At 36.5% G+C, this 144,179-nt stretch overlaps 4 protein-coding genes across 6 annotated transcripts; 2 read left to right on the forward strand and 2 right to left on the reverse strand.

Annotated features, from left to right (window-relative positions):
* The first annotated feature begins 918 nt into the window (after positions 1-918).
* NSMAF (neutral sphingomyelinase activation associated factor) lies at positions 919-34,911 on the forward strand. 2 transcript variants are annotated; one of them, XM_070940530.1, is made up of 31 exons: positions 919-1,110; positions 4,096-4,185; positions 4,274-4,352; positions 4,443-4,507; positions 4,610-4,646; positions 6,347-6,397; positions 6,813-6,884; positions 8,939-8,986; positions 9,088-9,140; positions 11,208-11,337; positions 12,848-12,919; positions 13,449-13,557; positions 16,560-16,736; positions 18,127-18,206; positions 19,238-19,328; positions 19,413-19,476; positions 19,580-19,631; positions 21,275-21,395; positions 21,658-21,789; positions 23,222-23,264; positions 25,003-25,166; positions 25,492-25,600; positions 25,868-25,932; positions 26,699-26,766; positions 27,410-27,477; positions 28,169-28,292; positions 29,320-29,400; positions 29,892-30,042; positions 30,847-30,949; positions 31,392-31,501; positions 34,556-34,911. In XM_070940530.1, the coding sequence occupies exons 1-31, from the start codon at positions 1,058-1,060 to the stop codon at positions 34,648-34,650; spliced, it is 2,757 nt and encodes a 918-aa protein (XP_070796631.1). In that variant the 5' UTR covers positions 919-1,057; the 3' UTR covers positions 34,651-34,911. The 2 variants fall into 2 exon arrangements, with proteins under 2 accessions (XP_070796631.1, XP_070796632.1); XM_070940531.1 differs by lacking the exons at positions 919-1,110; positions 4,096-4,185; positions 4,274-4,352; ... (14 more) ...; positions 21,275-21,395; positions 23,222-23,264 and having other exon boundaries at positions 21,699-21,789.
* A 1,603-nt stretch (positions 34,912-36,514) lies between these two features.
* Positions 36,515-49,401, reverse strand: SDCBP (syndecan binding protein). The gene is made up of 9 exons (XM_070942265.1): positions 49,206-49,401; positions 45,425-45,480; positions 42,647-42,725; positions 41,880-41,986; positions 40,894-41,052; positions 40,261-40,436; positions 39,901-40,072; positions 38,813-38,904; positions 36,515-37,152 (listed from the first exon to the last, which is right to left on the reverse strand). The coding sequence occupies exons 2-9, from the start codon at positions 45,473-45,475 to the stop codon at positions 37,098-37,100; spliced, it is 891 nt and encodes a 296-aa protein (XP_070798366.1). The 5' UTR covers positions 45,476-45,480; positions 49,206-49,401; the 3' UTR covers positions 36,515-37,097.
* A 21,941-nt stretch (positions 49,402-71,342) lies between these two features.
* On the forward strand, positions 71,343-80,026 carry CYP7A1 (cytochrome P450 family 7 subfamily A member 1). Of its 2 annotated transcripts, none has more exons than XM_070942266.1 (6): positions 71,343-71,466; positions 72,218-72,482; positions 73,690-74,303; positions 76,168-76,298; positions 76,569-76,744; positions 79,088-80,026. In XM_070942266.1, the coding sequence occupies exons 1-6, from the start codon at positions 71,387-71,389 to the stop codon at positions 79,382-79,384; spliced, it is 1,563 nt and encodes a 520-aa protein (XP_070798367.1). In that variant the 5' UTR covers positions 71,343-71,386; the 3' UTR covers positions 79,385-80,026. The 2 variants fall into 2 exon arrangements, with proteins under 2 accessions (XP_070798367.1, XP_070798368.1); XM_070942267.1 differs by having other exon boundaries at positions 72,218-72,458.
* A 17,268-nt stretch (positions 80,027-97,294) lies between these two features.
* On the reverse strand, positions 97,295-112,088 carry UBXN2B (UBX domain protein 2B). Its single transcript, XM_070942268.1, has 9 exons — positions 111,814-112,088; positions 110,689-110,792; positions 110,116-110,166; positions 108,749-108,905; positions 106,777-106,863; positions 105,173-105,282; positions 100,151-100,288; positions 97,643-97,804; positions 97,295-97,495 (listed from the first exon to the last, which is right to left on the reverse strand). The coding sequence occupies exons 1-9, from the start codon at positions 111,949-111,951 to the stop codon at positions 97,333-97,335; spliced, it is 1,110 nt and encodes a 369-aa protein (XP_070798369.1). The 5' UTR covers positions 111,952-112,088; the 3' UTR covers positions 97,295-97,332.
* Between the last annotated feature and the right edge of the window lie 32,091 nt (positions 112,089-144,179).

Raw genomic sequence — 144,179 nt, forward strand, 5'->3', positions numbered from 1 at the left:
ATAAATATGCAAATGTTAAGATGACAATATTTGGCTGCATCAAGTTCTTGAAACAAACACTTTTCAGAGGTCAGATAACAAAACTGACACTGCTCCTTGCTCATTCTTCTAGAGCAACCTGCACAGATCAAACAATGAATTAAAAATCTTCTTGGGCTGCAAATACCTGATATAGAGCCAACAGGAAGAACTATTATTCACCCCTCCCCCCCTAGATTTATATCCTGTTTTTCGTTCACCTCCACCATAAACTCACCTCTTATGGCTAATGGACTCGACCTCACTCCTAGATTTAATTTTTAACCACTATACCTCATTTGCCTATATCCTTTTAAATGTGTGCTAAGATGCCCATGGCTCAATTCCAGCTGCTCTGGCACCAGTTCAAGACCAAAGGAGGTGGGAGGGGGGAGGGGGAAGGCAGGGAAAAGCACAGCCACTTTTTTTCTTTTTGTCCTTTCCTGGGTTTTGCCTTTTTTTTTTTTCAAGACGATTTTCCTCCAGATGTATCGGATGACAACTTCCAGGAATACTGAGAGTTGTAATTCAAGCCTTTCGAAAGCTGCCTGTTTGGGGGATGAGGGGGGGATTCCATCAACTACAACATAACTTATTGTTATACTACACTCCGGGTGCGTAGGCACCCTGAACCGAGGTGGCTCTTAATTTTGCACCTTCTTTACACCCTCAGAAAATCTACTGTGAGTGCCCGAGTTCACAGGGAAAGAGAGGGCAAGAAAAAGCCGTCCAAAGCAAGTGGCCATAATAAGGCAGGGAGTTCCCGATTTTCCAGCCTTCGAAAGGCACATGCCTGTCACAAGGCAAATCTGGCGAAAGGAAAGCCGGCCCGGAAACGTGAGCGGGGAAAAAGTACATCTGGGCACCGCAAAGCGATCCCAACCAGCCGAGGGACCAGAGCCGACGCTCCTGCGGCCGTATAAATGGCCGGCGAGGGCTGCCTGCTGCTGGGCCCCTAGCGGCGAATCAAGTTTCTGCCTCTCGGCAAGTTCCTGGTGCAAAACAAGAGGCGCTGCGGAAGCAGGGTCGGGTCAGCTCCATGGCCTTCATTCGGAAGCGACGGCGAGAGCCGGACCTCTACTCCAAAGAGAGGTGGGTGAAACGCCCGGGGTTAGAGCCGAGCGCCCAGTTCCTCCGAAGGGAAGGCTGCGGCAATGCCAGGGAACCGGAGCAAACGCTCAGGAGTTGGGCCGCTCTGAACGCCGCCCCTCCGCCCGCGGTAGCGTCTCTCTGCTGGGGAAGCCGGAGAAAACCGAAAGTACTCCAGCTGCTCTCAAAGCGGCCGTGGAGCAGGGAGGGGAACCCTTCCCCAGCAGCCACCGAAATCGCTTTCTTGTTCATGGGGTGCAAAGAAGGGAGAGAACCGGGAATGATTGGGAGGGGGTGGGGAAGGGGCGTGAAAGAAGGGATTCCTAATCGGGGAATGTGTGTATGTGGTGTTGTTGTTGCTGCTGCTGCTTTTGCTTAAAACTAGCATATCATCAGCCTTCCTTGCGCTCTCCCGGTGCGCCCTATTGCGAGTCGTAATCTTGCAATGCGGAAGTGGCGTGGGGACTATTGTTTTGGGACACTGCGGCGTATGCGGCGAATTGTCCGTCCTCTTAAAGCTACAAAGGCTCCAATTCCAAAACACGCCAATTGGGACGTCGGGACGATTTACGATGAATTGCACGCGATGTTGAACATTCGTTCGATTAATATCCCTCCCTTAGCAATCCTGTTTCCCTCCGGATAAAATAGTAAAAACATGCATCACGCTTTTTTACTCTTTTGGTGTAGCCAACAAGATTTACTGTTGCATACCAACCACAGGCTCCTTTAATTAAACAAATTACGGTTTTATCAAAGCAATTTGTTGGATTGTTCTGAAGGCGATGGGATTAAACTAAACTCTGGGTATCTTGATTCCTGTTTGTGGTAGTGCAGTTGAACCAATGAATAGAAAAGAGTATAACTCTGGCAACTTTAGTTTCTATATGTCGATCTCCTTCAGTTTTGTCTTAGAGTTGATTTTGGAATAATGAAGAATGTTATGGAGTGTTTTATTATGTAGTATGTTTTTCTTATTATTAACTGGAGTCCATTTCTATACACTCGGTATAAACTCTTCCAAACAGGAATTTTGGGCCTGAGGCAAGGAAAAAAACAAAAGAATAACCAACCAGAATTGTAAATTCTGAACAAGTTAGAAAACTTTTAAAAATAAATGCTTTTAAAAAATGTAATAATTTAGCTATCCACAGTTCATATTGATCTAAATTCCTGAAATTGGTAAAATTTCACAAACAAAAATATGAATCCATGAAGATTTAGATGGAATTAAAATAAGTTTACAAGAGGCATAAATGTGAGCTTTAATTTTAAGAGGATCCAGATTACATCATATTCCTCTTGGGAACATTTGTCATTTTCCTTCTGTCACTACTTCTGTTTTGTTCTTACTGTTCTGCATTAAGGCGGAAAAGGCAAAATTCTTTAACTTTTAATTACCTTTTTAGAAAATGGAAGTAGAGACAAAAATATAGCAGACCCAAATAGAAATTAGTAAGATTTATGCAGAAAACAAAATGAATCAAACTCCTTTAGATCTACTTTCTCTAACACCTGTAAAAGGTAATGTGAAAATTTGCCTTATTTTCACCCTAAAATTACACAAAATAGACTTTATTCATCACCATTCTCCCAGATTAAAAATAAGGAAACTAAAGTTAAATCCGGTGCAAAGTTGTTATGTCAACATCCTTAAGCAGTGAACATTACCTACAGATAGTTCTCAATTTACGATCGCAATTGAGCCCAACATTACAGTCATAAGTCGAGGCACCCAGTGACCGGAAGTAATTTTCTGATTACTATGTAGCATTGAAAATATTTATATTCACTATGTGAAATCATCTATGAAAGCCTTTCTTAGCTATTCATACAAACTGCATCCTTCAAAAAGAATGCAGACTTGTTTCCGTTATTAATTACATAAGAAAAGCAGGACAGTGGAACAGTGGAATACTCCTTGAAGAATAAACTACTAGAAAAAATAAAATTTCTCAATTATCTTTTAGGCTGAATCAGTAATTAACTGGAAATTTTTTAAAGACTGCTACATTATTGCTTATTGGTGTTACAAAAATATTTTTGTTTTTTTTCTTAAATGGATACTTTTAAAATTTATGCATCCATTTAGAAGTTAAAATCAATGTTGCAGTTTTTTCCTAATGTTGCTGGTTTTTCCCAGTGGGGTAAGAAAAAAGCACTTCATTTGGGGAAAAAGATGCAAGTAAAATTTGTTACGATTATCCAAATATTAAACATTTCCAACATTAAACATATTTTTTGGTTATTACTGTTGGATGTATATTTTTCTGTTTTGTATTTTATTCCTATTGATAAAACACAATAAAAAAAAGATCATCTAAAATTTCTTCCCCTTGGATTGTTTACAAAATATTATGCTGTGTGTGCCAAGTATCCTTAGTAATCAGATTTGCTTTCTGATCTGAAACTAAAGCACTTCCAACATGTGGTTTCTTAAAGTGGATGACTTTCACTTCCATGTCTAATTATTTCCACTGCCAAACTACTTTTAACTTTTAGCCAGAAGCTGCCTTCTTAGAACGCATCTAGTCTGCTTTTCGTGGCTGTAAGTCATGACAGTTGTAAAACTATCACCTTTTTTTGTGTGTGATGGTTGTAAATCAAATGCCACAGTTGTAAAGTGGCTGCTGCAGTAATTAAGCAAATGCCATAGATGTTAAGTGATGTTATGGGTGCAGTTTTTCCACAAACCTTTCAGCAAACTCTTATAAAATATGCTCACGTGATTGTGGGATACTGCTGTAAAAGTGGCCCAGTTACCAAGTGAAGTTTAGTCATGTGACTCCCAGAGGGTGAATTGCTGAATCCAGGTCCTAAGCCTGGATTCAGGTTTAGGGCCTGGATCACTGAGGTACATCCTTTGTATCTTTGAATGGTTGCTAAGTGACTGTTCATAAATGGAGGGCCATCTGTAATGCATATTAATAGCAAAGCACAGAGTTCCATTAACACATTATTTTGTTTTTTTTTATTATTTACTTCTAGATTTTCCTTATTACTCCTTAATCTGGAAGAATACTACTTTGAACAACATACAGCTAATTACATTTTAAAGAAAGATGGCAAGGGAATAAGGTATTACACTCTTTCATAAAAGGGAAAACACTAATATTGTGCTGTATCAAAATTCTGCAATAACTTTCTAATGTCTTCTAATGCTTAGGAAAATTAAAGGATCATTTAAAATTTGCTCAAAATCAGTGATATTTGAGCCTGATGAAATAAGCCACCCCATTATTAAGGTAAGTAGATGACTAAGTAATACCAAGAATTTTGGTTGGTTTTAACATCAAACTCAAATGAAATTTTCTTTTTTCTGTGAATTCACATAGATTCCTTTGAGAGATTGTATTAAAATTGAAGCGCCAGAAGATAGTGGGAATTATTCCTTTACAAGGTAAATGCTTTTAAAGATATGTTAAAGACATATTTGTTTAATATTAACACAACTGAATAGTGTGATAATTTTATTTTCTTTTTCCCCAAATCTGTGTTTTAGTGATAATTCTGGGCAGATTGCTATTTTATCTACTCAAGTAAGTAATGAATAATCTAAAAGTCCTTGTTTAAATGTAATTTTTAAATTAAAATGCAAATTCTTGTGACTTCGAAAGATTTTTCAGAGTTTTGCCATGATCTCTGAAAAGGCTTCTAATTCAGATCAAGCTCCATTTGTTATCAAATTTGTATTTTGCCAAGACAGTTTTGAAACTTCCATTCATAATTCATACTGTAAGTGACAGTGGAAAAATTACTCCAGGAGCAATGCTTAATGATGATATATTGGTTAACACTGCAGAGATAAATCAGATTTCTGTTTCTGCTGTATAAACGTAAGGGATATAAGAGATTTGTCAAATAATAAGCATAAAAATGCATAAGGACGGTCAATGAGGGTATGTAGTATGACAATAGGTGACTTCAACTCTGCCATTAGTACAACAGTGCTACAGTGGAACATAAATCATGATGCTCATAAGATAAGCGCCCCTGGTTGAACACAGATTGAACAAACTTGATTTATGTCAAAAGTGTGGATTCACACGACACTGTCTGAAAAAACTCTCAACTTTGAACAGCAAAGATTTTTCTGTGCCCCAGACTCATTAGCTTAGGGAGGCAAAACATTTTTATCATAAATCTTTGCACAAGCAAATATTTGTTTTAAGTTCTTCAAAGCAGAATCAGAGAAAAGTAACAAATGGTATTAAGAAAAAAAGATGAGCTCTGATAGCTGATGTAAAATGGATATAAAATGGATAAAGGATGACATCAGTCTGCATGATTAAGAAGTTCATAGGCAATGGGGAAGAAAATATTTTTATTTTCTTCACTCAGGAAAAGATAAACAGCATGCTTGGCATGTAAGAAGTAAAATAATGCTGAAGAGGAAATAACGGGAAGCTCAGATAAGATCATGAAGCCAAAGAGTATTTCTAGGACAATAAAGATCAGAATGTACCAGAATATCAAATATTCTCTTCAGTCAAGATCAGAATATTTAAAGCAATGCACTTCCTAACCCTGGTGGTACTATATGGCTGAGAAAGTTGATGGATGGCTTTTAATTGCATATTTGATTATTAAGAGTATCATGGGCTAAAAGAGTCAGTCAATTAGTCCTGGAAGAAAAAAAAGTAGTGAGACAATGATTAATAAGCAAAAACTCTGCAGATGATGGACTAGAAAAAATAACTGCTTTGCATGATTGGGGAAAATGAAAAAAGAGGAAGACAATGGAGAAGAAAAAAGGATCAGGAATATAATTTGAATGCCCCTAAAAGAACAATAACTATGATTTGCTCGTATGCATAGAAAATGGCTGGCTGGGTAATTCTGGGAGTTGAAATCCACTCATCTTAGAGTTGCTGAGGTTGAGAACACTGCAATAGAGAAACAACAAAATGGAGGATGTTTGTCCATAAAATCACTGGGATTTGTGTCTAACAATGTCACTAACTTTTAAATAAAGGCAAAGTTAAATTAGGGTCACAGTGAAATATCACCTTACAATTTTGATTTGGTTTTTGTAAAAAAAAACCTATTTTAAAATTAAAATGTAATTTTCATTTAAAATGAAGAGAAAAGATTTAGGAACATGATGTGAGGTTGAACTTTCTGAACAGTTGCTATCCTTTATTCATACTTTATAAGCTTACCTGCATTTCTGATAATATCCAATAGCTACAGTATATTACAAAAAATAAGTACTAAACATCCTTATTCTTTTCTAAAGGCTTTTCTCACTAAAGAACAAAATATCATCGCACCCTTTAAAACGGAAAGAGTAAGTATATACTCTTCCATTCAAAGAAAAAAAAATGGAATGTTATGTAACTATATGCTTTGTCTCTGAAAAAAATATCTTTGTAAAAAAATAACTTTGTTAGTGTTTAAACATAATCTTATTTTTAATTTAAAAGTATTACAGTGCCTTTTAACAGTTTAGGATATGAACTGTTAAGTAAAATTGTATGTGAAATATACAAAAAATGTTTGATGTCATCAAAAAAAAGAGTAATAAGAAACTGGAGATAGAATACAGCAGGTGGATTAGAGTATCGGAAATAACAGGGATTAAATCTTGAATTTGTTTGCATGGAATATAGATGTTAAACTAGACCCTTTCGTAGTTTGAAGGGGTTGTGTGTGGTTTGACTACACTGAGTTGTAATATAATTTTAATTCTCTCTTTTTGCCAGGGTCAAACTAAATATGTATTTGAACTGGATGTTGCTGGAAAAGTCGAAGATGTCATACAAACACTTCATCAAGTATGAATAGTTGTTGGTTTTATTACTGCCTGTAGCATGGGATTTGTTTCAAATATTTGAAACAATTAACAAATGGCTAATTCTTTTTTCTTTTTTATTTTACATGGTAGTCCTGGATTAAATGTGGCTAATCAGTTATTACGCAATCCTGCTGACTGCCTCTGCAATCCCATAGAGCAGGGGTTCTCAAACTTTTTAAACAGGGGGCCCATTCATGGTCCTTCAGACTGTTGGGCGGCCGGATCGGCTGGGTGCGTGTGGCTAGGTGGTCATGTGACTAGGTGGGTGTGGCCAATTTAACAGTCCATTGAACAATGCACACAAATTAAACTTTAATTTGTTTTGTTCCTGGGAGTGTTTTACTTGCTTTTGTTTGCACGTTGTTCTTTTGGTTGCCTTTTCTTTTTACTAGATTGTTTTTTCAGTTGTTTAGGAGTCTAGTAGTCCACTTCAAGAAACTGTTTTGCAGCAATTCTTCTCAGTCCCAAGAAGCGTGAGAAATCTCTCTCTTTCTCTCTCCCTGTCTCTCTCTCTCTCTCTCCCTCTTTCTTTCTCTCTCCCTTTCTGCCTCCCTCTCTTTCTTTCTTTCTTTCTTTCTTTCTTTCTTTCTTTCTTTCTTTCTTTCTTTCTTTCTTTCTTTCTTTCTCCCTCTCTTTCTCCCTCTCTTTCTGTCTCTCCTTCCTTCTCTTTTTCTTTCCCTTTCTCTCCCTCTATCTCTATCTTCTGGAGGTGGGGGAGATGAAAAATGGGCCGTTTTCGCCCATTTTTTTCACCACCTTCCCCCCCCACCTCCAGAGGTATTCTACAGGCCAAAACCAGGCAAAAATGACTCATTTTTTGGCAAAAAACGGGCCGTTTTCACCCTTTTTTTGCCTCCTTTAACCCCCACCCCCATCCAAGTCGCAGGCCCTCCCTTGCCCACCCGCACCCTTCGGCCTTAGCTTTGCGACAGCAACGTGTAGTGAGGATTGAACCATTGAAATGAACAGAAGTGGAAAGTGTGGCTGGACAGTGGAAGATAAGGCGACGGCTGGAAGAGGCCTCCCCAGGGCCCCCATCAGCCAGGAAAAGCCAGCTATGCAGGAAGTGGCTGGGAGGAGAGGGACGAGGGGTGGAGTTTAGCCCACCACTCCGCAGGCCGGATAAATTGGGTTGGCGGGCCGCATCCGGCGCCTGGCCATTGTTTGAGGATGCCTTCCATAGAGCAATCTCTGGTGCAGATGCTGTTGAAAATTAGTAGACATGTACAAAACCACATTTCTAGGCAATCAAACAAAAGAGAAGTTTATATTGGTTTCTTTTTTTTTCCATTTGTAGCAGTCATGAGTATATCTCTGCTTAGAAAATCTGTGCTTACTAATCATGAACTAGTAGCAGCACCTAGCCAACTTTGAGTGATTTTGAAAGGCTTAGCAAGAATGTGGCCTGATTTGTATTTATGGGCTTTACTGGAAAACTGAATAACATTACAGAAGAAGGCAATGTCAAAATCATTTCATATCTCTGGATATGAAGGAATCTACATGTATATAGGCACCAGAGTCAAACTTGAATCAAGGGAAGCATTGCTGCTGAGAATAATACTGATTGAGACAAAATTATTATGAATGCACGCGTATGGATAGATGTATAAAAATCTTGGTAAAGTTAAATTTGTTAAGAATCTATATCAAGAATTGACCTTTCATTAAGTGTAGGAGATTTTTTATTTACTGTGGTATTCTTTTGGGAGCTTCTGCTACAGTTCTGAAATTTTTATCATTTCAAAATGGTGATTAAGTAGGCTTATAGGTTTCAGTGTTATTGGGGGCTTTTAATATAAAAAGGGGATCCTGGGGGAATACATGTGGCTCTAAAGCCATGAATTGTGACTCTTGATCTATAATTTTATATATGGATATATATGTCTGTTGTGATGCAAATCCATAGATAAAAATGGATATAATGTAAAATTGGTAATTCTGACAGAAGTCTTGCCTGTATCTGTGGCCTTCAAATCCCTTATATCTGGGAAAACTTCTAAATTTCATTTGATTTCTTCTGTTTTTTAACAGTTATACAGAGCATCACACTTGGACAAGCTAGGGGACCAGGCTGCTATGGTAAATATGTACTAAAGATGCAGTATTAATGGAGGGATTAATGTGACAATCCTATTTGCATTAAAAATTTAAAGCTGTTTATTGTTATTATTTTAAATCAGATAACTGCTATTCTACAGTCACGTTTGGCCAGAACATCATTTGATAAGAACAGGTATGTTGGTTCAGGAAACATCTCATCTTTTCACTCTTAGTTTCTAAAAAAAATTAACTTTTTTTTTTTTATTGCAAAAGTTTTACAATTACATTTTCACCCCTTTTTTTTCACCCCCCCACCTCCCTCCCCAAACTTCCCATCCTCCCTAACCCTCCCTAACCCTCCCCCCCCCCAGACTTCCCTATTATGTACTCATAACTAATAACACTGATATATAAACTTGAACCCATCCCTCCCCTTATATAATTTTTCCTCTTTTTCTCTTTACATTAAGCTATTTCTAATACATTATTTTCAAATAAAAGCTATTTGATACTTTCTAGTTTGATATTTGTTCTGAACATATTCTATCCACCTTTTCCATTCCCATTCATAAGTCTCTTGTGAACAATCCTTTAAATATGCTGAAATCTTCGCCATCTCTGCAAAACTAGCCATCTTCAAAGTCCATTCCTCGATAGTAGGCAAAGCTTCATTCTTCCAGTATTTACCTATCAACAATCTTGCTGCTGTTATCATATACAGTATTAGTTTTATTTCACCCCGTGTAAAACCCTTAACTATACCCAATAAAAACAATTGTGGAGAAAATTGAATTTTTTTCTTCAAAACATTCTGCATAACCCACCATATTTTTATCCAAAAAACCTTAACTTTCCTACAGGTCCACCAAACATGATAATACGTAGCATCCAAACATTCGCATCTCCAACATTTTGGCTGAACATTAGGGTACATACATGACAACTTTTTAGGATCTAAATGCCATCTATAAAACATTTTATAAAAATTTTCCCTCAGGTTCTGCGACTGTGTAAATTTAACATTCTGAACCCAAATTTTTTCCCATGTTTCCAGCATCACTGATTCTTCAAAATTTTGTGCCCACTTAATCATACAATCAAAAAAAATTAACTTGATTAGGAAAATATGAAAAGCAAAGAGTAGATCAGCAATGGGAATCTATGTGTTGCCTAATACTGATTTGCAATGTTTTATCTATTTATATATGTTTATCTTACTCTGCTGAATTCTGAATTTTTGAATCACTTATTTCTGTGACAAAATAAAGATAACCAAAGAAGTCTAAAATATGCTTGGAGACCCCCGTTGTTTGTTCACATTTTATTCTTCTGCATTCAGATAGAAAGGGAAACAAATCTTGCTCTCACCACATTGTCCTTGGCAAAGACTTTGTTATTTTGGTCTTAGCTCTCTTGAAATGTTTTTGCAAATGTGTTCAGTTTTTAGGTGGCTATACTGTTCTGCCCCAGCTACGGAACCCAAGAAATGTAGCACACACAAAACTCCGAACAACTCCGTTTACTACAAACACAGTCTTTTTCAAATGCAGGCTATTACTAAAAATGTCCTTAACAGCCTGCCAGAAATTCCAAAGATTAGATAAAGGCTTACAATAGTTGGCAATTAGCCCAGAAACCAGGTTTGCAAGGAAAATTCACTCTCAAATGCTCAACGAACGACCAGACGAACACACATTGTTTCCTGCAAGGTTTGCCAGCTGCATGCAAACTTAAATAGGCTAAGGGAGTGGCCAATTAGCCCCAAGCCTTACTCTCGAGGAGACCTCCTCCTGAGTAACCATTTCTGCCTTTTAGCAGCTCTGCGTGCTCGTGCATTGAGAAGAGGCTTCTCCACTTCACTCTCTTCACTTGAAGGAGTCTCTGGAGGATCTGAAGGCCCTGGCTGAATCTCTGCCTCTGGCACCACATTTCTTCAGCCTCCTCGCTGTCCGACTTGAGCGCCAGCTGCACAGGCTGCTGGCATAACACCACACCAGCCTCGTTGTCGTCAGGATCAGCCACAATCTGCGCAGGCCACTGGCGGGCCACAACATATACTCTCTGATATGCTAAGCAGCAAAAATTTCACGCTTTTACAATATAGTCAGTACTGTAGAATAGATTTCATACTGGTTGTTATAAAATATATAAAGTAGTAAATATTATATTCTAAAAGTATGTGTAAAGGTGTGATAGAAAACTGATGTTTTGGTAAAGAAATAGAAATTTACACTGAGCATTCTCTTCGTTATTCAAATAGATTTCAGAATGTTTCTGAAACGCTGCATATGGAATGTAAAGCGGAAATGGTCACTCCATTAGTAACTAATCCAGGGCATGTATGCATCACTGATGCAAACTTGTATTTCCAGCCTCTCAATGGCTATCCTGTGAGTAACTTGCATTTTCTAATCTAATCTAATTTAAAACCTTGATAAGTGTACTAACAAAATGTTCTCCAAATGTATACAATGTATTCTTCAGTTTGGCCCTCGAATCAAATCATACAGTTCAGTGTCCAATGAGTTCTGCTTTTAATGCAAATCAAACAATCCTGTCGTTTTCTAATAGGTGCTATATTTCTCCAGGCTGAGGAAATCTAATTTCAGCTTAAGGCTGCTTTTTAAAAATATCCATGCTCTAAATAAGGATAACAATATTTAAGCACACATACAAGTACTGCCCAGTTAGTACACTACCCTAGTCTTGGGTCATTTCCTAATTGGTGACTTATGGCATTGTCATCCAACTATTGTTGTGTCTAAGTAGCAACAAAGATGTCAGACGTCTATGACTTCATTATAGCTCAAATGATGCCACGAAGATGGTATGAATTAATAAATGGAAAATGGCCTTAATGGCTATTCTGTTACACACTGATGATTCTGGGAAACACAAGAATTGGAGTGCTTTGGCTTACATATGTGGATTTCCATTGGTATTTGAGATCTATCTGGTTTTTCTGCTGTAGTTTTTTTTTTTTTTTAATTTGATTTATATGCCGCCCTTCTCCGAAGACTCAGGGCGGCTTACAATGTGCTCAGCAATAGCCTTCATCCTTTTGTATATTTATACAAAGTCAGCTTATTGCCCCCACAAACTGGGTCCTCATTTCACCTACCTTAGAAAGGATGGAAGGCTGAGTCAACCTTGAGCCTTGGCGAGATTCGAACCCTGCAGTAATTGCAGGCAGCTGGTCTTAATAAGCTTAATAACAGGGTGCCTTAAACCCCTGTACTACCAAGGCTCTTGGTAGTTAAGCTAAATACTTCTATATGTTGTCAAAGTTCCATACTATGTCAGTTAATTAAGAAAGTCAAAATGTTCTTCAAACTAGAAAGTAGATTGATATATTTCCTTGTGGGAAGCCATGGTATTTTCTGCTCACTTGTGTATGTTTAATTATATTACACAAAGTTTCTATAATGTGAATCTGTCCTTAACATCAAGAAGTTGGCTTAATTTTTAATTAGCTTCCACAGATAACAAATAGCTGGCTATTTTCAGAACACATACAGATTACTGAACAATCTCAGAAGTTGCCTCTCCAAATTAAGATAATTGACCTATCCTTTTTTTAAAAAAATCCCAACAATCTTTCAAAATGGTCTTTTTTGGATGTAATTTAATTTAATTTAATCTTAATTTTATTGGATTTATATGCCGCCCTTTCTCCACAAGGACTCAGGGCGGCTCACAGCAATAAGCAACAACAAGTCCAAATTAAAATTCAAACAATAAAAGAATCTAAAATTCCCATTAAAACCCCTTCAGTCCAGGATGAATGTAACGTTGAGACTCACTGTCGATAAAGTGCTAAAGGAGAAAATGCATCTTCTATCTGGAACATGTGACTAAAACTGGAAGAAATGTGTCATCTTTTGACTTCTTTCCTTATAGAAACCTGTGGTACAAGTGACGCTGCGTAGTGTCAGACGCATCTATAAAAGAAGGCATAGCCTGTCACCTTTGGTAAGATAATGCTTTCTTTTGATCCTTGGTATCATAGATGTGCTTCATGGGTTTAAATTTAGCCATTTCAATTCCTGAGGGAACAAGTGTTACACAGTATGAAATCTCTCTGGACTTGGTGGAGCCTATTTCACACAACTGATACAAAGTTACCTTTGGATTGAATTTCCTAGCAGTTAGTTTATAGAAAACAGTTGAACAGTTGAATACATTATATAATCATAGGGGTTTTTTTTTTTCTTTTAAAGTGTATTTCTTTGTGGAAAGCTAGATTATTGCTTTGATCTTGGAAGTATTTTTGTAGTGATAAAGGCAATAATTTAAATAGTACAAAGTGACTAGTAAAAATAAATTAATTGCAATGATTTTTGTGCTATAAAAATAATGTAGACATCACTTTTTCTATTGTGAAAATAATAAGAATTGGATATCTATGCTTAACATCTGCTATATGGATCCTGGTTAATTCAGTAAATTTGTTAAATTTATTACATGTCATTTTTATCTTTTTTTTTTTTTAATTTTCAAGGGTCTGGAAGTATTTTGCACCGAGAATGATTTATGCTCAGACATCTATTTGAAATTCTACAACACTGAGGACCGAGATAATGTCTTTTTCTACGTATCAACATATTTAGGTTTCAACAACAATTCTAATAAATTATGTGTGTGTGTGTGTGTGTGTGTGTGTGTGAATCTGACTAACTTCAGCTTTTTGAATAGATTTAGCTTTTATAGAAGATTGGAAGTATTGCATAGAAAAAGAGCTCTATTGTTTTGTGGAGAAACTTAGTACCATCTTTAAGTTTAAAGAGCCTTGGTAGTACAGTGGTTTAAGGCACCCTGTTATTAAGCTGGTTATTAAGACCAGCTGCCTGCAATTACTGCAGGGTTCGAATCTCACCAAGGCTCAAGGTTGACTCAGCCTTCCATCCTTTCTAAGGTAGGTAAATTGAGGACCCAGTTGTGGGGGCAATAAGCTGACTTTGTATAAATATACAAAAGGATGAAGGCTATTGCTGAGCACATTGTAAGCCGCCCTGAGTCTTCGGAGAAGGGCGGCATATAAATCAAATTAAAAAAAAAAAGTTTGTATGAATAGCAGAAGAAAGCCATTGAAAGGTGAGAATCGTGCAAAGAGAGTTCTATATCTTCTGTATGTTACCATTTGATAATATCATTCTCTATATAATCAGAAGAGCATATAAGGTAGGAAAATATGCAATTTGGGGCAAATAACAAAGATTAGGTATATATTTTGGTTAAGGTTCCATTACCTATGGCTTTTTCTCCAATATTTTTAAAAAAAAAAATACTCTTAGCCAATAATATTTAGATTGGCTGGCAGATAAAATTATGGAATGTATTAACTACCCAATTTACTTGAAACTTCAAATAACAGAGTTTACGTGTTTTTGTCATAGTAGTCATCACAGGCATAAACCCAGTACTTAGCACTTAAATTATATACTGCTTCACAGTGCTTTACAGCCCTCTCTAAGCGGTTTACAGAGTCAGCATATTTCCCCCAACAGTCTGGTTCCTCATTTTACTGACCTTGGAAGGATGGATGGCTAAGTCAACCTTGAGCCGGTCAGGATTGGAGAAATTGAACTCCTGGCAGTGAGCAGAGTTAGCCTGCAATACTGCATTCTAACCTGTATGCCACCACGACTCTTACTATGTAACTATAATAGTAACTACTATATATATATTTTCTCTGCTGGACTTTTATGCCTAGTTTTTAATTTTGTTTTTCTTAGAAAAAATACTGCTGAAGACTTTGTAAACTAGTAAAAACTGAATTTAAATGAATTTGGAAGCCCAACATTAACAAAAGAGCATGGATAGAATACAAACAGTAGACCTGTACAACATTTCAGAAGTAACATAGAAAAGGTGGTTCAGAATGTGCAACTCTCTAAAACAGTCAGTTTTTTTCCCTGCAGTTACACAGCTGCCTTATGTAGCTGCCATGTGATACATGTAGTCCTCAACTTAAGACCACAATTGTGACCAAAACGTACATTGTGCTAAGTGAAGCGGTAATTAAGTGAATTATACCTGACTTTACAAGTCTCTTTGCTGTGAATCAATATGGCTGTTAAATAAATCACATGTTTGTTAATGAATACAGCTCCCCCCCCCCATTGCCCTTGCTTGTTGGAAAATTGCAACTGGCGATCACATGACCCCAGGATGCTGCAGCCTTAATAAATGCATGCTAATTCCTAAACTCCCAAACTTTGATCAAATGACTGCAGGGATGATATGACAATAGTAAGTGCAAGGACTGGTCATAAATCACTTTATTCATCGCAACTTTGAATGGTTGCTAAACAAATGGTCATACTCTGAGGACTATCTGCATTGGGAAAATATGGTGATTTAAAAAGAAACAAGTGACAGATTTTTACCGGTTTCTTGGAACCGAATGCAAAGCATCGCATATCTCTTATAAGCTAATGACAAAATTCAGCAAGCCAAGCCAAATCATAAATGTAGTAGTATTAGAATAACTCAGCAATACCAGCAACACTTGTGCCTGCAGCAATGTTTTCTCTTATATAATAATCTTTGTATTTGCCTATCTTTGAATCTCAGACCGTATGCCTAAAAAACAAAGTGGAACATGAAACACACCTATAGTTAATTTGCATGAAATCTACCATAACTTTCCCACAGGAAATTTGTTTTTAAGAGGCAGCAACGTATCTACCAGGAAGGCAGGCATAAAGTTCGGAGAAATCTTCATCTATGCAGAAGAAGAAGTTGAACAGAGCCCATAGCAGCTCTTTAGTGCTTTGTCATGGTTGCAGGAGCTGTGGCTTTGCTCCAACATTTGATCTGATTTCAGTCAATACTGTTGGGAAAATTTTAATAATGCAACCATGCTGGTTCCTGACACAGCACTTGAAACCTTACAATGGATTAATTCTAATACAGATCTTGAGAGACATGCAAAGCCTGAAACTTGAGCTCAGAATATTTAGTACATTATCACAAATGACGTTGAAAGATAGGGCAGTTATGTACGATGTAATCCAAAATCAAATGAGGTATGAGCATGGTCAGTGGAGTACTAAAAGACAAGTCTAGTTTGGATTAAGAGCAGCGCATCAAAATGTGTGTAGGGTCAGGATAAAGAAGGATAAAATCCTTAAAAGATTAAACAAAATATAATAATTATATAACTTATTTTATTCCCATCATATTATATTAATTTTGTATATTTTAATGCAGGCACCTTCTCCATCATCACCCATCCCAAGATTCTCATTGTCAGCTTTTTTGTCATGAAATTTCCATGGAAGGCAACAGTTTAGAAGACAATTATTTAAAAAAAGTAGTGGAGGATTGCTCTTAATAATTGCTCATTTTTATATTAGAACATAGACATATATAGAATAGGGATGGCAAGATAATTATTTCGTGGGGAATAGCTTCACCCATTTCTCATAAATCTGAATACTTGCTGTCATACCTGCCTTATCGAATCAATGATGAATGATTGCTCTATAAGCATTGTGGGATAGAAATTCAGCCTAATTTCTAATTGCAATTAAGGTTCCTTGGAGAGCCTTAATTGCAAATTACATTAATTTCTTATTTGCATTCTGCCACATTTTCTGTATTCTAGAAAATCATATTACGGAGCACACCGCGGAAAGCTACATGTTACAATGGCAACGAGGGCATCTCTCAAACTACCAATACCTTCTTCATCTCAATAATCTGGCTGATCGGAGCTGCAATGATCTTTCCCAGTACCATGTCTTTCCATGGATCATAGCAGATTATTCTAGTTCAGAACTAGGTAAGACTTCTTTGGAAACAAGCAAAGTAAATGCAATAGGACAATCTAGACCAGGTACCCTGGGCAGTTGACTGCTTGTGCTGTCAGTTCATTTTCTCAAACTTCTGTTTCCAAAATGGAATAGTGTTTAGTAGCAACATCATTTTCAGTATTGGTATATAAACTTGATTTTAAAAAGTTGCACAGCCTGCTGCTTACTTTGCTACATTTAGACTTTCAAATGAATCCTCAAGGAAATACAAGTCAGGAAACATTAATAACAACCTGGGGCATGAAGATAAGAGATTCAGTAAGTACTGTTGCAAAAATCCATTCATTTCCATTAAGGTTGCATAGAGTTTCACAGCCTGCATCGTAAGCACTAACTTTGACGTGTTATTCATAGAAAGTAAGGGTCTTGAATAGATTTGGGAAGGGTGGTTTGCATATATGTTTTCTGCTTATCTAAGAGAAGAATTAAATAAGAGCTGTTAGCATATTTTTTTAAAAAACTTATTGATTGTACCTTTTCAGTATGGTTTTAAATAAAGTTGCTTGCTATCTAAAATCCAAAAATCTAATTTCTTTGAATTTTTCAACTTGAAGAAAGCATAAAAATCTATATTTTACCAAAATAGCATGCAAAACTAAAATAGCCTAAAATGCATAATTGTGAATAGAAAATATCAAATGACTGAAACTTCCAGAAAACGTATTTTATTTTTAAATTGGTTATTTTAAATTGGTTATTTCAAAATAAGTTTAAAAAGAATCTAAATAATATATATATGTATATATATCGGTTATAAAATCCCATTATATTAGATTTTGTTTGCAAAATATTTGTCCAATCAATAAAAATTGATCATTCCATTATATTTTTCATACTGGTAATAAGTTGTGAAAAAACGGTAAAATATTAAAACGGAAAGGGAAAATAAAGGGAAAAAAACTGTTCATGAAGTATTTGCCTTTGGGGTTCAAGAAGCTACAGGTAATTACAAAACTGGAAATGAGGTGCATTCTTTAAGTACCATATACGCTTGCTGATTTGATTGTGAAGTGAAAATTGGGCTAATTTTTCCATAAAATGATATATTTGAGGATGGAAAAAAAATACTTTTCTACCAAAGTAACTACAGCACAGGTATCTGAAAAAACAAAAATGTTCAGTGAAGTTTTTTTCCCTACACTGAAATTATTGGATTTCTCTCTGGTAGCTAAATATGTAAACACATTAGTCCAAATTGTTCCCAAGGATTACAATTATGCTTTAAAGATTGATGAAGAAAGTATAGCTCCTAATTAATCCTAATTCTATATCTTAAGTTTTGTCCATATGCATTAGAAAATAAAAGTCATACCATTGTTAGTAATATAATATATGTTTACAAATGTTCTTCTTTTATAGATCTAACAAATCCCGAAACTTTTCGTGACCTTAGTAAACCTATAGGTGCACTAAATAAAGAAAGATTGGAAAGATTACTGGTATGTAGAAAAACACCTTCTTTGTATATTTGTTTGTGTGTAAATTGATATGTTAAAATAATTTTTTTGTTTACTATATCTTAAGTATTGTTTTTTTCTAGTGAAATGTTTCAATTTGTTATAAAAGATAGATGCAAAATTGCTAGGACAACTGGTTTTAAAAGTAATTGTTAAAGAATGTAACTTTACCTGTATATATTTGAGAGAGTCTAATTTCAGGTGGGATAGGAGGGTTTTTACTTGGTAAAGGTATCCAAATGTGAATACAAGCAGATGCATTGATAGAAAATGAAAATAACTGTAGAAGGACTGAAGATTCAGTGGCCTTTCAGGTGTTCCTAAGCTAAAACTCCCATTACCTCCATCATTGCACATGTATTATTAAGCAAAGCTGCTGTTTTTTGTGGTTCAGCAACATTTAGAATGTTTTTCTAAAGCCTGTAGTAGAACATAATTGGCTATTATCTAGGTGTAAAGAGCAACATAGCTCAAAGGTTTATAGATGGTATATTTAGGTTGAACTGTGATTTCTTCGACTGTCAATAAAAGATTAAATATGTGACTATTTCTAACTAATTTATTAATTATGCCTATTTTATCTAAATATTTCAGTATATGCAAGAGAAGGGTGCAAAAGACTAGGCTAGAATATATTTCTATGTTTTTCATATGCAGTGGTTTGATAGGTATTTTTTCAAATATTTTAGGATCAGATTATACTGTGCATATAAACCATATTTTTTTACTGGATACGGGGAAGAATTCATCCAAGTGCCCCTGGAGTCTAGTATGTTCCTACAAAGTAATACATTTTGTAATTGTTTCCAGTAGCAATCCACTGAGATTGAATATATGGTTGTGTCAGTGACTCATTTCAGTCGTTGTGGAACAATGTGCACAAAAAAAGAAATGCTGACTCACTTTTTAATATAAACTCCATGTAATTACTATAGAAGAATGTTATTACTTAATTGATTCTCTCCATTTTTCCCCTTCCTCCCTCCCTTTTTTTGCCTTTCTTGCATTGATAGGTGCGTTATCAAGAAATGCAAGAACCAAAATTTATGTATGGCAGCCACTACTCATCACCAGGTTATGTTCTCTTTTACCTGGTCAGAGTTGGTAAGATATAATCAGAGTTATTTCAGAGAATGTCATTATGGTACTTGACTGGAGATATGTATCTAACCTTTTTTGTTTTTATAGCACCAGAGCATATGCTTTGCTTACAAAATGGAAAGTTTGATCATCCTGACAGAATGTTCAACAGGTTAGTTTTGAATTCAAAACAAGTTCAGGTAACTTTTGTGTTTGTCACACTTACAGTGTTGCTTTAAACAACAACTGGTTTTCTCTGTACTATTCTCAACTAGTATTGCAGAAACCTGGAAGAACTGTTTAGATGGAGCAACAGACTTCAAAGAGGTAAATAATTTTCTTGTACTTCTATCTGTAGCAATTGGCTTTCTTTATGTTGCCAATTTAAATACTTCAGGTATGTCATCTAAAAATGAATTTCCATCTAACAGGTCTAGTAAGTTACCCCAAGTTTTGGGGGGCTGTCACATAGAAAATCCCAACTTGTTAGCGTTCCTAGTTATAAGACTAAGATAATAAATGATATTGGACTTCTTTTAAAACTTGCAGCCAGACATGACTGGAATAGATTCAATGTGGCAAGTTGAAATATATATTCACTGAAAATTTTGCCTAATAGATATTTCATGTTATCATATCACAATAACTAATCGTGAGCCTGATGCTCCAGAATATTATCTAAACACCTGCTAGAAATTTAAATAAAAACAAGCATTTGAATCCACATTTGAAGCACAAAAATAAGTTGTACAGTGAAAGTTGGTAATTAAATATTCCCTGCTATAGGTAGGTAGAACTATATATAACATTAAGTGCTACCATGATTGAAATGGTATAAACACAGTTGAAATAAACAAACCAAGCTTTATAAAACTTGGATGTTCTTTTGTAACATCTAGCAACTTTTATCTATGCTGTTTTTTTTTCCTGCCAAAAAAGCAAGTATAAGCTTTATGATATCAGTAATGGCATCACATCTTGAAGAGAAAACCTTGAAGGATATGTATTCAATATCATACTCATTTTATACATAACTGATCATTTCAGTTGCTGGCTTTTATCCAGCAGAATAGTGCTTAGTGGAGTTTCAATAATACTCATGGGATTGGGAAAGCAATCTTCATGATCTTTTATCCTCTTGCACGCTCTGTAAAGCTGAGCTAGAGGGCATAAAAGCCATTACAGGGAGAAATGAGAATCTTTTCCACTCCTCTTTCCTATACTAAAAAACTTGTGTTGTGTTCTGCTTAGTGTTTATTTTTTTAATGAATATATGGAACCTTTGCATTAATATGTGTAATAGAAATCCACAACTGTAAACACATTCAAGAAAAGGCAATCTTAGTGTAGATTAAGATATAAGGTTGCAGAAAAAAAAGAATGGTGGCCAATAACAATCTTTGTACTGTGGAATCAAGTGTGCTAAATTTACGCACTTCAAGTAATTTATTTCACTTTAAAAGATGGCCAAGTTAACATTCACCTGGCCAATCTGTTGCTGGAAGGTAAGAAAGGATATCCAGTTTTGACTGATATTTTAAGATAAGAAAGTAAAGCCCCACAATACTTGGCCATAGATATTTCATGATACCCACTGTAGCTTAATGGTTTTCTTGGAATAGTCTGAATCTGGTAACTTCATAGTTAATGTTAATGCTGTATCTTTGATGTTCTGACATGTTGGTAACAAATGCCCACACTTAAAAATACCTGGCCAAGAGTGCATTCTACCAATTCCTATTATGCATTCAACTGGAGAATGGGACTACTGGTCTATCTTCTGTTAGGAGTTAGTCAGATTTGGATTTTCTTTTTGATTTTCTTTTTGAAAGAGTGCGGTCTTTGACAGTGCCTTATGCTGGCTTTAGAAGCATGAATAAACACTAGTAAATGTTTTGCTATAATACTGTTATGAATATAAATACAATTTTGTTTCATTGCTAACAGTTCCCTACTTTTCTTTTATTCAGTTAATCCCTGAGTTCTATGAAAATGATTCTGGTTTCTTATTGAATAATCTGAAACTCGACTTGGGGAAGACACAAGGAGGAAAGATGGTTGACAATGTAGAACTTCCTCCCTGGGCATCAGGTAAATAGAAAATTTTAGGTGTAACTATTATCTGTATTCTGCCTCAGAGATTTGCTCTCACGCTTTCCATAAACCTCTGGAATAACATCCATTTTCCTCCTACTCTGTGCTTTTAAGATAATTATGACAAAATTCTGAATTGCTGATTATTAAAAGCTTGTGCTTTTTTAATTACAATATGTTTTTTTAAGAGAAACAGGAAAATGTGAATAGAAGTGTGCTGTCCACAACATGCAAGAAATTTAGATATTATTTATTTCAGATGCCAGTGATTTTCTCCAGAAGAGTCAAGATGCTTTAGAAAGCCAGTATGTGTCAGAACATCTTCATGAATGGATTGATCTTGTGTTTGGCTATAAGCAGAAGGGCAATGAAGCCATTGCAGCTCAGAATGGTAATTTTGATATAGATATTTATATTTCTTAAGGGTTATTTATACATTTCAGCTGTATGAATTTCTCTTATACTAGGACTTCTTTGACACCCCCCATCTGTTATTGAACACATAATGCCATAATGTACCAATTTCTCTTCCGTATCTGTACTAAATTATAAAGCTAAAGAAAACAAATGCAAGCATATTTTAATGACACAGTCCTAGATACGTTTTCTCCTAAATAAATTTCATTATGTTAAGTAGTATTTGCTGTCTGCAAGTATTTTTGAGTTTTGTTGTATACAACTTTCTTGCTTGATTATATCCTGATTAAATTTAAGTTTCTCTTAAATTTAATTTACAGTTACAGTTACAGTGAAGTTACAGTTAAAGGTCATAACTGTAATCTTATATAAATATGCATAGAAGTAAATTATATGAATTCAGTGTGGCTTGCTTCTGAATAGCCACATATATATTTCCATTGTAATTAAGGTAGTAAGATCCTTCTAAAGTAGAATGGGTTGCTTATGTATCCATTTAAGGAACCAGACAGAACTATCCATCATATTTAACTGCTTCTTGAAAGAGCAATGGAAGTTCAGTTCTAAGACTTATGCAATAAAACTTTTATATAATACACAGTACTTTAATTTAGTGGATTTGCATTAAATCTGAAAAAAGTCTGCTGGCTCCACTGGGTTGCAGCTAGGCATTGCTTGGCTTCTAAGCTGCTGCTTGCTTGCTTCCTCTACTCTTTTCATTGTCTTTGGAAGCTTCTCTACTTCTGGGATCAATAAGGCTGGACAATGATCCTATTAAATATTCCTAGTTTCCAGGTGGCGTCGCTGATGTGCTCAGGTTTTGACTTACTAATCTGCTGTATTTGTGGTTTCTGGAGTTGTCTTATCACTGGACTGCTGCCCCTGCTGCCTCTTGGTTCTTGGGTACAGCTGTCCCTCCCTGCCTCCTTCCCTCCCTTAATGGACATTTGGCTTTACTAGACATCCCTTCACTACATTAGTTCACATAATCAAAGCTTGTGCCTCTGAGAAGTAGACAATGTAAGCCTTCAAAACCACGAAGAGGTGCAGTTAGCATTGTCTAATACAGATAATTCACAGGAGAGGAAAAATGGATTAAAATTCTGTTTCAGAGAGCTAGACCAATATTTATATAGCACAAGCTGACTAAGTGTTAGAAATTTACATCGTCAGAGATCATAAAGAGAAACTATTTGAATGTTGAGCAGTTGCATAGAATTAGAGCTTTAAAAAATATATTGCAGACAATAAGTGCTGTGTCTTGATATTGAGTTGAGCTGAAATTTATTGTGTACAAATGATACAACATGTTGTTGTGAGAGATTGCAGAATGCTTCTTGATTTGAGAGTCTTGCCATAACAATTGTATTTTCAAGCCAGCAGCATACCTCTCTGCTTCTTTTTAGTATTTCATCCTTTGACCTATGAAGGAGGAGTAGATCTGAACAGGTAACTTCTATACGCTTATAGTGAGAATTTAGCATTCATTTCCTTCTATTACAAATCCTGGTTTTAATTACAAATTTTATATAGCACCCTTTGAGAAAATGCTATGTATGCTTAACGCCACCCACCCCTCAAAAGAAAAAAATGTATTGCCCCAATGCAGTTCTATAGCATGAATTCCGAGATATCTTATATGCACTCAAAGGACATAATGTGATAGTCTTTAGACTAACTTTAGGTTTGTGAAAGCATATAAGCACCAAACTAACCTTTAGGAAAAATCCTAAAAAGAATGGAGCGAGATAAATGTTCAGAAATAGTATGCTGAATACAAAACATGTTCCATGTCCTGAATGTTCCGATGCCTGTGGAAGAGGAGGCACTCAGAACTGGAAGTGGGGATGAAGAGGTCAAGCAATGTCATAGTCTTAAAGAGGGCATGACTACTTTATTCAATTGAAATCCTAGGTAGGATCATAGCCTACTGCAACATTTTTATAGCCAACTTATGATCCTGTACATTTAATGGTATGCCCAATTTGGAAAGCTGCAAAATCTGCACATTAATAATTAATAAAATCAGTGACATTGGGCCGTTCTCAATGCCAGATTCCTGACTTTGTAAGCCTGCGGAGAATCGTTCAAGATTCTCATATGTTTCTATTGCCCTCCAATTCCAAGTTTGGTATTGAGATCCTGGTTTGTCTAAATCAAAGTTTGCATTCTGCACAGGACAATTTTGGTGTAAACATTGAAGCTCTTTCTATCAAAACAGTTTTTAAAAAGGTGATGTTGGAAAAGGCTGATTAAAAAACAGAATACATTTCAAGGTAAATTTCTCTTCCTAAGGCTTTCTAGACTTTGCAGGCCATTTTGAAGAGTTTGTAGAAACTGCATATGAGTTGCGTTTCCATAAATTAATTGCGCAATTAGCTAGTTAAGATATGTAAAACTTTTTATTCGCCAGTTTAAAAAATATGCATTTTTGGTTAATTCAGTGTTGTAAAGATCCTTAAACTGGAGTTGAAAAAAAACGTTTCAGATTCTCATTCCATATCATTTACTAGAAATGAAGTTGACTCTAAATTCAAGATGATTATCTACAAAAAAGAATTGCAGATATAAAAGAAAAAAATAGGAAAAGTACTACTTTTTCAATTTAGGATTGCCTGGTGCTGAAAAATTTCCTCCTGGCGAAAGCCCTCATTTTCCTATTATGTTAGAAATAGTTTAGTAAACATTATAGTTCCTGCCACAGAGGTAAGGAGAGAAAATTCTGTATCTTGAAAATTATCAGCTTAAACTATGAGAATTATTATTGGTAGAAACATACAACTTTAATCTAGTATAATAAATATGCTCAAAGGTGCTTTTTTCCCAATAGACAACTAGACTTTCTTGGTTTTTTCCTTTGGAAATGTTTCACTTCTCAAGAAGAAGATTTGTCAGTTCTAACCAACTAGTTGGCAATTCAAGAATTTATATTCTTTGCAGTCATTTGGTTGTTAGCATTCTGAAGGAAGGTTAGCTCTCAAGACGAAGCTTCTTGGATTAGAAGTGAAATTTTTTTCAAAGAAAAATCCCAAGAAAGTTCATTTGCCTTTTTGAAAAAGCACCGTTGGAACAACCATCACCTGAATGATTGAGAATTTCCATAAATACCAGTATATAATCATATATTTATATATGATGTTTTTCTTGGTACAATGCAAGATCTTTTTTTTTTCTTCTTTTCCTGAAGCATTATGGACACAAATGAAAGAGTAGCTCTGTTGACGCAAATCTTGGAGTTTGGACAGACTCCAAAACAATTGTTCACAATCCCACATCCAAGAAGGATAATCCCAAAGTTAAAAAGTTGGTCTCGAGCATCCAGCTATAGCCCTTCTGTGACTGAATCTTCAGGTAAATTTAGTAAACTTTTAGATTCTGCTTATTGTTCAGCTCATTGTCATTATTTCAGTCCCTGAATTCACTACCAGGTTTGAGCCTCATAGAATAACTTCTGACCATGAATACCTATAAGGATGAAATTGATAATGTGTGCCTCCTGGTAGACATTATAACTGACACTTTTTTTGGGTGGGGGGAGGGTTATTTAAGTGAGAAAAGGGGACAGAATGTAAAAAAACCTGAATTGTTTCTTACCTGAAATAACATTTGGTAGTAAATATACATTTTTGACTTTCATCTAATTACTTTGATTTTACATTATTATCATGTTTGTCAGTTTCTCCAGGTGAAGAATCTTTTGAGGATCTGACAGAAGAAAGTATCTTACTTTCCTGGAATAATATGGCCAGTTTAAAACTTGATGGACAGTACAAGTTCCACAAAGGGTAAATTGTAGCAGCCAGATGGCCAATTGTATAAAATGAAACAATAACGAACTTTTTATGACTGGCTATAAAAGTTCCAGTTGTGAATGTTTAACTACTGAGGTATTTGTTAAAGGATTTACATCTGAATATCAAACAAATTTAGAATTCCAGCATGGGTTAAATGTAATGAGTAAAAGCCTTAGTTAGAGACTTCAGGAAGTACTGGTATATGTTTTCAATCAGCCTGAAGTAACTAAATAAATAACACAATTTTGTTTTGCGAAGGCCAATAACTGGAATTGCCATGTGTTCTACTTCTAACCAATCTTCCATCTTTACTACATCTCAAGGTGAGTAATGCCTTTATCAGGTTCCTGCTTTCAAGTAATGTGAAATGTTAGAATTTCAAATTGTTTTACTATAGGTTTGGCATATGTTATGGTCTGTAGAATTAAAATTAAATTAAATTAAAAATCCAAAGAATCCCAGACTATCTGAACATTTTAATATGTATATATTATTAAATGTATGTATGCATGAACAAAAAGGAAGGAAGCTGTTCCATAGTTCTGTGCAAGTACAGTAAACATCACATGGTGCAGAAGTTAACTTCCTTAAATAACTAGAAGTGTGGACAAATTCCTGTTAAAATATTAGAAGTTAGGGTAGCAAAGTACTTTCAGTAGGTGAAAAATATAGTAACAGAAGTGGCTTTATATAAGAACAAGGTAGAGATTGGCATGCTTGCCATGAACACCAAGTTTTGCAAAAATAGATTTAATTGCATCTGTAGATTTAATTGCATCTATACTCCTTCCATGTTCAGTGAAAATAAATCTAAAATGAAGTTGAAGTTTATCCTGTGCAAGCTCATTCAAAGACAGTAATGTTTTACCTTTTAATATATATTTATATAGCAATATAAAATATATAATACCTTTTCATTGCTTAACAGATGCACTTATTACTTATGCATCAGTATACAGGACTGCACAAACAGACTTTTTGTCAATTGAAAATCCGTATCCTGACTAGGTTGATTTTTCAAACTGGAAGGTGAAGGATGCCTTTAAATGAGCACAGTTCTTATTATTTTTCTCTCATCATTTACCTTAGATTCAACTTTGAAGATGTTTTCGGCAGATTCAAAAATGCTTCAGAGGAGTGTGTCTTTCTCAAACATGGTCAGTTCTTCCAAGCTATTACTGTAGCCTTTTTAGATTTGGTTGGGATTATAATTCAGAAAACAGCAGAAATTAATGCAGGCAGAATTAGAGGCTGCTGATTTGCTTACAAACTAGAAGTAGGTTTCAAAATATACAAAGCTTCTTGATGCCCAGTGCCAATCTTAAACCTTTGAATCTGGCCAGCGAGGACAATATTCCTTTTAAATTCAAGCCAGGAAACTGATATAATCTAGGGCATGCAATCTCCATTAGGAACACATAGTTACAGTAAAGGCCTGATGTAAAGATGGCAGCCAGACAGATGGCTCCTTTTTGTCTTTTTTATCTTAGCTACCTTTGAAGATTTAGACCAGGGTGTCAAACTTATGACAACACGTTGTCATCATGTAACGTATCACAACTTCCCCCCCTTCGCTAAAATGGGGTTGGGCATGGCCAGGGCGTGACGCATCCAGGCTGCGGGCCGTGAGTTTGACACCTCTGATTTAGACACCAAAATAATGTCATATGTTTAATTACTTCAAAAGAATAGCTTTTGAATCCATCAAATACAAAATATGTTGTTTCAAAATATATTAATATCTTAATATACAATATATAATTTAATAATATGAACCAAAACTTGTTGATTTTGTTACAGGCTTTGTCGTCTTGTTTAATCTTACCAGGGAATAGCACCGTTGTATGTTCTTCATGGGACAATAATATGTATGTGATTTTACACATTCTTAAATGTACAGCACTAATTCATGATTGTTTTAATTGGGGCTAGTCTTTCCATGAGCTAAGTTCAAGTGAATTTGAGGAGGCAAAATATTGTGCATGTATATGAGTAATAGAATAGAATAGAATAGGATTCTTTATTGGATAAGTGTGATTGGATATAATTGGATATAATATGTTGCACAATGGGTTACCCCAGTGACCAGATCTGGCCAGGTTTTCCTGACAGAAATATTTATTTCTACCATGGCTAAATCTTTGAATGAAGCAGCTGTTACCAGCTGATAAATGCCAGCAGCTGATACATGCCAGCAGGTTCTTAAGGAGAGATTTTTATGTTACACAGTCTCCTTACAACACTTAATAATATTAGCCTTTGGGAACAACAGAGATTAACAAAAGATTCAATAACCAATCGGTGCAGTTTTATTCTTTACCTCAGGGAGCAAATGTTAATTGCTGGCATTGCAATATTTGCCTTATTACAGGATCTCCCACTGAAACTAATGAGTAAGACAATCCCAAATATAAATACTTTTAAAAATGGGAAAATGAAAAGAATTACATTTTGGCTTGCCTTTTTATGTGCATGTACTATTCTCAATAAAAATATTTTATACATGTATAAATACATAAGTATTTATACATCCCTTTCTCTTTTTTTTATTTCTAAAAGTTATTTCTACTCAGTAGCCTTTGGAAGGCAGCAGGACACCTTAATAGGGCATCATGATGCCGTCAGCAAGATCTGTTGGCATAATAATCGATTATACTCTGCATCTTGGGATTCAACAGTAAAAGTAGGTATGATTGTGATGGAAGACATTTTGCAGGTCATTATTTCCTACCAAGTTCCCTCTAGATACAATATAAATTGACTACAATTTTCAGGATTTAACTCATGTTGACTAAAAACTTGGATTGTTGCAGTCCAGTGCCTCTGGAGAGCAGCTAATTGTATATATGATGTTTATATACATCATATATTTGTAACAACGACTTTGTAATTGGATAACTGAGACTATTCAAAATCTGTCCCTTCCTTTTACAACATTAGGTTTCTATTATAATGCCAAAATTTTCCAATCATAAATTGGATAATAGCATCTAGTTTGACTCATGGACTGTGTCTCTTTGAGATATCTTAGTAATGATTACTTTATAAAACTGCCCCATGGAACCTATTTAATCATCTCTAGTTGATAGCGCTTCCTGTGGTGTTTATAATAGGCTAGGTAGATTATGGCCTTATGGATGATCCATTATTTCATGTACTGCTGATAGATCTCTTCTCAGAAAAGTAGCCTAAAACCAATCCATCAGATAAATTGATTGACAAAACGTTCTTCATGGTAGAATATTAACAGTGGCAAACAGCTGCAGAGAGATGGCAAAGAGATCTAAGGTGGCTTAGATACATAGACTTTGAATTGTTTAATTTGTGAAGAACATAATATACCAATGTATAATAGAGCAAACCATAAGGAACAAACAATATGACTTTCAGTAAGCTATCTTATATCTTACATGTATAATGTTATTGAAAAATATAAACACAAAAATAAATGTAGAAATTTTCTTTTTTGCAATCAAATATGTCCATTTGACCAGTTCAACGGGTTCTAAATATTTTCACTGACCATTCGTCTGTTGTAGGTATTACCAAATCTTTCTCTCTTTCTGTATGCAATAATCTTAACTGCAGTTATTCTATATTAAAAAATGTTCTACAACTTTTTTTCCCAATTTCTTATGTCTTATATGAATGGCATAATACGTGAAAGCAATGCTTATATATTTCTAATTGCTGTGTATCTTATGTTCCAGGTTTGGCATTGTAATCCAACAGAATTATTAAACACTAAGAAACATTTTGAATTGCTTGCTGAATTAGAACATGATGTTAGCGTAAGTATAAAGATACATAACAATTTTCAGGTTGATTACCTTTGAATCTTGGATGCAGGGATCAAAAATTTGATCAAGGATATCTGCAGCATATGAGGAGAAAAAAGTCAAGATAGTGGCCACAATGATGCAGGCAGGCAAATCTCTGCCTATTTTTATATGTGACAGACATTAAAAAGTAGAGTTTTGATCGTACCAACGTGACCGCCATCTTGATTTTTTTTTACCATTCTGAGGCTATCTCCGCAGAGATTGCAGAAGCCTCTGCAGACAAATCCCATCTTTCTTGTGCTCATTTTGTTTGTGAAAGTAATCCTTCATTGAAACACCCCCAGTTGTGGGGTGGGGAGGAGTATGTATGCATATAATTTTAAATGTTCAAGTGATTCAGGTATAAAGATTCAATATATTAGGGAACGTATGGAAACTTACTTATCATTGTATATATTATTAATAACGTGCAAATAAATAACATTAACATAATTGCTTAGGTAACAACTATCACCTTGAATCCTGCATATACTCTGCTAGCATCCGGAACAAAAGATGGAACTATTAGTATATGGGATGTTCCTACTGCTTCTATAGTGCATCGCCTTCCGTGCCATTCAGGAACTGTTTTGGATGTTGCCTTCAGTCCTGGTATGGGTAATTCAAATTTTCTTCTTAAATATCCACATACCCATTCTGTCAAGGAAAACACTGATCACCCTGATAAATAATTTAATTCTGGATTGGAACTATACAATTCCAATACAATTCTTGTTTGTGTTTCTGAGGAAACAAGGGCCATCACAGGTAATCTTCGACTTACAAGCATTCATTTAATGATCATTTGAAGTTATAATGGCACTGAAAAAAGTGACCTATGTAAGTGATCTATACTTACAACCGTTACAGCATACCCATGGTCACATGATCAAAATTTGGACACCTGGCAGCTGGCATGAATTTATGACGGTTGCAGTATCCTGGGATCATGAGATCACCTTTTGCGACCTTGCCTTGCATATCTATGTTAGTATCTTTGTAGCATATTAGTTGTTTCAGAGAAGAAAGATATCAATTTATAGCACTAAAAGTTTTCTAGCTGTAGGTATTTTTCCTTGCATACATGCATGCATAGAGTCAAAATGGTGAATATAATTTGGAAGGCATCTTTCTTTTATCAACTAGCTAAGTTTCCTGAATATAAACTATGGTATCAGATTTTGAGGCTTATAAGTGTTTTGTTCTCTGCTCAGTTAAATATGTAATATATATATATAGTAGCTAAAAATGATATCATTGTATCTGTGTGAGGAATTATAGCTTGTGAGTTGAAGGCCTCTCTCAGTTTTATTTGATAAACCATGTATGGGTTTAAAGCAAAATATTCTATATTGAAGACATATTAACATCAAATACTTGAGTTGAATATCCAGTGTAACTATTCTTATAATATAGATGGCAGGCACCTTTTAAGCACAGGAGAAGATGCCTATTTTAAAGTAACAGATGTGCAAACTGGAATGATTATCTCTTCTGTAGCTTTGGAGCAAATTCAAAGGTAATTTCTTTTGCCAAATTTAAATTTTATTATTATTATTATTTTGTTAAACTCCATACTGTATATGAAACAGATTAGTTTTTTATTTCAAATTTTGAAAAATGTTCATATATATTGCCTCAACATGGGACCCAAAAGATTTGTCTCATAACATTACCTGGAGGAGAAATAGATGAATTTTGTGATCTCTAAAGTTAGCACTAGGTTTAATGTTTGAGAAATATGAAGATGCAAAACATCTAAATTACCTCCTTAGCTGTTTGCTTATAGTAATTTTCCAAATTATCTCCCAAAATACAAATACATTTCAATTTTCTTAATCTGAAACCACACTTTCTTAGCAACAGCCTATGTTTTATTAAGCCCCGGAAAGTGTGGCGAGAGTAAAATTATATAACATCAAATGATAACCAATCTTGGTTTGACAAACTTATTTTTGCAGATGTTTCAAATGGGATGGACACATAGTTTTATCAGGAAGTCAGTCAGGAGAATTGTTTGTTTGGGATATACTTGGAGGAAAAACATTAGAAAAAATTCCAGGACATGCAGGTATGTTTGAATATATTTTTTAACTGTTTCTCAGTGACATTTCAAAACTCTGAAGCCCTTAAATATTAGATAAAAGTGCATGCTCATCTTATAAGTTGCTCTTGCTTCTTAAACTAATGTATAAAATTATCGATCTTGATAACATGAAGTAAGAATCCTAAGAATTTGTATACTGTAGAAAGAAGTCAGAATATTGTTTTTAAGGATCCTATTAAACCATTCAATGGGAAATTCAGAAGAACGTTGGCTCATAAGGTTAATGACCTTTGTTATATACTAAAGCTTGGAATATTAAGAAATAAGCAAAACATTTTTGAAGTTACTAAACCCGTGATTGTAAACAATTTCAATCAGGGAAAAAAATAGAGACAACAGAATCTGACTGCACAAAAAGTTTAGTGGAATTTTAAGAATGGATATAGGAGGGGCAAAAAAATATCAGTTTGGCTTGAATTGATTGATAGGCTCCCCAAGTCTTATGACTGGGCAGCCTTTAGCCTGAGCATGTTCAGACTATTTTATCCAAACCAGGATCTTCAGTATAGAGGCTACATTAAAAGAGATACACTGTTGCCTGCATCCTACTAACTAGGAAGGAATGTGAAATTTTACATGTGCTTAGATATTACACTCACAATCCCCATAGCAAATAATCTTTTAAAAGCAGTGTCTTTCGTTAGAGATAGATTTGTGTCTGCTATGTTATTAGCTGATGCACTTTGCATAGTTTGGAGATATTTTTATTAAAAAAACTAATAAAAAGTATCAGAAAACCAGAAACAATATTGCCCTCAATTTATTCTGTCTCGGATCTCTGAGCTTGGTTGTCTTCTTGTAGATATTTCATTAACCAAACTAGGTAACATCGGTGCTAGACGGAGTGAGGTTTGCTCTCAGTTATATTCTAGTGCAGGGGGTCCTCAAACTTTTTAAACGGGGCCAATTCATGGTGCCTCAGACTGCTTGGGGGGGGCGGACCGGCTGGGGGGGGGCGTGGCTAGGTAGTCATGTGATGGTGGGTGTGGCTAGGTCATCTGACTAGGTGGGTGTGGCCAATTTAACAGTCCATTAAACAATGCACCCAAATTAAACTTTGTTTTGCTCCTGGGGATGGTTTTTTTGCTTTTGTTTTCATGTTACTCTTTTGGTTGACTTCTCTTTTTACTAGATTGGTTTTTCAGTTGTTTAGGAGTCTATTTGTCCATTTCAGGAAACTCAGTTTTGCAGCAATTCTTCTCAGCCCCAAGGACTTACAATCAACAAGTCTCTCTCTCTGTGTGCCTCTTATCTATGTCTCTCTCTGTCTCACTCTTTCTGTCTCTCTCTCTCTACCTCTCTGTCTTTGTCTGTCTGCCTATCTCTCTCTCCCCCCTCCCTTTTTCTCTACCTCTCTCTCTCTCTTTCTTTCTCTCTATCTTCTGTAGGCGGGGGAAGTGAAAAATGCTCCCCCTTTTCACCTCCGTCACCTCCAGAAGCATTCTGCAGACGAAAAACAGGCTAAAACGGCTCATTTTTTGGCCTGCATGCCCTGTTTTTCACCTCCCCCACCTCCAGAACCTTTCTGCAGGCCAAAAACAGGCTAAAATAGCCCGTTTTTGGCCTGCATGCTCCATTTTTCACCTCCCCCACCTCCAGAACCTTTCTGCAGGCCAAAAACAGGCTAAAATAGCCCGTTTTTGGCCTGCATGCTCCATTTTTCACCTCCCCCACCTCCAGAACCGCTCTGCAGGCCAAAAATATGGCTTTGCCTTCCAGTTCCAGCTCGCAGGACTTACAAAGGTAAGTCCAATGCTCGGCTGAAGTGTGAGGACCAGCGGGTGGGCAGGGTGATGTAGACGGGGCAGCCTCATGGTCCTGCGTGGGTCAGATTAATGGCTTCAGCAGACAGTATGTGGCCTGCGGGCCATAGTTTGAGGACCCTTGTTCTATAGTGTCTTGCCCTGTCAGTATTGGTGGGGATGGCCTTGGAGATTCTTTGGTTGGGCTGTTTACTGTTAGCTTGTTTGGCAGTCCCTTGACTGCGGAATTATTTACTTTTTGATTGTTGGTCTGATGTTAATTTTGGAGTTAATAGATACTCATCTGAGTGCTGATTGCTGGTGGGGAGATGCTTTGTTTTTGTTGTTTTTGGCTCATTGAGTGTCTCTTTTGCATAGTATGTAGATATTGTTTGTGACTATGTGTCCATTGTCTATTTGTTGGAGTGCCAAGCTTCTAGATATTCCCTAGTATTTTTGGACTTGGTTTGGTCTAGGTTTGCCTGTTTCCTAAATGAAACTATGGTTAACTCTGTCCATATGTTCTGAAATTAGTTTCACAGCTTCTTCTGATTGCTAGTTGAAGTTCATGAATGCATTCTGCCAGTCATTTCCTGTTGGTCCTACGTAGTGGCTGCTGCAGTCATTACACTGTATGTTGTAGATGACTTCTGATGAACCGACAGCAAACCCCCGTCCTTACTAGAACTAATGATGTTACCTAGTTTGAGTAATGAAATTTGCAAAAAAACAAACTCAGAAAGCACTAAGGACCCCTCATTTCAACCTGTACTTCAAATATTCTCCTTTATTGGTATCTTGGCTTTGCAACTCTTTTTTCAAACTCGGAGACATTGGAAGGCAATCAGCTCAACAGTTTTAGAACCATTCGCAAGTTATTCTTAGTTCATTACTTCATTACTTACCTGAAATCCATAATTATTATTTACAATTTTGAAAGTACCAATCCCAAATCAGATGTTTGGAAAGAATACTCTGTCTTGCCAATAGGGATGCATGATATTACTTTTTACTATTTCCTGTTCATTAATCAACAGTTTATAGAACAGTTTCATGTCCTACTATTTTTAGCTTAGCTTGGGAGCTTTTGGTATATCATTTCTGTCATAATTAAATGTGACAAATTCCATAACTTGCTTCTCAAAATGTAGATTTCATAGGTGCTGTGAGCTAACATCGTTTGTAGTTGGAATGAAGTTATGAATTGCAGCTAGCAGTTTGAGGAAGGTGGTTGCAAATGGTCAATCTGATTGACTTGCATATGTATCTTCCTTAGGTGCTGTGACTTGTATGTGGATGAATGACCAGTGCAGCAATATAATTACTGGAGGAGAAGATAGGCAAATTGTGTTCTGGAAACAACAATACTAAGTGCTTTTTCTCTGATAATCTCAATCCTTAATATTTTAAACCAGAATTTTAAAAGGACCTTGCCTAAATGTAAAAATGCTTTCTATAGTTCAAACAGAACTTCTGGTACCCTTCCCCCACCTTATTCCTGTTGTGTATTGATGAAGACTCTAAAATGTTACAGATGTCTGTATGCTCTTGCCTATTTACTGAAGTAATACTGTAACAGCTTGAGGTACTTTGTCTTATACTCGTGTTGAAAATAAACTTATTTTTCAGTAACCAATATGTTCTAACTTGAAATCATACTATTCTATATATTGTTCCTTGTGTATGTTTTGTCTTCAAGTCAGGTTGATGCCTGGTGACTGCCTAGACAAATTCCTGCAGTTTTCTTGGCATTATTTTGCCAATATTGCAATCAGGAAATTACTTAGCTGGTTTGCCATTGTCTTCTTCCTTTGCGACAAAATGATTGGCCAAAGTGAACCAGTGGGCTTTGTGCCTCCACGGTCTGTTTTATGTACTTGGCAGAATTATTTCCCCTAAACTTCCATCTCAATATGATGATGTTTTTATTGTTTCACCCTATAGACTGCTATCAACCAGCTGTTTGATTGCTAAATCAATAACTTGACAAATTTGTATTTTAGTTGGGAAAGACTCTTATTTTTCTCCCCTGATTTTATAAAGCTGCTTGGAATATAAATCAGCTGGTAGGGTTACATTTGCGTTTTTTTTTTTTTGGTGGACTAGCACACATTTCTTATCAAACACGTTTACACATTCTTATTAAGGGTTATCTATATATTGCCATGATTTGGCATTCAAATCTCTCTTCCAAGTGCCAGGGACAAGTGGAGTTTAACATTCTCATCCACATGTACTAGGTCTGACCTAGAGTGCTCATTTCTCCCTTATCATTTTTTCCTTTCACTGACTTCTGGTATCTCTGTATTTGGACTGGGGAGTATTTCATTTACTAATAAATATTTAACAATGTTAAATGAAAACAGTCATCACTCTACTCTTTGTTAAGTCAAGTGCTGTAGTTTAATCTCTGAAAAATGTATCAACTGTGATGGTTTACTGGCCAGGCCAAAACATTAATCCTTTTTCACCCTCCTCTGCAAACCAATATAAAACATGTTTGCATACACACTACTGAGTCCCATTCAAATGCTGATTTTCTATATACTGCAGTACTTAAAATTACAATATACTGTTTCAATATATTGTTTCAATGAATATTGTTTCAATATATTGTTTCAAGTTTTTGCTTCTGCTTGGAGGTAGTAGTGGTAAATATTATTTATTTGCAATAACCTTGTTTAATTACCAATGATTCTTCATTAGTATGTGTCAAAAAACCACTCAACTTTTCAGATGTAATTGTATTATTTTAATGCAGATATGATTGCTAAGCAATTAAGAATTACATCTACTTCTCTGTATTATACCTGTGATAGAATGCATATATTACATGCCAGTATTTGTAACTTTTTTCTTCTGTCTAGCTGCCAGGTTGGGCTTATCTTCTGGCATTAAAGCTTGACATCCTGATAGAACATCAGTAAACAGCTGGTTTCTTACTACAATTACTATATCAAATGCTATATGTTAGAGAAGAAATAAATTAAAAACCCTAATGACTAAGTTATTAAAATGTTACCCATGTCCAATATTACATTTTATTTAGTATTAGTAAAATTGGTTGATGTAATAAAAAATACTATAGCCCACTGATTTTACTATTTCAAGAGCCATAAACCACACCATTTAGGTAAAATGTTTAACACTTTCATTGCTTCATTTATGCTGGATTATATTGCTAACAATTAGGATTTAGAGATTCATCAGTGCAAAATACTATCCATTTAGGAAGTGAATATATTTGCAATTTTATTTCAGTTTTAAGAGGATTAAGGCAATACAATATAAGCATATTAGAACAATTTTATAAGACAGCAAAAAGACAAACATTATTTTAAAATAGTTATGGAATGATAAATACAAGCTATGCTCAGTTTAACCAGCATGCTTTCTGTAAACATGATTACTAAAATCAGTTAATTAACACTAAGTTATATTTTCACTGGTAGATGCAGTACAAAAATGAATCTGAAAAAGTACAAAGAGCAGCAGTATATCTGGATCAAAGAAAGCAAATACTAGATGCTTTCACAAACATTAGTTTTCTTCCATTTTAAATGACATAAATTTTCTTGACCTATATAATACAACCCTATGAAAGAAGCATATGTTTTGTCAAAGTAGCATGATGAATATAAAATGCAAAATGTGAGCAAGGTTTTTGTTGAAATGTGACATTCCCAGCCATAATGTAATATAAATGCTCAATGCAGCATTTCATGTAAAGAAAGGCTCATGTGCAGAATGTAAATATTGCGAAGACATAGTAGCCATGTTTAGCAGTGTCTCAATTACAAATGCATCCAAAATAAATTTTAGACTTCAGGAATAGTATGATCCATCAAACTTTTCATAATGCTTGAAGCCATCCTAGAAAAAAAAAGTTCACAATGTATTAGCCCATAATGGAATATGCAAGTCATTCAAAATTTGCAGAATTACAAAAAGAATAGAACAAAATATCTGAGTTACATGAATTAATATTAGCAGGTTTGTGTAGAAGGATTGGCAGAGCTATGTGGAGGAATAAAAAGAGGGATCAGTTTAGAGTTCCACAAACCAAGTCGTTGACACTTATCTAATAATAATCAGATTCTGACCATTAGTTGAAAATATTTCTGGGGATAGACTTTTAGCAATAAATCAGTAAATTTTGGACCTTTGTACATGGACCTCTTTTTGTTCATCTGACCAACATCTGATCACTATGATGTTATTCTATGAGCAAATATATGCAAAGAGTTATAACTTTAATTAATAGATGGAATCCTTGGTACTCTCTGTGCTTGGTTGCTATCAAGCAGAAAAAATACCCTAATCAAGAAACTACAAAAGGGAAAACCACACCCCCTTCAAAACTGGCAGAGCCAGCTACTGTATATAAGCAGGGAGAATATACATTGACTTGTATTGGTTGTATCTAGTAGGGAAATTAAACATCTGCAGGCAAACAACCAAAGTCAGTACTAAGGACTCTCAATTCAATCCTGAACTATATATATTCTCTTATATTAATGTTTACTCTTAAAAAGAAACTTCAAGAATTAAAAGTATTAAGTTTTCAATTATTTCCAATTGCAAAGTTTAGATGCGTTCCAATGTAATTGAGAATAAAGTTGCTGGAATAAAGTACTATTACCAATACATATAATCTTCACTTAGTGACTCTAATTGGGATTCGAAGTGAAGCAATCATTAAGTGAGAAATAATGTGACCACAACTGAGCTTTCTGGCTAGAAATAGACAAGACTAGTCAGTTTCATATCTACAGCTTCTGTTTGTCCGCTAACTATAGTCCCATTCTTTGGAATGCTCAAGTGCCTGCTTACTGTCTTACACATATCAAAAGCAATGTAAATGTTCCGCAGTATAGGATTGGCAGCCACAGCTGTGCTACGCAAACAGCTTACTCTCTCTAAACTGCCTCTTTAATCTGTCCAATCTACAAGGTGGTTGGGTAGGAAGAAAGCAAATAATTTCTGTAAGCAATCTCTCCTTGCCTGACCCATCTCCCCCAAAAGATCGGAGAAGTAGGGATTTCAAGGGAGTAAGCTGTCTGCTCTTCTACACATCAAAAACAATGTGATTGCCTTGGCAGGAGGAAAGGGTCAGGTAAAGAAGAGAATGCCTACAGAAATCACTTATTTTCCAGCCACCCTTGCAAATAAGAGAAATTGGGGAGGAAGGGATTTCAACAGCCAGTGCAATCACATTGCTTTCCATGTGCAGAAAATCAAAAAAGCTTCTTTCTTGTTCAGCACAGTGAGAAAAAATAAAAAAATAAAATGCAGGCACAGGACATGTGCCAATAGTAATGTTGATCACATTTCTGAGGGACTGTTCCAATGATCTTAAGTTGACCACTAAGTTACCTTTTCAGTACTGTCATAATTTTGGTCAATGAAGAAGCGGTTAGTAAGAGAAGACTACCTGCATTTTATATTCATTATAATAAGTTCAATGCATATTATCCATCCTTTCAAAAGATAAAAGAGCCCATACCACACACATTTAAAAAAACACTCATACCTTTTTATTATGTGTTCAAAGATCTGGGAAGGCATCATAGTAATGGTCACTACATTTCCAGCTGTTGATAATATGTCCGCAATCTGGGAATCCTGTTAAACAAAGTGTAAAAGTCATAAACCTTGTAAACCTTGAAACTGTTTTATAGCCACAATGGTTTTAACTTTGTTTCAAGGGTGAATAAAGTAGTTTATTTAGTGGTTTAAATAAAATATACTCACAGGCTAAAGATAGTGTCAGATTATTTGAGAGACAAGTCATGCACACAGTTACAATTCAGCAGATAAATGCGAATAGTTATTCTTTTTTCAACAGCAAGAGGAAACAGCAGCTCTTTACAAGAAAAGAAAAGCTAGAAGCTGACTAAAATAAGGCTCTAATCAATAATAATCATCTCTACTAAAGGCATAAACCTGCATTGCTACACAAACAGAAATATAATGCCTGTTATTGCTTTCTTGTTTTCAAATAGGAAACCATATATAGTGGTACTTCGGTACTTGTGCTTAATTGGTTCCGGCAGGTGCAATAAGTACCAAAAGTAACAAGTACCAATTTTAAGGAATAATGTAAATAAATTTAATGTGTTCCCAAATCAAAGACAATGCACATTTAAGACAATATGTAGAAAGATAGGGTTGTATATAATTATACAACCCTAAGAAATAAAATTTATTAAAATTAATAAACACTTGAATAAAGTAAAAACTTCACTTTACCTGTACTAATGAGGAAAAAAAGTGCAAAAATGCACAAAATGACCACAGAAGCTAAGACAAGACCACAAGGGGATCGGTACAGGGGAAAGATACTGCAAGACTAATGCATGAACCTTTGTTTCAGCTGGAAAAGGTAGGAAATCTCAAGGCAGCTCACACCAATAAGTTATAGCTTGCACGTGGAGCACCAAACAAATGAGTACTAGGACAAAATTTTCTCATCAAAATACATCAAGTACCAAATTCGATGAGCTTCAAAGCAGTTGAGTGCCAAGGTACAATTGTATATTACTGATATGCTTACAAATGGTGTTTTTTGTCAGTTTAATTGATTGAGAGTACCATATATTTACAGAAAACATCATTTACCTTCAGACCAATTACATTCTGTCCATTAATTTCACAAATGCTGTGTTCAGTAAGAAGTCCATTTCTTGCAGCAGAACTATCCTTTACTATTGAAGTTATTTTTCCATTTTTGAAAATAAAGCCAACATGTCCTGTACTGTCCTTGTGCATGGTAATAGTCCGTTCAAAAGGCCTGGAAGAAAAATATATTTCACTATTTATAAAATTTGCTGAATATATTACTGAACCACTGTCTGCAATAAAATTAATCCCAAATTTACTGGCTGTGAAGAAGCTTATTCTTTTAAGTTAACAATATAGAAAGCACAGATCTTACTATTAATATAATTCAGCTGATATACAATAATCCTGCAAGTTTACCTGTCTCGAATAATCATGGAAATTCTCTCTCCAGGAACTTGCTTCAATATTTTATGAGCTTTATCAGAACTCCATCCAGCACAATTTTCACCATTGATTTGTAGAATCTGGTCTCCAAATCGCAGGCCAGCCAGTGCGGCTGGGGAGTTTGCCTGAACCAGCTGAGCAAAGACACCCTAAAACAATAATGTTGGTAAATTTAGGGACGTGCACATATAATTCCTGTATACATTAAAAGCAGAGGAGAAATATACTGAACAAATTTATCATTTTTTAAAATAAGCAAGCCCCAACTGTCTATTAACATTACTATATTACATCCACCACTCCCTAAAATTTTAATTCAAAAATACATATTTAAATTTGATAAAATTTATTAAGGTAATATTAGTTCTCTGATTATGCTATTAATTATATTACTCACGAAACTGTTTAATTTTTTAAAAGTTAGCAATTTCTTTTTGACTCATAAATATAAGCCTTTTTCATTTTTAAAAATATTTTTGCTGTCCAACTCATATATATTGAAAGTCATGTAGCAGATTAAGGGCTGAAAGATAAACTATAAAGAATACATCCTTATGTAACAATTTATCCTATTTTGAATTCTAGCATAACACTTATTATACATACATTGTCCACTGACTTAAGACGAAGACCAATTTTTCCTTCCTGATCTTTACACAAGATCAGTTCACGGATCCCCTGCTTAATTTCTGCTCGACGAATTCCAACATCATTTCCAGTTACTGGAGCTATCATGTAATCTGATGCAGAAGGTCTTGCAACAAGCTATAGAGTACAAAAATATCCCCCCCCCCAAACAAATTAAAAATAAGCACATATCCTATTATCAGATATAGATCTTTGATGTAAATGAGTGTGTTGTGTTATGTTGATATTTTTAGCATCTATAAAATCACAGTTATGACAAAGACTGAAGTAAATTCAAGCTGAGCAGATACATCTACTGTTTTATATAGCACATAAGTTTTTTTGTTATGACTTTTTCAATTATAGGGGAGGGAATACAATAGAACCGTGATGGTGAACCTATGGCACATGTGCTGGAAGTGGCACACAGAGCCATCTCTCCAGGTGCACGAGCCATTGCCCATTGCTCTTCTGGCCAGCTAGTCTTCATGCGCATGGGAGCGCCGGAAACTGGCAGCGGCGGCTCTTCTGTTTCCAGTGCATGCATGCACACCAACCACCTAGTCTTCCGGTTTCTGGCATGCATGCTCGTATGAAGGCCAGATGGCCGGTGTGCACGCCGGAAACTAGATTATTTTCCAGGCGCGTACATGCGCACGGGACAGTTGCTCTTCCAGTTTCCGTGTGCACATGCACACTGACTGGAAGACCACATGGCCGCTGCGCATGCACATACTGGAAACCAGAAGAGCAGCCACCCAGTGCGCGTTATGTGCACCGGGTGGCTGCTCTTCCGGTTTCTGGCATGTGTGCATGTTCTCCCGTTTCGGCACTCGGTGACAAAAAGCTTAGCCAACACTGCAATAGAAGGTTTCCCATCTTTCTTTCCTTTTTTTCATGAATAATTCAATCCCTCAAAATCAGTAAAGCCCAAAGGAATCCCTGTTCTCCGTTAAGACACTTACCCCCTGTGAATTTGCAGGAACCATTGTCAGGTTTCTCTGAATTTCCTCATCATTCAAACTTATACCCATATACTGGGAAAGTTCAGGATAGAGTTTAGGATATAAATCTGAAAAAAGTAAAGAAAAGTAATTATAATCTTGCTACAATGGAATTTCTGTTCCTTCAGTTATACTCTTGGCAAAATCAACAGCATGCCTCATATTTCACTAATCTTATCCTTTGGGATTTTTAAAAACTTAACACACTAGTTGAAGGTACTATATTCACTTACCTGAAATTTATTTTCATACCGCAGCAATATTACATTGTCTTACAATGATTCTACACTATAGAAAATGGTTTTCTGCCTGAAAATAAGACAACAGGTCACAAAATCTATACCGCACTCCTTGTGTTTAAAATTCCAAACTGAATATAAGCATTTCAATAAGTTTGATTTATTTTTATAACAAATGTGTATATATATAAAGTGATACTATCATTCTCAGAAAAACAATAAAAACAATATAATTCAAGTACATATTATAAAATATAAAAACATCATTGAGCTTTTTTCTTCAAATTAAAATGTGCAAACGTTCTTTTGAGATAAGCTCAGAATTCATCAATAGACAGGATTTCAAAGGCTATAAAATAAATATATGCTTGGATTGTAAAAGTAAGATCACATTAAGAGCAAAACAATCAATTAAATCATTAAATCCTTCTACAATCGATGAAATTTATACAAAGTATCAAGCATTTTTCAAATCTTATATCAACTTACTTCCATCTTGTAAGATGGGTGCTGAAGCTTCAGATAGAATTGCTGGATTAGCTGGGTTTGAAGCAAAGGATGTCTGAGCCTATACAGAAATATGATTTAAAAACGTTATAAGGATTAAACTACATAAAAATATAGAATATTTTAGAGTCAGCTTTTGGTTAATGATCTTTCATTAGCAACTGTTCAAAGTTACAATGGCGCTGAGCATAAGGTACTTATGACTGGTCTTCAAAGTTTATCCATCCCAGCACCCCATGATCACATAATCACAATCTGGGCACTTGGCACTTACAATGGTTGCAGGATCCTGTGGTCACATAGTCACCATTTGTGATCTTCCTGCCAGTGTCCCTCAAGCAAAGTCAATGGGGGAAGCCAGCAGTAAAGATTACAAATTGGTCCTGTTAAGTTGGTCCCACAGGTTTTTTTTTTTTTTTTTTTTGAGTACAAGATTCTGGGAATCTTATTCTAGTGTACTTATGAGTCGTAGTTAGAATGCAGTATTGCCAGCTATTATTGCAGTATTTACCCACAGCCAGGAGTTCGATCATGATTGGCTCAGTGTGACTCAGTCTTCCATCCTTCCGAGATCAGTAAAATGAGGACCCAGATTGTTAAGGGCAATATGCTGGTATTTACAAACCACTCAGAGGGTGCTGTAAAGCACTATGGAGTGGTATATAGATCTAAGTGTTATTGCTAGTGCGCGCAGTGCATAATTGTAACACCTCTTGCCTACATCTATGTAAGTCCAGCAATGCCTGCGTGGCAATCACTGGCACACTCCTTCACCTGGAAGCAGCCACTTGCAACTACTGACACAGCGTCTCTCACCTGGCAGCAACCACTCATGGGTGCAGATGTATTCTCCCATCCCCGATAACTGCCAACACAGGCTCTTCATTCTCATATAGCGCTGTTACTGATGCACCCTCCCCAAACTGGTGGAGCCACCCTACATACACCACAGCACAGCAGCCCCTTATCTGACTGCCATCCTGTTCGTGAGCCACCAAGGGCTTGCAACTTCCTGTGGGCTTCCTGATTAACTTTGCTTGTTGGAAGTATGCAAGAAGTTGTGAGGTAGTCTTTGCTTCTTTGCTTTATTACCTGTGATCCTTGCTTAACAATGGCAACAGGAATTGCTAAGATTGTTATTGCTAAGCAATGTGATCATGTGATGTTGCACTTTATGACAGCATTCTTGGTGATGGAAATTCCAGTCCCAGTTGCTGTCATTAAGCAAGGACTACCTGTATGTTTCTAAATAATAATATACCGGTATGTTAATAGTTAATGAACATTTTATAAGGTTTTGTAATTTTTTTTCAATTTCCTCATTATGCAAGACACAATTTTAAGAAGCAATTCTCCAAATGCTCAACTAGATCTAAATCAATAGTAAGAACTTTGCCTTCTAATTTTATTTCAATGCAGTCACAATTGGCTGTTCTTTGATAAAAGTTAAATTCACATAGTTAACTTGGGAAGACAACAAGGAGATTTTGATCAAAGAAACAGTGAGACAAAATGGTTATCCATCACGGCTTTCCTGATTAAAACATTTTTGAAGCTAAAAATATAAAGTTTAAAGCATGCCCCACCCATTTTATGCATAGCTGACTGTAATAACATTGTATCCCGTTTCCCCTTCTATTTGGCTTCACTAAATGTAAAAATATTAGATGTTGGGCTTAACTACCGTAGTATGCAACAAAAGCAGAGTGAACAAAGGTATTTACAATCTCTACTTCTATGTGCTATGACACTACAATGATGATAAAGAGATTAGGAGACATAAAGGAGCACCAATTTATATGTCCACATCAAAAGTGAACTTTAATTTATAAATAAAATTAGAGTTCTTCCACTTTCTTCTAGGAATCGAAGCTGGTATAAATGGTCTTCAAGTATTTCAAGTACTGATTCAAGATTACGCAGTCAGCTTACTGACATTTAGAGTTTAAACCCGTCACTGGACTTCTCATCTAACACTAATCCTGCAACAGCCATGGAGAACTTTTGGCCAAAGTCTCAATGCAGTACAAAGATCTCATGCAACCTACATATTTCTCAGGAAAGTCGTCACCTCTCTCTAAAAGTTTCTTCCTGTTTTCTTGTTCTTATCTTATACTTAACACCAGTTTAGAGATAAGGTTATTTGGCCCTCTGTCAGACTTTAAAATCACTTCTATTATTATTGATACTGATTTTACTGTTTTTCCATTTAGTGGAAGGTCAGTGCTAATGAAAGAGTTTATTCTTCCTCCTGCAATACTAGGTTATTTCAAGAAATCAAATTTTAAAACTGCAATCAGGCCTTAAAATTAGCTTCCACGATTAACTTGTGCCAGGACCACATGTCAGGAATGGGATGACCTGCCAAGAGCATTCAGTCTAAACAATGCTTGATGAATTCATACCTCTGGTAAACCAGAAAACACTAAGATTATTCAAAGAGATGGATAACCCCATTCTGCTCACCAGGCATAAACAGATTAAGAGAATACTCAAATCAACGTTCAGCTGAGCAATTCTAGATATGGAAATGTTATTTTTTTAAACAGAATAGCTAAAAGAACTTCTAGAAAAAATGTAGGTTTCATGTCTCCAGATGATTTTTGGTTATGCATATGATTAATATATGCAATATAATTAATAAAATTTAATATTTATATCACAAATACCGTATCTTGAAACTACTGTGATACTTCAGAAATCTCAAAAACCAAGGTTTATCCACAACAAAAATTTATTATAAAATGTATTTTGTCATACCTGAATTACTTTGTCTACCTTCAGGTCTTCCAGAGAAGGATACAGCGACATTTTCACTGGAGGAAAAAAGATTTTAAATAAGCAAATAAAAAATCCCAATGTCCAAGTACAGTTCAAAAAGTTATTAACAGCCACAATTTGATATTCATCATTTTTTATTTCTAAATTATTAATTTCTATTTCTAAAAAAAAAAAATACTAGAATATTTACTTAATCTTGAGTAACATGGAGCATAGAGGCTCATGTGGTTAGGATGCTGGGTTGGATGTTAGCAAGCCCATGTTCGTGGCCCAAGTGCTGTCTTGGGTGGGTGAGCTCCCTGTCCTTCATTTCAGCTCCTGCCAGACACGAAAGGACACCCCCCCATCCATGCAGCCCTTGGCAACGGTGATGTCACCATCTATTCTTTCAACCCAGAAGCCTCTCAGTGCTTTTGATACGAGTGAGATGCAATCTTGAATAACAATAACTTATAATATCCATTCTTTATATGTTTAAGTTTAAGATGAAAAATTAACAGTTACAACTGATGCTCCTTTTATCCACGTTAATAGAGTATCTGGGGTCCAACACTTTTAAGTAATTGATATGACTTTTCCAGCCCTTTCATTTACTTCTTTCAGTCATATCATTCAGACCTCTGTTTACAGTATATAGTTTATTTTATGAATAAATTACTCCCAATATACACATCTAGGAAACGCTGGGTTGAACTGTAAATCAAACAAGTACAGAATTAATACTTCCAACATTTTAAATTAATTCTTTTCAATATTTTTTTCTAAAACTGAATAAGATTGCATTTCCCCTTCTGACCAGACTGAAGCAATGGAGAAAAGGAAAACATATGTGCATGCATGAACATATGTGTATCAGTCAAAAAATACTCTAATATTTCTTCTGGGTAGGCAGCCGCTATCTGGCCTTGCCCCAACTCTTCCATCAAGTGCATGTTATTTTAAAGAGAAGAAGGAACATGGATTCTTCAAAGTTAGATTTTATTTGACTCAACTTTCAAAATACTTCAAGAAAGCCAACAAGCATAGAATTAACAGTAACTTAGTAGGTATAGTTTAAGTGGACTTGATAAATTCTTCACCAAAGCTCCGGAGAATATATAGTGGACTTGGGATAAGAGGAAAAAGTCTATTACTGGCTAAAAGACAGAAAGGGGGAATTGGAGAGAGACAATTCTCAAAATGAATATAAACAATGGAATCCCCAATAAGTCTAATTTTTTTTTAACTTGTTCCTAATGAACCTAGCGTTAGGAATGAACCGCCTAGTTTTCTTGGGATGGGGGGGAAGGTAACGAAATAATTGAGGAATCAGATCAGTTAGGCAACATACAGCTCAAATCTCAGATTTTGGACATCAATGAAAGTACAGAAAAAAGTTTTGTTGCTTTATTTCATTGCTGATTAGACTTAGTGAAGGATGTTTTTGCCTTGTATGACATAATAAGTTGGCTATACTGGTACAGTATAACCAACTTATTGGTTATACTGTATCTTTATACTTTATCTGAATAAATGGAGAGACACAACATAATAACTCTCTGGATAACAAAGTATTTTGTGGAATTAATACAAAGTAGGTCATTCAATACCTCCTTAATACTTCCAAAAGCATCTTTCCAAACTAATTGAGAGGCATGGCAAAAGTGAAGTGAAAAAAAGTGAACACTGGATCTCTTTTTTTAGCAAGAAGGAAGAAACAGTGAATATATTAGAGATGCATAAACATACTTTATGTATAATGTAGAAAAATGAACAAGTTTTTTAATGACAAGCTTGCTGGGTAACCCTGGGCCTGTCACTTTCAGCCCAGCCTACCTCATATGGCTATGAGGGAAAGCAGGAAGAAAGAACACTCTGTATACCAATCTGAAGTCATGTACAAAAGGCTGTATATGAATTTTAAAAAGTAAATAAATACAGGATTTGCCTAACAAACTGAACAGACAACACACTCAACATAGTTTAAAACTATGGATTTCACTTCCAAAAGAAATACATTGTTGGCAAACCACCTGGATTATTTTACGGGGGGAAATTAGTCAAATTGATGGAAGATATTCATGATGGTTTTGTTACTTTTAACAATAATTATAATAAGAATACATTAGAAGCAATTAGTTTATCTGACTTTCTAAATTGTTAAAAATGTTTTATGGGTTAAAAATATTTCCTGTGCCTTTGGAGAAGTAAAAAAAAACAGTATATGAAAGGGACAATTTTTTTCAATTCAAGATGTGCCATCTACATATACTTCTCAGAAGTGATAACTTGAATCATAACTCTAAAGCAGTTTCCCAACCTTGGCAACTTTAATAAAGGTGGACTTCAACTCCCAGAATTCCCCAACCAGTAGTCCACCTTTCTTAAAATTGCTAAGGTTGGGAAGCACCGCTCTAAAGTCTTCTGCCAGGAACAGAATTTAATTTCAAACTGCATAAACTTATGCTGTTAGAATTAATCTAAAACTATTACTAGTAAAAATCTATGAAAATTGTATTTTTAACAATATATAACTTTAATAATATAAAAAGAGAAGTACTTCAAGACAGGAAATGCTGTTATTCTGTTCGATGACAAAACACTGTATGCTAAATCCTATATTAATCGAAAAATTAAAAATTCATTCTCGGAACATAAGACAGGGGAAGGCAACCTGTTGCTTTCCAATTACTTTATTTCAACCTCATCAAACTTTTCCAACATGATCAATGGCAAAAGACTATATGAGTTCGAGTTCAAGCCATCACAGACTTTAGGTTATTGTTTAATGCATCAAATTCTTCCAGCATGTTCAATGACAAAATACTGTAGGAGTTGAAGTTCAAGTCTTCACAGGCTTCAAGATTGTTTTAACCCATAAACCATGTTTTACACTAAACCGTAATGGCTAGATCCACACAACATACTAAACCAAATCGGATTGAGCTTTAATGTGATGTATGAATCAGGCCAATATCGATTCGGCCCCTATTACTAACGAATGATTTACTAAGGAAATCCAAGGCACACCTCCGCGTAAAGGAAACCAAAGTCTCACAAAAAGCACAACTACTTCCTTCTTTCCCGCTTACGAAAACATGCTACGTAATGAAACTCCAAGTTCTCCTTCAAAGCCTCTTCGCCGACCGCCTCAGAGACTCGGTGAGGCTTTCCGACGGCGCCCATAACGAGACCCTCCAAGCGCCTCTCTTTCTTTCTTTCTTTCCTTTTTTTGTCCCCTCCCCGTTTTCCGACTCCCATAACTGAGCGTTGGTTTCCGCCCCTCGCCGAAGGAGGAAACCGGGCCCCAGTTCTTCCCCACCGCCCCATGCAGGTCCAGCACAAGAGCGGGACCCGAGCCAGGTTGCTACCCTTCCTTCCTTCTCCAGGGAGTTTAGAGGGAAGGGCTCGCGTCCCGTCCGTCCGCACCGCGAAGGGCGCGGTCTTGATCGGTCGGAGCCTTCAACCTCAGAGCAGAAGGCGTGGACAAAGGACCCCCGTTTTTGCCAACCCGGAGGGGCGCAGACCTCCCTATTCTGCCCCCAACCACCCTCTCCTTAACGGAACGGCCCTTTTCCCTTTTCGCCTAACGCTCGCTATAGGCCCGGCGGGGGCTCAGCCTTCCCGGCTCTCCCTTCCTTTGTCGGAAACCTGCCCTTCAGAACCCACGAAGAAACCTTGTCGGCGCGCGCCCCACTTCGGCCCCACCTCCTTGCTGCCCTCCCCGTGCCGTTCACACACAGAGAGAAAGGGGGGGGGGCTTGAAGGACGAAATACTCACCAGCGGGCGACGGTAATAAATCTGGAGACCGTTAAGCGCAGAGGCGGAACCTCTTGCTCTCCTTCCCGGCGTTGCTTCGGCGAAGACTGAAGCGAGCCAAGCGGAGGACGAAGCTGCGGGTGCTCATGCGCCACTCGCAGAGCCCTCGTGACGTCTGACGAAGCCGCGTCGGGGAGAATTTGGAATGAGTCGGATGGTTTTGTGGTTTGGTCGGTGTTTGTTCTGAGAAGTTGAGCAAGGAAAGGAGTTTCCCCTTTCGCCCGGGGTTCCTCAACCAGCGACGGACTGATAACTCTGGGCAAGGATTTCACAGCCCGACCTTTAGACTCCTATGTGATCTGTACCCTACCCGGGAAAGAAAAGAATCAGAATCGCCTAGAATCGGAATATGGTGATTCAGATCTTTCTTCCCACATCTCATTGAAACAACCTCCCGAAAAAGCACCTTTGGGACAATCATGACCTGGACGACTGAGAATCTCTACAGACCTTTAGCTATACCATTTGGGATGAACACCCTTTGAATGGTGTGGGAGTAGGAATGGATTTCCAGAAGGTGGGGGGGGGGAATTTCAGACTACAGGAACCAGGAGCACTACTCAGGTCATCCTGACGACACAGATAAACCCCCAAGTACTTCAACAACCTTCTGAAAGGATGCAAATCAGAGGTCGGTTTCAGCAGGTTCTGACCAGTTCTGGAGAATTGGTAGCGGAAATTTTGAGTAGTTCGAGAACCGGTAGTAAACATTCTGATTGGCCCTGCCCCCATCTATTCTCTGCCTCCTGAGTACCAGCTGATCAGGAGGAAATGGGGATTTTGCAGTAATCTTCCCCTGGATTAGTGAGGGAATGGAGATTTTACAGTATCCTTCCCCTGTCACACCCACCAAGCCACGCCCATCAAGCCACACCCACAGAACCGGTAGTAAAAAAAATTGAAACCCACCACTGATGCAAATGACCAGCTGTCTGCAAGGAAAATAAATCTGTCCATTCCCCACTATCCTGCCAGAGCTGAAGAAGCTTCTTGGATGAGAAACAAAACATCTTCAAAGAAAAAATGAAGTCCAGTTGCTTCATGAAAAAGCACCTTTGGGACAACCATTACCTGGATGACTGAGAATCTCTACGGACTTTTAACTGAGGGAAAGAGTCCTCAGCAGATTGCCAGTGAAAGTTCTCAGAGAATATGAGTTTTAAACTGAAAAGGCACTAAAAATCTTCACTGGATTTATGTGAAACTATACTATTATCAATATGCTGATGGTACTTGATTGAACATCTCTTGCCTGTGCTTGCTTGGATTCTGTGCACAAACTGGGGATCCTCTTGGATTCCCAGTTCTTGCTTGAAGAGCAGGTGACGGCTTTAGCCACAAAGACCTTCACAGAGTTCTGTATTGCGTGCCAGTTGTGCCTATTCCTGGATTGGGGGTCTTCTCACAGTCACTCAGCCTTGATCATATCAGTAATTAAGGCAAAAGGCTAGAAACTAGAAGTCTGTGAGTCTCACCTTAGGCATGAAAGCTGCCTGGGTGACTTTGGACCAGTCATTCTCTCAGCCCAACCCACCTCACAGCATTGTTGTGAGAAAAACAGGTGGAAAAGGAAGCCTTAGGCATGCAATAAAGGCACTATAAAAATCTAATAAATAAATTATTGCAATGCACTTTTCATGGGGCTGACCTTGAAAACTATTTAGAAACTTCATTTGGTCCACAATGCAGCAGCAGAGGTAGTTATGGATGTTTCTTGTTAAGCCTATATAGGCTTTCATATGTAATTCAAGGTACTTGTTGTCACTTATAAATCCCTGCACCAGTGGCGCCTAATCTTTTGGGCATCAGGGACCAGGTCCATGGACAAAGATTTTTCTGTGGACGGTGGGTGGAGTGGGGAGCATGGTTTTGCATGCTGCCTGCATCCTGCGGATTGGGGCCTCACTTGTTTGTGCGGCCCGGTTGTTGGGGTTGGGAACCCCTGCCCTACATGGCATAGGACTGGGTTAACTATGGGATTACCTGCTCCTATGGGAATCTGCCTTTTATTTCCAATAAAAATGTATACATCAATATAAAAATAGAAGGTATTAAAACATTCTGGGCAAACTTTCCTCAGGGATACAATGAGTCTAAATTATATAATCATATCAATTGGTAGTAGAATCAGAAGATATGCAACTATTCTGTTTTTCTTTTTAGAGAAACAGCATAGTATATGTCAGAAAAAAGACATAGTAAAACCTACAAAGGCTCAAATTAAAAGCCCTCATAAAAAGCTGCACTAAAATTAATCCAAGTTCATCCATACAGACCAGTTACTATAGTACAAAGACATTCCACTTCACACCACCTCAATGGAGCTTGCATCTCATAGACAACCTACTGCTTAGGTCCAAATATTCTGACATGTTTCTCTAGGAATACAACCCCCCTCCCAAACATCACATCCATACAATCCATGTCACATAGAAGAATTGGCTTGAAGTGATGTAGTTGATGGGGAGGATGTGCTTGGCAGCAACTGTACGATACCACTTATTTCCATTTGGTCCATGGGCTTGATGCCTACTCTGTAGCACTGCTTGGGTGGCAAGGGAGACTGGAACCATTTCCTTTCCACTTTGTTTTTCTTTTTAAATTAATTATTTGGTTGATTGACCATCACCCTTGAGAGTGAATCTTTGAAGCTCAGCAGCTCATTCCTAGCTTCATTCAACCAAGAGCCTTGATAGTACAGGGGTTAGTGCACCCTGTTATTAACACAGCTGCCTGCAATTTCTGCTGGTTCGAATCTCTGCAAGGCTCAAGGTTGACTCAGCCTTCCATCCTTTCTAAGGTAGGTGAAATGAGGACCCAGTTTGTGGGGGCAATAAGCTGACTTTGTATAAAATATACAAAAGAATGAAGGCTATTGCTTAACGCATTGTAAGCCACCCTGAGTCTCCTGAGAAGGGCAGCATATAAATCAAATTAAAAAAAAAAAAAAAAGTAAGCAGAACATGTCTCTTAATACACATCAAAATACCTTGCTTGAACTCTGACTCCAGAGACACTTAAATAACAGCTACATCTGAGCAACGCAAGCTCATGTGGCCACTTTGCTGCAATTAAGAGAAACACATGCTTTGAAACTACCTCACACTTGTTAGTTGATAGGATGATAGTCATTGGGAGAAGAAAATAATGTGATTGGATAAGCATTTAGACTAGTGATGGCAAACCTTTTTGGCACTGAGTGCCCAAACTGGAACACATGTGCACGCATGTGCCAGAGTACCGGAAACCCGAAGACCAACTGGGCAGGGCACATGTGCGCGCCGGTCACCTGGTCTTCAGGTTTTTAGCGCGCACATACACACCCGCCAGTTGGTCTTTGCGTGCCCCAGAGCTGGCCAGTTGGTCTTCAGGTTTCTGGCTCTCCAGCATGCGCAAAGACCAACTGTCTGGTGCACATGCGCATGCTGGAAACCAAAAGAACAGCTGGCGATGGCTCACGTGCCCACAGAGAGGGCTCTGCGTGCCACCTCTGGCACGCGTGCCATAGGTTCGCCATCACGGATATAGACTGTGTAAGTGCCCCTGAAATATATTGTACACTTTGATGGCTCCCAGTTGCTTGCAGTACAATGCTGAATGAGAAAGCAGTACAAAATGGCCATGTTTCAGAAGCATATTAAAGGCACAATGTAAGGTCAAATAATTTATGCCAACTTAGTTTCTTCCCATTTTCAGGAAAAAAAGGCAGCAAAGCTGCTTATAAGTGAGTCATTGATTTGTGATGACAGGTATTATTATTGTTATTATTACCCCTATTATTTCATTTGTAAAGAGCTGAACTATTACCGCATCATCTTTTTTAGTCCTGACATCTTCCTGAAGATTTCCATCTCTCTCTGTGGAGAGGACCTGCTTAGAATTGCTGGGGTTTCTTTTTCTTGGTGCTATTGCTATCAATGCAGATGCTATTCTGTTCTGTATGCTTAGTTTGGCTATTAATTTATACATTGGAAAAACGTTAGTATTGCTTTACAGAGAAAAAAAAGACTTAACTGTTACTACATGTGTGCATTAACATAACATGTCCTTACTCATTTTTATCCTGGAATGTGTGGACTCATTTTGTTATGGATAGCTTCACAGATTTTCATTTGTTTTTTTCATTGAAGCATACATGGATGGAAGTGGAGATCTGTAAGTAGTATGGATTTCTGAACTACATTAAAAGATTAATCTGCTTATTAGCATTTATATTCAACAAGTTTGCTCAATAGAAAACAACATGACTTTTATTTTCTAAGTGAGTCTCATGACAAACTGTTCCTCATAGTTCATTTGATACAGATCATGCAAATGAAGAAAGAAAATTTCTGCCTTTGATCAGCTGATTTCTTAAAGTCAGAGTCTACAGCTGAACAAAATGCATGGTAGATTTCAGTTTGTTTCCAAATATAGCCTATTTCATAATATTTGTATTATTTTATTATTATGTAATACTCAATAATTTATAGAACAGTGATAGTGATCCCAGTCCCTCAAGTATATCTGAGGTTCAGTTGATACATACTAAAATATCATAAACTGATTCAAATCCATTTTGATCATGCTAAATATTAATGCCCTTACCTGGAAGGAAAACAACCTATCATTTCATCAGAATTTACAATATCTCCAGCCATGTTTCCCATTGTTAGTAAATATTTAATAGCTAGTAAATAATATTTATTCTTTTGCTTTTATGCATAATTTACAATTGCTACTTTCATTTTCCCAAGAATGTAGAATTCAAGTAGAATTCTCTTGGTCTTTAATTCATTAATTTCCAGAGCCTAATTGCATTTTATCTATCTAATATTTCTATAAATCATTTCATTCTCATTCTCTTATAATTATTTTCTTAAGGAATCTGGATTTTGTTTCAGAACATTGCCTTCACAATCAGCTTGCCAGGGAGAACCAAAATGAATGATGTAATATGACATTGCTGCCTTGTTACAATCAGTGAAGTTGGTATTTGTAAACACTTTCGTAATGCCTTTCATAAACCTCTGGAATATTATAATCTGGATTGACCATTATCAAAATCATTAGCAACTTATTTTATTTTTTATTTCTTTTTGGGAAAAATTATGTAGAGAACTAAATATTTATACATTCTTCAATTATATAACTAGCATCTGTTTTAAATGTAAGTGTTGGAATAGGTAGCATACACACACAGAGAGAGAGAGAATGTGTTTAATGTTTGAATGTTTATCTTTCTTTTCTTTCTCCTATTTTAATTTGTCATCTCTTTTTCCTTCCTTTTTTACATTCTAACATTAATTTCTTTCTAGTATTTTTCTTTCCACCCCCATTCTTCAAAAATGCATGTAAATATTTTACATCATGACAGGCTTTCAAGCAAACCGCATAGGAACTATTTTAACTCCCTTTCCAAATGAATTTAACATATACTTAAATGATTCACTAAAATAAACTTTTTTTAAAGTATCCCAGAGTTTGGATTAAGCTTGAATAAATATTTACTCAATAATTTTAGTTATTTACGCAGTATGTTATAAAAATATCTTAGTGTATCATATTTTTTAGATTTATTTTTATCAGCCCAAACTGTTTGAGTATACATTTGTAAAAAATAATAATGTAGAATGAGTTCCTACTCAATTTAAAATTAATGATAATTTTAAAGATTTTATAGGTTGTTGGGTATTCTATCAGAAAAACCCAGAAAAAAATTTGAAACCTTTAAACCTGGCAGAAAGAAAAACAGGAAAAATCAGTATTTATGTCATGAATGGATAATCTTGCATCTATCAATCTTGCATCTCTGCTGCTGGCTTGAATTCAGCTTTTTCTCTGAATGATCTTGAAGATCAGCTGAATAGGCCCCTTCCCATTCTCAGGTCATCTTGTTCTGCTTGTCCAATGTCAGATGTCTGACTTCAAGAAATAACTACTGTTGAAGTCCCTTAACACTAGAAGGCAGTATCTGAGGATAAGCTTCTATCTTTCTGGCTCTACCCTCATAATATCTGAAAATCCAGTGACTTTCAAAAGATAGAAATTCTTATTTAGAAGAATGTCACTTAGATCCTTCCTGTCCAGTGGTGGGATTCAAAATTTTTTACTATCAGTTCTGTGGGTGTGGCTTGGGGGCGTGGCATGGGTTGGGGGGCATGGCAGGGGAAGGATACTGTAAAATCTCCATTCCACCCCACTCCAGGAGAAGGATACTGTAAAATCTCCATTTCCTCCCCACTCCAGGGGAAGGTTACTGCAAAATCCCCATTTCCTCCTGCTCAGCTGGGACTCAGGAGGCAGAGAATAGATGGTGGGGCCAGTCAGAGGTGGTATTTACTGGTTCTCTGAACTACTCAAAATTTCCGCTACCGGTTCTCCAGAACTGGTCAGAACCTGCTGAATACCATCTCTGTTCCTGTTCCATAAAAATGGTTGTTGAAGAACCTTATTTTAGTTATATTTCCTTTGGATATATATAAGCAGGCCAATGTCCAAGGACTGTAAATTTTCTTTTCTACTTTTAAATTTTAAATCATCTTAAAAAGATGATATAAGCTTTCCTTTATTATTATTATTTTTCTGGTGCACTCTCTCGGTCTGTAAAAACCCTCCCAGGCTTTTTAAACAGTTTTTATTTCAAGGTTACAAAGAATAAAGTTTCAAAATTCCAAAGTACAAAAATACAAACGATAAAGAATGAAATGTTTTAGTAGCCTGGCATTTAGGTAATAGGTTGTTGTGGAATAATTAGACCAACACAACTTTTCTAGGTTAGTCAGAGACAGTGTATTGCGCAATAGGTTCAGAGCCAGTTGTACATGAAGCTTTGAACAAAGACAGAACTTAGTTACAATGGTTTTATACACTTCTAAGACAAAGGATTCTGTTAACTCAGCAGTTTTATCATTGCAGACATTCGTTACATTATCTTTGCCAAACAGTCATAATTCTTCTTGTAAATCACCGAAGCACAGATTCAAATTATCTCTTGTTGATATTTCATGTGGTCATCCTTGGTCTCTTTAACCTTCAAACTGTATATCACCAAATGTCTCTATCTCTGACAACCGAGGGGCCCCTCTTATAGAATGTTTCTACTTCAAAGGAATTTGTCTGCCTTTGTACTATTTCAACTAGATACGTTTGCTTAAACAAGCACATTTTCTTTCTTACAATACTATGAATAAAGAGGGCCCTTCAGTGATCATCTAGCTGGACCCGCATTACCTACATTAAGGTGAATAACGCAATCTAAGACTAACTTATTATACCTTTTTTATGCAAAGAGCAATGCTGGGGCTTAGGTTTAATTATGTTTAAATAATATTACATTAAAAGTAAACTATAATAATAAATTCTCTTCTTATATGTTTAATAATTTTCTCCTTTTGCCATAAAAGTTGGGTGGCTGGAAGAGCTGAGGGACAAAGTTTTCATGGATTACTAGTAGAATATTGAGTTTTTCTCCTCTGGCTAAATCTCTAGAGGTCTGTTTCTGAGAGACAAAAACTAGACTATGTAAGGAACTATGAAATACATTTGGTGATATCAATAGCTTATTCTCTGTGAAGGAACTATTCATCATGACAGGCAGAATACCTCTGCATAACTATGGCTAAGATAAATAAATAGGAAAAGGTGCTTTGGCACTGATGCCCTTCCTTACAAAGGAGCCTTTATATATACAGAACACTAAAACAGATGGACATTTGTTTTTATCAGTTCTTATGTAGCAATACAAGTGAGGGTATTTTTTGGGTTTCAGGTCCAGTTAACAAACAAGATTTTCTCAATTTTTGTCTTACCTCAGTGATATAAATATAGTGAAGACTTGGAATGCAAGCTGTCCCAGGAAGCAAAGGCATGGGGAATTTTGCAGCCCACTTCTTGTCCTCATGGGCAAGAAGTGGTTCAACAATCCTGAACATGCAGGGGTGGGGTGAGAGTGTCCACATTTGGGCACTCCAAATGTTCCAGACCAGGGGTCTCCAACCTTGGTAACTTTAAGACTTGTGGACTTCAACTCCCAGAGTTCCTCAGCCAGCAAAGCTTAAAGTTACCAAGGTTGGAGACCCCAGCTCCAAACAATCATTACTTGGCAGCAGGATCAGATTTTTCAATATCTTTTTTGCTGTCATCTAGTGTGTCTACAGGAGTAGTTTCAAGCAGAGGGATAAGATCTTTGGAGAGAAGGGAACAGAAATGCTAGATGCATTTGTTATTGTGTTTTGAACACGACTGGAGACAAGTCTCCCTGGGTAGACTTGTAGTAGAAGAGAAGATAGGAGGAATATTAACGATGGGAACACTGCCGCTCTTAGGCCCTTACCTGTTATGGCAGCAAGGGAGAAGAGAACCTGTTACCATCCTCTTCTGCCAACCTCTGTCAATTGTTGCAGCCTGAGAGGACATAGTGCTTGAGATCACTCCTGTTAGAGGTCCCATTTGACAAGCTTGCCATGGAGCCAAGGAAACTCTACTTCTGACTCCCTCCCTGCAAGAAACAATTATCTCAAAGAAACCAACTACACAAGTGTTTTCTTTTAGTAGAAAGGATACTTTTATCTTGATTTATTTTTAATTGACATTAATTGATTTTAAAATTATAGCGATCATTGAACTTCAATGGATAGGAAGACTATGAAAGGGCAGTGAAGGAATAAAAGGCTTTTTAAAAGAAAGCTAGCACTCCCTCTGGAAATACTTTTTTCCTTTCGATAGTTAATGTAACTATCTTTCAAAGGATGTGGAAATATTTGAACAAGGGCAGATGATTAAACAGGTTGAGACTAATCTAAATACAGCTTTAAATACTGAACAATGCTATCGGGCATTTATATACTGAGGAAGCCAAAATTACAGCCTAACTAAGAGATACTCTACAACCATTCACAGAAGTTAAAATAACTTGAAAGGTTAAATATTCTGAACAGGAGACACATAGGCATAACCCCCCCCCCTTCCACAAAGAGACCATAACTGAATTTTGATTTCAAATATGATTTTATTTTAATTCTGAAGTTTTGCTTTACATCAATTTAAGGCGTCTTTGTGTTCATATGGAAAGCAGTTTATAGTTTAATACAATCCTCTTATATAAAGAAATAAATCATGTTGTGCATATATTTATTTATAATTGTTCATTTTTCTAGAATAAAATTATTTATTAACAATGTAGCCCAAAAACCAAAGGTTTAAACCAAACAAGATAGTAATATTATAATGTGTTATCTATTAAAACAGCTATACTTTTCTTTATTAAACTAGGTTTCCCCTTGTAGTCCAAGTACATAAGAATAGTAAAATGATGACCTTGCCTTCTTTTTAATTTAATTAATTTAATTAAAATTAATTCTTCTTTTTAGAAGAAGCCTTCTTTTTAGTGGTACAGTGGTGGGGGTATAAAATAGATAGGTATTCATTATGAAGAGGATTCATCAGATGGACACTCACACTCTATCATGGAAACCACATGTCTTCAAATACCTGGAAAGGAAATTGATCATTGCTTGTTTTACTAGCATGAGTGGGAAGGCTAAAGAAGCAGAGAATACATAAACTGTGGTCAGAGTGGATCCAAACTTCAGCTATCCCGGTGGAGGAAAGGATGGAAATCTTGACTAAAATCTTCATTTCAGCCACAGGAATCATACAGCCTAAGACTGCAGTCCGGAAAAGCCCTAAATCTTAGCTGATATGATATGACGTCTAATATTATAAGGTTTCCATTCTGTACAAGTTTAAAGTTAGAATGCTGAATTGAAATCAGAAGCAAATTGAAGAGTAACATTGAATAGTTCCAATGTGTACTATCTGTATACAGCTTTCTGTATCAGTTGGCTTGAAAGGTAGCTCTATGCTAAGTTCACTGTAATCATCAAAAGTGCATGTCAGAACCATGGATGAGTATAGGAAAGTCTGAAAGTACGTCTAAGAGTAGCTAAAGGGGGGAAATATTTCTAGAAATCATTCTTACCTCCTTAACATATCTAAATTCTTTTTTTTTTATTGCAAAAGTTTTACAATTACATTTTCACCCCTTTTTTCATCCCCCCACCTCCCTCCCCAAACTTCCCATCCTCCCTAACCCTCCCCCCCCAGACTTCCCTATTACATACTCATAACTAATAACACTAATATATAAACCTGAACCCATCCCTCCCCCTATATAATTTTTCCTCTTTGTCTCTTTACATTAAAATATTTCTAATACATTATTTTCAAATAAAAGCTATTTGATACTTTCTAGTTTGGTATTTGTTCTGAACATATTCTATCCACCTTTTCCATTCCCATTCATAAGTCTCTTGTGAACAATCTTTTAAATACGCCGAAATCTTCGCCATCTCTGCAAAACTAGCCATCTTCAAAGTCCATTCCTCGATAGTAGGCAAAGCTTCATTCTTCCAATATTTACCTATCAGCAATCTTGCTGCTGTTATCATATACAATATTAGTTTTATTTCACCCCGTGTAAAACCCTTAACTATACCCAATAAAAACAATTGTGGAGAAAATTGAATTTTTTTCTTCAAAACATTCTGCATGACCCACCAAATTTTTATCCAAAAAGCCTTAACTTTCCTACAGGTCCACCAAACATGATAATACGTAGCATCCAAACATTCACATCTCCAACATTTTGGCTGAACATTAGGGTACATACATGACAACTTTTTGGGATCTAAATGCCATCTATAAAACATTTTATAAAAATTTTCCCTCAGGTTCTGCGACTGTGTAAATTTAACATTCTGAACCCAAATTTTTTCCCATGTTTCCAACATCACTGGTTCTTCAAAATTTTGTGCCCACTTAATCATACAATCTTTAACTAATTCAGTTTCTGAGTCCCTTTCTAACAAAACATTATAAAGCCTTTTAATATGCATTGGACCTTTCTCTCTTATATGTCTAACCAATTCTTCCTCATGCAACATAATACCAGTTTTTTGGTCCTCTTTCCATCTCAATTGTAGTTGATTATATTGTAACCAAGTTAAGTTAATTCCTTCATCCAACAGTGTCTGTAATGTCTTCAGCTGCCATCTGCCCGCATCTGTAAAAAGAACCTCTTTATATAAAAACCCCCCGAGTGACATTATATTTGTATTCCACATAGTATGACCAAGATCCAGCCATAACGGTATTTTATAATCCCATTTGAGTCGGTGCTTATTCCAAACTCTCATCAAAGATTCTCTAAGTATATGACTTTTAAATACTTTATCTGCTTTGTCGTCATAAAATAAATAAGCATGCCATCCAAATTCAAGATCAAAACTTTCTGCATTCAGTATTCCAGTCTTTTTACTTCCAAACCAATCACTTGTTAAAGTTAAAGCTGCTGCATCATAATATAACTGTAGGTTTGGGAGTTTAAGGCCTCCTCTTTCTGGAACATCTTGCATAATTTTCAGTTTCACTCTCGGCTTCTTCTCGTTCCAGACAAACTTATTCACACCAGACTGCCAAACTTTCAGTTGTTTATCACTTTTTTAAGCACCGGAATCATTTGAAACAAAAACAGAAATCTTGGCAAAATATTCATCTTAACTGCTGCTATTCTTCCAAGTAAAGACAGTTGCAGCTTTTTCCAAGTCTCCATATCTTTCTGGACCTCTCGCCACAACACCTCATAATTATTTTGAAACAATTTCATATTTGATTCTGCAACCTGAACTCCAAGATATTTTACCTTAGGTACAATTTCAAAACCTGCCCTCCTTTCAAGCTCATGTTTACGATCTTGTGTCATATTTTTTACTATCATTTTAGTCTTTTTTGAATTCAGTCTAAAGCCTGAAACTCTACCATAGTCTTGTATAATGTCGTTCATCAAGATTATTGATTCCATTGGTTGTGATAGGGTAACAACCAGATCATCTGCAAATGCCTTTATTCTGTAATCCTCTTGCCTTATCATTATGCCTTTCAAAATTTTAGAGTCCCGTATTGTATTTAGCAAGACTTCCAATGTTAAAATAAATAAAAGTGGGGACAACGGACATCCCTGTCTTGTTCCTTTTTCAATTTTAAACTCTGTCGTCAAAAGGGGAGAAATTGTTGTTTCTCTTATAACAAGCAAGGCAACTTTGTAGCAACTTGGAAACTTTGTAACAAAACAAGATAACTTCACCAATCCACATTCGCTGGCTCATTAACTCTGAGGCTAGGCGCCATGTTTTTTCAAAGCACTTTCACTCACTCGCATTTCTCAAATTGAAAGTCAATAAAGTGCTGATACTTGCGTTTCCAAATTTCAGGATTCAGGTAGTTTCGCTGTTTATTAAATCCGGTTCTTTCACTTTAAGTTTCCTGCAGCCGGCTTGTTCTGCAAAAGCAGAATCGTCCCACGTCGCTCGGAGTTTCAGCAGGCTGGAAGGGAGCCACGCCTGTTCTCTCCCCAGAAACTTCCCTGGGGGGTTACAGGGGCTCAACCTGTGCCCTGCGATCTCTCTTCTTCAATCCTTTAGGATTTAGAAGTTTTCGAGCCGCTTCTTCGTCTCGAAGCGGCTCTACGGGCGGCGGGGCTGGCGGAGCTTCAAAGAGCGCCGCCGTCGCCGAAGACAAGGAAACCGGAAGTCAACATATCTAAATTCTTTGTTGGGCTAAAGATTGTGATCATTCACTCTCAGCATTATTGCCACTTTGTCTGTATTCTGTTTTAATTAGTTTCTGAACATCCATAAATACAGCCTGTTGACATGGTTCTGAAGAGATGCATTCTTCGTGGTAGATTTCAAACAGGTTTGAGAGAACAAGAATGAATCACTGTAATCAAAGCTGTCGTTAAAATCTATGAATGGATCCTTTCAGTGTTATTATTAACCACAAATGATTATATGTACACTCACAATTTTTTTTATAGAGCAATAGCTTCTGTCTCCTAAATGGGAAAGCAATTACAACATGTAGTTACTGTTTGTTTTCCTGTTACATCACTATGAATGGTAAATATGACCCTTTTGGAAAAATGAAAGATAGGAAATATATATTAGAAAATGAATGAAGTAATGTGAGAAATGAGCAACCAAAGGAATTGTGCATTTCCTGTAGTTAAATCTTATTATATATATATATATATATATATATATATATATATATATATATATATATATATATATATATATATATATATATATATATATATATATATAATATATATATATATATAAATTATATATATATATATATATATATATATATATATATATATATATATATATATATATATATATAAAGACATATATATATGTCTTTTTCTTTTTCGTAGGCTTTTATGTGCATATTCTTTCTAGCCAGGTTTTACCTATGTAAAACTAAGTTGTTTTGCAGCTCTGGTTGTGTGAAATCTCATTCACAAGCTTCAGGGCTTTTTTTCTGTTGACAAACTGCAACTCTGTGTTGCTCTCTGGGAGACTCAGATAGCTATTTCTGCCTTATAAGGCTTTGTCGGTGAGCCACACCCACTTCTCAGATATTCCCCCTGTAAAGGTATAATGTGTCTTTTTCTTTTTCGTAGGCTTTTATGTGCATATTCTTTCTAGCCAGGTTTTACCTACGTAAAACTAAGTTGTTTTGCAGCTCTGGTTGTGTGAAATCTCATTCACAAGCTTCAGGGCTTTTTTTTCTGTTGACAAACTGCAACTCTGTGTTGCTCTCTGGGAGACTCAGATAGCTATTTCTGCCTTATAAGGCTTCGTCGGTGAGCCACACCCACTTCTCAGATATTCCCCCTGTAAAGGTATAATGTGTCTTTTTCTTTTTCGTAGGCTTTTATGTGCATATTCTTTCTAGCATATTATACCTTTACAGGGGGAATATCTGAGAAGTGGGTGTGGCTCACCGACGAAGCCTTATAAGGCAGAAATAGCTAGCTGAGTCTCCCAGAGAGCAACACAGAGTTGCAGTTTGTCAACAGAAAAAAAGCCCTGAAGCTTGTGAATGAGATTTCACACAACCAGAGCTGCAAAACAACTTAGTTTTACGTAGGTAAAACCTGGCTAGAAAGAATATACATATATATATATATATATATATATATATATATATATATATATATATATATATATATATATATATATATAGGATTTAACTTATAATTTAAATTTAAATTTAAATCTTAATATATATATATATATATATATATATATATATATATATATATATATATATATATATATATATATATAAACTGAAAACCACTCACGCATTAATCACAAAATCGCCAGAACTGTAAAGCCTATAAACTTAAAATTTGCCATGTATGTTCCTCTTAAGGAGTCCTACTCCCCCTCCCCACCTGAAAAGAAATCTCTTCCAAATGCAAAACACAAGCAGAGGAGTTTCAGTTTTACTTTCACAGCAGGAAGCAGCTGTAATACAGAATGCTTGAACTAAGCCACAACCAGCCTCCTTCCTGTCTCCTTCTTGCTCACACAGCAAATACTGTTTGAGTTTCCAAACACCCCTCAACTCTCTCACACACGGACAGGATGCTAGCTAGATGAATACCGATGGATGCTGGTAGACAGAGGCAGATTTCTCCCCCCCCCTTATTTTCCTCCTCAATTCAGATGAATTTGTTCCTTCTACTGTAACACCAGTTAAAGGGAAAAGAGGCAAAAAAGGCAGAAAAAGATTTACAGATGCAATTAGGAAAACACAAGTAAGGGAAGCTGTACACAAGTATCATCAAACTCCAAGTCAGTAGACTAGCTGTAAAAAATATACATCTAATAACCCCTACTTGAATCAGTCACAAATGAGATCAATGCCTTGGACTAATAAGTATTTGTCTGGTTTTAAATATGAACCTCAGATTGATTACTCCAGGGACAAGGTTGTTGATCTCGGACTCCGGTTACCCTGTGACTGGTGCCATGCTCTAAAGTGGCAGGATGAGAGTTCCGGGATGTGCTGTAGTGGCGGTAAAGTCCACCTCCCTCCCCTTCAGCCCTCCCCTGAACCCTTACACAGCCTTCTCACCCACCAGCTTCCAGTGGCAAAGCACTTTCTAACTTTCTGCTGGAAAAGTTGTCCACTGACAACATATGAAGTATGAATCTATGGACTCAGTAATGGAGATCAGGGATGCTGTACATTACCCTGTGGAGTTCTTGCACACTCTCAACCCACAGAATTACCACCTCATGTCCTCTATCTCAAGGTTGGTGCTCCAATCATGCTGTTACGCAATCTAACTGTGCAATGGCACCAGGCTTCAGGTGAAGACTCTGTACAAACACGTAATCGAAGTCACGATTTTCACAGGTATCAATCAGGGAGAAACCATTTTCATGCCCCGAATTCCTCTGATCCTATCAGACTACCACTTTGAGTTCAAACCAAGGGTGAAATGCTCCGGATCGGATGAGATCACCCGGTCCGGTAGCTATCTTGAGCGGTGGTTCAGCAATGGCAGAGCAAAGTAATGGCAGGTGTCATTACTTTCTGGTTTTAACCAGGAATTAATATGTTTTTTACCTTCTGCGCATGTGCAGAAGGTCTGCTTGCTCACGTGATGCGCACGCTTCCGAACCGGTAAGGAAGTTAAGTAGATTTCACCCCTGGTTCAAACACTTACAATTTCCCATTAAGGCTTGGTATGCCATCACCATCAATAAGGCACAGGGACAGACTTTGAAAGTGGCTGGTGTGCATCTGACGAGTGACTGTTTCTCCCATGGCCAGTTCTATGTGGCATGCTCCAGAGTCAGTTCACCTGACAGCCTGGTCATCTTCTAGCTAGACAGCAAAATCAGGAATGTTGTTTACAGGGTGGCCCTGAGCAATTCATCTGAGTGACAAATTGAAAGTCTATGCTATGCAACTTATTAGCCTGGCTACATGGACAAAACAGCCACGGTTGCTGCTGGGATTAAAGGGTTTAAAACCATCTATTTCATTGTTGTTACATTTATAATAATGTCTTCATCTGTAACAGAAACTTAGTTTACAGTCTCTAACCAAATAATACAGTCACTTTTTAAACTACTCATTAATTTTCAAGCTTTAAGTGTCAATTTATCAAGCCCCATCACATAGTTTCATAGCGAAGCACAGGGTATCCAGCTAGTTACTGTAATAAAATGTTGTAACATTGTCCGTCATTACTATAATTTCAGATTTATTGAAAACTTTACAATGTGTAGAATAGCTTTCAAAGATATACAAGATAGCATTATAAAATGCACATTTAATATTGATAATAAATAAAACCAGAATATGAATCAAAAATTAAATAGAGAATTAATTTAACTTTTCAGAGATTTTATTTGTGAATCAGCACATGGAATCAGGTGCTTCATGCAAGTTACAAAGTGTATCATTTTACTGTATATGTAGAGAAAAAATAATAAAGGGAAATCCATATGAAAAAGGAACTAAAAGTACAATGTTTTCATAAAATTTAGAGAGAATATAATTTTGATGGAATATTTAAGAATAGTTGTGGGAATCAGCTAGATTTAATAAAAGGTGGTTTAAAAATTGATTTTTAGTAAGCTGTCCAATTCATATAAGATCATAAAATAGAAAATGGCTTTGCTAAAACAGTTTGACAGCGAATAGTCATCATTGCTAACTTAATGCAGTTAGCATTACGTCACACAAAATCAAAAGCTTTTCTTTAATTTTCCACCCCTTCAATGTACTTGTATGGTGACAAATCAGAAAAAGATTTTTCTCTTTCAGTTTGTGCAACAAATTCATAACAGAACATGGCTCAAAGATGGGTTGGTTCTTAATTGTTATGTCTGGTTGCCTGCACTAGATGGCGCCAGTTAGTCAGCCTCAAGGCTCTAGGGGAAAAAAATAAGGCCCTCTCAAGTTTGAAATGATGTATACCTCCTCCTTCAAAAGAGTTATTACTATGAAATAGCATTAGTAGCTATTGTATCTGCAGCTTTAGGCAGTGTACGAAGTTAAGAATACATTTAGAACAAATACAATTTGTTCCAATATTTTGCTAGACCAATTCTAGAATATAGCTCATCTGTCTGGAACCTACACTGCATATCGGACATTAATATAATTGAGTGTGTCCAGAAATATTTCACAATTTATTTATTTATTTATTTATTTAATTAAATTTCTATACCGCCCTTCTCCAATAGGACTCAGGGCGGTGCACAGCCTAAGTAAAAACAAAGCATACAAAATTTAAAAACAGTATTAAAATAATTAAATATTTTGGCCGTAATTAAACCAACCCAATTTAAAATCAATTTAAAATTTAGCTCAAGCCAGCCCAGCTAGTTGAAATAAATAAGTTTTCAGGGCCCGACGAAAAATCCGGAGGTCTGTTATTATCCGTAACTCTGGGGGAAGGTTGTTCCAGAGGGTGGGCGCCGTCACAGAGAAGGCTCTCCCCCTGGGGGTCGCCAGCCGACATTGTCTGGCGGACGGCACCCTGAGGAGGCCCACTCTGTGCGAGCGTACTGGCCAGTGGGAGGCTATTGGTGGCAGAAGGCGGTCTCGTAAATACCCCGGCACTAAGTCCTCCACTCCTCTGCTTGCAACAAAATACCTTATGCCACCAGACTTGAAATTCTAGGCTTAGAAAACTTAGAACTACATGGCCTTCAGTATGACCTAAGCGTGGCTCATAAAATTATCTGCTACAATGTCCTACCTGTCAATGACTACTTCAGCTTCAACCACAACAATACACGAGCACAGAATAGATACAAACTTAAAGTGAACCGCTCCAAACTCCGATTGCAGAAAATATGACTTCAGCAACAGAGTGGTCAATGCCTGGAATGTACTACCTGACTCTGTGGTTTCATCCCCAAACCCCCCAAATTTTAACCTAAGCCTGTCTACTGTTGACCTCACCCCATTCCTAAGAAGTCTGTAAGGGGTGTGCATAAGAGCACTAGCGTGTCTACCATCCCTATCCTAATGTTCCCTTTATTTGTATTCATTTTATGTATTAAATTCATATATATTATCTAATATGTTCAATTCAATACATTCAGTTATATATATTATCTAATACGTACCTGACAAATAAATAAATAAAATATTGCCTTTCTTGCTTCCTATTCTGTTGGGCCATTAGGTAGTGAGTGGTTGGTTCTGATTCTAGTTGTATTGGTTCTCTTAAGTAAAGCCATTGGTTAAAGTCTCTGCCTTTTCTGTTCTCCTCCTTTCTGAATGACAAGAAAGCACCTGCCAATTTCAGAACCACAGCTGATCCATGGAGTGGATGACTTGCCCAATAAAGTAAGAGAACCTCTCCCACTTTATCTACTCCCACTCCTAGCTACCAGACAGCTCCTCCCATACTCACACCCATTGGTGAAATCCACTTTTCTTTACTACCGATTCTGTGGACGTGACTTGGTGGGCATGGTGTGGCTTGGTGGGATTGGCAGGAGAAGGATACTGCAAAATCCCCATTCCCACCCCACTCTGGGGCCAGCCAAAGGTGGCACTTGCCGGTTCTCTGAACTACTCAAAATTTCTGCTACCGGTTCTCCAGAACCTGTCAGAACCTGCTGGATTTCACCCCTGCTCACACCCCCGATTGGCAATCTGGGCATGCTTGTTTTGACTGTCAGGTCTCTAACATTAGTTTTCTCCAGCTGTTGATCAATTATTGACTGGGAGTGCAGGGAATTGCCAATATAGTAGCACCCAGCTGCAGTACCTTATGCTCTTTTTTCCAGGAAGAGAAAATGGCAGTAGAGGAGAATGTCTGTATCAGCCACAAGAAACCAAGTGTTGCTGGGCTGCCCTAGTACAAAAGGGCATCAGATATGATCCTTTAAATGCTGCCATGAATGGCTTGTGGGGAAACTGTTTTAAAACATAAAGAATTAAGTTAAACAACTTAAGCCTGTCTCAATCATGATCTGGATGTGAAATGAAAATAACATTATGTCAGACATGTTCATGACATACATTCATGTGGGAAAATGTCCATCTGGGTTCAGTTCCAAGTGGGAAGAAAGACACTGGAAACATGGAGACTGCTTGGAAAGATGGTTTAATGGTGAACAGGACCACATGGTTTTGAAGTCCTGGACAAAAAGAGCATATGGGTGTGTGTGTGTGAGAGAGAAAGAGAGAGGGAGGGAGGGAGAGAGAGAGATTGATTTATACTCTGTATTGGGACCTGCCTTGGAGCTTCCTGTTCCTGTGTAAGAAATGTATTCTGATTGATTGTTGGACTCCCATGGGGCCATGCAGGGGTAACTTTGTAGTGTCTTGATTCCCAAGCTTGGTTGAATCTTTCTGGGTGATGTAATCTCCCAGATGCCATGTGGTGAGTTCTGTTGCTAGATGGGTAGAGGGCTAATCCTATCATGTCCTGAGGGCCATGTCTTTTGTGTTGTAGATAAGCTGGCCCAGCCTTTCTGGGGCTATTAGCAAAGGTGAGGGCTGCTTTCCCAGAGAATGTGTCAGCCTCCGCCTTTACTGCTTTGGCTGCCATAGTAATGGAAGGGGGGACAGCTAGGTAGCATGGGGGGTGGGAAGCTTGCTGGAGGAATCTGGAGAAATTGAAAGCAATAGTTAAACCACCGGACTGTATCTTTGAAGCTGCTGTCAGGTCAACGGTCGTGGCATTCTTGATTGATGACGCTGCCAGACGTGTGCTTCCATCTGAGCCCTGGGAGACCTTTGGATTGAATGATTTACGGTGGACAGTGGGAGGGGATGCTTTCTATATACAATTTTTGCGTCTATTGCCTTAGATTCTGCTTTCCTTTGGTTGCGTTCACTTCATTTTCTAGTAAAAGTACCTTTCTCTATAAACAATGGAGTTTGGGTCATTCTTTCCTGGACTTTGAAGGAAGCACACCTGACATTATGTTTCTCCTTTTCTCAACCAGAGAGGTATAATATTCTGTTTTTTAAATATTTCCTAGAATATTTCATTTTTCTAGGAGAGGGATGGGTGCTAACTTCCTACACTAGAAATAAGCAGTTTGACTTAACATCATTGACTCTCATATATCAAAGTGAATAAATAGGGTTTTAGCTGTAGCAACAGCTATGTACATATGTTTTGTTTCTACAGGGCACTAGATAATTAGTGCTATAGTCATTTCAGGCTGCATCTTTGAGTTTATCCTCCTGAATGTGGTACAAGATACATAAAACAAACTTGACCAAGAATCCAGATACACCATAGAAAAAAGAACTTGCAAGAAACAAACTATAAATGCCTTTGTTGCTGGAGCAGCTGTGCTGCCGGCCATCTGACTTCATTTTCAGTCTGCTACAATGCATAAATATATGAGTTATATGGAAGAGTCAGTCCTCAACCATATCAAATCTATGTGAAGCCCATTAAGTCTTCTGAGGGGAGGGGTGGCAGCAGTGGTGGGATCAAGTAATTTAACAACTGGTTCTCTGCCCTAATGATTTCTTTCAACACCAGTTTGCTAAACTGCTCAGAAAGTTAACAACCGGTTCTCCTGAAATGGTGCGAACTGGCTGAATCCCACCATTGGGTGGCAGGCACCTAATTCAGAATTCTCATCCATGATTGGTTTCTCTATAACTTTCTATAACTTTACAATTCTCTATAACTCAACAATAATGCAAAACCTGTAGTGGTCCTAAACTCCATCCCACCTGGCAGCCCTAAAGGAATGCCATGGCAGATGGTGAAAAATGCTTCTGAAAAGTACAAAGCCTTAAGAGTTCTGTCTCCTTTCTAGATCTCAGTATGATTCTCCTATCAAGATGACCACAATATTAGAAGAGATACATGCATCCACATTAATTCTTAAAAAAAAGCTTCAAAAGGGAAAAAGAAAAAAAAGTGTTCCAAATCCCACATTCATATAAAGATGAACACTAGATTTTCCTTCTGCATACTGTATTTCTTCATTATTTACAGTATTGCATAGAAATTTATGGCTCCCTCTAGTGGAAATTCTGAATGCTTAGGTTTTTATCATTTTATACATTTTTTAATAATTTCACATGTTAAAATACAAAATTTGGTAGGATAAATAAAACGTTTGGGATATTATTTAACATTCGTTCCCTGACCCTTATTTCACTGTATTTCAGCCTACATCAAACAATTACATTCTAGGAATATATAATATATATATATTAATCTTATTATTTTGGAAAGACAGGTATTAGTTAGAGAACATAATGTCCTTTTGATTTAGATAATTCATCTTCAGCTCTTTCTCTCCCTTATAAAAGAGTTATTGAAGCTATAATGAACTCAGACTGCAACTACTTTGTATGAGAGGCAATAGTATACAAAAGATTTCTACCAACATTTATTTCCCTTGCGCTATGACTGGGGATGAAATCTAGAAAGTGAAAACAATTTTCTTTTTGCAAGACGTAGGAGTTGGAATTGGGCAGCACTTCAGATTCAAAGGCAAAAAGGCATGCGAGCATATGCCTGCAACTTCTCAGCCAAATCCATCTTTTCCTGAGATCATGCTGCAGTGGTAGAGAACAGCTGTATAATTCCATGGAAAGGTCCAGCTGCCTTAAGGAGCTGCAGGGGAGTGCTAGACAATGTTCCAAGTGCCTCTTTGCCTTCAAATCAAATCTAAAGTATGGCACAATTCTAGTAACAGCCAACTAAATTCACCTGTTATCATGGGCAAAGATAGATTCTTTTCTTTTTTTCCTCCTTAGATATATTAGACTATAACTTCCAGAATTGTCAGCCAACACAGTATGTAAGCTATAATATAACAAGTTGGAGGGCAACAGCTTAGAAAAGGCTGCCTAAGGCAAAAGTAGGTGGTGATATTCCAGATAACTTAGTGGGTGTGTGGAATATCAAATAAAGCCAAGTTATTCATATAAAGCCAAGACTTGAACTATAAACTATACTTGTTAGACAAAACACATCTGATAGACCTTTAAAATATCAGCCATTAATTTCTTTGATTACTTTGGACCTTTCCTGATAACTGATAATCAACTCAAGGTCAAATCTAAGGTGTGCAATCCAATTTTACACAAAGCTTTTGCTCCAAAGGCAAGCATAGAAATTTTGTGCAGAAATAGTTAATTAATAGCTTGCACAGGTTATTTTAGTTCAGTGAAATAAATAGGTGAGCCTGCTGAATCTAAGAAGTGGCCCTTTGAAATTGCCTGTATCAGTCTCAGACTTGTATCATTTCCATTTTTGGAATTTATTATAGTTATCTGACATGTTGGCTTTGCTTTTGACATGGGGAGCAATGATGGTATTGTGTGGTAGTTTGTGGTATGTTCTGGGTGTAAGAAGAAGGTAAGGAAAATTACTTTCATGAACTCTGATTTTCCTCCCTTTTAATAATATTAATAATATTTAATAATATCTTTTTCTTTTTATTAACTAATTGATACTAATTGATTGATTGTTTGCATGCATATGTATAAGAAAGCAGAAAAGGATTCTATAATCTATTTGCAGCATAAATGTAGAAAAAATATATATGAAAGAAATAGAGATATGTATAAATAGACATTGTAATCATATATAAATAGATTATTCATATTTTATCGTGAATCAGCATTTTATTTAAAGGGTTAGATGAACTGCCCCAAAGTAAACAAAGTATGAATGATATCTTTAGCTTGGCAAATAGGTTATATTGAATTTGATTTACAATCGGTCTGAGGCATTCTAATTATTGGAGCTATATTAAGCTTCCAGACTAGCTTCAAATCACTGAGTTCTCATCAATTCTCTACTACCTCCTCAATAGATTTATTACTCAGGGGAGAGCAAAGTCTTCCTAGTAATGGTGAAAGTACCAAGTTATAAATAGTGTTTGCACAGCAAACATCAAGGCAAAACCATAATTAATGAAGGTTCTTTCTCCCAGCTTGTGGGTTGGTTTCTGAACATTTAGTTACCAGGCTAGGTAACATCTTCAGTGGAGTTTAGGGGATCCCATCCTACACCCGAGCCACAAATATTCACCACTATTGCAAACCTTAATTTATATTGTAAATTTACACTCTATGTAAATATGAATATATATTCCTTTCTTTAGGCGTCAAGGGGAGCCACCTTTGGAGAATGGAATGCTTCCATATCTTGGCTGTGCTTTAGAGTTTGGGGTCAATCCTCTCAAATTCCTCAGGGAGCGACAAAAGAAGCATGGTCCCACTTTCACATGCCAATTGGCTGGAAAATATGTCCATTTCCTCACAGATCCTTTCTCCTATCATGCAGTGATGCAACAAGGAAGAAACCTGGACTGGAAAAAATTCCATTTTGCAGCTTCAGCAAAGGTAGCATTAAAAAAAATAACTATAGTAAGAAAGTACTTTTTCTGTTGAAAGTGGGCAGGGTAAAGGGCTCAGTTTAAAAACTATGCCACCAAATACTGATTGGTGTGGGGTTTGGGGTTGTTAGCACAAAATAAGGATGCTGTCCCAATATTCTTCAGATTCAAACTTTTAAATCCAATGGGGTGAAACCAAATTTCACATTAAATTTACCTATTGCTTTGTCTTACTTAGAGTTCAGTAATTCAAATTGCCTCTACTTCTTTTACAACCTAAAATAAACTTCCTTAATGTATATTGAGATTGATTTTCTTTATGGATTTTGATTAATCAATGCCAGCATACTTAAGATAAATTGCGGGAATACAGATGAATTTATTGTACACTTCCTATGCACTCATTGGGACTAACTTCCAGTTATACCTAGAAATTTCATTTTAAATTATTTATTTTCAAAAGACATAACAATAGCAGAGAAAGCAAGAATATAAATGTAGGATTCTAACTTAGTATCAGTTTAGTGATTGGTCTGACTGATTCAAGGTATAATTTTGTGCTTTCTTGCCTGATAATACTTGCCCTTAGGCTGGTATCAGCATGATTTATATCTTTCAAATAAAGAAACCAGTTCAGTGTCAAATTTTATCTCCCCACCTCTGTAATTTAGACTACTGTTGGAAAACAGAAATGTAAATGCTGCATTTCTCAGAATACATACAGTAACAACAAATTATTTGAAGTATAAATTTTCTGCCATAGAGATAATCATTATTATGATGGATTTTTAATCTGGAAGATAGGTTTTAGATAGGTTTCAGATTTAGTATTTGCTAACATTTTCTCCTTCACCATATAAAGCCAATGATGGATGTAAATCCATTTCCTATTATAGATGAATCTCCGGAATTTAAATGGTTACTAAATGGGAATTCTAAATGGCTGTACTCTATCACTCAGAATCCATCAGTAGGCAATATGTTTAAGTATACCTCATTCTTATGGTTTCTCTTCCCCTTTTATAAACTATAGAAAAAATAAAGTGCTTTCAATTTCAAATGCACATTCTTATTCAGTTAGACCAGGTCATACAATACTCTAAGTAGTGCCATTCAGTTCTACCTTTAAGATGATTTGTGGTGGGTTAAATGCCATCAAAATAGAATAAGAAGAGGGAAAGGAGAATAATTTAGATAATTAATTAGTGGCAATTAATATTCTTAATATTTGGTGGCAGGCCTTTGGACACGCAAGCATTGATCCAAACGATGGATTCACTACTGAGAATATACACCATACCATCATAAGAAAATTGCAGGGTAATGCCTTAACATTTCTCAGTGAAACAATGATGGAGAACCTGCATTATGTCATGGTGGAGTCAAGTGCAGAAAAAATGAATCTCAATGACTGGGTCACTGATAAGCTTTATGAATTCTGCTATCGTGTGATGTTTGAATCTGGGTTTTTAACACTTTTTGGTACAGAATTTAATACACATCATGACAAGCTCCTTGCTTCTAGTCAACAAGCCCAGAGAGCACGTATCCTCAGTGCTCTGGAGAACTTCAAGGAATTTGACCAAATCTTCCCAGCTCTTGTAGCAGGTCTTCCAATCCATCTATTTAAAAATGCCTACAGTGCACGAGAGAAGCTAGCTAAGGCTCTGCTCCATGAGAACCTTGAAAAAAGAGAAAACATTTCTGAACTCATTTCTCTCCGTATGTACTTGAATGATACATTGTCCACCTTTGATGATATGGATAAAGCAAAGACACATCTTGCAATCCTGTGGGCATCACAAGCTAACACAATACCTGCTACATTTTGGAGTTCATTCTATCTTATTAGGTGAGTTCATATAAATAGCGGTCAACAAGAAAACTATTTCTGTTTATTATGGTCAGTTTATTTACTGTTGACTAAATGGTCAGTAGTAGTTGATATGCTGGATGATATTTTTAAATATATTAATGATATTTGTTAAACATTTTCTTCTGCCTGTCTGATTTCAGACACTATTAATAAAGCACGACTTATTAGAGGTCTATAGAGAAGGAATGGCAGAGCCAGGGGACAAGTAAAAAGAGGGATCAGCCTAGAACACGGGTGTCAAATTCACAGTGTCATATTGCTGTCACGTGACATTTCGCAACATTTTCTCCCTTCATGGAGCTGGGCTGGGCATGGCCTGCATGTGACACATCTGTCCCGCGGGCCTCCGGTTGGACACCCCTGGACTAGAATCATTACTTAGCCACAGAGAAAGTCCACAACTCCCCACCTTGATTGCCATTGACCCATTAACCTGACCATAAGTTGAGAAGATTCCTGTACATAGGCTTTTAGCAATAAATCAGTTAAATTGGAATTTCACATGTGGACTTGGTCTTTTGCACCTGTACTGCTGTAGGTTATTACTTTGTAAAACACTATTTATATGTTCCATTTTTGCTACAAAGCTTAGGACAACCTTTTACAAACCAATATTACCTAACAACTTCAAATCAGAACTCTTACAAAGCTTATGCTGGACAGAAATTCAGGATTTGTTATCCTAGGATAATCTGCATTTACCGATTCCATGATGGCCAGGAATCTTTTAGAGAACATCTCTGAAGATAAGGAATCTCATGAAACCAATATTACAAAAGGAAGAGCATTAAAATAAATTCTAAAAAAGGCCATTTAAATTTGCTCAGAGTTAGATTGTGTAAATACCCTGTAACAAACGCTTGCAGCATCCTAATTTGGCAATAACATTTAAGAACATTGATGAGATTATTCTGATGATACATGTCCCATATCGATTCGTTTACCATTAATCTGACCTCCATAAGGGTTAATTGACCTATGTATTCAGGAGAAAAGATGAAACTACATAATATCGCCATAGAAATTTGATGCCAACAAGATTGGTAGTTGTCTATCATCAGCAGAAATACTAGCTCTGTAGGATCAGACATGATTCTGAACCACAAAGTCGGAATCATGGTCCATGTTTGGGCCTTAATGCTTGGAACATTAGCTTTAGGCTTCACAATTGCATTAGGAACACATCTTGGAGAACTGAACTAAATCCTAATAAACTTGATTGAATGGTTTAATATGCCTTAAGGGTTGTAAAAAAGGCTGAACTGAATACCGTAAAATAATTGTGCAACTTGTTTAGGCATAATTGCTGCAGAAATATAAATTTAGTTCTGTTAAAGTTACAACATGCCAATTTCCAGGTTCTGATGCTTGAGTCTCCAGTACTTAGGATGTTATAACTTCTCAATTGTTTCCTTTTTGGAGTATATGAAGTTAAAAACAAGCTTTCAGAATACATTTTGATAGTGGGGTACTAAGACTGAGAAGTAAAATGAAAAGCAGTAAAGCTGATCATAGAGAGGATGTAGACAGAACATTTCCATAGGCAAACTGAGCCATGCAACCACATTTCATACCTGAGTCAAGACAGAAATGCTGTCAATGGCCATGCTTTCTGTCTTGGTTTTTTAAAGATATGATTATCAAGGCAAGGCCTGCCTGAAACTTATCACAATCTGGAGCTGTTTCTGAGGATAGTGTACAATGACTGTAATAATGCATTTTTATTACTGTTCATTGTATGGCTTAGATTAATGTCTAGAATCACCTCAGCAAGATGGACAACACAGATGATTAATAATAAACATTTGTATTGTGATTTCACTATGTCTTTTTCTTTCAGGAATCCCACTGCAATGAAAGCAGCTACAAAAGAGGCAGAACAAGTTCTAAAAGATGCTGGCAAAAAGATCTGTTCAAGCAGGAAACCCATTTGCTTGAATCAAAAACAGCTAGATGACATGCCTATATTAGGTACGCTTGGTTAACTTTTGCTGAAATATATGAACTCCCATCTGCTAGAATTTAAAAACCACTAATTATCAGAACAAATCAGCTGGATAATAATCTTAGTCCTGCTCTAATGATGAAATATAGTATGCTTGGCTGGAACAATAGTTCATGCATTGATTTTGGTTTTTCATTTTTACTGGATCAGATTACTTTTGACTTTATTATCGGTACAGTAACACAGCTGTTTATTTTACATTTAGATGAAAGTTCATTCCTATTCTCTTTACACAGAGAGCATTATAAAAGAAGCACTAAGACTCTCCAGTGCATCCATGACAGTCCGAGTTGCAAAGAAAGATTTCATTTTGCAATTGGGCAGCGATTCCCACAATATCCGCAAAGACGACATCATAGCTGTTTATCCCCAGCTGTTGCATCTTGATCCTGAAATTTATCCTGATCCACTGGTGAGTTTTCCAAAACAGTTTGCCTGACTACGAATAGGAAGAAATTATTCTATATTATAAAACAATTTGGGTTCTGGTCAGTGAATTCTCCCACAGGTAAGAACTTAATACTGAATAATATCAGTATTTGCTCAGGCTCCATCTTTGCCTCACTATTACCAATAATTAGGTGGATTAATAATTTTCCTTCATAATGATATAATTAATCAGTTTAAATATCATCCCAATAATTATTTCAGTTTTAGCTTCCTAAGACGTTATGTTTTACCGATGTTGATAAATTACTGGGAAAGAAATAGACTGAGGTTATTAAGTAAACCGTGATTATAGGTAGAAAGAGTTAATATACAGCACACTACTCTGGATCTAGCAAGAAATAAGCCATAAATGCTAGAATTAGATGCCAAATAATGTGTTTTGCTGATAATTTTATTGAAGTATACAATACAAAGATAAATACAAATACAAACGAACAATATAAACAGTAAAGAAAAAAGTGCGAAGAGATAGAAGAAAAAAAGAAATCTTCATATATTCTTTCACACCATTTGAAGTATCTCATAGGAAATATTCTTTCAAGTCCACCTAGCCCCTTACTTTTCCAAAATTAACATTGTAGTCCCCTTTTTGCTGTTTTCCAAAAGTTTTTTCTTCTTCTTTTTAATCCTTAAATTTAAATAAAACTTTATTAATCCAGGGCACAAGGGAACTCCTGGCATGATAAATCTTGTATTCAGAAGATTATTAATAACCAAACATATCATTAGCAGATAACTTCCTAGAATAGTTAAGAAAGGTAGTAGGCAAATCCAGGGTGCTTTTGAAGGTGCTAAACCATGGCTTAAGTATGATGATTTTCCACAGATTTCCATAATTCTCAAACCTGCTGGAGATTACTATGTTACTATCTCTTCATGGGAAGCTTGTGGATAAAGCAAACCTGTGGGTAATCCTAGCCCTCTCCTTGATCTGGAAAGGAGTTCCAAAGAGCCAATCCATTCACAGGCTTCTTTTTTTGTCATATCTGGCAGTTTCATTCTTATGGATCCACCTTCAATCTGCCACTATTGCCCAGAAGTTCATAATTTTGAGAAAGTTAAAATTAAATGATAACAATGCAAATAGAATAGAATAGAATAGAATAGAATAGAATAGAATAGAATAGAATAGAATAGAATAGAATAGAATAGAATAGAATAGAATAGAATAGAATTCTTTATTGGCCAAGTGTGATTGGACACACAAGGAATTTGTCTTTGGTGCATATGCTCTCAGTGTACATAAAATAAATACATTCATCAAGAATGATAAGATACAACACTTAGGGATAATCATAGGATACTAAATAAGCAATCAAATCATACTAGTAAACTAAATAAAACAATATAAATCGTAAAGATACAAGCAACAAGGTTATAGTCATAAGTGGCAGGAGATAGCTAATAGGAAGGATGAGAAGAATAATAGTAATACAGTCTTATTAAATAGTTTGACAGTGTTGTGGGAATTAGTTGTTTAGCAGAGTGATGGCATTCGGGAAAATGTATATATATATACATATATGGAGAGAGAGGGGAACAGAAAGAGTCAGACAGAGTGTGTTTGGTATGGTGGAAAATGTGCTGGCTTAGAAGCTAGGAGATTGTTAATTCTTTTCCCACCTTAAGCAAAAAAACTAGCTGGGTGATTTTGGACCATTCACACTCCCTCAACCTAACCCACCTCATATAGTTAATTGTTGTTGGGAAAATAGGAGGAAGAAGGAGTGTTAATGTAGATTTGCCACCTTGAGCTATTGATAAAAATTATAAAGGCCGGATAAAAATGTAGTAAATAAACAATAGACAGATTGAAACAGAGTGATTGTTGCTTTGGAATTCATACTCGTTAATGATGAAGAGGAAAACATTTACTCCCTAAAAAATTTCTGAAATAAGTAGAAAGCAAAGAAATAATATCTATAGACAGTGATAACATTAGAAGTGACAAACTAAATGCAAAAGATCAAGGCTATGGCTACTCATTGGGTAAAAAAGGAAGTAGAGTTTATTGCTTATTTTTTCACTCAAAGTTTTTCCACTTCAAAGTGCTGTTTTAAAGTATTAATTTGATCTGAAATTTTTACATATTTCCAACATTTTATCCAATATTTTACTTGAAAGTTGTTTAATATTCCAAAATATATCATCATATTTAATTTATCTGCTAGTAACATATTCAGCAATTGATTTCCGAATCACCAGGAAAAAGAATGTCAGTTTTCATTTGCAACTTTCAAATTATCTTAAGGTTTCTTTAGAAATTGCTGAGTTAACAGATACGCTGCTTTGAATTTTGTTACAGACATTCAAATTTGATCGTTATATTGGAGAAAATGGAGAAGAAAAAACTTTCTGCCATAATGGTCGCAAATTAAAATATTATTATATGCCATTTGGAACAGGATTGGCAAAATGCCCTGGAAGACTGTTTGCTATTAATGAAATCAAGCAATTTCTGACTTTCTTGCTTTTCTATTTTGAAGTGGAGCTAATAGACAAGAATGTAAAATGCCCTTCTTTGGATCAATCGCGAGCTGGACTTGGTGTTTTGCAACCTTCAAATGATATAGATTTCAAGTACAGATTAAAACTTCCATGAATGTGAAGAGCACTATTGTGTCTTAGCATCAGTCCTCCAAAGAGGTGGAATGGTCCATCGAGTAAGGGTGTTATTGCAATATATTAAAAAAAAATGAGACAGTTTGAAGAAACTGCTATCATTGTTTTATATGGTTGTATAGTAAATATTTTTCAGTGTAAATCAGATTTCTGGACTGATTCTTGTGAGTGCTACAGAGAGTTCAGTCCACTAAATGTGTTTGTATTGGTTTTGAGACCAAATCAGAGTAAAAGGAAAAGATGAAAGAAGGGTTGACCGTCCATAACCCCAAAGCCTTCCAGATTAAAGTTAGAGACAAGATTACTTCACCACATTTTGAAAGCAATAGAATAACCTTGCACCATGCTGCCTTTTACGTACTTGCAAATAAAACTTGAGAACATAAGATCATGGATTAGACCTTAGGTCACTGATAAAATGTGTACAAAACTCATCCTAATACTGGAAGAGCATGAAATACTTTTTCAGACAAGGGTGGGCCAGCTTTCCTTATGGCTTTTGTAAACCCTGATCTATAACATCATGCCAGATGAAGATATGGGTATTGTGGGTTTCTGTTTGTTTGTGTATAACTACTGAGTATAGATTTTATTTTTCTTCAATAAAATATTTTATTCATCCTGGAAAGCTTTAAGAATGATTTCTTATTCTTCGGCTCAGACAATTTTCAATGGTACATCCCGTGGTACAGAACCAACCAAAATCTGCTCAATATGTAACATCTAAAAAGATATTCAGAGGAAAATGTCAGGGGAAAAATAAGAATTCTGGGTCATGAGCAAATAGAAGGTCACTGACAGTTTACTTGCGGATAGACCAAAGTAACCTCACACTATTTTATTCTTTCTCTGGCACAGTCAACAACACTACGCAAGCTTCCTAATAATCAAACAGAATGCAAGCTGTGTGCTGCTATTTATTTAACCTGTAATAACCTTCAAAACAAGCAGGCAAAGACTTTTTAGAATGAGTAAAGTATGAAAAGAAATAGTCAATAAGGATTCAGGCCAGCAAATGGATTCATATCACTTTTATTTTAAAAAAATATATTAGTATAGTACATAGATGTTCTCTAGTTGCCCTAGCCAAGTTCCTTTTCTTAGTCTAATAACCAGCGGTGAAACCAGCGGTTTCTTAGTCTAATAACCAGCAGTGAATTTCCCATCGCTACTGGATGGGAAATGTGAGCTTGCGTGCCTCTTCTGCGCATGTGCAGAGGGTCAAAAAAGGGACGTAATGAAGTCACGGAAGGTGGGCTGCTGGCGGCCCTACGAGTTTGCGCAAGCCGGACAGATCCGGCTCGATTTCACCGCTGCTAATAACTGTTAAAATCAATGCAAGGAGAAATCCCATCCATATGTGTCGCCTATCTCAGGAATTTGGATGAATTTCAATCTCCAGCATGCTGATTGGAGAATTCTGGGAGTTGAAATCCATGCATCTTAAAATTATCAAGTTTGAAAAACACCACATTAAATTATTTGTTTCTTTCCTCATGTTTTTTCAACAATTGTTTCTCAACTGATTTTTTTCTTCATCCACAATCAGTTAGAATTTTGTTATTCTACCAAGCATCCTTTTAAATATTTCCACTGATTGTGACTTAATAAATTGTTTCACTCTGTTCTAAGCAGCACATACATTCTCTTTCTAGTCGTGTTGAGAATTAATCTATCTTTAATTGTTTTCAGACAGGAGCTGTTCTTTCTCTTCTAACCATACATCTTTCATTTTCAATCTTTCATTTCTTTCTTTTTCTTCCTTGTCCACTTTTCTTCAAAAGCCCCTCTTGAAGCTGCCAAAATATTATTTGTTCCACATTCAGAACCTGTTACTATTATATGCTTCACTAATTCATAAGGAATTAAATTAACCATGCTTTATTGATTCATCACTATTTTATAAATATACATGGATAGACCGATATGTAAACCACAGATCTGAAGCAAGCAGGCATTTCTCAATGACAGTCACTATTCTCATTTGTTCTTCAGTGTTTAACAGGTCAATCTCTTTCTGCCATCTCTATTATTAGTTACTGCACCATAAATTATAAGTATCAACACATGAATTTCTACTATTATACACACTAGCAACAATCTAGGTCATCATGGATCTATAAATTGTAAGATACATATTGATTATGTATCATTAGGATTAACAATATATATAAGTATATTCTTATATAGGGGGGTCTTGTGTAGCCAAAATAGCACAAAAGGTATATAGCAACAATCTTGGTGAAGTCCTGAGTGTTACAGAAGCAAACATGGTTCCCTAAAGCAACCCCAACGGCTAAGTGATCGTAAACACACGCCCAATTCACTTGCATGAGTTCCCATAAGAATCTTATAGATTTCCAAAATCACACACGCTATTTTGCTAAAAAAAGGGCAGTGTTGTGATGGGCTTAATGAAGAAATGAAGAGATGAAAGGAACAAGATAGTAATTCAACAGAAGGCAAGAAAGAGATGTGTAAACTGACATTAGAAGGATTAAGGGAATAAATAGGGGATGCTTAAGAAGATGCAACTCAGAGCAGGAGATAGGATAAAATATAAGAGGAATACCCACAATAGTCATTTAAAAGCTGCATAAAAATGTGTACACTGCAGAAAGAACAAAAGCCTACATTAGAAAGAATTGCATGGAAACAGTAGTGCATTAAGAAATGTTGCTTATAAACAAACATGTGTAAGGGAAAGTTAGAGGTGATAATTTCAGTTTTTCCATGGTGAATTCTGTGCTTTTAAATAAAAAAGTATAAATATTCACAAAATAGACTGATACTTGAATACGTTCTATTTTGTATGAGATCTTAGGTATCACTTAGCTTTACATCCATAACTGCTTCCTTGAGCCATATTTATCAACAGCATTTTTGTCCACATGGTATATGTTAACAGGGTTACTTCTGACATAAATATTTCAACAGTCTATTTAAAGGAAATCAATACCATCTCTTCCCACAATACTCTTTCTTATAGAAGATTTAACTCACTAATGTCTTGATGGAAATTTGTCGCTTTTATTTAACTGGCTGTTTTTACTCTTATACCATTCTTTGACATATTTTGCCTACTACTATATATTTTTTCTGTGTTTTGTAATACTGTTTACTGCTAAAGAAAATAGCACGATGCATGTTCTTAGTATAAATGTAATATAATGGACCATTCAAGGTAAGGGAGTGACCATTCAATCTGAACATATAACATTCAAATGTATTTACAACATCACATTTATTTACAACATTTGCAAAATTATTTAAATTTATGTAGATATTGCAAATGATGTCATTTTGTAATTATATGCTAATGCACAGATGGTGCAAATTGATAGAAATAACATATGTTTAAGAAAATTCTCTAAATTATTATGGACATAGAGGATCTAACCTGCTATTTTAGGGAGTTGTCTGAATGCAGATTTTTTTTCCCTTTCAACATTTGATCAATGTGTGATTCAATGCCATTTGTCATACACAAAATGTTTTATTTCAAGAACATAATTTCCGTTCTTTCTACAAAATTTGAAAATGGGTTTTATTTTAATGTTCTTTTTATACTGTTTTTATCTTCCAAACTATCCTATCCATTTTACCAGGTTTTATGTCAGTAGTCCCATTTTGGTTCATTTTACAGCATGATTTTATTTCACTGCACAGGTAAAAAAAAACTTGTGTCCTAGCTTTTTCCATAATTTGCACAATGCTTTTTTCAACACAGAAGTTATTGGTTCTAACATTTAAAAAGGGTGGATAAATGTGCCTGAACCCCCAAGTTCAATGCGTGCGAGGCCCCCGTGCATGCACCCCCACCCCCTGCCCATGCATGTGCCCCACCCCCACATGTGCCCCACCCCCCGTGCATGCACACAAATTTGAATAGTTTCCTTTGAAAACAGTTTAAAACTGTAGCTATCATTATGTCTAATGACAGAGAATTCATAATTTAGTGGCATAAGGTATAGGCTGCTCTTTCCCCTAATTCCAAATTCTTTGTGAATGGACAACTGAAACAGAGAGACCAGCTGCGTGTCAATGTAGCTTGAGCCTAGGGCTATAGTCTCTGTCTAACAGAAATACATGTGATAATTTTTTTTACAACATCCTAGATAAAGCTGCATGTAACACAGTGATTATTTGATAAGCACTTGGCCTTAAATGTTCAGCCTTGAGTATGTAGCCTTGACTGGCATCAGTCAAGGACTTTTGATATAATAGGAATTTTAATCTCTAATACAGCAAACTATGCCATCAATTATCCTTGAACCTTTGGACAACTGAAGTGATTTTTTCTCCCATCAAATAGTGGGAAACATCACCAAACTGGACACATTGCATTAAATCAAGAGCAATATAAAGACCTTGATTATTTTAATCAGATGAGATATAGACAATAAACATATTGGGGAAGTGAGGGAATTTCAGACAATATGGAACATTGGATTACCTGAATGTCCATTTTATGATCGTTGTGACGACATTCCTCAGTTATGGGAACCTTCACTCCTTTGATTTGTTTTACTGAGTGCTTGTCAAATATTTATCTCCCTCTGCAGTGTGGTTCCGCCCCTTCCTTCTGCACATGCTCAGTCTTTTCACGAAGTCTAACTCCATCAGATCTGAAGAATATACTCAACGGAACTTTAACTGCAGAGGTGAAAAAAGAAAAAAACACCCCCCACGACCACCAGGCAATACGCCAAGGGAGGGACGGAATGTCGTCACAACGATCATAAAATGGACATTCAGGTAATCCAATGTTCCATTTTCATGCATCGTTGTGCCGACATTCCTCAGTTATGGGATATACCCAAGCTTAATAATTTAGGGTGGGAATTACTCCTTGTCATTGTCCTGGCTTCGTGGGGAGATTATTGATTGTAAAACTCTTCTCCCGAACGCTGCATCAGCTGATGCAAAAGAATCTAACCTGTAATGTTTAACAAATGATGAAATAGATGACCATGTAGCTGCCTTACATATTTCGTCTACAGATGCCTGTGTAGCCCATGCAACAGAAGTTGCAGCACTGCGTGTTGAATGTGGTAACACTCTTCCAGGTAAACTTTCCCCTTGTGAACTATATGCCACTGATATACATGCTTTAATCCAGCGCCCCACTGTATTAGAAGACACTTTCTTACCCATTGTAGAAGGTAAGTATGATACAAATAGTGCTTCAGTTTGTCTAAATGATTCAGTTCTTTTTATATAACGCCTTAATGATCTACGTACATCTAGTGTGTGCCACATTTTTTCCCTAGGATGTTTAGGATCTGGACAAAAGTTTGGTAAAATTACTTCTTGAGCTCTATGGAAATATGAGTTAATTTTTGGTATAAATGATGGATCTAATCTAAGTACAACTCTGTCTGAGTAAAAAAAACATAAATCTTTCCTAATTGAAAGAGCAGCTATTTCTGATATTCTGCGTGCAGATGTTACTGCTATTAAAAAGGCTAATTTTAAAGTTAGATATCTCATACTTATAGATGCCAGTGGTTCAAATGGTTTTTTTGTTAATGCTTGTAATACTAAATTCATATCCCATGAAGGATATCTGTGAACAATAGGAGGTCTTAAATTCATAGCTCCCCTTAGGAAGGATTTAATTCTCATATCTTGTGAAAGAGACTTCTTACTTGGTCCATCTATGACTGTAGCCAATGCTGCTACTTGTCTCTTCAATGTTGAAGGAGCCAGACCTTTGTCTAAACCAGATTGAAGAAATAATAGTACCTCAAGTACTGTTGCTGATGTAGGATCTACGTGATTTGTACTACACCATTCTACAAATGCCTTCCAAGTCGCATTGTAAATACGCGTAGTAGATGGTCTTCTGGCTGCTTGCATAGTTGCGATTACTTCTGAAGGAATATGATCTTTTGTTAATCTGGACCTTTCAAGCGCCAGACGGTCAATTGTAACCAGTCTGGCTTTGGATGTCTTATTTCTCCTTGAAGTAGAACTATCTGATTTGGAGGAATTCTCCAAGGGTTTTCTATTGAAAGGTCTAAGAGGTCTGCAAACCATGGTCTGCGAGGCCAATAAGGTGCTATCAATATCATGTCTGCTCTTTCCTCCCTCAATTTGTGAATTACACTCTGAATTATTGGGACTGGAGGAAATGCATACAGAAGTCCTTGCGGCCAAGGAGACCTTAGAGCATCTTGGCCTTCTGCTCCTTGAGTTGGGAAACGAGAAAAAAATCTTGCTAACTGGGCGTTTTGATTTGTAGCAAATAGGTCCACTATTGGTTGACCGAATCTGAGAGATATCTGTTTGAACAGCTTGGGATCTAACATCCACTCTGATTGGTCTATTTTGCCTCTGCTTAACCAGTCTGCTTGTACATTTATTTCTCCTGATATATGTTCTGCTTTTATCGATAAGACATGTTTCTCCGCCCAAGACATGAGGCGATCCGTTTCTTCCATTAGAATTTTTGATTTTGTGCCTCCCTGACGATTCAAATGTGCCTTTGTTGTCATATTGTCCGTTAAAATCAGGACATGTTTGTTGGTCACTTGATGTTGAAATTGAATTAACGCCAGGCGCACTGCTCGTAATTCCAACCAGTTGATTGGTTGGTTTTTTTCCCACGTAGACCAAATCCCTTGCGCTATCAATGAATTGAGATGTGCACCCCATCCATAAAGGCTTGCATCCGTTGTTAACGTTACTTGTTCTGACTGTAGAAACAGAGAACCCTTCTGAATTGCCTCTGTTATCCACCAACGTAGGGATATTTTTACTCGTGTTGGTACCACCACTTTGTGAAGAGAATCCGCTCGTCTTTGCCTTTGAAAGGGTAACAGAAACCACTGAAGATGGCGCGTGTGGTAACGAGCCCATGGCACTATTGTAATTGCAGATATTAACTTGCCTAGAAGTTGAGACAGTGTTAATAGTGCAGTTTTCTTCTGAGATATTACTTGCAGAACTAAACTCTTGATGCTGTTTTGTCTGTCTGGAGACAGGTAAACTAATCCCAGTTCTGAATCTATGATTGCACCTAGGTGCAATAGTCGAGTTGTCGGTGATAAGTGACTTTTGTCCACATTGATTGTAAACCCGTGGTTTTGTAGAGATTGGATGACTAATTCTCTGTCCCGACATGCCTGATCCTTTGATGTTGACAAAATTAAAATGTCGTCCAGATAACATACTAGACGTATTGGGATAGACCTGAGATTGGCCGCTACTGCCGCTAACAATTTCGTAAATGTTCTTGGTGCAGAAGAAAGGCCAAAGGGCATTGCCCTGTACTGAAAGTGTTTGTCCGCATATGCAAACCTGAGGTATTGTCTGTACCTTGGGTGGATGGGCACATGTAAATATGCTTCTTTGAGGTCTATGGATTGCATGAGATCTCGTTGTCTTACACATTGTAGAATTGACTTTAGTGAATGCATCTTGAATCTTCTGTATAGAACATTCACATTCAGCTGCCTCAAATTCAGAATTCCCCTCCAACCCCCTGAGTTTTTTGGCACTAGAAAAAAGATCGAATAAAAACCGGTTTGAATTTGGTCTTTTGGAACTTCCTCGATCGCCTTGATTTGTTTCAGGTGCTTGATCTCGAGATTCATCAGATTTTGTTGCAATGGTTGAGTTGACCAAGGACATTGGATGAATCTGGTAGGCGGGTTTGAGGTGAATTCCAAAGTGAGGCCACTGGTTACAGTACGTAAGATCCATGCATCCGTTGTTGATTCCTCCCATTGGTGATAGAATAGTTGAAGTTTGCCCCCAATGGGAAGGGAAGAATTCGAGTCATTTGCCTCTACGAGATTGACGTGACATCGCTCCTCGAAAAGGTCTTCTGAACGATGATTGGCGGCTGCCTCTTCCTCGAAAGGAATTTCTATTACTCGAGTATGAGGAATAGTACGGTTGAAAATTACCACGTTGTGTGTAGGTATTTGAATTCCCTTGATCATATCGAAAAAACTGTCGTTGAAAGGGAGAATATCTGCGTTCCGGTCTTCTATACAAGGAGGGTAAAATTTTCTTTTTATCCCTGCCTTCTACCAGAACCTGTTGCAAGGACTCTCCGAATAGAGACTGGCCTTTATAAGGGGCTGATGTGAGCCTCCATTTTGACCGTGAGTCAGCTTTCCAGTGACGTAGCCAAAGAATTCTTCTTGATGTTACAGAAGATGCTAATGCCCTGGAAGCAAATTTGGCAGCATCTAATGAAGCATCTGCAGAGTATTCTGCAGCTGCAATAATTTTTGATACATCTTGTTGTATCCTAGATTGTTCAGGTGGTAATCTATCTCTTAATTGTCTTAGCCAAATAAGGGAGGCCCGGTTAAAAAATAATGCTGAAACTGCAGCTCTAATTGCCCATGCCGCGGCTTGATGAGTTTTGCGACATGTCATTTCAGCTCTTTTGTCTTCAACTTTAAGACCTTCTCCAACTTCACTGACTAACACAGAAGATGACGTAAGTGTTGCCACCGGTTCATCTACTAATGGCAATTACAACAATTCATCCAAGTCTGGTGGAGAGCAATATAATTTTTTATCAAAGCTATTAGGTCCAGAAATTGAACTGGGATGATCCCAAGATTTTTTAATAACTTGTGAAAATAGATCTGGGCACGGAACAAAGTCCAAATCAGACTTGTGTACTTTAAACAAATTCTCATTGGGGTTCATTTGAGTATTAGGATCAGATGACTTATCTAAATTTAGTCCCATATTAGTAGCTACTTTTGCTTTATGTAGCAGTGACTTAAATAAAGATGGTTTGAAAAGACCTTGAAATGCTGGTTTTTCTGGTGTCATGTCTTCTTCATCCTCTGATAATTCAAATTCCTCTAACTCTGTGTCATCCCCACAGCTAAAATATTGCTGTTTAGGAATTGATTGAGAATGATATTGATTACTGGTAACTGTACCAGAATGACAAGGATAGCTGGTTTGTTGCAAACCTGCTTGGAATATTTTAGAAATGGCATGTGTAACCATTGTTTGAAAATCCACTTCCTGACCACTGTTTTGAAAATCTTTCCCCCTAAGCCCAGCAGCGGTTGGGGTGAAAGTGGCTTCAGGAGGACCTTGATTTAGAGAATTAACACCTGAAAAATTAGGCCCTTGAGGAGCCAAACCTCTGGGAATATTTATCATAAAGTGACCTTGTTGTTCCCTAAACATAGAATCTTGTGACTGAATTTCTTCAGTTTCCTCATTAATCTGATTATTGTCATCAATAAGTTGTTGATTATCAGACATTTCAGAATGATATGTGTTAGAAGCCAATTGTGCAGCACACTTGGCTTTGGCAAATTGATGCTCTAAAGCTTTATGTCTACGTGTTTCCATCTTATTCATTGTTTTAATAATGTCATCAGACAATGAATTGGCAGACTGTTGAGGCTGTGTCACATTTTTTGTTTTAGCTCGTTTTTTTCTAAATTGCTGAGGAGAATGTACTTTAGGAGGAGAAGCGACCTGTTCCAGGTCAGATGATAGATTATCGTCTGCCATATTTAATTAAAGATTGTATTCAATCAATATAATAATAATAATAATAATAATAATTAATTTTTAATTTTTTTTTAAATATAATTAATTAATTAATTAATTCAAGGTATAATAATATTTTTATCAAACAACAATTAATTAGAACAACTTCCCTGAGATGAACTTCTGTCAGTTGATGTAAGCAAATGATAAACGAAGTTTTGACAGTTAAAAAATGGCTGCGCTGTCAGTTGCTTGCCTCAGCAACTGTCAGTTTAACGAAGATTCCTCGAGCCCAACGTTTCCGAATTGATCTCTTGTGGTATATTAATAGTATAACACTCGAGTGTATAACTTGAGAAAAAAATCACAACTTTCAAAAATAAGTATGCCTGGCTCAGGCAGGAACTTTAAATAGTCTGTCAATTTTCTTTATATTTAAATAGATTCTTTCATTAGGAGTCTGAATCCAACATCAGAAACTCCTTTGCCACTAATAAATAACGAAACTTCAAAGGTGTTATTGGATACTGAAAACACCGTGGCTTAAATAAACAAAGCAGCTTTCAAGCGTTACAATGTAGCTCAATTAAAACAGAAACTTCCACATGAGACTGAAAGTTACTTTAGAAACTTTGTAGCCGCTGATAAGCAAGAGAGGGCTGCAATAGTGTTAACGTTATTCAGCAGCTGAAAAACACCTCGGCTAAATTAAAGAAACAGCGTCCAAACCACAGTGGATCGCTGTTGACAGATCGGCAAGGCGGCTAGCAGCCCCTTAGCGCCGCAATTTAAATCGGCAAGGCGGCTAGCAGCCCCTTAGCGCCGTAACTTTTAGCAAGAAAAATTCACTTCAGTACAGACAGCAATTAATCAGACAGCTTCCAAACCTCTGCAGGTCGTTGTTGATTGAACGGCAAGGCAGCTAGCAGCCCCTTAACGCCGCAATTTAAATAGCAATGTTTTTTTTTTTTTTTTTTTTTAAACAATTGTAAAGCTGTCAAGACAGAAGCCATTAACGCAGCCCTCTAATAAGTTATAATAATAATGATGAATTAGACAGATTATCTGTAGGACAAAAAGCACTCTAGACCTATTGAGTCAACTGAGTGAAAAAGACTGAGCATGTGCAGAAGGAAGGGGCGGAACCACACTGCAGAGGGAGATAAATATTTGACAAGCACTCAGTAAAACAAATCAAAGGAGTGAAGGTTCCCATAACTGAGGAATGTCGGCACAACGATGCATGAAAATTGCTGTACTTTGAAATCAAAGATGCACCAGCATGATTCCTGAAGCCTTGCCTGGGGCCTCTTGAGCTAAAACAAGGGTGTCAAACTCGCAGTGTCATGTTGCCATCATGTGATGTATTGTGACTTTCCCCCTTTCACTAAACCAGGGGTGGGCATGGCCAGCGTGTGGTGCATCTGGTTGCGTGGGCCGCGAGTTTGACACCCCTGAGCTAAAGTTGTACCTGAAGTAGTATTTTAAAGGGGGAAATTCACTGTGTTCACTGAAAGGAAACTTATTTGATGTTTGTAATGTATTTTTTTTAATAGATTATTTTTTCAGCCTCAATTTTAATTTTTGAACATTAAAGATGTATATTATTTTATAAGAATGTTCATTTGTTGAGTCCTTGGTGGTCTCTGAGTTCTTTCTCAGGGAACAAACATCATTCCCTTCTAGCTTTAATGATGTTACCTGCAGTAGTTAGGTAATGAAATATCTGCAAGAAAACACCCAATCTCAGAGAGCATCAAATACTGCACAGTTCAATCCTAAACTACAGGTAGTCCTTTGATTTTGATTTGATTTTGATTTTATTGAACTTCTATACCGCCCTTCTCCCAAAGGACTCAGGGTGATGTACAGCCATATTAAAACACATATAAACTCACAAAATTTAAAAACAATTTAAAACGAATACATAAAAATTTGGCCCATAAAGTTAAAAGCTATCAAACACCCAATTTAAAATTTATATTAAGCCAGCCCGGCCTGTTGGAACAAAAGAGTCTTAAGGGTGTGGCGAAAGGTACACAGGTCGGGGATCATACGAACCTCTCGGGGAAGCTCATTCCAGAGGGCTGGTGCCCCCACAGAGAAGGCTCTCCCCCTGGGTGTTGCCAGTCTACATTGTTTGGACGACGGCACCCTGAGGAACCCCTCTCTGTGGAAGCGTATTGGCCGGTGGGAGGCTATCGGTGGCAGAAGGCGATCTCCTATATATAGTCCTTGACTTACGATCACAATTTAGCCCAACATTTATGTTGTTAAGTGAGACATTTGTCAAGTGAGTTTTGCTCCAGTTTATGACATTTCTGACTACAGTTGTTAAGTGAATCACTGAAGTTGTTAAGTTAGCAACCGGGGAATCTGGCTTCCCCATTGACTTTGTTTGTCAGAAGATTGCAAAAAGTGATCACATGATTCCGAGACATAGCAACTGTCGTAAATATGAACCAGTTGCCAAGTGTCTGAACTTTTGATCACATGATCATGGGGAGGCTGCAAAGGTTGTAACTGTGAAAAATGGTCATAAATCACTTTTTCCAGTGCCATTGTAACTTTGAATGGTCATTAAGTGAACTGTTGTAACTCGAGGACAACCTGTACAAATATTCTCTTCTTTTAATGTTCATTTGATTTGAAAAATATCTGTCACCTTATGTCCAGAAGTTCTCAATGCAGAGAGAATACATTAGTCAGTGTAAATATTTTGACTGTCCATTAGCTATTAGGCTAAGAACAGAAGGTTACCATTAAGCAAGTTAATGTACCTGTCTTGCACCTTTTGCAACACCATTAGATTGGACTATAAAGGATCTCAGAATTATTTATTTCCTGTTTTATATTTTTCTTTTACTTACCTTGGGAAAAGCACTGTTTTAAGTCTTTGGCAAAGCAGTAGGAACTGTCATTTACTTAAAGGAAACTGAAGGAAAATTTAAGAAAAATCCCACTAAAATAGTAAGTTGCTGTTGTAACGTTTGTTACAACAGCAACAAAAAAGGTGATCCTCTGAATCTGAACATCTTCCAAAAAGCAGCTGTGGCAAAATTATATTATAGTTATTCAGAATAGAATCATTTTGAAGGCCTTTCAATGTTGGACTTCCACAAGCAGTTTGTTTATAATAGTTAAAATTCAAAAACAACTTCTCTGCAAAAGAAAAATTATTTTGGAGTGGGGGACAACAATAAGAATTGTTGTAAGTTCCACATTACAGACTAATAAAAGTGGTCAATATCTGAAACTATAATCCAGTTTGCTGAGCCATTGATGTTAATAGACAAAAATCAATATAAAAAAGCATTTCTATAATATGAACATTCAGTGAATGTTCTGTTTATGACTGAGTCTCTTAAGAATGTCCTACATTGGCAAAAGGATAATCCAGTATATTACAGAAATCTTGTTCTAGTCATAAAAGGAGAAACTGAAAATCCCTGTAAATCACCTTCTGACAATTTTTTTAAGTCTGGGAAATACACAAAATGTTATTGTCTTAGGTCAATTCCACCTGCGTGTTTTACTTTAGAAAGCAGGAATCAGTTAAACCTGCTCTTTTCCTATGAGAGAGATGTTGAAAATTTGAGTTGCAGAACTCCTGTGTCAATTCCATCTCTTGTGGTCTTGTACAAGATGTTTCTTGGCTGAAAGAAGCCAAGATTATGGACATATACAATGTATAGTATCCTCAGAAAACAGTTAATTTACTGTATCTAACCCAAGTCATCTAATGATATCTAAGATTCTAAATTGGCCATTTCAATAAGGACTGCTTCAAACAGGGTTGGGCTGTAGAGAGTTTATGGAAATATGCAGATCCCAGTACCGAAGTGACAATGACTATTTTTTTTTTTTGATCCAGAATGTTCAGATAATGTTTGGAAGTAAATCATTTATTGGCCTATTAAAAAAAAGGCTGAGATGCAGCAAAATCAGATTTGCAAGACTCTGTGGTTACAACCTATCTCAAACTTAGTTGTACACACCGAGTAGAGTTTATTTCATGGTCTGGTCTTCCTAATGAAGCTGACACAAGTAGTTTGGTACCATCCTTGGTAAATTTACCTAATCTCCTTTCTCAAGTTGACAGATTGACAAAAATGAACCAATAGTTATTGATTTAACAAATACATAACCATCGAGATTGTACTCAGATGGAATTGGCAACTTTATGCTAATAAGGTAGAATGTTGGACATTACCTAGGATTCTTGTCTGCATTTGTACACCTTCTTTCTCAGGGGAAAATTATCTCAAGTTCAGAGATCTTTTCTTTTCACTGAATAGGTATATTATTATTATTTTTTTAATAAAAAAGCTTTTCTATTCTTAGAGGAGGTCAAGTTAAGTCATTTCAATTTTCTCTGAACTGCCCTACTCTATCTCCTGCAACCTTGTGAGATACAGTATGTTAAACTGAAAGATGGTGATTGGTCCAAAGATAAGAAACCTCTCAGTATAAAAGTAAACAATGGGATTTTTATGGGCACTGGTCTCCAAAAACACACCAGTAAAGAGAGGGAAGCAGGCAAATAGAGGTGGGGGGGGGGAAGTGGGGAGGAACTTTAACTTTTATCAAGCATCAAAAGTGCCTCAAGATTGCTAGAAGGAAGGAAAATAAACTGTACCAGTGTAAAAAGGAACATGTCTATAGGCATGCCTGCACTGCAGCATCCCTGACTCAGTGCCATATGTATTTGGACTAAATTGTTCTTCCCCTGCACTGGCTTTGAAAGAAAGAGAAGCACAAAAAAAAAGGAACAGGCAGAGTGGAACAGGCAGTCTCCTCTACAGGGGAATCCTTTTTGCTCACCATGGCCTTTTAATCCTTGAATCTTTTTTCAAATATATTTATTTTATTTATTTTTATTTTATTTTGAATTTGTATACCGCCCTTCTCCCTGAGGACTCAGGGTGGTGAACAGCCAAATAAAAACATCAAATACAAATATTAAAATACAGTTAAAAATATATATATAGATTTGGCCCCATTAATTAAAACGATAAACAAAACAATTAAAAACACTTAAAAAGAATTAGGCCAGCCCGGCTTGTTGGAAAAAGAAGGTTTTAAGGGCACGGCGGAAGGCAGCAGTTCGACGATTAGACTCCTAAGATTATTTAAACTCCTTTTAAAATAAAAATGCAGTAAGAACACTGCAATTATTAGGCAAATTCCCCAAACATTCGATCTTCAAAATATGTGATTTTTAGATTTTTCCTGCCAGCATTTCTTGGATATGTCCTTTTACACGTATCTTAGACAACACATTTTAGATTGAGAGGATATTTGTATTATTTTTAATTATAATTTTAATATAAAAATTTCCTTGCATTTTCTTTGCTTCCAATCACAACTAGTATAAATTGATGTTCCTTTCCTAGAAAAAATATAGAAATCGTTTTCCACAATTTTCTTTTGGGATTTAAAAAAAAAAACATTTCCTAAACTCGTCCACGTGGGATGTCTTGAGGTTCTTCCATCCAACTACTCGCAAAACCTGATGTTGCTTAGCTTTTTCAAAATCGGCCAAGCAAGCTAGGTACAATCATGATCTCATAATGGTTGCTTTGAACAACTAAGCAGCAAGAACTATGAAGTAAATTTATTTTGGTGAAAATATTATAAAATAGTATACATCATAGATATTGTAATACTATAATAAGGTTATTGAGATTATTGTAATTGAATTTGCTAAGTATTTATGAGAAGTTAACTGAAGTATCACTAGAAAATAATTATCAATAAAGTCTTATGCTTCTTGGTTCTAATTCATAGACGACAGCTAATTTCAATCAAAATTAGGTTTTACGTAAGATGGATATTCAATCATTGGACTTTGTCTCTGACAATAAAAGCTCAAGCTGTAGTACCCAATGTAGTCTTCATTATCTCATATTTCACAATAGCGTGATAAATATCTTATATACATTTGCATGGATTAAAGGTTGAAACAGCTTCCATGTTGGATAGGTTTATTATTTATTATGGTTATAAACTAGACATGAGATAAAGCAGAGTACTTGAATATAAACCAATCTTTTTCCATTATTGTAATGGGATCATTTCAAATTTATGAATAACTAATGGACTGAATCAATTCGAGTTTAGCTCAAAATAAAATAATCATAATCCAGTGGAAATTTAATTGAAGATATCTAATTTACTTCATAATACTTTCCTTGTATCAGCTGTTCGATTAACAGGGAAACCAAACATGCACTGGCAAAACAGATGTATGTAACAATTTTATATTGAAACTGAAAATGTATCATGTTTTCATACATGAAGCAAACAAGACTTTCTATTATAGTATTTTCTTCTTGCTTTTCATATTTACTGCAAGTCAGTTGGACAATTGAAATATGGCAATTTATTATGCATTGTCTTCAAAATCAGTTAAAAATTCTAATTGTCTTATGAATTAACTTTCTTTGACCCTCAGATTTAAGGCAGGAGCAGATTGAACCATTCTGTTTTTCAAATTAATAAACATGAAAAATGTACAGAAGCATTGTAATTTAAACATGTTCTTTATTAATTACAACATAGTGGTAATTTATTTTTAGTTTAATCATGCACATATTCTACTTTCAAAATCTTGCTTTCATTTCAACATCTTTTCACTTTTTAAAATTTTTTATGTCTTTGAAAACTAAAGTAGCCTGTACCAATCACAAACCAAGTTGTAGAAATCTGGAGTTAACCCTACTTAAAATTTACACTCAAGCATTATATCCTATACTTAAAGGCAACTTCCCTTCTTGAAGGCTTGGATTCCTGGGCACAAAATTGAAGAAAAAAATACTATAAAGATGTTTAAATCTTTGAATATAGGTTTATCTATATAGGTTTATCTTTGAATAAACCTAGCTTAAAAAGGAGGAAAAAAATATCTTTGCTGAGGAATGAGCTGTGTAGTTTGAATAGGCTTTTTGAAAAGCTGCCACTAAAAATCCTTAACATTTGATAACACTTTTATTATTTTAAATGAAACTATGCTGGTCAAATAATTGATATAATGCCATAAACCGTCTATTCACAAAAAATTGATATATTGTGATTAGAAGATACAAGTGCAGTACAGTTAAATACAGAGTGATGTATTATCACATCATCTTAAATTTCAGACATTTTTATAGTCAAGTGCTTTTTGGGAACAGTGGAATTTGAACATAGAATCTTGTGTTGATAAATTTTGCTGTTAACCAAGCAAAATGCTACAAGTGGAATCTTAATCCAATGTTCTATACCTGTGGATAAAATTCCAAGATGATCTGCATATCCTGTGTTGCACATTTTTTCTTTATTATTTACATCAGAGCATAACCAGAAGCAGAAGTTAAATTTGGCATACCACTAAAATCTTTAATTTGGATTTATGAAGTTTGCAAAATCATAATTTGTATTTTTGGAAAATTGCTTGGAAAAGCAACTAGCCATAAAAAATTAACCTGGAGTAGAAATATCCAAAGTTTGTAATATCCAAAGTTCAATGATCATACCTCTGTGATAATTTCCAGTGGCGGAAGCTAATCTGCATGCTCAAAACCAACATGCATGCATTTGAAAGATACATATTAAGAAGTCACTGCTATTCAAATCCAGGTGTAGAAATGATACTGCAAAGTGACTTTATTAATTGGTCCCCAATTACCTATTTAATAAAACACAGCACACTATTTTCCTCTTAAACTAGACTTTAAAAATCATACATATTATTTTATTATATTTCTCTCTTTAGTCATAAAAGTTAGAGTTCACATTTGATAACAGGAAACCTGTTTACAGAATAAAATTAAAAAATACTTTGCACCTGTTCTGCAATCTGGCACTTAAAAGTATGGCTAGTAATAACTGATATTAAAAGGGAATGATAGAGCAAATAAAATAACTCGGAGCATAACACAGATGTGTTAAAATCATGTTAGGTAAGTGAAAGACATCATCCTATGATCAAAATATTTCTAAGTGACAAATGGGACTAAGAAACTGAAGTTCTCAATTGCTGATACAATGAAAAGTTCTTCTATAGTTCAAGTTTTACAAAAAACGAATCCCATGCTATACACACACAACCCCCCACTCACTGTATTCCTATAAATATCAAATGTACATTCCTATACATTTTCTGTCAACATTTTTTTTTCTTTCCCTGTTCCCCCACTTCCATAAAAGTATGGAATTGAATTCACAAAAGTTGAACTAGGAAGAATACAAATTCAACATTTGTTTAACAAATCTTTTTGACCTGCACTTTGAATAAATTGTTACTGGAAGACTGAACAAGTTTAAAAGTCAATTGCTATTTTTAACTGGAAAATGATGGAATTCTTTTGGTCTTTTCCTTCTTTATTTGAAGCAACCTTGCAAATCAACATGCAACATTATCTATTCCCAGAACCTACCTTGCACTGATAGGCTTACAATTTATTTCAGCTGTTGTAATATCACAGTATTCAATATATCTGATTCTTGTAATGTCAGGCTTTCATCTGTAAGTTCTTTATGTGGAAATGTAGTCAGAAGAACAAAGTCAGTTGTGGCAAACAAAGGCCGAGACTGGACAATAAAATTTCGTATATCTGTAATCCTGTTGGCATGAATAAGATTTACAATTTAGTTGTTGGATCAGCAGAATTTTATGCTACTATATTATACAATGGAAGACTGGAAGGAATTTTGGAGATCATCTGTTCAGTTTCAAGATCCTACAGTGTAGGAAATTTATCTAACTTACCTATGTGTTTGATTAAATCTTTGTATTAAACGACTGCCATCAGCTAGACGAATCTGGATCTTAGTTGTTGGTACAGTGGCATCTATTGGAACAGTGGCATCAAAAAAAGGTTTGTTTTCTTCTTCTGGAGATGAAGGTGTGCTAACAATCTCAGGGGTAAGGCTGAAAGAAAATAAAACAAGGTAGAAAAAAGATAGAGGACATGATTCTGGAATTCGTTCCAATTTCTTATTAGCATCTTTGATATTGGTCATGTGATCAGAAGCATATAGGTAGTCCTCAACATACGGTCGGTCACTTAGTGAACATTCAAAGTTATGACAGGCACTCCCAAAGGTACTTACAACTTGGTTCCAAAGTTCTGATGGCCACCCCACTCTCAGTCACATGACCATGTTGTGGGAACTCAATAGCCTGGATATATGGCTGTTTACCTTGTCCCATGGGCACATGGGGGTGGTTTATGATGTTTTTGCTGAACATGGTGTTTATTTCCAGATTCTGATAAAAATGCTCTATAGTGCACAATAGGTTTGCTAAATAACTGCGGAGTTCACTTAATGATTACTGGAAAAAAAAGGTCTTAATGGTCATGTGATGACCTACTTTATCATCATCACAACTTACAACCATAACTGGCAGACTCCATTATGGTTGTAAGTTGAGGGCTACCTGCATAGTGTTCAGGAATGAAGCAGCCAGCAGTATTCCAAACATCTTATTTTCAAAGTTAATCTTTCTTTAGCTAACCTTTCCTGATACTAAACTTTGTCTCTTTGTGCTTAGTTTCAGACAGACAAAGTCCCAGGTCCCCTTTCCAACACTCTTCTGGCTTGAAAAGAATAAATATATATATATATGTAATAACTCAAAGACAGCTAAAGGTGTAATTGAACATTTATCTGGAAGAGATTAAGTAATGGCACTTACTTGCAAGTAAGAACTTTGCTCTAATTATGTGTAAAAATGCATTTTAAATAATTCCTTCAATGTAAGTATCCCATACATTTTAACAAAACTAATCATATAGTCCAGACATAGGTAACCTAATATTTCTCAGTTGCTTTGCATTAAAGCTCTTTCCAAATTACCACAATTATTTTGTCTGATTTGAAATCAAGAAAATTTGGAGGGCATTACGTTGCTTATTCCTTATGTAAACTATTGAAGTGTTATGAATAAAATTTGTACTCTTGCATATTAATTTAAAGAACATGACTTTTGCAGGAGTATAAATATTTTGCAGATTGCAAACACAGTCCTTGCAGATTTACTCTTCTGGGAAAAACCCTTGAGCAGAATTGCCTTGATTGAATATTTAGTTCTCATCTGTTTGTTTATAAACACTCAACTAATTGGTTTGACGTGTCTGGAAATTCTAATAAAATATATGTAAAAAATTTGATCGTTTCATGGCCCTAACAATTTAATGAACTATACTTAGCTACTGTTTTTATTTTAACTTTTGAGATAACTTCTTGATATTATTTGTTCCATATTTAATAATTTAAGTAAACATTAACATTCAGCCTAGAAACTGGGAGACTGCCTTAGCATGACAGCAGCTTGGGCCATTTACTATCTCCCAGCCCAGCCTTATGTAACAGGCAATGGCAAACCACTTCCAAAAAAATCTTGCCAAGAAAACTGCAGTGAATTGTCCAGGCAATCATTGGGTGTGAAGACTCATTTGAAAGCATGGAAAAAAATGCAAAAAGCAAAATACAGTACATAACTCTTCCCCAATACAGTACCTTTAAATGTATCAGTATTACAACTCCTAGAAATCCCAGACCACAATACTCTAAACTCCTTTGCAATAGTGGCGGATATCTGTAGCTTGGGTGTACGATGAGGGTGAAGGTTTGTTCTCTGTGCTTGTGGGTTGATTTACGAATGTTTCATTACCAGGCTAGGTAACATCTTCAGTGGAGTTTAGGGGATGTCAGTGTCAGTGTTCTTCTGTTTATAAGGACTTCAGGTGTGGGTGTGTCAAGTGAGGGTCTTGTGATGGGTCAGCTATGAGTCATCAGTGAGTCTTGTGATGGGTCTTGTTATAAGGAGAGTACCTCAAGTCAGGGTCATTGGGAGGTGAAGTGCTCGTGGGGGGGTGTTGTGTGGGTTGGTTGAGGATTGGTGCTATCTCGGATTGGCTGTGTGGTTGATTTGGATTCTGAGAGATTCATAGGCTGGTTTAGGTCAATGTGTCTGTTGATGGAATTGCTTATGGAGCGAAGCTTCGATGAACTACAAGTATGGTGGGTGGTAGCATGGCTGATGATTTTTGTGTTGCTCCAATCAAACTGGTGCTGTTTGTTGTTGGTGTGGGTAGAAATTAAGGATTTGGGATCTTGACTGCCAGCTGGTATTCGTGGATCCTGGTTTTTAATTGACGTGATGTTTGTTCCACGTAGAATTGGTTGCTCTAAACTCCTATTTTCAACTGTAATTAATAACAGTTAAGTATAATTTCTTTTTAGATGACTTTTTTTTAAAAAAGAAACTAACCTTCCAAGTTTCTGACCTTCTCCACTGAAAGCTTTGAACTTCAGTCTAGGTCTTACATATTCCTGTTCTTGATGGTCTTCCATATCTAAATTAACTTGACCTCCATGCACTAGTCGTTGAAGTTCAGCAGGAATCTCTCTTAACAGCAGAAAAAAGAATAATAATGGTTTATTCTACGAGGAAACCTATAGACTAAGCTGAACAGTGAAATGTTAAAATTAACTTGTTTTTGCCCAATCATATCTTTAACATTATATTAAAAAATGCTACTCAACAGATACACTGTTCTCTATAGCCTTGCATATATTTAAAGTGACCATTTTTTTGGGAAAAAATAAAGGACAAACCTGAAAACAGGCAAATCTGAAAGAGGATGATAAAGATAGAAAAAGAATAATTACGTTTTAACTTTAGAAAGAAAAGAGCAAAATCAAGAAAAACTTTATAAAATATATATTCTAATAAAACTATATAAAATCAAACTGTATATATAAAATTATTTTAAAAAGACAATTCCATTTCCATATTTTTCACATAAATTTTGGCTGTACATTAAGGGTATATTTGTAAAATAAAAATTAAATGACTAAAATAAAAAATTTTTGGTCTCTGGAAGACCTCCATGGGGGTGGGTAAGGCCATTTTCGCCCTCCCCAGACTCCTAGAGAGGCTCTGGAGGCTGGAGATAGCAAAAAATGGGCCTTCCCCACCACTCCCCGAAGCCCTCCGGAGGCTGGAAACAGCCTTTTCCCCTACTTCTGGCGGGCCCAAAAGGCCAGAAAATGAGTTGGCTGGCGCGCACATGCGTGCTGGAGCTGAACTCACATGTCCAGTGATATGGCTACGCGTGCCACTTGTGGCACACATGCCATAGGTTCGCCATCACGGTTCTATAGAATAGAGCAGTGGTTCTCAACCTGTGGGTCGAATGACCCCTTCACAGGGGTCGCCTAAGACCATCGGAAAACACATATTTTCAATGGTTTTAGGAATAATTTTATGGTTGGGGGTCACCACAACAGGAGGAACTGTATTAAAGGGTCGCAGCATTAGGAAGGTTGAGAACCACTGGAATAGAGCAAACTGTTTATTATTTATTAAGTAATATGGCTGCCCACTTGGCATGTGACTTATAATGGTATACACAATTCATGTCTGGAGGAAGATCAAGAACTTCAGAGTCTTTTGGAAGACAGATAGAGTCAGAGCTATCCAGATCCTGAAGGAAATGCTCTTGGTCCTGCCAAATAATACGGTTTGAGTGACAATACAGGGAGCATGTGCACTCTTTCAGACTTACTGGACAGGAAAGCATAACTAGAGACAGCCAATCCTGCAAATGGTCAGGTTCTGTGCCATGAAAAACTTTATAGCTGACAAACAGCATATTTAAGCTTACTGGGCAACTAGTGCAAAGTAACAGGCTTATACGTATATTAATGTATACCTATAACTATACTCACTACTGCATGTTAGATCCCTGTAGTTTCCAACTGGTCTTCAAAAGCAGCCCCAAGTAAAACGTATTGCAGTGATCCAGGTGAGTTGTACCAAGGCTGTGTCAGTATAAGTATGATTTTCTGATCCAGAAAACGGCATAATTAATGCACAGGATGGATTTGTGAAAAGGCCCTACAAGGCATAACTGCTACCTGTTCTTTGAGGATAAGAATGAGTCTAGCAAGATCCCAAAATCTGCTGTGGGCACATGACCCTAAAACCTATAACCATTGTTAATACAAGAGTTGATTCTAAGCCTGTTCAGACCCCCACATCATCCAGGCATTAAAATCTCAGCATCCATGATGGATTGAGATATAGATCTGGGTATCATCATCATGCTTATGGATGACTTCACCCATCCTCACCCAATGGTCTCATTCAGATGTTAAAATAATATTTCTGAGGTACGCAGTTAGAGCAGTCTACTTCTTTGAGATCCTGATAATACATGAAGAGAGATCATGGTTGCCCAGTATAGTGGATTAAGCATATCTGCAGAAACCATAGGAAACAGACCAGCACTCAACTTGGTCATCAGCCCATTCCCACATGCTAAGGTTTACTTTGCTCCTTCAGCACATTGAGCCAACTGTACCCAGGTCGGTACCACCACCAATGTGCAGTCAGATGCCACTGCTGCTGTTACATAAGCACTAAATGCTGAGCAAGCACTTACCATCACCAGCATCCAACATCCCATTGCCTAGCAGCTCCTCCAGCCAAGCACATAGTGCAATTCAACAGCTGATTGGCAGCACCACTGCTGCCACCAAGCAATTGGTCTCCCTACTGAGTTAGTCACCTCCATCTCCGGTGTCATCTATGGCTTCCATACTGACTTTGATTACTATCACACTATTCTAGGAGTGTACTTCCCACAAGGCTGCTACTTGCCAACTGTTCTGGAGCTTCAATTGTTTATGTTTCCACCACTACTACTACCAAAATCCTTAATATCCAGCAGCAGCTTCAATGGCACCAGAGGCCTCTCCTCTCTTTTTATTATCATCACCTTTGTCTCTCATTAAATGCAATATATACCTATCTAAACTCTGGTATCCATCAGAAATTACTATCTTGCCTCAGCATCATTACAAAAATCTATAAATAAGTCTTACAAACACCAAAGGAAAAGCTGTATTCTTTGAAAGACCAGTAGAATGTAGTAAAATTATCAATAATATACTTTCAAAATGCATGAAGTTATACCATACAATAGGGAAAGCATGGAGAGCACATTGTCTGGAATTCTTTCTAACCTCTTTAACAGTGAGACCCATGGGAAATACCTTTTTTCTTCTCTATCCTGCTGTATCCATATAGTTCTAATCTTCCAACATGGTCTGTCTAATAGTCTATTTTGCATTTTTCTCCATAGATAGGTGGACATGTGTTGCCTCTCTATGGGTGTATGTCTATGTGTCTGTGTGTGCACATGTGCATCTGGAATATGTGTTTCCACTCCTTCCATTCATTGTTTCTGCATGTTTATTGATGTGTATACATTTTCTTTCAGAGATATGATCAGAGTATCTTTACACATGTTGCATTTTTGTTTAAGTAAGCTTCTATTCTCATTTTATGTTCTCTGTGTTTGTGTATCTGGGTCTGGGTGCACTTAGAAGGACAGGACAGGGTGCCTATGGAAACCTATGGATGCCACAGAGAGGAGGGTGGGTCAAGCTATTTTCTAAAGCACCTGAAGGCCAGACAAGGAATAATGGATGGAAACTGACCAAGGAGAGATTCAACCTAGAAATGAGGAGGAACTTTCTGACACTGAGAACAATCAACCAATGGAACAGCTTGCCTTCGGAAGTTGTGGGAGCTTCATCACTTGAGGCTTTCAAGAAAAGACTGCACTGCCTTTTGTCAGAAATGGTGTAGGGTTTCCTGCTTGAGCAGGTTGGACTAGATGACCTATAAGATCCCTTCCAACTCTGTTAATCTGGATGCAATATTGGTCACATAACGGAGCAGGACTTCTGGAATGCTTTCCACCCCTTCATAGCAGTTCTGGCCTGGATGGGGGGGGGGGTGTTAAGAAGTAAGTATTGCAGCTTTCCAAGCTGCTATCCTGTATCTCCCATAAGACATTTGGATTTTTAAAAAATGTTTTCTTCTTCAATTCTTTGCTAGATCTAGTCTATTTTAGAACTTGGTCTTTCTGTTGTGAACTTGGCTCACCACACTCAACATATGGGTTCTATTCTCTGACAAAGCTTTGACATAATTTATTTACATAATTTATTTACAATAGGACATTAAATTGAAAAGAACAGTAAAAGATCTGCAGGATTTGAGAGAGCAGTCTTTTCTGATATGAAGTATTTTGTGTCATCAGATATGCTTAATTAAAACTCCTATATTTTCTGCTGAAAATAGTTTGCAGTTTAATGTGCTATTCTATCTCTTTTTGAAATAAAAAACATATTTTTGAAATATTTGTAAATCAAGATGTTTTTTAAATCACACAAGCATGATTCGCACAGGTCAAATCTAGGAAACATAATTCTTTAGTAATTATTATCTGTTTATTTGCTTTGGAAATCAAAGAAGTACTACCGTAATTGGTTGCAAATAACTTTTTCTTTCTTACATATTTATTATTTTTCTGACCTTAAAAATTTATCCATGTCTTTGAACCTTCATATTAATTAGAACAGTCCACTTGACATTAGTGGATTGGTGCTCCAGAAATGAAATCCCTTTCCCCTCAGAAACTTGTCTGATTTTCTTAAGCATAGAGATAATCAGTTAATTAAGATTGCAGATGCTAGCTTTGTATTTAATATTTTAGGTAGGTAAATAGAAGGTTTTTATAGAAGACATGTTTCAAATCAAACTGTTTTGACAACATCTCTTGCATCTATCTTAGCTTTTTTTTTATATTTAGTTATTTAAGCTTATTTTTGCAAAGGACAAATTCTTGCTGCATCTGGAAGCTCTCTTAAATATTTCTCCAGTTTTCCTAAAGCATGTGGCAAAAATTTCTTGATATAGTGCTTAAGATGCTGAACTGGACTCTGAGAAACTGTAAGTTATAGTTCACTCTTAAGCATGAGAACGGGATAGAAGACTTTGGGCCCTCACATTCTCTCAGTCCAATTAACCGAACGGGGTGGTTGTTGTGGGGAAAATAGAATCAGGAACACTATATGTACCGCTTTAATGTGCAAAAATAGGGAACGGCTATAAATTAATTTAATTTAAATGGGACCTTATGGTAGTTTTTGACATTGTCCTCCCAGCACCATTTAACACATGTGGATATTTTTAGGAAATACTTTTAATTCAGCCAAAAAAAAATATCTACATTTTACTCTTGAGTTTCATCTGACTTTGTTGTGACAGAGCATGTACTGTATTTCAGATTCATTGGCAAATCTACCATTTTTTTCTATCTTGAAGAATAAAAAGCATGATCTCCTACTCAATGAATAGAAAATCTATAAAAATATCAAGGCAATGAAAATGTATACCAATGTATTATTGTACTCACTAATATTATAAACCTACCCTCTTTTAACAGATTCAAGAAACTGAGCATTCACTGGATCTGTGTAGGATCTCAGCTCTCCATCATCTAAGCTGAAGCCATTCCTCCACAATTTAAGCAAGATCTCAACCTATTGATAAATCATAATAATGACTTATAAATTATGATTTTTGAAGACATAGATTGTTTCTACCAATAGATATTGGCCTGTTTCTCAGTATTATAGCACTTAATTTAAAATGATCATCTGAATCCTTTAAAACTATATAATAGTTCCAATTCTATTTGGGAAACAAATAGCTAGAAATGCAGAAGTTGCAGTATACAGAAATACAGAAGGTGCAGCTTGTCAAATTAGAGCACAATGTTTATAGTAAAAAGTCCTCCCTTATGATGTTAGCCACCCTTCTGCATTTTAATGCATCATCTATTTCCTAATGAGATAGCTGTGGATAGTTTTTTCAGTGTACTTCTTATCCAATTGGAAAAAGTACCAGTTCGACAAACTACTCTGCATCCAAGAATACTAGGAGCAATAGCTTCTACTTTATCCTGCACAAGGGATTCTCTTCATGTAGAAAGACTACAGGGGACTCACTGTCCTCTACGATGAATCATGCCACTGCCTCCTGCTAGTCCTGTCATATAACATAACTAGGTCTACCTGGACAGGTGGGAGACTGAATCCAACCTTAGTGCATTATAACGATCACATATGAATTCATGTTGTACATAGGGACCATTAATTAGTGCTGAAGAGCAGAACTTGCTAATACAGCACAGCAGGCCTCTATACTGCCATACCCATTCTTCAGACATACTAAATGTAAGTGTAGACCAGGGGTGTCAAACTCGGAGGCCGCAGGCCAGATGCATCATATGCTGGTGACGCTCACCCCTGGTTTAGCGACGGGGGAAAAGTTGCAATGTGTCACGTGACAACAATGTGTCATTGTGAGCTTGACACCCCTGTTGTAGACCATAAAGTATTTGTTCCTTTGTTGTAAGAAATCAAATAGTAAAGTATAAATAAACTATTCAATATATTAAAAGGTTACCTACCAAATTTATCTAAATTCAAGATAATGAGTTTTCATAATACATTTTATTTTATGGAATATAAAATAAAATATTATCAGTATTAAAACACCACTTTCCTAGCAAAACAATATTCATTCAGAATAAAACTATATTCTCAATTCAGCCAAAGGCATCCAGAAAAGGGTCTACCTCTCCCACGGCAAACAAAGGAAAAGGCCTTTCTACTTGATCTTCTGATCTTCTCGATCAGGCAGAGAGAGATGGGAAGAATGAACATCTTAAGTATCAACCTAGAACCAAGATTCTAACTCAAAACATCTAGTCAGGTAACACACAACATTAATGTAGACTTATTTAGAAGAATACATTTTTCTGTGCTTTCTTTTTATGAGTATCACATATTCATGTTTAAGTCTTCCCCTCTCTAATACAGAATACAGAAGCACAAATACATTTAACCAATTAGAAACATATTTAATAACCACGGAGTTTATATTTTGGTATGTATGTGCAACTTAAAGTGAAATCTACTTTGGAAGAATCATATTGATTCTCTTTTTAATAGAGAATTTTATTTACTTACATCTTGCCCGTACTGATTTTCTCCATGTATATATTCAGAATTCTTCCGAGCAGAGTCTCCCAATCTGTATCCACCACCAGAAAATGACTAATAAAATAATTAAAATAGTCCATTTAGTAAAATAATCTGAAATTAGAAACACTTTTCTTTCGTTGCTACAAACAAAAATTGAAAAAAATCAAAATCCACTGAATTCATCTTATCATTATTACATGATAAACATATCCAGGACTATATTTTGTGGCCAGTGACTATTCCATTTGATAGTTTATAATTAGGGACAGAACAATGCCATACTTTCCCCAAAGAAATGAGATTATGTGAAATTCATGCAATAAATGTAAACCAGATCCATACATCATATCAAACAGTTTGTAATTAAAACAACATCTGAAAACATAGTTTGCACACATTACAAATAAGTGGTGGTTTCACTGATAAACTAAGACTCTAGTTGTCAATCTGCTTCTAGAAACTACTAGGTAAGAATGAATAATTTAAAATGCTGCATTGGTTAGACTGCATCTAGCACACCGGTAGTCCTAACCTACAACTACAACTGGGACCGGCATCTTGGTCATTGAACAAAGTGGTAGTTCAGTGAGATGCCCATGTTTCTGCTTTGTCCAAAGACCAAAAGACCAGCACTCCCAGTTGCAATCATTGGGTTGTTCTCAGGTTGTTAAATGGACAAAGTGAAAGAGCTGCCTGCCAAGTTCAGCTCTCCTTTGGGCATGGAAAATAATTGTTCCTCTCAGCAGCTTGCAACCTCCACTGATGGCTTCTATATTGACTTTCTGGGGAAGCCAGCAATGAAAATTGAAAATGGCAATCACATTATTGGGGGCATTTGGGAGCTAGTTATAAATTTAAACACCCAGATTGCAAGCATGCAATCAGGGGATGATGGTGCAATGTTTTGCAATGGCCAGAAGTGCTTTATGGGCAATAAAGCATCTTTCTGAGGCTGTCATAATTCCAAACCATTGTTAAACAAATGGTCATGAGTTGAGGATTATTTGTACTGTGTCCAGTTTGGCTGCCAAATACTAGAAAACTGAAAAAAAATTGCAAGGAATGCAGAGACGAAACAAAGATGGTGAGGCTAAATCCTCCGAAGACCATTTAAAAGAACTAGGCTTGTTTGCCAACAAAAGAGAAGGCTAACAAATGACATGACAGCAACTTTCTATACTTGAAAGGGCTGTCATCAGAAGACAGCATGGATTTATTCTCCCTAGTGTCTGAATATAGGATAAGAATCAACTGATGGAAGCTTTATAGAGAAAGATCCAAATACAAAATAAGGAGAAATTTCCTGACTGTAAGAACTACTAGGTAGTGGTACAGCATGCCTCAAGTCATGGATCTTTCAAACAAAGTTCTGACCATGATTTGTTTGGGATGGTATGAAGTCAGACAGTTGAATTAGTACTTCCCAATCCTTTGATTCTATAAAACAAAAATGTTTAGCGGTTAGGAGAGTAATCTCAGAAAAAGTGCTGATGTTTGCTGAATGGTTAAGAGATCAAACTTTGGCTTATATTCTACAGTTAAACTAATATACAATATGAATTGCATAATGGTTAAACAAAGGAAAACATGCAAACAATTATTTAGATATACTATATTAGTAAACATATCTATGAAATGTGGTCACTAGACGTTTAAGAATGTTAATAGTTCTTTTATATAAAGCAAAGATATAAGTTAACTGCTACACTTTTAATTTCATTTATATATAAATATATTTGTAGCATTTGCAGTTATTTATTCCTATTAAAGTCTGGCAGAAATATTAAAAGCAGAGATATTTTTTCAGTAACTTTACCATTATTCTTGTCCTCTAGAAATATTTACCGAAATTCCTAGCTTTTTAAGTACAATTTAAGCATGATTTTAAGATGAATCAAATCTCAACATGAACATTTTTGCATTAAAATAAATGTTCTAGAAAAATGTATATACACACTTTAGCTTTATGGCAGTCTCCTGAAGCTCTTGATACTTCATCCAAAGGAACTGCCCCATGTTCTCTTGCTTCTTTGAAAAGTTCATCGACTATTTTACTGGAGGATATATTGTCAGATGACTCAACAATTCTGTATTCTGTATCACCTGAATAAAATCTTTTTTATTTAAAAACAACAACAATGGTTATAGTCAAAACTTTTAAATAGAAACTCAGCTTTCCAACAGAACTGGATTTTATGTGGATTCCCACATAAAAGCAGTTAAAATTTCCTTTCTAAGGTAGGTAAAATGAGGACCCAGTTTGTGGGGGCAATAAGCTGACTTTGTATAAATATACAAAAGTATGAAGGCTATTGCTTAACGCATTGTAAGCCGCCCTGAGTCTCCGGAGAAGGGCGGCATATAAATCAAATTTAAAAAAAAAATACTTAAAAGCAAGGGATTTTTCAAAATCCTGAAAAGACTGTACTAGAATTTCTATGAGCTCCTAGTTCTCTCATTCTCCATAATATAATAACTACAAGGTCGGCAAAAAGAAGTTTTTTTCCCAAAGCAGTTTCTGTCTCATTCTACAGCAGTTCCTGGTAGGCTCCCAAAGCTTCAAGACATAGACGATAGACTAAAGTTGAATAGATTTTTTTTTTTTTGAAGTTCAGGTCTGTGACTATATTCCATATACATGATTTTAACTGGAAAAAGAACCCACTGGCAAAATGGTGAGGCTGAGATGTAAATTTTATATCAAAGATATACAATGAAACAATGAGGACTCGATAATTTATTCTATCTTATTTCTCCCTAGCAAAGAAAGCTGTAGAGCTATGTAATGCTTTTGATTCTAGGCAAAAAAAATGCTTCAAAGTTGGCTGGGATGCACACGTAGCATCTGCAACTCTTTAAACCAAACACAACTTTTTCAGGGATCATATGGCAGTTGTAGAGCACAGTTGCACAATCCTGGGAAAAGACAAAATTGCTATAGCAATAGCACTTAGACTTATATACCGCTTCACAGTGTTTTACAGCAATCTCTAACAGTCAGCATATTGCCCCCAACAATCTGGATGCTCAATTTACCTTCCAACCTTGAAAGGATGGAAGGCTGAGTCACTCATGAGCTGCTCAGAATCAAACTCCTGAAGTAAGCAGCGATTTAGCCTGCAGTACTGCATTCTAACTACTATGCTACTTATGCTCACAGACCACCTGTAAGGACTTTAAGATATTCCAGACAAGAGGAACATCACTGAAGGAAGGCGTATTAGATATGTTCGTCACCTTGAGTTCTTTATAAAAATAAAGGTGGGATATAAATAAATGAAAATAAAATAAATATAATATATCAAATGTTTTATTTTATAGTACCTTTGGTTATCCATGTCATCACTCATACTTCTTTCTGGTTTTCTCAAATTTCTAGAACAAACAAGAAAATTCATTCATAATGTTATTTGTTTAATGTACCATCAATCTCTTATTCCATTGTATTATAAAAAAACAAAACAAAAACCCAACCCTTGCACTTTCCTAACTAAATTAGTTAGGAAATTAGTTTTAAATTAAACTAATTTGAGATATAGAGTTTAAATATATGACTAAATACTATATCAGTCTATAGCAAATTGATAGTATATCATAGTAGTTCATTAATTTTAGCAGAGTTAAAGTAAAGCTCTATGGCAGTCAAATCATTTCCTAAATGAAATACAATTAAAATTTGCTTAAAAATAAGTTGTCCCATGTTTTAATAGAATTTACTCTCATATAAATAAGCACAATTTATACTCACAATATTAAATATATTTCGGAATCAAGAAATAGGATTCATTAAAATGCTTACTCAATATTAATATTTCTTACATGTCTGTTTATAGGAACTATAACAATAATTTCAAACTATTCTATCTTCCAATAGCTACAATGAAGATTTTTTTGTACCTTTGCACTGGTAATCGGGGGTGACTGGCAACTCTAGTTGTTGGTTTGCCTGAATGAGGTGGTTGTCTTTTAATTTCATCTTCATATAATCCAGCCAATGCCAGCTACACAGAATATATAAATTAATCAGTGTCTATTGACCCAAGAAATGAAGTAATATGACCTATTTTCAATGTAGGGCTGGGTAGCAAGGAACTGTCAAGCACTGACAGTTATTTTTTCATTCAAATCTCATGATTGAAGTATTTGCCAAGTGAATACTTCTTAATACAGATGTTATTACATATTATTTTACTATTAGTCTAAATTGGCAAAGTAAGATTAAAGGCAGTGAATAGAACAAGCTCACAGTAGGTGGCTGTTGACTTTCCTGAACTTTGTTGAACTACAAGGTCTCTGGTTCTTCAACATTGACAATGCTAGTTCGAGCTGCTAGGAATTGATTAGAAAAATGGGGGGTTGGGGGGGAGGGATATACTTTCCACCTGTCAAAGTTTCAATGTCTAGAGTGAGTGAAACTTGTTATTATAGCTACGATTATCTTAAACTCAACGTAGGCTTTATGCTACAGTCACATAGGAAGAAAAAACTGATATTCATATTCATATGAAAGTGTGTGTGTGTGTGTGTGTGTGTGTGTGTGTGTGTGTATCTATATCTATATCCATATCTATCTATCTATTCATATTAATAATATTATTGATACTATGATTTAAAATTATGGAATTCAATTTCACCAGTATTAAAACACATACATACATTTCTCTAATATTTTGAGACATCTCCCTTCTGCAAGATCTATAGGGAAGATTTTAAGTATGTGGAAGAAATAAAGCATGTCCAATGTATATGTGGAATAGGTTAGTGCTATTACTATTGCTGATCATATGAATCTTTCTAACCATTGATCTGATCTATTGGAAGAAACAATGGTCCTTAGATCCATTAAATAAAACCAAAGGCGGCAGCTCTCAATTTATTCTTTCCACTTTCCCTTGATCAGGACATCGCCATTCAGTTTCTGAAGTGGAGCGAGTGTCACGGGAAAGGGGAGGGGAGAGGCGACACTGCCAAGCCTCTGCTTACAGGCTCCCGACTTTAAGCTCTCTCTCCTCAGTCCTCTACCTGCAGATCCCGAACGGTGGGAGGCCGCCCGCTTGAACGGGGTCCTTTCTGCCGCCCAACGCCGCTCGGCCCGACTGTTGCTCCTGCTTCCTCCGGCTCGTCCTGCCGTTTCCCGTCCGTTATCCCGTCGTCCGCCATCTTCGGCAGGAAAGGAACGGCTCCTGGGAGCCCGAACTACAGAGATACTGGAGGAGATGGGCGGAATCCTTGAGGAATTCTTCCGGCAGCAAGGGTTGCCGTGGCAACGAGGTCTTCAAGGAGGACCACTTCGCACGCCCGGCCTCCAAACCTAGCTCGCCCCCACTTCTGCGTGGCTTGCGCATGCGCATGTTATGTGGCTTCCTCTTTCTCAAATTTTTTTTTGGGGGGGAGAGGAGGTCTATATAATGCTTCATTCTAGTTAAATAAACGGTTATTCCTCCGCGTAAATATGAAATAGTTCGCTCCCATGTGTGATACTTGCTAGATTCTTTTAATATACCCCCCCCAGTAAAAACAATTTTTATTTTGCCGCAATGAAGAGCAGTTAAAATGGCAATAGTGTACATCCTTGATCTAGGAGTAAATGTCATTACTGCCATTTCATTACTTCGATTTTGATCAGTGACTATATAGCCATGGGGCTAACGTGTATTCATTCAACTAAGCAATCACTCATTCAGAAATTGTGTATGTAGAAAGAACGAGTAGGCATATATACATGAGGGGAAAAAATGTAAGAATCCCAATGTACTTCCTTTTTGTCTTTTTTCACATGCTCTACTGCCATGTATTCAAAGCTTCATCAAAAGGATGGGCTTCCAGATAATGCTTTGCTCAACCATTCTAAATGAACCTTAATTGGCTGAGTTTAGATAAATCTTGTTTTATGCTGGCTTTATACAAGTCAGTAAGTGCAAACCAAAGCATATAACAGCTTGTTGCAATATGTATAAAAGCAAGATAAAGGAAATTTACAGAAATAGACACCTTGCTCCTATCTAAATAGGTGAGCATGGAGGAAGCTGATAAGGGACTGGTAAGATGGGGTAGGGCTGTGAATACATCATAATTTTATCTGCAGTACAGCACCATTTCTATTGTCTTAGTAATTCTCTGCCAATCATCTAAACAGTTTGGATAAGATTCAACACTTCTCACATTGCCAGTAGTCCTTCCTTGAGTGTTGCTATTAAAAGCAGCAGAGTGCAGAGATGGAGAAGGACAATGGACTGCATGCAATGGTTCATAAGGCTATGAGCATGCTTGGTCATCAGGTTTCTAATAAAAGAATTTCAGGAAGGATCATTAGTTGAGTTTGACATCAGCTAGCACTGCATTATATCCTATGCGGAATTGGTGTGTCTAATTAGAGGTCTGATTGGTCCTCTTGTATTCTTTTGAACAAGCCCATAAAAATGGTCCCTTCCCAAGAGGGATGGTGGTGGGGACCAGCAATTCCTACCATTGCTGGAACAGTGAGCAGAATGGGAGAGTGCAGATCCTTCACTACTAGGGCAATTCCTGATTTTACATCTGCAGTTGCCCTCATTACAGTGGATGTGGAAGTAATATTATCCAGCAAATGTAAAGAAATCACTATTGTGAGTTAGAGGATAGAGGTTATCAGTAGGGAAAATCAATCTCACATAAGGTTCATATCCCAACTGGATCCTCAATAAATTAGAAGGATGATGCTCTGTTCAATTTTGCAGCCAAAGGGAAATACCCTCAAAGACACAGAGCATTATGGCTGGATGCGAGGATGTGAACGTGTGGTGAATCAGCTGGTACCCTGCAGGTTCAGAATCCTTATGTCCACAGCCATGTGAATCAGAATGTTTGCCTACAGTTTTTGAATGGAAAATGCTTGTTTCCTCTTGGCCTTAGGTTGAAGAATTTGCAGAGAGGACATGTCATTGATGACCAGTAAGAGTCACTTGTTGAGATGGGCAGTTATGGAAAACAAATAGGCCATCATGGATCTGGGACAAGCCAGCTTTTTGAACAACCTTTGATTCTATTTATCAAAATACCTGTCAGCAATTATAAGAATGAAACTAGGAGAAACAGCCTTAAGACTGAAAACTGAAAAGTTCCTGGGAAGTTTTGAACAGGAGTTTCAATCACACTGGAAATGAGTGGAGAGGAGTGCCAGCTGTATCACTGGATTACAAATGAGAGGTTGAAGTAATATATAGTAAGTTTTTGAAGACTGCTGATATATGGTGATCTTTCAGCCAAACTACATGACACATTTCCCCTGTCTCCCCTTTTAGAAGAAAAAAGACAATTACAAGTAAAGTCTGGATCAAAAATCTACACAGCTGTTTGCACTTTATATATAAATATGCCCAGTATAAGTATGCTTTTAAAAAAGCGTGAATAAACCCATGGAAAGATTGACTTTTACTCTACCTATTTGTTATCACTGGCTATTGTATGAGAAGCATTTATAACAGCTAAACCAGATTAGATCTTGTCTTTCTTTTCTTGAATGCCATATTTATTTTGGATATATTTACTACTGTCTTTCTCACTGCTTGATTTTGAAGCTAAGTACAAACAAAAAGCTTTTCAGCATCAGGTTCACACAATTGGTTCTATTTCATGTTAGAGTTAGTATTTTGGGTTGACTGCTATATCACAGCAAAAGACTGTCTTGTTGACTCACATTTTACAATCGTTCCCTTGTCAGCATCTTGTAAAGTTTTATCAATTTTTTACCTGTAGTTCTGCAGAAAATGGAATTCTGTCAAATTACCATCACTAATCCAGTGAGCATAATATCTATGCATATTGTCTTCAGGGGTAATCTTGCTATCATATTTTTACTGTTTGTGTTTTCTTAGCATGCTGCTGCATTCTGGTTTCCTTTCTTCAGTCATTTTATTTCCATTGTATATGAATCAGGTACAATTATTTCATTCTGCAGTAACTGTATGATGGATTAGCTTTGTACAGGCTTCTAAAATCCTTTATCTGTTGAAAACAAGTGGTTGTGCTTATATTACATACTTTCACATGGTTAAACTCAATATATTTAATTGACCTGCTTTTAAGGATGCTTTGACATACTGAACATAAATCAATCATGTTTATTGAATTTGTACAACATACTAGTCTAAAACATAGCACTTGCTAGCTTGTAGCTTAATGTGACATGCAAACACAGCCAATACTTTCTTGGATCTGACGTGTCCCTGTCTTGTTTTATGTGACAATAGCAATAGCACCCAGACTCATATACCACTTCACAGTGCTTTACAGCCCTCTCTAAGTGGTTTACATCGTCAGCATATTGCCCCCAACAATCTGGGTCCTCATTTTACCGACCTTGGAAGGATGGAAGGCTGAGTCAACCTTGAGCCTGGTGAGATTCAAACTGCCAAATTGCAGCCAACTTGCAGTCAGCAGAAGTAGCCTGCAGTACTGCGTTCTAACCTCTGCGCCACCAATAGTAAGCATCTATGTGTCTCTTTCCTTCCCAAGCCAAAATTCCCACTGTTACTTTCATTAACTTTGTTAAATACCTTGTTTTAAAAAGAGGGAGAGCAGAAACATGGAGATACATTTTCAAAGACCAGCGCAATACTGCTGAGAAAGAAAAACAAATCCAAGAAGAAACCATCATGGCTGCACAAAGATCTCTCTGACAAATTGAAAGACAAAAAGGACAAGTACAAGTGCATAACATCAGCTGAAGGTCCGGGCCCTGAGAGTCTGAACTACCTGGGGGACGAAAGGAGCCTTGGGGGCCAGAGCGCGTCACCACTTGGAGACAGTGGGCATGCACTCCCACAACCATATCTTCCGCCATATCTGCCCCTCCCACTCACAGTACTGGCTCTCATCGTTACAAGCTCTAACCCCCTCCTTAACCCGGAGCCCCAAGCCTCCTATGCCTCCCATGCCAGGCCTGGTCCCACCCTCAGTGGGTTATCCCCCAAACCCACAGCCCTAGTTCCAATCCAACCCCCCCAAACCCCTTAAAAATTTAATTAAAAATTTATATAAAAAACTCCTCAAACTCCCTTTCGCTGCATGCCACCTCTCGGGGTTCCAAAACTGATCATCAAGGTAGGCCCTCGATAGAGTGGAGGGCCAAACCTGCGAGAGGGGGGAATCTCGCAGTGCACGGAGCTTGATCGCCGAATACATCCGGTCATTGGGGATGACAAATAGTCTATGGTCAAGGTGACCACTTCGGTGATTCAAAGTCCAGAGGAGAGAAAATGCCATTCTTGGGTACAAGTAAACCGGACTCCACTGCCCTCTCACAGCAGTGGGAGTGCCTTTCGGCATCCGGAAATAGTTGACCAAATCACCCTCTCACAATGACTGGCCGACAAGGATAGTTCAAGGTCTTGGTAAAGTTGGTAGCAAAAAGGCAGTCATAACCCGACTCCCTCAGAATTTGTATCCCAAGTTGTGGCTCTCATATGCAGTTTAAGGAGAAAGATGGAATTCACCAGACCACAGGCTCAGCAAACAAGGGTCCATCTACGGGAACGCGCAGCAGCACCATCCAGAGAGGTCACGATGAAACAAAAAGGGAAATACCGTTCAGCAGGCCAGGAATAGGCAGGGGTGACAGTGACCATAATAAGGCCTGAGCCAGAAGAGGGGGAGGGGGGAGGGGGGCACAGGCAATAAAGCGCCAGGGGCAAAAAGCCCCCACAGTCATCTTCCGGTCCCCCCAACCCCCCCTGAGGTCTTCTAATGGTCTAATAGTCTAATTGTTGGTCAATAATCGTCAATAATGTTTCCAACTCCACTTCCTCCAGCTCACAACAGAGGACTCTGGGTCCATCTGGGGGGCGGCCCTCCAAGATGGGCCAGACACCCCTCGGTCACCCAGGCATTACAGGTGGAAACACACCCCGTCATCTCACTCCAGGCCCTCCGCTGCTGCCCCAGGCTCCGGCCTCCATCCCGGCGGCCGCCATTGCGGCCTCCGCCGCTGCCACCGCCATCATCGCTGCCAGCCTCCCCGTCCTCCTCGTGTTCGTCCCAGCCCCCAAACAATACCCGGTTCTTAAAACTTTCAAGAAAAGATTGAACTGCCATTTGTCAGAAATGGTGTAGGGTCTCCTGCTTGAGTGGGTGGTTGGTCTAGATGACCTATAAGGTCCCTTCCAACTCTGTTAATCTGTTATCTGTTAAATTCTGAATGAAACCCCTCCAGAGAGAGACAAAGGATTATAATTGTCATTTACAGGCAACAACATAGTGTTTTTTTCTCCACTACTCTGGATGGATTCTAACAGATTATGACAGAAAAACAGAAATACTGCACTGCAAACTGCACTGACTTTTGTACCAGAATAGCAAATGTTTCCTGTAGAGGAAAAACTCATTGAGCTCTAAATTTCTGAAAGTTTTAATTCAATGTGTTAATCTTCAAAATGCCCCTGAAGCAGGGGTGAAATGCTTCCGGTTCGGACCGGATAGCCTGATCCGGTAGTGATGGCGGTGGGTGGTTTGGAGAACTGGTAGCAAAAATCCTGCACCTCCCCCCACCATGCCCAGCTGAGCCGCATGATCATCAGACTCTGATGATCATGTCTCTCCGTGGTCCTCTCCCAGGTGACAGGGCTTCATCGCCGCCTCTTTTCCTCACACATACACACACACCCTTGTCGCACTATGGCCTCATAGAAGACCTCTCCGGGACGGTGCAGTTCCAGGATGACGGGAGAGCCCAAGCAAGCTCTGCCCGGACACCGCCATTGCTGCCCACCTTCGCCAGGCCTGCCGTGCCACCAAGAGCCCGCGGTGCTTTCCCTTCAGCCTGGGCAGTGGCACGGGTGGATGCAGCCCCAACCAAGGCTGCCCTCACTGAGCGATCACTGCGCGTCCGTAGCAACAGGTGTGCCGGGGCCACCTTGCCAGCCTTCATTACCTCCATGCACTGCATGTGGAAGGGGCCGTCGCCAACACTCTTGCCACCATCCCATCCCGTCTGGCTGCAGAGTGCAGACATCCACCTGCCTGAAGCAACCCCACCACCATTTGCTTTCGTTTCGTGGAGGGAGAAGGAAGAAAGCGAAAGGCAGTAGTGTTATGCTTTCTTCCTTCTCCTGCCGTGAAACGAAAACAAATGGCGGTGGGGTTGCTTCGGGCGGGTGGATATCTGCACTCTGCAGGCAGGCGGGATGGGAGTGTGGCAAGAGTGGTGGCGATGGCCCCCACTATGTGCAGTGCATGGAGGCAATGAAGGCGGGCAAGGCGGCCCCGGCGTGCCTGTTGCTGCAGAGGCGCGGTGATCGCTCAGCCAGGGCGGCCTTGGCTGGGGCTGCATCTGTCCGTGCCACTGCCCAGGCCGAAGGGAAAGTGCCACGGGCTCCTCGGTGGCGTGACTGGGCCTGGCCCATTTCCTGGGCAGGGGGCTGCCACCCACCGGTGGCTTCCACCCCTCTCAAATGCACCGTGGCTGAGCTTCCTTCCCTCAGAGCACCGGACTCCGCGGGCCGAGTTCCCAAAGAAGCAGTGGCAGGCAGGTGGCTGGGTGGGAATCCAGCGGACTGCTTTGGAGCCCCAAGCCCCGCGGAGCCAGCATGGGAGCCACGGGTGCAGCATCCCCGTCCCCTCTTTGGATTGCCCTACATGGGGGGGGGGCTCTGCCTTTGCAGAAATGGGGCGGGCGGTTTACACAGAGGATTGGTGGGGTGGGATGCACGGCCCTCCTGGATGGAGAGTGGGGCAAGAGAAGGCTCCGACGTTCACTTGGGTGGCGGAGGGAAACTCAAAGTATTGGGGGCTTCAGAAGGGCAGAATGTCCTTCAAAATGTGCAGCTGCTGGCTCTAACTGAGTGATGTCAAGTTGGCCACACCCACCAGGTCACATGACCATCAAGCCACGCCCATCAAGCCACACCACAGAACTGGTAGCAAACATTTTTACATTTCACCCCTGCCCTGAAGTGCCAGTTTCAGTAATTCAGCAATTCTCTTATATAAGGATATAGAGAAATAAAGACTCACTGTTGCTGGAAGAATAGTTGTTTCATTCTAATATATAATTATAAAACATTTTCATTCAGTGAGAATAACATTTAACAGAAGACTTACATTTAAAAAACTGTTAATACAGAATTTGTCTCTAGGTGGTGCTAAAAGTACACATGATTAAGTTGCAGAAATGATGTCTATTATTTTTCTTTGACAAGTTTTCCTATGCCTCTTGAAGAAGAGGCCAATTAAGAAATTGTATATATTTATAGCAAATCAGTATTTTGTATGCTGAGCAGTCAAGAATATGCTATGTCATTTTTGAAGAGCAATTTTCACTGAAATAAAATTTATTCTTTATGATAGCTCTTACAAGGGATGTTAGATTTTCTTGAAAGCTTAATTTTGAGTATTCCACCTATAAATTTTGCAATCAGTAACAGAAAGTCTAATCTGTATAGTATAATGTGCAGTTTTTTCTTATAGTAGCACAATGGTGGCAAGTTTTTCATGTTCTAGAATGAATGGTTATTTTATTTGTACCCCAAATCTCTTTTTATTTTGCATGTTCTAAACTTTGTCACCAAAGTACATTGTTTATGTTCCATTGGTTGATTGTTCTCACTGTCAGAAATTTCTCTTTATTTCTAGATTGAATCTCTCGTTGACCAGTTTCCATCCATTATTCCTTGTCTGGCGTTCAGGTACTTTGGAAAATAGCTTGAGCCTGTCCTCTCTGTGGCAGCCCCTCAAATATAAAACTACACTATCTGTTCCAAATTTTTTGCATGGACTGTTTGAGAACTCTAGGAGGCATTTACAATTTTGAAAGTTGTACACTGGACTAGCATTGCGATATTTGGTCCAAGGACAGGATCTAATTTCATCCACTTTGCCAACATTTTCAGTTTACAATTAAGATTTGCTAATGATGTTTTCTCCCCCAAAAAGCAAATTCTTCTTTGACGATAACACTGGTCAGTTATGATAACTGCAATATTGACTGATCTATGGTCCACATCAGTTTCACAAGTATATTTGCTTCACAATATATTTTGATTTTTTTTTCTAGTGCTGGGATTGTCATCAAAATGCTTCTGTGCATGCGCGGCCCCGTTGCAAACCGATAGTAAAGGTAAGTAGAACCCACCCCTGTTTTGAATCTGTGATCCAGTCATATATCCCAGGAATTCCTTTCTCTCACTTCAAGATATACAACCTTAAATAGTTTATCTTAGCAATTTCTTTTCAATATGATACTGTTCAGCAATCTCTGTGCCCATCACTTTCTTATTCAGTGAATATTGTAACTAAGTAACTAATTCAGGAATTGACTTAGCAGCAGACTCTCAGATATGGTTTGTCTTGATGCTACAGTACAGAAACCTTCTATAACGGGTCTCCAACCTTGGCAACTTTAAGACTTGTGGACTTCAACTGCAAGAGCAAAGCTGGCTGAGAAATTCTGGGAGTTGAAATCCACAAGTCTTAAAGTTGCCAAGGTTGGAGACCCCTGTTATAGAAGGTCAGAAGCTTTATGATATATGTTTTCACTTTTTAAAACTTTGGCTTTCTCTTTCCATCTTTCTGAATGAATAGATACATGGCCATTCTCTTGATAGCTTTGGGTGGGACCTGACCTGTCTTGACATAGTGTTTCTCTCTACCCTAGGAACTGCTGGTTCCTGCTTTGCCAGTTTCATCCCTTACAAGTTGTGTCTTCTTTTGTAGGTATACTGTATACAATATTTCTGGATTAATATTTCTTTCTTTAAAATATTTTAACTATCATTCTCCTCATGTAACTTTTTTTTTTTTTGCTTATTTTGGTTTGACAATATTTTTATTTTTTATATCCTATCTTCCTATCCTCCTAAATATTTCCGAAATAACAAACCTGACCAATGTATATAATGGATATATTCCATAAGGAATAAATTTATCTTTATTTTATGTATAAAATGCAAAAGAATTGGCAACATCAAGATTTTTTTTTTCTCATTCAAAAATACTAATGGCTGCTTTTTAAAAAATAGGAAGAAAATAGTTCACCATGATCTAGGCATATGATGCAGATTAATTTAGCTGACTGATATTTAACCTTTTATATAATTTACAAATATAAAGTTAGCTAAATTAAGTATGGCAGATTTCATTAATTGTGTCTGTCTACCCAAGAGACATGATGGAAAAAACTGTAGCATAATACAAACAATTCAATATTATTACTATTACTTCTTATACTTCTAATCTAATAACAAATATGGATATTATTGTTCACAACCTATGTTAGATCAAACCTGTCAGGTATCCTGAACAGCAGAAGGTGGAGCACCTGGTGCTAAACATGGGTATTGTGTAATGATTAGGTAAAACAGTTTTCAGGGATAAGTCCTGAATGTTACCTGGGAAATTCATGTTATTTGATAGTTGGCAAGCTTCCATTAGCACATGTAGTACTGAATGGCCTATCAAATGAACCATTTCCCCAAAATAATACAATGTGGGATTTACTGTAATGACTGAATGGTATATTCTAATTAGTCATCTGGGTTACTGGATTTTATATAATGAATGAATAATATTAAGGTCACTTTTGTCTTGCTTGCTTCTTATGGGCTCCAAAGGTGAAATTATAATTTTTCAATGATGACACATAACTCTTTTTTTAAATGGTGTAATATGGAGAGAGCGGGGGGGGGGGGGAGAGAATATTTGTTACTGAGAAACTTTTTCCATGAAATTTAGAATTATTTCCTACTATTTTATTTAAAAATATATAAATTCTCTCTCTCTCTCTCTCTCTCTCTCTCTCTCTCTCTCTCTCTCTCTCTCTCTCTCTCTCTCTCTCTCTCTCTCTCTCTCTCTCTCTCCCCCCCCCCCCCCATAACACACACAAGCATACACACAAAACATGTATTTAGTCAGGAATAATTCTTCAGTACTTAACCAAATAAATGGAATTATAAAAGAATAAAATACTATTTTTATATTTGGTATAAAAATAGCAGGTTCTGAGACCTAATATTATTCAGATGTTACAAATTCTTACAAAGTTTATAACTTGCAGCCATCTACAGATAATTCTTGTCTTATGACCATTAGTGACCATTCAAAGTTATGAAGAATTTTCAATGTTTAGAATGTTCAGTGGTGTTTCCAATGACTTTAACAACTGTCACACATACTGTACATGCATTGAGAAAACTTCTTGCAAAGATAAATATTCTAGAGCTATTCATGAGTGATAATGAATCACAATTTGTAATTTAACAGTTTTAAAAGATCCTGGAAAAAAGAAAGGAATCAGACATTTAACACCAGCATCATATCAATCGTTGATTGATTGATTGATATCATGCAGCTACAAACAGATAGGTTGAAAATTCTGTTCAAGAATTTGAGAATAATTTGCAAGTGATATATGGGGGAAAAGCCACATTGAATCAAAATCTTGCAAATGTTCTATTAAATAGCAGCGCATGCAACAAGAAATCGTACATATGTAATATTCAGTTTCAAACTTCTCAAAGTCAGTATCAATAGAAATGTTGAAGACAAAGTACTGAGACAAGTTGAACAGATTTCTCATGCTGAAGTTGAACAATGAACAAACTCTAATAGCAAGAAAGTGTAAAAGATAATGAAAGAGAGCAATAGGAAAAATGAAACTAGGCGTCTTTTTTATACTACAGAAATTGTTCCTGATGGACATTTGGAGATATCGTATTGACAGCCAACAAGAATATCATACAGAGAATCCTTTAAAAGCTTGGAGACTCAACTGTAATTCATGAGCTATCACCATAAGCATTTATACCCAAAGTTGACACAGAATGATGATTATTTCATGATTGCCATACCATTAAATGATCTCAGCATTCCTGACTGTGATGATAGATATTATTTCAGTCGGAAGAAAAGCTATCTCTCAGTGTCCAGAGCTGTAAATACAATAGTATTTTGATTTCTTGGTAGGGAAAAGTATAAACTATTGAGTTATTATTGGTTGATAAAGGATATCTTAGTATTGTTGCTTTATTACTTTGGGCTGCCTAGATATAAGTTGTAGTTCTTGATATTCACTAGAGCTATTTCTTCTAAAAGTTTCCTGTATATTCCTGCCTTTTGCTATATGTACTTGTGTGGATTTTTGGTTTTTGTAGAAAAAAAACATAACAATAAGTTTGATTAAGCTTTGTAAATTGGTTTCGTTTTACTTATCAAGACATTCCAGCTATCTAAAATTGAAAGCTTGCTAACAGTATTCATGACAAGTGCAAAAATAATTGGAATTCTGACTGGATTTTTGATTTTCCCTAGTTAAACATTCATATCTTCATTCACTCACTTAATAAAAGATAGAATAATCTATTCTGCTTCATTCCAAGAAAATGTTAGGTAATTTTATATACTGAACAGGGTTATGTGCCATGGAGTAGTCTCTGCAGAAATTGCTGTAGAAAATGTTATCATTAGTTCTGTCAGGCAAATATTATTAGAAGATATAGAACAGTGAGAGGAAGTCAAGATGATGAAGTCACTATTTATTAGTCAGAATCACACAGAAAACTATGCAAAAATATAAATATTGTTGATGAAGAATAAACACACCGCAGTGCCATGAAGAAAACAATTTTATTTTAATTTTCTATTTGTTTATCTAAAGATGAAGGATTTGCAATATATAATTGGCTTAATTAGCTTCTTTCCACATTAATCAAGACTTGATTAATCTCAAATGTACTAGAGCAAACTGAACCAGTTTCATACTAACATAACTTTTTTGCATATCTGCTTTTTTAAAAACATAAAGAAAGTAACATGTCAATCCTTAAAGCTACTTGGCTAAAAGATAGAAAGGAGTACAGTATGAGACTAAGACCTTATGTGGAAGGGACCTATTAGAAAATAAATGTATTTATTATGTATGTATTATGAGGTCAATCATTTTTCTTTCAAGGCAGCAAAAAATATGTTAACATAAAATTACAAGAATTATATTTTATTTTATTTTTTTATATATAAACTTTATTGAGGTTTTTTACAAAAACAAAAAAAAAAATAGAAAAAAGAAAAAAGGAAAAACAAACATTCAAACAGAAACATAAAACATAAAACACATAAGTATGATAACATTTTCAATTAGTATCGGATGTGCAGTGTTTTAACTATTTACATAAATAGTATTTGGTGACATTTCAACTCACTTTTAACCAATATTTAACACACCTTTAGATCTTTCTTTCATTTTGTCATGCAACCACTTGTACCACCTTTCCCATACCATATAGTAAACTGACTTCTCATCATTTAATTCATAAGTTAATTTAGTCATCTCTGCGCACTCGAGTATTTTCTTAATTGTAAGCTCTTCTGGTGGTTGAGTTTTCTCTTTCCAGTACTGTGCGTATGCCAATCTAGCGGCTGTAATTATGTGGATCATTAAATGTATCATTTCCTTTCTATATGGTTTCTTTATTATTCCCAGGAGGAAAATCTCTGATGTTAGTTCAATATCTTCGTCAATTATTTCTTGTAACCACCTCCTAATTTTATTCCAGTACCCTTTCGCTTCTGGGCATGTCCACCACATGTGAAAGAAGGTGCCTTGACCATGGCCACATTTCCAACAGTTGGGATGTATATTGGAATATATCTTTGCTAGTCTGGCCGGGGCTAGGTACCATCTATGCAACATTTTGTAGTGGTTTTCCTTATATGCCACCGCTCTAGTAAGTTTAAGATTTCTGTTCCATGCCTCCTCCCATTCTCCAAAATTTATATCACGCCCTATATTTTTCTCCCATGCAATTATTTGGTTCTTTGTGACATCTTCGAACTTACCCTCGCCTAATAAATAATTGTATAGTTTTGCCAGAATCTTTTTGTTTGTTCCCATCAGGACTTTATCCAATCCATTTGGTCCAAGTTCTAAACCGTATTGTTCTTTATCTCTCTGATATCTGGATTTTATTTGTGAGTAGGTCCACCAATCTAGGATTATTCCTTGCTCTCGTAAGGTGTCATTTGGTTTAAGCCTCCCTCCTTCGTCCAAAATATCTTTGTATCTGCCCATTTTCTCCCTCTCCCACCTATTTGGGTGGGTCAGGGCCTCCATCGTTGAGAGCCAATTTGGAATTTTTTTGTAATATTTCTGCCTAATCTGAGTCCATGTTTGAACCAAGGAGTCTCTAATTTTATGTCTGTGGAAATGTGTCTTCCTTTTCTTCTCCGTGTCCCAAATGTGGGCGTGCCAGCCTTTTTGCAAGTCATGGCCTTCTAAAGTGAGAATCCTCTCATTTTCCAGGGTGATCCAGTCTCTTAACCAAACTAGCTTAGCTGCCCTGTAGTATGTTTCCCAATCCGGGAGTCCAAATCCGCCTATATCTCTTTTGCCCCTTAAAATTTTAATGGAAAATCTTGGTTTTTTTCCCTCCCATATAAATTTTCTAATGATTTGGTCTAATTCTAAAAAAAATTTTTTGTTTAGATTTATCGGTATATTTTGGAATAAGAATAATATTCTGGGGAGGATGTTCATCTTAATTGTGGCTATCTTGCCCAAAAGTGATAGTTTTATTTTTTTCCAGCTATCTAGGTCTTGTTTCATTTTTCTAATTAGGGGAATATAATTATCGTCTTTCAAGGTCGAACATCTAGATGTAATCCAAATTCCTAGGTATTTAATTTTTTTAGCAACCTGTAATCCTAATACTTCTTCTATCTCGTTCTTCTGACTCTCAGTTGTGTTCTTGATCAATACTTTGGTTTTAGTTTTGTTCAGTATAAAGCCTGCCACCTCTCCATATTTACTTAATTCCTCTAATACTTTAGGTCCTGATTCTATGGAGTCTTCAAGGATTAAAGCTACGTCGTCCGCAAATGCTTGCGTCTTGTAGGTCTCCTTCCTGATCTTCAAACCTTTTATTTCCTCGTTAGATCTAATTTTCCGGAGAAGAACTTCTAGGGCCAAAATAAACAATAAGGGGGATAGGGGACAACCTTGCCTTACTCCCTTACTAATTTGGAATGTTTTGGTCCTATCCCCATTCACCAGGATGCTCGCCTTTTGGTTATTATATATAGATTTAATCATCATTTCAAAATTTGTTCCGAATTTCATAATCTCAATTTGTTTAATCATAAATTTCCAATTTAGATTGTCGAATGCTTTTTGAGCATCAACAAAGATCAGAGCCATCTGTTTTCCGGGGTGTTCTTCATAATACTCTAGTGTGTCTAGCACGATTCTCAAATTATCCCTAATTTGTCTCCCCGGTAAAAATCCGTTCTGGTCTTTGTATATCCAATTATTTAAAATCTTTTTCATTCTTTCTGCCATTATACCCATGAATAATTTGTAGTCAGTATTTAGGAGCGAAATTGGTCTGTAATTTTGAATTTGTTTTAGGTCGGCACCTTCTTTCGGCACAAGTGTAACATGCGCCTCTTTCCATGACTCTGGGATTTTTTGGTCTAACAATACATCATTAAAAATTTCTACTAATTTCGGTTGGAGTATTTCTTCTAATTTTTTATATATTTCCCCTGGGAATCCGTCAGGTCCTGGAGCTTTATTATTTTTCAATTTGGAGAGGGCTGTTTTTAATTCTTCAATTGTAATCTTTCTGTTGAGCATTTCTTTCTCATCTTCAGTTATTTGTGGGAGCTCTGCTTTTATCAAATATTGTTCTATTTTGTCATCCGGTATCTCCTCTTCTTTGTATAGGGATTCGTAGTATTCTCTCACCCTATCCCGTTTTCCTTCCTCGTTAGTCAATAATTCGCCCTTAGAGTCTTCTAAGGTATGAATTATTCCCCTTTCATTTTCCTTTTTTAATTTATAAGCCAGCCACCTGCCCGATTTGTTAGTATTCTCAAAAAGATATTGTTTCGTTCTTTTCATTCTTTGTGCCAGCTCTTCTTGCTCCATGATATTTACTTTATGCTTCCACATCATCCAATTTTCTTTGGCAGCTTCATCTTCTGGGTTATCTTGGAGTTTTCTTTCTGATTCTCCTATGTGATTTAAATAGTCTTCCAGGATCTTCCTTTCTTCTTTATTTTTATGTGCAGTATATGAAATCGCGACTCCTCTCAGATAGGCCTTCATTGTATCCCATACTATTGCGCGAGATGTGCCTTTGTTTTCATTTTCCTTAAAAAAGAGGTTTATTTCTTCTTTGAATTTTTGTATACAGTCTTTGTCGCCCAATAATTTAGCATTTAACCTCCACCTCCGTTGGTATTTCCTCTGAACAAGCTTCCATCTAATTTCTAGCGGATTATGATCTGCCCAATCATTTGGGTTAATTACTGCTGTTCCGATTTCTAACCCCAAATTCCTACTAACCCATGCCATGTCAATTCTGGACCACGACTTTTGTGCATTTGAAAAGAAGGTATATTGCCTATCATTGACTAACTCGAAAAAAGCTCTCGGTAAATTTGTCCTTTTGTATTATGAGGTCAATCATTTTTCTTTCAAGGCAGCAAAAAATATGTTAACATAAAATTACAAGAATTATATTTTAGATATTCCTGATTTCTATGCTGTAGCTTTTAAAAAAATAGAGAGAGGGGGAGGGAAAGGATCTATTACAAATAAAGATAATGTGAATATTCAGATAAACATTCTGTCCCCAAGCTTCTCAGAATCTTTATAGGCCCTGAAAGTAGTTGGTGAAATGGTTCAGACAAAGAAGTACTGACTTAGTATATTAGACTTAAGTCCAAAGACTTTCTGATTCTCTGCCTAACCTAAATTTTTCATTTTAACTGAAGAAGTTACTTGGATGAGTAACGAAACATCTCAGTTTAATAAACTTCGGTTCAGTTGCCATGATTTAACCTTTTTAGGTGCTTTTGGATGACTGAGTCTTTATTTACATTTACACTAAACAGCAACATCTGCCTATCCCAGGTCTTTGGAAAGGACTTGATAGGAGGATACAAATGCCAAATTCAGTCTGAACATTTGGCTGACTGTGCAATGAACTTCAATAATAATAATAATAATAATAATAATAATAATAATAATAATAACAACAACAACAACAACAACAACAACAACAACAACAACAGCAACAACAACAACAATTGTTATTGCTGTTATTTCCTATCCTGCTACAGTATAATGAAGAAATGCAGTCTCATAAACACTTAGGTCTGGAGTCATATAGATTTCAAAGGTGACAATCCTGAATTGTATCTGGAAGTAAACTGATAATCAGTACAACTCTCAAAGTAGAGGTGTTGCATGGAGGACATTGAAGATCCTATAACACGGTTGTCAAACTTGCCATGTCACGCTGCCATCACGTGACATTTCACATTTTTCCCCTTCGTGGAGCTGGGGTGGGTGTGGCCTGTGTGTGATGTATACGGCCCGTGGGCCACCAGTTTGGCACTCCTGTCCTATAACTACTTGAACAGCTGCATTCTGGATTGGTTGGAACTTCTGGATGCTCTTCAAAGGGAGTTCTATGACAGCAAATTACAATGCTCCACATAACAGATAATTAAAGCATAAATGATCATATGCAGGACCTCCTGATCCAGGAACTGTCATAAGTGGTACACCTGGTATCACTGGTTTCAAAAGAGTTTTACTTTGAGCGAAAGAAATTCTGAACACTTGAAAAGTATTCTTTGTTTTATTAAAATTAACACATTCTACATTATTCAGACAAGTAACTTTCTCTTGGTCTAGATTCTAGGCCCATAACTTCAGCCTAACATCATATAGCATTTTCATATATGTGTAAGCTTTATTGCATTGTAAATTTTGATGGTTTTATCCATTCTTTTAATTTTCCTAACATTTTATTCCTATTTTTATTCCTATCTTGAATAGTCTTTGAACTAGAAAAGCTGGTTATGCAACTGAACAATAAAATGAAATCACTTCTTCATTATGATGGCCATTTAGACACCAACAGCAACAAAGAAAAGCTAATAATTAAACCACCAATGGAGCAGGAATTAGGACAGTGAAGAAACCTATTATCACTGAAGTTGTGTTGCAAAATAAGAAGATATTTGCAAGGGGAAAAAAACTTCTAACTGAAGTTACATGATTTTTGATGAACAAATGGCTGATTTTGTATTAGCCATGAAGATGTACTGTGAAATGTTACATGGTTTTACCATATTTAATTTCACTTCTATTAAGTTGTGAAAAGATAATACTCTAACAGCATAAAAGGACCACTCATGTTCATCCATCTCTTTTTTCTCTATAGTGCTCAAGACAGTGAATTTAAAGACAGTCTAATCCAAGGGTGTAAAGCTCGTGGCCCACAGGCCAGATGCGTCACACGTCATGCCCATCCCCGGTTTAGCAAAGGGGAAAAAAGTTGTGATACATGAAAAATTATTAGAAAATATTTCATATTTTCAGAACGATTAGACCAAGCATGTCAAACTCATGATGACATATCATCATGAATTTGACACCCTTGGTCTAATCGTTCTGAAAATTTGAAATATTTTCTAATAATTTTTGAACTTTGTAATCAACTTCATATATTTTCAAAATTCTATTTATTTGTCAAAGTGTTAGATTGTTGTGGAATATATGGAATATAGGCAGAAGAATAACCAGATAAATGATTGAAGCCTGGGAGATGGGCCCCTCCCAGCAACAATCAATGACTTAATAGCTGGCCATCAACACCCCAATCAACAACTAAAAGTCACACATAACCAGGCACCACATAAATACTATGTATAGAACAGCCCGACACATCCTGAAGATTGAAAAATTCCCTGAGCATGAGGTCCAACACAAGTCTAAAAGCTTTGAAGAACAAACCTCTGGCCCCAGTGACAGACTCAGATTGGATCCTGCAACCATCATCCTGGGACATGTATATGCCTTCATTTGAGACAGCCAAAAGAATTTCATATCCAAATATAATCGCATCCACAATTACTTCACATTCAAAGGCAGATTTGAGGACACTTTATTGTTCAGACATATTACTAGGCCCCATATTTTGGGAGCAGTTCATTCAGCTGCAGCTTTTGATTTGAAGGGAAAGTGTGACAAGTGTACATTTTGTAAAAGGAGGCACAGGAAGCGAATCATATTATGTGGAAGAAGAGATACAGACCACTGAACAATCAAGGGAATTGCAGAAAATGATTATTATATAGCATTTTTGTCTTCTCTGCTTTCAAAGCTTGACTTTGTCTAGGACTTTAAATATATCCTTTTATTTCCTTTGAAAACATGTTTTTCATAGGCAGTGCAGGCCATCATAACTTGTTGAAAGAAAGGAAATCATCATGGATATTCATAAATTGAATGATCCCTTCAAATCCTTGTTTGTTTATGCATGTAACTTTCACAATTTCCATGCCATGATAGCAAACTATAGGCAGGATTTACCTTTATCTGTATTTTGTCAATAAATTTTGGAAAATAAAATTAGATTGATTAAAACAATCAAGACCAAAGGCCACACAAATTCAAGTGTTCTGAGCTTCACCTGAAAGAAATGGATTATATTCAAAATACTGTAATATTTCATTGAACTCAATTACCAGGGATAATCTTACCATTAGATAGAGAGAAGCAGCTGCTAACAGTAATGGACCAGGATAGAGAACACTGAAACCAAGTGTTCATCTGCTATTCTTCCAATGTACTGTATGGAATAGCTGTATACAGAGACGGCAAACAGCAGTACAAACATGGAAAAAGCAGCTGTTCCACTATTTAAAAAAAAAGTGTTCCACATAAACTCATGTGCACATTTTTTCAGATGAAAAATATGCACAGCTCTAGTTTGCATATGCTATTCTAAGAGAACTCTCAGAAAAGGACCCTCTCAGAGTGATCACTGTAGGATATGAATCATTGAATCAAGTGATAGACAACTGGCAGGAAAGAATTACACAGGAAGAAATGTGTAGTGAAATGAAATACTAGGGTCAACTAAGATGATATATCTTTTGGAACAATGCTATCTACTGATAGCAGTTGGACTTCTACTTTCTTAGGGTGCAACAGGAATATAGAATTCAGGTCCCAGGAAATAATTGCTTGACTCTGCCCTGATCAGATCCAACTTGTAAAGAACAGTCACAAGTTGGAATGAGTTCAGAGGAAAGACATCAAAATGGTGAGAAGTCAGGATGCCAAGGCCTGCAAGGAATGTTTAAAGAATCTAGTTATATTTAGCCTACAGAAGAGATAACAACATGGAGATATGATAGCAGTTTTCAAATATTTGAAAAGTTGTTTCTCAGAAGAGTAGTGGACTTATTCTGAACTGTCACAGATGGCAGGATTAGAACCAATAGATTTAAACCAATGAATCAAGATTTAAAACTACAATAAAATAGCATCAGGCTAAGCATCAAGAAGAACTTTCTGACTCTAGGAGTTGTTAGCTGGTGGAACAGGCTACCATAGGAAATGGTGAATTCTCTTTGGCTAGAAGCCATCTTTTGCAATGGATTCTACAACAGTTGGACTAATTGACCTCCAAAGTCCATGATTCTATTATTAGCGTGGTTATTTCCAGATTATTTCCTGTTAATAATTTTCCTACCCTAATTATGCTGTGTAGATGAACACACCACCATTCTATTTCAATTCGGTCCACTTGCAATAAAAATAGAACTCAGCAAATTCCTGATGCTGTACTATTATTAAGAAAATGACTGCTACAATCTGACTAAAATGTGAAAACGAGGTTTTAAAAATTAAAAGAACAGCTTAGTAAAGTATTTTAAAATATTAAATTGTTCTGAAGATGTATGCTTATTTCCAATATATTTTCAACTTTGCAAAAAATTCTGAGTTATTAACCTTGTAGTTCTAATATACTTTTCTAGATTAGAGGATTTGAAGAACAAAATATCTGGAGGGCAATGCAAATGGAGATGCATAAAAGGCTAGGTGTGAGAATTCATAATGAATTGTGGATCAAAGAAGCAATGAAGTAAATGAACAAAAATGGAAACTGTTGACAAAAAAAAGTAGCTAACATAAACAAAATCTTCTCTAGGTGATTTTTCTCTTTTCTTTCTTTTGCAGGCACTGATAGCTTTCGGAAAAATTGCCTCAACTATTATCTGATCTTGAAGAATTTTTTTTTAAAAAAATCTTAATGTAGTTCTGTCTCAGCTCTCCAGCTTTGACTGTACCAGTAGAAAAAGAAGTCATGCTTCATTCAAGATGCAGGTGCATTCTCAAAACAAATTGACAAAATGGATTAACATTTATCTTTTCCTTTTTTCTTCCCAGTTGCTCATTCTATTTAACAATAAAGTATGATCTCAAGTTGGTATTTGAAACTTTTAATCAAGTTCCAAATAATGCACTGAGCATGCCTGAAACTGTGCCATTTACTTCCTGGTTTATTATGCTTGCAGTTTTTCCTTGTAAGGTAAAATAATTAGAAAGCAGAAATATTGTTAAACCAATCTAATTTATATGCCAGTTGCATCCAGAAACTGATCTGTTTATCTCTTCTGTGTTTTGCTTAAACCCCCCCTGAGAGAGATAATACCTTCCAGAGTGTCAGTGTGACACAACAAATGCTATAATCAAGTACTCCCAAGAGCAATGGGAATACACAATAGCAGAGGCCTTGTGGAGCTATCAGATGTGTATCAAAATGTTCCCTCAAGAAGCAGAACCAATGACTTCAGTTTACTGTAAATTGTTAGGAATCTTGGGGAATAGAAGATAGAATAAAATGCTCTTGTTTTTGCAAGGTGTCATTAGTGATAATACTTCATTGTTATGGTAATTTTCAGCAGTTGTAAGCCCCAGTGCTATTTACCATGGCTTCTGTTTGTATAGGTGTGTGAACAGAGGAAGAGGCTGTTGCTTTCCTGCCATTGCCCAAATGACTATCCATCCATGTGGCTTCCTGAAGGCATTGCTAGCACTAACTGGTTTTAGGGAGAATTAGAGAGTAGGGAAACCAGCCTAGAAAGAATAGTTTTAGCCTGGTCAACAGTGGGGGAAAGAAGATGAGTTCATAATGGAAATAAACAATATAGAAGGAGAAATAATGAAGTACGTGTCAGGTGTGCTTCCTTCAAAGTCCAGGAAAGAATGGCCCAAACTCCATGGTTTAGGGGGAAAGGTACTTTTACTAGAAAATGAAGTGAACGCAACCAAGGAAAGCTGAAACTAAAAGCAAAAGGCGCGAAAATTGCATATAGAAAGCATCCCCTCCCACTGTCCATCGTAAATCATCCAATCCAAAGGTCTCCCAGAGGTCAGGTGGAAGCACATCTGGCAGCGTCATCAATCAGGAATGCCACGACGGTTGACCTGATAGCAACTTCAAAGATTCAGTTTCGTTTCTTCCAAAGCCCTCCAGCACGCTTCCTCCCCAGGCTCCCTAGCTCTCTCCCCTCCCGTTACTTATGGCAGCCAAAGCAGTAAAGGCGGAGGCTGACAGTACGCTTGAGAGCTAAAAATACAATATACAAATTCAAAGGTGCAGCCATTAATACAGTAGAATATACTGCCATAGTGTCCAATTTCATTGCAAATGTTATAGCCAGGGATATATGCAGGGGGAGATAAAATAGCAGCCATGTTTGCCCAATCAAAGTGACACCAATAATAAGGGGTGGTGTGTCTTTCACAGATTGATCTTGTGTACTAGTTGCAGCCATTCCTGATCTAAGAAGTTCTGCTCATAGTCACACATTCTCTGGTTGCTTCCCAGTTGGATTGCTGCAATTCACTCCAGATGTCTTGAAGACAATCTGGAAATTACAACTAGTGTAAGGGGCATGGTACCATGATATTTGCAAGACCACCTCTCTTTAAGGGAATCTGCTTTGCTCATCAGAGAAATAGGGTAGGTTTACATTAGGTCCCTTCCCTTAAATATTGTCATCTAGCAGTACCTTCTTTGTAGCTGCCCCTGTCCTGGGAAATACCCTTCCCTCAGAGATTGAGCAGAGTGCTACATTCCTGGTCTTCTAGAAGACCTGAAGAGCCAATTCTTCCCACAATCATTGGATGAAATGCTTGTGGGGATGAGGATGGAACTGAGCAAGGTGAGACATTGATGTGTGGGAGTGTTGCCCAGTTTTATTATAGTTATTTGATAGAAGATGGATAGATTTTTTAACGTGTATTTTATTATTAAATTAAATCAAATTTATTATTTGATTTTTCTGTTTTCTAGAATAGAAGCAAAGTGAACCAGTAGCTCCATGTTAAGGACATGAGTAAGTCGGAGTACAGTTAACTTTTTTCTAAATGCTTTAAGCACACCTTATATATCATAAAAACATAAAATAGAAAGGAACCTTTTTACAGCTACATTACAGCTGGATAATCTTGGTTATGAAAGATTTGCATATTCTAGCTCCATACTTGCCATCAGTCAGGGAAAGAGTACCTTCACTCTTCCTGCTTGATAAAACAGTGAACTCTGTGGATTAGTTATTGAAAAAGTAAAGCCACACCATCATTACACATTTTTAAGTCAATTTTTAAAATTGTAATATCGAAGTAAGTCTTTTTGTTCATTTTTATTCTTTCGTTCTTTTTTAGATTTTACATAAGGACACATTTGTAATAAATTATAATACAATCTGTATTTTGCATTTTCTTCAGCCTCTTGATCCGGTAGGGAATATCAGGGGTAATCCTGAAGATCAAGAGATTATTTTTGTAAGGTTTTTTTTAAAAGCTAAGAAAAACTTCAAAGGCTAATTAATGCATGCGTATACTCACATTTGAAGGCACTACTCATCATAAATGGCTTTGCTTTTTCAATTGAAAAGAAGATAAAAGCTCCCATTTAGCACACAGCGGAGGGCAGAATAGAAGAATGAAATGAGATGCTGTTTGGTGCTACTATGGCTTCCACTTAGTCATACTGTAACTTTCACAAATTAAAAAGCTTTTGGGAAGGTTGGGCACCTGCGTTATTAACCAAAACTGGTTTATAAAATAAGGCTTTAGTATTAAAATGTCACTGGCATAATAGATATAACCAAAATATTCATTCAGAAACATCTTTAAAGACACTTCCGAAGGGAAACAGATTTCAAGAGATTATACACAGTGGTAGAAACAGATGTTTAATACGTCTTCAAATGAGCAGTTCCACTTTGGAAATTGAAATCTTCCTAGTTGGAACATAAAAGCTTCCATGTAAAATAATTCCATAGAAAGAATGCAAGTATAAAACATTTGGGAGGAAATGAGTTGTTTTAGAGAGCTTTGTGGAAAAAGATCATGATAGGTTGTGTAATATAAATATAAAATTAATGTAATATTAAATTAGTGTTAATAAAATTAACTTGAGAAAATAATATTTGGGTCTGGTTTTACATTTTTTCCTCTTCTGGACTAAAACAGAGGCAGGCAATCTTGCAGAACTATACTTGCCTTTTGGGTTAGGGGAAAAATGGCTGCAGCTAGTAGAACAGTGAGAGGAAGTGATTAGAGTTATTTCACACATTTGAGCAGAATGTACTGGATTATTTTATGAGGCAGGTTGAAACAAGCTGCTAAAACTGTTTTAGGGCAAACACCACCATTTTTCTTTTCCACCTCAAACTGGGATGGGAAATTGCATTGTTGGTTTTATCCATTGTGCTTCTGAAAATTTGTGATGCAATTGGAAAGATTCCAAGAGTTGCACAAAACATCTTTGGAAGTCCTGGATAGCCAGCACTAGATTATAATTATTACATCTCCAGATGGAAGAACCAACAACCTCATTCTACTTCCAATTCTGATCTTAAACATTTTGCTACTGGAAGCAGATATCTACTCTGTGCTTGGCAAAATTTAATGAAGCATTATTTTGTTTTAAGAAAGACAGACATCAATATTGTGCATCACAAGTAGTTTTTCCAGTAGTTTCTGCCTAACCTGTAATGTCAAGCAGAATGAGTATGTGTGCTATCTATTGTAATTTAGGAAATATGCCTTCTTTGTTGCAGCATCTGGCTCTGAACCAGCATTCCCTTAATGATCCATATTACTCCTATGATAATTTTCAAAAAGTTATTGAAAATTTGTTGGCTTCCCCTTCTGGAGTAGGATAGGATCAGTTCCCAGTAGAATGTTATTTTCATCTAGATGCATATGATCTTTGCTTCTATTGTTTTAGTGCTTGCTTACTTTTAATGTTGTGAACGGTGCAGAATATTGTGGAATTAGTTGCCTCAAAATTGAATCAACCAACTAGCCAGCCAGCCAGCCAGCCAAATGTCTCATTTCATAATGCCAGGTAAAACAAATTGCTAGGACTACCAGATCAAGGCTTGCTTGCATCTATTGGTCATGTGGAATTTTGTAGCTAATATCTGGTATTCCTAAAACTGCTTTATCAGTTGTGCAGCAGATGCACCTTCCATGTTCACTCTGAATTAAAAAATGAAATCGCTTACATAAAACAAGCAAGCACATTATTGCATAACACTACGGTTTATGAAATAAATTAGCAACAAAAATTCCTACCTTTTGTTTTAATCAATATTTTGCTAACTCTCATTATTAACTTTGTCACTTGTGATAACTGACAGTTTACCGATTAGCGCCAGAGAGCAAGAGACTCCTTAATGCTTAGGCATTGATGTCATCAAATTCCAGCTTTTCTTTATCAGAATTTTTACTCCCACAAGGGTCTGGTAGTCACAAGCTGGCAAATGAGAAGTAGATCAAGATTTTTTTTTTTTTAAAAAAAATCTCCTTCTCTATATTTCTGTTTACCTTAAAGACCTATTTCATGAGAAAAAAAGGAAAAACAATTGAATAATGTAAAATTTACTAGATCTTTAATACTTTTTAATTTTTTAAAATAGCCACTTTGAAAGTTCAGTATATTTACTTTAGAATTAAATGATCAAAGAGATAAAAATTAGAAAATGTTGAGCTTTATTTATATAATAGCAACAATTGTTTTAAATAGGTGTTTTTTCCTTTTCTTTTGCACAATCTGAAAAACAATGGAACATAGCAAAAGATTATTTTTTTATGATAGAAAGAAAATGCCACAGACAAATTTTCACACTCTATCTAATGATGTAATGGAAAAAGTTATCAGAATTAGCTGGTGTGGTGAAGATTTAATGCTATATTAAAAAATGGAACTATTTTATTTCATTGTTTTCCTTCTTTTGGTATTATTTCCCATTATTTTAGTATATTGAAACAAACAGATTAAAAGTAATATACCCCATAAGTAAAAAATAGAACATCAAAAGCCCTTCAGGGATAAATGAACCTATGGAACACATTTACCATAACTTTATTGTTTCATTGTTAAGGATTTGTACGTCTGGAACTAATATACAGTATAAAGCTTTGGAAGTGATGAACAAATAAAGACTGTTATTTTATTTGTCAGAATCTGTGTTGCTTACTATAAAAATATCAAAAGGAAATAAACATTTGCTGGGTCTTTCTACGCTGCATGCCATTTCTCACGCCCCACTAATCGTAGCATGACAAAAGAACTAGACTTGTGGGTGGAGGCAGAGACTGTTTCAGGAAAGTAACTGAATATAGCTAATTTTTAAATGTAGTAAACAGAAGCTTTTTGCACCTTTTAAACATGAGTTATTGTGTTTCTTCATTTGCTCTGGAGCCTGTTTGGATATTTTTTTTAAAAAAGGAAACTATTTCTGTATCATGGGATTATGTCATTTCTTGACATGTCTACATCAGCCAAAATTTTGTGTAAAATAATCCCATTTTCTTTAATTTCTTGTTGAAAATACTGGACCAGAACTTTTTTATAAAGCAAACAAACAAAAGATATGATCCTTCAAAGAACACCACCTATAACTCCAGCTGACAGAAGAGATATTGCAAGCAGGCACAAACAAGTCCATGTCTATTAGATTAAGCCATGACACTTCTGACAATGGTGCTGGCCATCTTTCCTGGAAATCATGGGCTTTAATCATAGCTGGAATTAGCATGCATGACAGGTGATTATGTGATGGAACAGCTCCAGGCACAGCTGTGCTGATTCCTATTATTGGTAACTTCTGTAATTGCAGCTTTTCAAAAACAAAGTTATTTAGAATTGAGAATGGGGGAAGGGGATGATAGCATATACATTTTGTGGGGAATAAGGACAGGGGAGAATAACTACTTACAGTTGTTAAGATAAAATCTGTCAAAACCTCATCCAGTTTTCTTAACAATTCTTGGCTTAAATTCTTCTTTATCTTTTTTAACGTAAGCAGTTTGACATCTTTTCATTCTTTCTTGGAAGCCAATTACAGATTCTGTTTTTAGAGGAAGCGAGAAAAGACTTTGAAATAATTCCTTCTTGAAATATAAAACTCCTGTTTATGTTCTTATGAGCATTTTTCTCATTAATTCATTAAACATATTTCACTCCCCTAATTATGATAATAGAAAAATATTAGTATTCCAAGATATATTTCAAGTTATGCAATGCTGTTTTCAAATTAATACATATTAGTATTAATTTAAATTTTAGAAACAGTAGGACAGACTTTTTGGCACACATCAGACAGATTCAATATCCAGTAATGTGTAGAACTGCCTCTTTATGTCTCTATACTGATTTTCACATTTGACTAGTGCTTATTAGTCATTAAGGCATTTCTTATTCTTCATAACCCTAATGGACCTCATCCATCCAAGACTGTTTATCTGTAACTGCTTTTCTTTTGAAGAAACAATGGCTTCAAATGTTAAAAAAAATAGAAATATACTTATTTCTTAAAATTAAATAATTCAAAACAAAATATTGTGTGTTTGACTATAACTTAATTTTAAAAGGGAAAATATACAACTTTGGTACACTTCTTTGACAATCTTGAACTGTTTAGTTGTCTCATATTCTATTATAACTTTTTCCTTCTGCTTTTCTTCTGCTTTCCTTCAGCTATTTCTAGTATGTGAACAGAGAATCATTTTGTCTTTTTTGCATCTTGAGATATTTTATGTCATAAGCTGCAGTTCAGAATTATTCAGATGCTGTCAATTATAGTCCATTTAAATCTAGTATCTTCATCACAAAACAGTGTTGTTCATTATGTTGATGAAGGCCTCAGCACCATTAGTCATGTTAAATCTGAATGTGGTATGTCCGAAGATTACTGGTCAGGCCAATTTGGGCAACTATGTAGGCACTGCAGTTGTTGCACTGCTGATTCTAGATTGGATAGTTCGCTCTTTTATTAATAGTGGTTCAGCAATGTGCTTTTCTTCATAAACATGAGAGTCCTTGTGGATTAGGCCATGCTGGTAGGTCAGTTTTGAGGCAACAATTTCTCAGACGATTGCACCTATGTCAAACAATTTTAGGGAGGCTTTTAATGTGTCTTTGTAGCATTTCCTCTGCCCTCCATACAAGCATTTTCCAGCACAGCAGTTCTCAAAAGGTGTGCTTGGATATACCTTCATCTGGCATACACATGATATGACCTGCACACCAGGTTTGTGTTTTCATCAATGTATGAACAGATGGTACATACAGTATGCTCTACAGAGAACTTCAGTGTCTGATATTTTTATCTAGCAATCTGATACCTAATAATCTGTGAAGACAAGTCATGTAAAAATGATTGAGCTATCTTATATGCCTTGGTACACAGTCCATGTTTAACTGGCATATATAAAGCTACTGAGTACCACAACTTGGTAGGCTTCAATTTTGTTGCTGGAATAATTCATCAATATTCCTACACAATGGAGTAGTTACCAAAAGCAGAATTTGCTCTTCTTCAGTTAACTTCTGTATCAATACTCACTACTCAAAAGAAAATATTGCCAAGGTAATTGGTTATAATGTCTGCCTTTAATTGTGATTTTGTGTTCTATATATGGTATATGAGGACAGGTTGATATATATGTTTTCTTTTAATATTGATGTTACCTCCAAAGTTGTTACAAGCTGTGTTTGTCCATTGTCCTTGTCGCTGTTTGCATGTGATAGCAGCTTCGACAAGGTAGCTAAATCAGGTGAAGGTAGAGTAATGGGTAATGGCTCTTAAACCTTCAGGGAATTAAATCTACCAGAGACTTATCTTCTCAGCATAGATGAGACCAATTGAAGGTTCAACATTTAACAAGGTAGTGTTTCCAAGTGTTGTGCAATGTCTTTCTCCCCAGTTCCATCTAGGTCCAGTGATAAGGCAAAAATAGAGACAGCCAGAGATGGGATCAGGTAGAATGGATGACCAGGATGTCTTCAACGCCTTATCAGGCACAGTACACAACACTTGGAGACACTACCTTGTTAAATGTTGAACCTTCAATTGGTCTCAATTGCTCAATTGCTGAGAAGATAAGTCTCTGGTAGATTTAATTCCCTGAAGGTTTAAGAGCCATTACCCATTACTCTACCTTCACCTGATTTAGTTACCTTGTCGAAGCTGCTATCACATGCAAACAGCAACAAGGAGCTACAGTTGTGAGCTGAATGCCAGGTGGGGATGAAAGGTGAGTGGAGTGACCTGAAATGTATGTGATATATTTTCCCACCAAAGGTGCTAACCCTCTTTACATTCAAAATAACCATCTCTAAAGTCATATCTTCTTGGTTGGATAATTTTATTTTGTTTTACTTATTATTCTCAATTTAAATTACAAATTTGTATGGAGTTGGTGATTTGTGTCATAGGTCTTGTTTTGTTGATTGAACAGTTTTACAGCTTTGCTTGCAGAGTACATAGTCAATCATATTTTATTGTTGTGTATATGGTATGTTGACATAATCTGTCATCTTTTATGTTGCTGTATGTGGGAATTTGCTGTAAACAGTGATTTATCTTAGCAAAAGTCTATTATTCTTCTATTTTGTTTCACACATAGAGCCATTCTGCATGGCTTCTGTATTATATGGAAACTGATTTTTATAAAGAAAATGTTCTTTTACAGTTTTTAAATACTGCTACATCTTTCCTGGACTGTTGACATGTAAGTGCTGAGTTTAATCTTGTAATAAGAATTACTTTTGTAAGATTTTGACACATGACTTATAAAACACATTAGGGCAACGTTTCTCAACCTTGGCAACTTTTAAGATGTGTGGACTTCAACTCTCAGAATCCCCCAGAGTTGAGGGCCACACATCTTAAAGTTGTCAAGGTTGAAAAGCACTGCATTAGGGGAATACTACCTCCTAATCATATTTTCAGTGACTGGTGAATTTTGGTACTGAAGGTTGAAACACTAAACTCTGCCTCTCAGAGACTTCTATCTGATCTTTTGAATGCACATCACATTTAATCAGGTTGACATATTAATCCAGCTATTAGGTTTTATGAAGTGTTTATTTTCTGCCTAGGGAAAACTGAAAAAGGAACAGAAATTCAATGTGAATTTTATTTTTTGTATATACTTATTATTTTAGACATTATCTGTCTCCAAAAGATTCTGGGTGGCTCACCCTTTAAAAACAAGAATTTTTTTAAAAGAAAAGTCATAGACATCTAGAAGAGAAGGAAACCAAACAAGGCAACAGCAACAACAAACATACTAGAGCTCAATAAGCCACCCTTCTTAAAGACCTGGGAAAACAGCCAAGGTTTCAGTAACTTGTGGAACATCATTAGAGTGGGAGCCATATGCATCTTGGGGAGGGGGAATAGCATTCCAGAGGACAGCTGCTGCAACAGAGAAGGCATATTTCTTAGGTCCTGATAGATGACAATGTTTAACAGAAAGGAGCTGGAGTATGCTTATTTCATCCAGTCTTACTGGATAGGAAGAAATTATGGAAGACAGATGGCCCCTCAAATAACATCTCTGTTTCATGAAGAGCTTTACAGCTGATAAACGAGTAACCAGAAACTAACTCGCAACCACTGAAATTAATGGAGGCACAGAGTCATATGGGCACACTGTGGCAGATCAATTACTTCCTGAGCGGCTGCGTTTAGGAAAATCTGGGAGATCTTCAAGAGTAGTTCCCTGCAGGACACATGACAATAGTCCAACCAGGAGATAACACAACTGACTATCTAAAGGACTTCCTAATCTAAGAATGAGTATAACTGGTACATTAATACAGGTAGTCCTTGACTTACAACCATTCACTTAATCACTGCCAGAAATTACAATGGTGCTGAAAAAAGTGACTTACCGTATTTTTCAGAGTATAAAATGCTCTGGAGTATAAAACGCACCTTATTTTTGGGGGAGGAAAATAAGAAAAAAAAATTCTGCTTGAGAGGCTCTCCTTTTGAGAGGCTGCGTTTGCAGCCTCCAAAAACTAAAGGAGCTTCTCTTTGCAAAGGGAGCCTCTCAAACGGACCTTTTGGAGGCTGTTTGAGAGGCTCTCTGTTTGGTACCGGTTCTCCAGTACCGCTACTGGTTTTCCAGAACCTGTCAGAACCTGCTGGATTTCACGTTGGCCTTTGTGCAGTGGGTTAAGTAAAAGAAATCAACTTGTCACTGCCCTGTCTATGATGATATTAGGAGGAAAATATAGGTAGTCCTCGACTTACAACCACAATTGAGCCCAAAATTTCTGTTAAGTGAGACATTAAGTAAGTGAGTTTTGCCCATTTTGCAACATTTCTTGTTAAGTGAATCACTGCAGTTGATAAGTTAGTAACCTGGTTGTTTATTGAATCCGGCTTCCCCATTTATTTTGTTTGTCAAAAGGTTGCAAAAGGGGACTCACATGACCCCAGGACACCGCAACCGTCATAAGTATGAAATGGTTGCCAAGCATCTGAATTTTGATTAGGTGATCATGGGGATGCTGCAAAGGTCCTAACTGTGAAAAACAGTCTTAAGTCACTTTTTTCAGGATCGCTGTAACTTTGAACGGTCCCTAAATGAATTGTTGTAAGTTGAGGACTACCTGTACTGAGGATAAGCAGATTTTAGCAGTCAGATCCCAGACAACTCAACTGTCTTCTTGTGGATGTGATTCCAACTGTATTCAGATTGCTATCTTTTGCTATGAATTTTTATTATGTTGTGTTTATTATACTATGTTTATTATATTATACAATGTTTATTATACTGTGTTTATTATACTATGAAGTTCCATTTTAACTCTCCTACATAACTTTTCTTTGTTCTTTTTTTCTTATTAAAGCTTTTTTTTTTTTTTAAAAAAAGAAAAACACTATATAATGATGTTACAATGTGTGGACACTGATACATCTTTCAATTGACTGGGTATCATCCTCCCACTGATTTAAAGCAGAATGTCTAATCATAGCAGTGACACAAGTCCTAAATAGTTAACATAGGTGCTTTCACTAAATTAATACTTAATAGAGAATTATGTTTGTTTATTTATAAAAATCCAACCTATTGAATTAAAAGCGGCATAAACCAAAGGCTAAAGACTAGCAAACGTTACTGCAGTTAGGAATTACTGTCCTCCAATGCACTTATTATAATCCACATACTTTTAAAAGCCTTGCTATTATTTAGGAACCCAGCCATGCTGCTTTAAGTCACTTAGGAGCTTTTGAAAATCATTTCCCTTAATTTAACAAATAATAACACCTTTCCTCTTTGTGTTGACTTTCAGAATTAAGGAAAAGTGGATTTAAACAGCAAAGGCGTTCTGAGCCTTCTCCTAAAAGGTATTTCACTGCTTTATAATAAGATTACCGCTTTAAAGCCTTGTGAATTTTAATTGCCATTTTTGTTATTGAGATGCCAAAAGAACTGATTATTTTGAAAACAGCATTTATTAGTGCTGTATTCTGTTATGGGGATTCAGAGGACAGCATTTTCTATTTGCAATTTCTCTTTATGTCCCACTTTTTAGTATTTGGTTTCTAAGTAAAAATTTGGTCTGTTAAACAAGCTTTCTTGTCACAGTTGTTAAGTGAATCACTGCAGTTGTAAGTTAGTAAAACAGTTTTAAAGTGAATTTTGCTTCCTCATTGATTTTGCTTGTTAAAAGGTAGCAAAAGGTGATCATGTGACCCCAGGACACTACAACTATCATAAATATGAGTCAGTTTCCAAGCGTACGAATTTTGATCACGTGACCATGAGGATAATGCAAAGGTGACATAAAAAAAAATTAAGATAGGAGCCATGACTGTGTGATGGAAGTTCAAACTTAAAAAAAAAAAAAAGCCAAACCCCAGGGAAGATGCAATTCTGATGACCTGAAATTTTATGGGGATGACTAAAGAAATATCTTCAGAGATGGGATTGAAAAGTAATGTTTCTATTAGATAAATACTTGTTCTGTAGCTGGTTTATTATCAATTACCATAGGATCAATACCAAATTATTGGTATTGATACCAGCGCATGTTTTAGAATTAGATATATTTCTGAGGATAATGGATCTATATAAACTGTAAGTATAAAGTAATACTATCAAACTATACTCTCTAAAGGTGTTCCATTAATTTAATTGTTGAATCGATATTTTAATCCTATGATAAAGATCGGACAAACCTAGTATTTTAAACATTTCAAACCATTATCTTCAATACTATAATTTGGTAAGA

The sequence above is a fragment of the Pituophis catenifer genome, unplaced genomic scaffold (assembly GCF_029215685.1).
Source record: "Pituophis catenifer annectens isolate HBS135680 unplaced genomic scaffold, rPitCat1.0.hap2 SCAF_3, whole genome shotgun sequence".
NCBI classification, from domain to species: Eukaryota; Metazoa; Chordata; class Lepidosauria; order Squamata; family Colubridae; genus Pituophis; species Pituophis catenifer.

Bases quoted from the DNA above. Each gene is read 5' to 3' on its own strand.
- UBXN2B (XM_070942268.1), bottom strand. From the start codon at position 111,951: ATGGCGGACGACGGGATAACGGACGGGAAACGGCAGGACGAGCCGGAG. The intron at 105,283-106,776 runs GTAAGTAAATAA...ATTTATCAATAG, and splicing joins AAAATCAGTACGGGCAAGAT to GTTGAGATCTTGCTTAAATT. The intron at 97,496-97,642 runs GTAAGTTAGATA...TCATGCCAACAG, and splicing joins AGATTTAATCAAACACATAG to GATTACAGATATACGAAATT.
- SDCBP (XM_070942265.1), bottom strand. From the start codon at position 45,475: ATGTCGCTGTATCCTTCTCTGGAAGACCTGAAGGTAGACAAAGTAATT. The intron at 42,726-45,424 runs GTATGACAAAAT...ATTTCTGTATAG, and splicing joins AGGTAGACAAAGTAATTCAG to GCTCAGACATCCTTTGCTTC. The intron at 40,073-40,260 runs GTAAACTTGCAG...TTTTTCTTCCAG, and splicing joins TCCATGATTATTCGAGACAG to GCCTTTTGAACGGACTATTA.
- CYP7A1 (XM_070942266.1), top strand. From the start codon at position 71,387: ATGTTGGCTTTGCTTTTGACATGGGGAGCAATGATGGTATTGTGTGGT. The intron at 74,304-76,167 runs GTGAGTTCATAT...TTTTTCTTTCAG, and splicing joins AGTTCATTCTATCTTATTAG to GAATCCCACTGCAATGAAAG. The intron at 76,745-79,087 runs GTGAGTTTTCCA...ATTTTGTTACAG, and splicing joins AAATTTATCCTGATCCACTG to ACATTCAAATTTGATCGTTA.
- NSMAF (XM_070940530.1), top strand. From the start codon at position 1,058: ATGGCCTTCATTCGGAAGCGACGGCGAGAGCCGGACCTCTACTCCAAA. The intron at 6,398-6,812 runs GTAAGTATATAC...TCTTTTTGCCAG, and splicing joins CACCCTTTAAAACGGAAAGA to GGTCAAACTAAATATGTATT. The intron at 23,265-25,002 runs GTAACTTCTATA...CTTTTCCTGAAG, and splicing joins GGAGGAGTAGATCTGAACAG to CATTATGGACACAAATGAAA.